This window comes from Oncorhynchus nerka, unplaced genomic scaffold (assembly GCF_034236695.1).
Source record: "Oncorhynchus nerka isolate Pitt River unplaced genomic scaffold, Oner_Uvic_2.0 unplaced_scaffold_898, whole genome shotgun sequence".
Classification (NCBI taxonomy): Eukaryota; Metazoa; Chordata; class Actinopteri; order Salmoniformes; family Salmonidae; genus Oncorhynchus; species Oncorhynchus nerka.
Window position 1 is genome coordinate 89547 of NW_027040397.1, and position 144179 is coordinate 233725.

A 144179-nucleotide genomic window follows, 5' to 3' on the forward strand; every position below is an offset into this window, starting at 1 on the left:
CATGGAACTCTATTCCACAGTACTACATAGAGCCATGACTACATGGAACTCTATTCCACAGTACTACATAGAGCCATGACTACATGGAACTCTATTCCACAGTACTACATAGAGCCATGACTACATGGAACTCTATTCCACAGTACTACATAGAGCCATGACTACATGTAACTCTATTCCACAGTACTACATAGAGCCATGACTACATGGAACTCTATTCCACAGTACTACATAGAGCCATGACTACATGGAACTCTATTCCACAGCACTACATAGAGCCATGACTACATGGAACTCTATTCCACAGTTACTACATAGAGCCATGACTACATGGAACTCTATTCCACAGTACTACATAGAGCCATGACTACATGGAACTCTATTCCACAGTACTACATAGAGCCATGACTACATGGAACTCTATTCCACAGTTACTACATAGAGCCATGACTACATGGAACTCTATTCCACAGTACTACATAGAGCCATGACTACATGGAACTCTATTCCACAGTACTACATAGAGCCACGACTACATGGAACTCTATTCCACAGTACTACATAGAGCCACGACTACATGGAACTCTATTCCACAGTACTACATAGAGCCATGACTACATGGAACTCTATTCCACAGTACTACATAGAGCCACGACTACATGGAACTCTATTCCACAGTACTACATAGAGCCACGACTACATGGAACTCTATTCCACAGTACTACATAGAGACATGACTACATGGAACTCTATTCCACAGTACTACATAGAGACATGACTACATGGAACTCTATTCCACAGTTACTACATAGAGCCATGACTACATGGAACTCTATTCCACAGTACTACATAGAGCCATGACTACATGGAACTCTATTCCACAGTACTACATAGAGCCATGACTACATGGAACTCTATTCCACAGTACTACATAGAGCCATGACTACATGGAACTCTATTCCACAGTTACTACATAGAGCCATGACTACATGTAACTCTATTCCACAGTTACTACATAGAGCCATGACTACATGGAACTCTATTCCACAGTACTACATAGAGCCATGACTACATGGAACTCTATTCCACAGTACTACATAGAGCCATGACTACATGGAACTCTATTCCACAGTTACTACATAGAGCCATGACTACATGGAACTCTATTCCACAGTACTACATAGAGCCATGACTACATGGAACTCTATTCCACAGTACTACATAGAGCCACGACTACATGGAACTCTATTCCACAGTACTACATAGAGCCATGACTACATGGAACTCTATTCCACAGTACTACATAGAGCCATGACTACATGGAACTCTATTCCACAGTACTACATAGAGCCATGACTACATGGAACTCTATTCCACAGTACTACATAGAGCCATGACTACATGGAACTCTATTCCACAGTACTACATAGAGCCATGACTACATGGAACTCTATTCCACAGCACTACATAGAGCCATGACTACATGGAACTCTATTCCACAGCACTACATAGAGCCATGACTACATGGAACTCTATTCCACAGTACTACATAGAGCCATGACTACATGGAACTCTATTCCACAGTACTACATAGAGACATGACTACATGGAACTCTATTCCACAGTACTACATAGAGCCATGACTACATGGAACTCTATTCCACAGCACTACATAGAGCCATGACTACATGGAACTCTATTCCACAGTACTACATAGAGCCATGACTACATGGAACTCTATTCCACAGCACTACATAGAGCCATGACTACATGGAACTCTATTCCACAGCACTACATAGAGCCATGACTACATGGAACTCTATTCCACAGCACTACATAGAGCCATGACTACATGGAACTCTATTCCACAGCACTACATAGAGCCATGACTACATGGAACTCTATTCCACAGTACTACATAGAGCCATGACTACATGGAACTCTATTCCACAGTACTACATAGAGCCATGACTACATGGAACTCTATTCCACAGTACTACATAGAGCCATGACTACATGGAACTCTATTCCACAGTACTACATAGAGCCATGACTACATGGAACTCTATTCCACAGTACTACATAGAGCCATGACTACATGGAACTCTATTCCACAGTACTACATAGAGCCATGACTACATGGAACTCTATTCCACATCAGGTAACTGATGCAGCAGTAGAATCAGATTTAAAAACAGATAAAAAAATACACCTTATGGAACAACGGGGACTGTGAAGAGACACAACAATTGGCACAAACACATGATAACATATGCACTATACACACACACATGGATTTTGTGTTGTAGATATGTGATGGTGGAGTAGGGGCCTGAGGGCATACACACTTAGTGTGTTGTGAAATCTGTTATGAATGTATTGTAGTGTTTTGAAAATTGTATCGCTGCCATCAGCTGCCTAGGAATACAAATACAATCTCTGGAAAGCACAGCTTGGAAAACAAATGGCTCCTTCTTAAAAGAGAAAACTATAATCTGTTTGGCGTACGTGTAACGGATGTGAAACGGCTAGCTTAGTTAGCGGTGGTGCTGATGTAACGGATGTAAAACGGCTAGCTTAGTTAGCGGTGGTGCTGATGTAACGGATGTGAAACGGCTAGCTTAGTTAGCGGTGGTGCTGATGTAACGGATGTGAAACGGCTAGCTTAGTTAGCGGTGGTGCTGATGTAACGGATGTGAAACGGCTAGCTTAGTTAGCGGTGGTGCTGATGTAACGGATGTGAAACGGCTAGTTTAGTTAGCGGTGGTGCTGATGTAACGGATGTGAAACGGCTAGCTTAGTTAGCGGTGGTGCTGATGTAACGGATGTGAAACGGCTAGTTTAGTTAGCGGTGGTGCTGATGTAACGGATGTGAAACGGCTAGCTTAGTTAGCGGTGGTGCTGATGTAACGGATGTGAAACGGCTAGCTTAGTTAGCGGTGGTGCTGATGTAACGGATGTGAAACGGCTAGCTTAGTTAGCGGTGGTGCTGATGTAACGGATGTGAAACAGCTAGCTTAGTTAGCGGTGGTGCGCGCTAAATAGCGTTTCAATCGGTGACGTCACTTGCTCTGAGACCTTGAAGTAGTGGTTCCCTTTGCTCTGCAAGAGCCGTGGCTTTTGTGGAGCGATGGGTAACGATGCTTCGTGGGTGACTGTTGTTGGTTCGCGCGAGGGGACGGTTTAAAGTTATACCGTTACATACTCTACCAAAATATTTTATAAACTTCCAAATAGGCCTATTGTTTTACAAAGTGAAACGAGAGAGAGAGATTTCTGGCACCAGTGCATTGGCCATCACCAGTGAGTGAGCTGTGCATCATTGGGTGAGTCAGTGAAACTGGAAAGCTTTATTATGACTATAATATCCTCCTCATATTGTAGCCTGCAATATGTGTCTTCACACACCTTGGCCTAGGCTACTGATGGATTCAAGACAAGGTGGTTATTATCGATCTCAGATTGACAGTGTCAAAGTAGCCCGTCATTTCAATCCTTTGTGTGGTAATATGTTGCTTTCTGGGAACTCGTCTTCTTCCGAGGTCGAATCATAACAGTCAGTGATCTTCAGGCCGGACCGTTCTAAACTCATTTTCCCAGTCGGAGCTCATTTTTGGAACACTGGTCACTTTGAGCACTGTGCCACACGTTGGCTCTCCATTGAACCCCCGGTTTCACGCATTCTGGACCAGTGGGAGGAGCTTAGGCTGCATTTCGCAGTCACCAAGTCCAGTGAACACTGCTACATGACTGAGGGTTTATACTCCAAGTCCAGTGAACACTGCTACATGACTGAGGGTTTATACTCCAAGTCCAGTGAACACTGCTACATGACTGAGGGTTTATACAAGTCCAAACACTGTCATGACTGAACACTGAACACTGCAACATGACTGAGGGTTTATACTCCAAGTCCAGTGAACACTGCTACATGACTGAGGGTTTATACTCCAAGTCCAGTGAACACTGCTACATGACTGAGGGTTTATACTCCAAGTCCAGTGAACACTGCTACATGACTGAGGGTTTATACTCCAAGTCCAGTGAACACTGCTACATGACTGAGGGTTTATACTCCAAGTCCAGTGAACACTGCTAGACTGAGGTTTATATCTCAAGTCCAGTGAACACTGCTACATGACTGAGGGTTTATACTCCAAGTCCAGTGAACACTGCTACATGGTTGAGGGTTTATACTCCAAGTCCAGTGAACACTGCTACATGACTGAGGGTTTATACTCCATGTACAGGGATCCTCAAAACATATTGGATCTGACTCTTTTGAAGTCAGTGCTGGGTGAGGTACAGTTGGCCATCAAGACTTTTGAGGGAGAGCAAGTAGATCCTCTTAAGCTACTTGACAGCTTGGTTAGCCTGATCAAGTCTGTGAGCAGCAGGGTGCTGAATCCACTGGCAAATGTTGATGTACTCAAAGGGCCAATAGATAGTTACATCAGTCCATCAGTCCACCTTGCGCCGGAGGATGAAAACAATGTCTGAAAATGGTGTGTTTGAGCCTTCACCATCTCCCTCACTAATGAGTTGAGAGTGAGACTGCCGGACGACATCGAAGCATTGCAGTACATGTCAGTTTTCAATGTGGAAACTATAAAAGCACAATAAGAGCCCTGGAGAAATAGGAAAAAAATAGTCAAGCTCCTTGGCTACTCCCCTGCAGAGATAGACAAGATGGTCCAGCAATGGTGTGCCATCCATCTTAGTAAATGTAATGAGACAAACACACTGGGCTTCTGGAGTGAGATTTGGAAGTTCAAGGATGCAACTGATATCAACACGTTGCCATGGCCACTGTGTCTGTGTTGGCGTTGCCATGGCTGCTGTGTCTGTGTTGGCCTTGCCATGGCTGCTGTGTCTGTGTTGGCGTTGCCATGGCTGCTGTGTCTGTGTTGGCCTTGCCATGGCTCCTGTGTCTGTGTTGGCGTTGCCATGGCTGCTGTGTCTGTGTTGGCCTTGCCATGGCCGCTGTGTCTGTGTTGGCCTTGCCATGGCCGCTGTGTCTGTGTTGGCGTTGCCATGGCCGCTGTGTCTGTGTTGTCCTTGCCATGGCTGCTGTGTCTGTGTTGTCCTTACTACACTCGAATGCTGAAGTCGAGAGAGTATTCAGCCAGATGAGTGTGGTAAAACGCAAACTTAGAAATGGGATGTCCTTGTGTAACGGATGTGAAACGGCTAGCTTAGTTAGCGGTGGTACGCGCTAAATAGCGTTTCAATCGGTGACGTCACTTGCCTTGAAGTAGTAGTTCCCCTTGCTCGCTTTTGTGGAGCGATGCTTCGTGGGGTGACTGTTGTTGATGTGTGCAGAGGGTCCCTGGTTCGCGCCCGGGTATGGGCGAGGGGACGGATTAAAGTTATACTGTTATACTTGAAGACCCTTAACTCCATCCTGTACATTCGATATGGACTGAAGCTGTCTGCTGAGGCTTGCTATGAGCACCATCTGCCTGATAATGTTTTGCAGCTTTTTGGCACATCAGCTGCTTACTCATTTACATTTATTATTTATTTTCTGTGAGCCAGCACAGCCTGTGTGTGTGTGTGGAGGGGGATCTGGGGGGGATAAACACAATTAACCTGAATTAGGGCCAGACTAGTTACCATAATTTTGACACATTGCCATTGACAGTTTTTCTATTGTCTCTTTTTGGTCCATTAGGTTGTTAATGTAGATTGTATACAAAAAAACATTATGGTTAAAAATGTTCATGTTTTACTGTGACTTGTTGTAGGCTCCTACATGAATCATAAGGTTAAAAACCAAACCAAATTAAGAAAAATAAAATAAAATAAATAAATAAGTAACTCTGTCTCTTTTGGGTCACTTTTTCCAGTCCCAAGCCCAGATAAAAGAGGATGGTTGGAATTGTGACATTAAAAAAACAAGAATCGACAGAAGAAAATTCATTTGTAGTTCTAAACATATTTAGGGTGTTTTTTTACTCACTTTTTGTCTCTCCCACGACGTTATTCCTCTCGTCCATTACAATTACATGCACATGGCCAATTATACAAATTATGTGATGAAGTCATTTAGTGACTTCTAGGACAGCCAATAACTACTTTCCTTACAGAGGAGATGGCAACACTGCTTCAGATACCAGTTGGGTAATGGAAGTGCATTTCTAGGTTTCTCCAGCAGATAGAGACACATCCTAATAAACTAAAAGGTTGGAAGTACGTGTGGCAGGGCTAGGCAAATTGAAAGTGAGCAATCATGAATCATCACAGACAGAAAGAAGCTCGCTTAAACGTTAGTCCTTATTCATTCGTCTATTAGCTGACAACCGTTCATGAAAAAGTTCTACACGATTCAGATATATCCATCATCATAACTCCTCTCTCAGCTGAATTAATCGATAAGCCAGCAAGATAACAATCAATAATTATAACGTTAGATACATTTCACTTTTGTTGAAAGATGGCTGATGCAGATTTCGGGTTTGCATCTGACAACGGAGTGCTGCCTGTCGAGGTGGACCCAGCTGCAGCTTTCTTAGCTCAGCAAGAAAGCGAAATAGCGGTGATAGAGAATAACGAGGCCGGAGTTGGGGCTTTGCAGGGATCCGCTGAGCAGCAGCCGGCGGCCGATTCACCTGTACAATATGGTAAATTGCTAACTATGCTAAGTTAGCATGTTAACTAAAACTAACTCCTAACTAGAAGTACATAAACGAAGACAATACAATAACTTTTATTAGTACCATAACTAGGTAGTTAATTCTTACCAGACAACTTGTTAAGTTAGTTTGTTTTGGCTAAGTTTTAGCCTGGCTTTTTTTAGTTAGCAAAGTGGCTAACGTTAGCTTGTTAGTTGATTGACAGCTTTCCATGTAAACAGTCATGTTAGTTGGAGCAGCAACACATCACACTCCCGAGTTGAATTATAAACTCAAGTTTGTCCGATATAATTGTGTAAATGTATTGAAGTTACCCTCAAGCTAAATTGAGGCTAGTTTAGGTTACTGCCCATGCAGGTGTTTCTGCATTCTTGTCCACTTATCTATCCACCCCTAGAAAGCAAATGATGACTAGCTAGGTTAGAATAGTGTAAAGCATGTCATTACATATCTTTGTTTCGTCTGCCAGATGCAGGGTTTGCAGAGGCATCAACAGCCACGGTAAACGGAGACATGTTTGAGCTGGTAAGAGAATAACACTTCTAATGAGAATTCACATTTATAAGAAAAAAACTGTTTTTGGACTTGTTTTATCATAGGTTAGTTTTGTACGTGAGGCACTACCTATAGCAGATGACAACACACCTGAAATAGGTACCTCTTTCTCAATGGTAAGTGATTTGTTAACAAGTAAATCTGCCCATATCCGATATTTCTATGTCCTGGGAATTGTTTCTTACAACATCGTGCTAATCACATTAGCCTACGTTAGCTCAACTGTCCCGAGGAACGGGACACCGGTCTTGTAACTTAAGAGGTTAAAATTCAAATTCCTCCACATTTCAATGACTCAAACCAACTATACATTGTAGAAATTAATATACAGATATGAAAAGCATTTCATGAGAAATAAAAAGGTATGCAATGTGAAAATATTGTCTGATTTACACATTTATGGATGGTCTCTAACTAGCCCCGGAGATAGGCTATCCAAAGTTAAACCTATTTTGCCACGATTTCACACCAGCTGGCTGAAGCTAATTGGTGAAATAATTTGGCTAACTCTTCTCACCCTGCGAACACACACACGAGACACCCAAAACCAACTCACTTTTGAATTGTCATGGCTCCTGGTATTTCATAATGAGCCAAATCTAAATGAGTCCAAATCAGGAAGTATAGCAGTATTTCTGCATTTGCTCCTCAGTGTCCAGCTGTTACTACTGAATCACCTGTTTTTTTTGGTATTTTTTTTAAATAATCATAATGCTTTTTATCCCTTTCGATCGCGCATTGTCTTTATCTCCATGTCAGCTCCGCACAGACCGGACAAGTTTAAGTGGGCGCACAATTCATTATGGTCATTGTAGTTCATTACCATGTTTTCTGCGCTAAACCATGTAGAATATCAGCCGGTTGGAAACTATAATTGGCAAAAGATCAGAATTGGGCTGCTTGTGTAAACGCAGCCTATGACTGGTGGTTCTTATGTCTCATGCCTGGTCCTGGTTCTCCCCCCCCCCCCCCCCCCCAGGAGTCCAACGGTCCATCGGACAGCTATGCGGCCATCGCCCAGGTGGACTCTCTGAGAGCAGAGCCTGAGAGCCTGCGTAAGTGGAGGGAGGAGCAGAAGGCACGGCTGGAGCAACTAGGTAAGTAAACAGCAGAGACTATAGTGTGGCCCAAATGGCACCTTAGTGCCTATATAGTGCACTACTTTTAACCAGGGTCCATAGGGCTCTGGTCAAAAGTAGTGCACTATGTAGGGAATAGGGTGACAGTTTGGACAGAGAGCTACTTCAGACTTACCTATAACTACGATACATGCAGTCTCTACCGCTACGATACATACAGTCTCTACCGATACATACAGTCTCTACCGATACATACAGTCTCTACCGCTACGATACATAGTCTCTACCGCTACGATACATGCAGTCTCTACCGCTACGATACATGCAGTCTCTACCGCTACGATACATGCAGTCTCTACCGCTACGATACATACAGTCTCTACCGCTACGATACATACAGTCTCTACCGCTACGATACATACAGTCTCTACCGCTACGATACATACAGTCTCTACCGCTACGATACATACAGTCTCTACCGCTACGATACATACAGTCTCTACCGCTACGATACATACAGTCTCTACCGCTACGATACATACAGTCTCTACCGCTACGATACATACAGTCTCTACCGCTACGATACATACAGTCTCTACCGCTACGATACATACAGTCTCTACCGCTACGATACATACAGTCTCTACCGCTACGATACATACAGTCTCTGCCGCTACGATACATAGTCTCTGCCGCTACGATACATGCAGTCTCTACCGCTACGATACATGCAGTCTCTACCGCTACGATACATGCAGTCTCTACCGCTACGATACATGCAGTCTCTACCGCTACGATACATGCAGTCTCTACCGCTACGATACATGCAGTCTCTACCGCTACGATACATACAGTCTCTACCGATACATGCAGTCTCTACCGCTACGATACATGCAGTCTCTACCGATACATGCAGTCTCTACCGCTACGATACATGCAGTCTCTACCGCTACGATACATGCAGTCTCTACCGCTACGATACATACAGTCTCTACCGCTACGATACATGCAGTCTCTACCGATACATGCAGTCTCTACCGCTACGATACATACAGTCTCTACCGCTACGATACATGCAGTCTCTACCGCTACGATACATACAGTCTCTACCGCTACGATACATACAGTCTCTACCGCTACGATACATACAGTCTCTACCGCTACGATACATGCAGTCTCTACCGCTACGATACATACAGTCTCTACCGATACATGCAGTCTCTACCGCTACGATACATGCAGTCTCTACCGCTACGATACATGCAGTCTCTACCGCTACGATACATGCAGTCTCTACCGCTACGATACATGCGGTCTCTACCGCTACGATACATGCAGTATTTTGTCCACTTATTGTCCACATTGACAAAGTGTGACACCTGGGGTGGCAGGGTAGCCTAGTGGTTAGAGCGTTGGACTAGTAACCAGAAGGTTGCAAGTTCATATCCCCGAGCTGACAAGGTACAAATCTGTCGTTCTGCCCCTGAACAGGCAGTTTAACCCACTGTTCTTAGGCCGTCATTGAAAATAAGAATTTGTTCTTAACTGACTTGCCTAGTTAAATAAAGGTAAAATAAAAAAATAAATGTCACCTTTTCCCTCTACCAGCTTAAAAGCTACATAAAAGACCCTGGGGGGGGGGGAAAGTGAAGTTGATTAGTCTGTCTATTTGTGTGTGTGAACCACCCTTCATTCGGGTTCCACTCAGTGTCTTGTCCTGTATGGGGTGCTGGAGTTGGGCTTGTTCTTGCTGTTTTGAATCTCCTGAGAAAAGAGCACCATCTTCTGTAGCTCATACAAATGCATTTCGGACTAAAACTTTTCACCCTGGGTAGTATTCATTTGTGCACACCGTAGCAAAACGTTTCATCCTGGGTAGTATTCATTCGTGCACACCGTAGCAAAACGTTTCATCCTGGGTAGTGTTCATTCGGGCACACCGTAGCAAAACGTTTCGCTATTATTATTGGACATATTCCAAGTAGTCCTCCCCATTTCCTTCTCTTTGCTTCCGCTCTGTTCCTACTGAATAGGACCCTGGTATTGTGCACGTTCTGTTGACTGTGTATTGACCATCCTCATCGTTCCCTGTGTGTATGTGAACCCTGAAGACTCTGCGTCCAAGGCAACGGAGGCTGAGTGGAAAGAGAAGGCCAAGAAAGAGCTGGAGGACTGGCACGTGCACCAGATTGAACAGATGGAGAAGAAAAAGTCCAACAACAGGTTAGTTCCTAGCTAGCTCTGTTTAGTTCCACCATGGTTCCCTCAAAACTACAGGGATGCAAACTAGTCACCTTTTTGGTGAAATTCCCTGTTTTCAATCTGAAGTAGGTGACCTACTTGATTCGTGTAGATACAATTAGAAAAGTTGGGGGGGGGGGGGGGGGTTTAGATCACTACTGGCAGTATGTGAATGAATGATGAGCAATACTGGCTGTATCCAAGGCTCAGCCAATCGTTTTACAGAACATAATGCAGCACGCGACTGAAGAGAGAAGAGACGACCAACCTACTATTTACAGCATCAGCCTGCGCTCTGAAAGACAGTTTGCCAGTTAACCTTACAGCGGTGCGTCCCCTGAACCATAACGAAGAGGTACTGTAGGTCAGAAGCCTGCGCTCTGAAAGACAGTTTGCCAGTTAACCTTACAGCGGTGCGTCCCCTGAACCATAACGAAGAGGTACTGTAGGTCAGAAGCCTGCGCTCTGAAAGACAGTTTGCCAGTTAACCTTACAGCGGCGCGTCCCCTGAACCATAACGAAGAGGTACTGTAGGTCAGAAGCCTGCGCTCTGAAAGACAGTTTGCCAGTTAACCTTACAGCAGCGCGTCCCCTGAACCATAACGAAGAGGTACTGTAGGTCAGAAGCCTGCGCTCTGAAAGACAGTTTGCCAGTTAACTTACAGCAGCGCGTCCCCTGAACCATAACGAAGAGGTACTGTAGGTCAGAAGCCTGCGCTCTAAGACAGTTTGCCAGTTAACCTTACAGCAGCGCGTCCCCTGAACCATAACGAAGAGGTACTGTAGGTCAGAAGCCTGCGCTCTGAAAGACAGTTTGCCAGTTAACTTACAGCAGCGCGTCCCCTGAACCATAACGAAGAGGTACTGTAGGTCAGAAGCCTGCGCTCTGAAAGACAGTTTGCCAGTTAACCTTACAGCAGCGCGTCCCCTGAACCATAACGAAGAGGTACTGTAGGTCAGAAGCCTGCGCTCTGAAAGACAGTTTGCCAGTTAACCTTACAGCAGCGCGTCCCCTGAACCATAACGAAGAGGTACTGTAGGTCAGAAGCCTGCGCTCTGAAAGACAGTTTGCCAGTTAACTTACAGCAGCGCGTCCCCTGAACCATAACGAAGAGGTACTGTAGGTCAGAAGCCTGCGCTCTGAAAGACAGTTTGCCAGTTAACTTACAGCAGCGCGTTCCCTGAACCATAACGAAGAGGTACTGTAGGTCAGAAGCCTGCGCTCTGAAAAACAGTTTGCCAGTTAACCTTACAGCAGCGCGTCCCCTGAACCATAACGAAGAGGTACTGTAGGTCAGAAGCCTGCGCTCTGAAAGACAGTTTGCCAGTTAACTTACAGCAGCGCGTTCCCTGAACCATAACGAAGAGGTACAGAAGCCTGACCACGGAGACGGGGGGGTGAGAAGGTGATGAAACAGTACTTCATGACCTGTAACCGAAAAAAACACCTGGCATTTGGAAAGTTTGAGGTGAGGGAGACAGTGTGGTGGAACAAGTATTGGTGGCATTGTGAAGTATCTTGCTAGCGGGATCGAATTCTCCGTTAACTAGCCAGAGAAATGTTGAGCAACATTAGCCAACTTATTAAATAATAGAGTTTATGGTGTGAAAAGGCTGTCGTGGTAACAAGCGTTCTGTTATAAAGGCTGTCGTGGTAACAAGCGTTCTATTATAAAGGCTGTCGTGGTAACAAGCGTTCTATTATAAAGGCTGTCGTGGTAACAAGCGTTCCATTATAAAGGCTGTCGTGGTAACAAGCGTTCCATTATAAAGGCTGTCGTGGTAACAAGCGTTCCATTATAAAGGCTGTCGTGGTAACAAGCGTTCCATTATAAAGGCTGTCGTGGTAACAAGCGTTCCATTATAAAGGCTGTCGTGGTAACAAGCGTTCCATTATAAAGGCTGTCGTGGTAACAAGCGTTCCATTATAAAGGCTGTCGTGGTAACAAGCGTTCCATTATAAAGGCTGTCGTGGTAACAAGCGTTCCGTTATAAAGGCTGTCGTGGTAACAAGCGTTCTATTATAAAGGCTGTCGTGGTAACAAGAGTTCTATTATAAAGGCTGTCGTGGTAACAAGAGTTCTATTATAAAGGCTGTCGTGGTAACAAGCGTTCTGTTATAAAGGCTGTCGTGGTAACAAGCGTTCTATTATAAAGGCTGTCGTGGTAACAAGCGTTCTGTTATAAAGGCTGTCGTGGTAACAAGCGTTCTGTTATAAAGGCTGTCGTGGTAACAAGCGTTCTGTTATAAAGGCTGTCGTGGTAACAAGCGTTCTGTTATAAAGGCTGTCGTGGTAACAAGCGTTCTGTTATAAAGGCTGTCGTGGTAACAAGCGTTCTGTTATAAAGGCTGTCGTGGTAACAAGCGTTCTGTTATAAAGGCTGTCGTGGTAACAAGCGTTCTGTTATAAAGGCTGTCGTGGTAACAAGCGTTCTGTTATAAAGGCTGTCGTGGTAACAAGCGTTCCGTTATAAAGGCTGTCGTGGTAACAAGCGTTCCGTTATAAAGGCTGTCGTGGTAACAAGCGTTCTGTTATAAAGGCTGTCGTGGTAACAAGCGTTCCGTTATAAAGGCTGTCGTGGTAACAAGCGTTCCGTTATAAAGGCTGTCGTGGTAACAAGCGTTCCATTATAAAGGCTGTCGTGGTAAATGTAATATTAGTGTATTGTTTTGTTCTTAAGACAACAAACATTGGATTACTTTCTTTACATTTTGTCAGGTTCACATGAACCAGTTTTTATTTTACACACAGACTGATCATATAGATGATATTCTTTGTTGTTTAGTTAGTTAAAACCTGTATTCCCTCCCCCTAGCAAGGATTTATTGTTTCAGTGTCGCCTTGTTGGGCCATCACCCGTTTGCATAGCAGGAAATACGAGTTCAGACAATATACAACATATATCAGACAAAATATGAAATGTAAATTGTATCTGTAGTAGTTAACTATGAGAATTAAGAGCGTTGATATGATCAGAATGTGTGTTTCTGTGGTTATTCCGTGAGATCAGATCGGAAAATAAAGATGCGTTATAGTCTATGGCTTAAAGACTTTTCGATAGACTGTCACGGAAAGTTGACTTTATTCATGGACTTAAAATATGTATTCTGATAATAACGTGGACAGGATTTCCTGGTAAATAGCTTAAACGGAGTGGAAACTGTGACAGCTGAGCTGACCTCTGCCCCCAGGGTTCCAATGTTTTGTTGGCCTGCTTTTTGGAACAGATAGATAATGCCTCATTTATTCAGGATTGGTAAGAAATTCAGAGATCAGTTTGTATGCTTGAAGGATCAGTCGTGCCAGACCTGTCGTAAAACGTCTGACCTGTCGTAAAAACGTCTGACCTGTCGTAAAAACGTCTGACCTGTCGTAAAACCGTCTGACCTGTCGTAAAACGTCTGACCTGTCGTAAAAACGTCTGACCTGTCGTAAAAACGTCTGACCTGTCGTAAAACGTCTGACCTGTCGTAAAAACGTCTGACCTGTCGTAAAACGTCTGACCTGTCGTAAAAACGTCTGACCTGTCGTAAAACGTCTGACCTGTCGTAAAAACGTCTGACCTGTCGTAAAACGTCTGACCTGTCGTAAAAACGTCTGACCTGTCGTAAAAACGTCTGACCTGTCGTAAAAACGTCTGACCTGTCGTAAAAACGTCTGACCTGTCGTAAAACGTCTGACCTGTCGTAAAAACGTCTGACCTGTCGTAAAAACGTCTGACCTGTCGTAAAAACGTCTGACCTGTCGTAAAAACGCCTGACCTGTCGTAAAAACGTCTGACCTGTCGTAAAAACGTCTGACCTGTCGTAAAACCTAAGGAAGTAACAAAATAACACGTAACTTCTCATTGCGTTTGACTATTAACTGATGTTTAACTATTAATGACCTATTTTAATGCCCTCTAATCCTACACTTCAATTACTATCAAAGTATTTGAGTTTGAGTTTATTTTTACAGGGACACATTAATCAACGTTTCAGTAAAAGTGCCGGTTTTAGCCAGCCGGCTAATTTTCAACCGCAGTCCCTGGGCAGGTTATTAAAAACAATTACAATGTAGACAATAGCAACATAGAACAAGCAAGACATAGCATACAGACAGAGCAACATAGAACAATATTTCTCTCCCGTTCGCTTTTCTTTCTCTTGTCGTAAAGATATTTTATTCTCTGGGGGACTCTGCTTTACTGGACTAAAACCAACCTTCTCTCATGCTTCCCAGCAGACGTTGTCAAAGTAGCAGCTTGTAACTATAGCTCCATTTCTTGCTGTAATGCCCCTGTGACTGTATCTTCTAAGATGAGAGAGAGAGGCTAGCACTGCACTGTGTCCAGGCCAACAGCCTAAAAACCAAACATTCTGCCTCCCAAATAGCACCTGGTTCTCTATATTGTGTACCACTCCAAGGCCTATAGGGCTCTATTCAAAAGTAGTGCACTAAATAGGGCACAGGGGGGGGGGGCGTTTGGGATATACCCTGAGGCTAGAAAAGTCCATTGACCTATAAATGTCAGGTTGCAGTATATCTGGCCATTGTCTCGTCTAAACTGCTGACTACTGTGGACTATGATGGTTGAGACAATGAATGCTTGTTACCACGACAGCCTTTATAATAGAACGCTTGTTACCACGACAGCCTTTATAATAGAACGCTTGTTACCACGACAGCCTTTATAATAGAACGCTTGTTACCACGACAGCCTTTATAATAGAACGCTTGTTACCACGACAGCCTTTATAATAGAACGCTTGTTACCACGACAGCCTTTATAATAGAACTCTTGTTACCACGACAGCCTTTATAATAGAACGCTTGTTACCACGACAGCCTTTATAATAGAACGCTTGTTACCACGACAGCCTTTATAATAGAGCGCTTGTTACCACGACAGCCTTTATAATAGAACGCTTGTTACCACGACAGCCTTTATAATAGAACGCTTGTTACCACGACAGCTTTTATAATAGAACGCTTGTTACCACGACAGCCTTTATAATAGAACGCTTGTTACCACGACAGCCTTTATCATAACAATGCAATTGGTTTGTCCTATATACTGACTGCACAAAACATTAGTAACACCTTCTTAATATTGTGTTGAACTGCCTCAATTCGTCGGGGTATTAACAGCCGGGGCATGAACCCTACAAGTTGTCAAGTGTTCCATAGGGATGCTGGCCCATGTTGACTCCAATGCTTCCTACAGTTGTGTCAAGTTGGCTGGTAGTGGATCTCTACTAGAGGTCGACCGATTATGATTTTTCAACGCCGATACCGATTATTGTAGGACCAAAAAGGCCGATACTGATTAATCGGCTGATTTTATTTAAAAAATATATATATTTACAAAAATATTTGTAATAATGACAATTACAACAATACTGAATGAACACTTATTTTAACTTAATATAATACATCAATAAAATCCATTTAGCCTCAAATAAATAATGCAAAAACAAAGTGTTGGAGAAGAAAGTAAAAGTGCAATATGTGCCATGTAAGAAAGCTAATGTTTCAGTTCCTTGCTCAGAACATGAGAACATATGAAAGCTGGTTGTTCCTTTTAACATGAGTCTTCAATATTCCCAGGTAAGAAGTTTTAGGTTGTAGTTATTATAGGAATTATAGGAGTATTTCCCTCTATACCATTTGTATTTCATTAACCTTTGACTATTGGATGTTCTTACAGGCACTTTAGTATTGCCAGTGTAACAGTATAGCTTACGTCCCTCTCCTCACTCCTACCTGGGCTCGAACCAGGAACACATCGACAACAGCCACCCTCGAAGCAGCGTTACCCATGCAGAGCAAGGGGAGCAAGGTAGCCTAGTGGTTAGAGCATTGGACTAGTAACCGAAAGGTTGCAAGTTCAAATCCCCGAGTTGACAAGGTACAAATCTGTCGTTCTGCCCCTGAACAGGCAGTTAACCCACTGTTCCTAGGCCGTCATTGAAAATAAGAATTTGTTCTTAACTGACTTGCCTAGTTAAATAAAGGTAAAAAAAAAAAAGTCTGAGCGAGTGACGTTTGAAACGCTATTAGCGCGCACCCCACTAACTAGCTAGCCATTTCACATCGGTTACACCAGCCTAATCTCAGGAGTTGATAGGCTTGAAGTCAAACAGCTGCTGGCAAAACGCACAAAAGTGCTGTTTGAATGAATGCTTACGAGCCTGCTGCTGCCTACCACCGCTCAGTCAGACTGCTCTATCAAATATCAAATCATAGACTTAATTATGTCTAAATAATTAGTTCGCAACGATCCAGGCGGCCCAAACTGTTGCATATACTCTGCGTGCAATGAACGCAAGAGAAGTGACGCAATTTCATCTGGTTAATATTGCCTGCTAACCTGGATTTCTTTTAGCTAAATATGCAGGTTTAAAAATATATACTTCTGTGTATTGATTTTAAGAAAGGCATTGATGTTTTTGGTTAGGTACAGTCGTGCAACGATTATGCTTTTTTCGCAAATGCGCTTTTGCTAAATCATCCCCCGTTTGGCGAAGTTGGCTGTTAGGAAGAAATAGTCTCCACACAGTTCGCAACGAGCCAGGCGGCCCAAACTGCTGCATACACCCTGACTCTGTTGCAAGAGAAGCGACACAATTTACCTAGTTAAAATAAATTAATGTTAGCAGGCAATATTAACTAAATATGCAGGTTTAAAAATATATACTTGTGTATTGATTTTAAGAAAGGCATTGATGTTTATAGTTAGGTAAAGGTTGGAGCAACGACAGTCCTTTTTTGTGAATGCGCACCGCATCAATTATATGCAACGCAGGACACGCTAGATAAACTAGTAATATCATCATCCATGTGTAGTTATAACTAGTGATTATGATTGATTATTTTTTATAAGATAAGTTTAATGGTAGCTAGCAACTTACCTTGGCTTCTTACTGCATTCGCGTAACAGGCAGACTCCTTGTGGAGTGCAATGAGAGGCAGGTGGTTAGAGCGTTGGACTAGTTAACTGTTAACTGTAAGTTTGCAAGATTGAATCCCCCCGAGCTAACAAGGTACATATCTGTCGATCTGCCCCTGAACAAGGCAGTTAACCCACTGTTAATGTGGGTTAATGTGTTCTAAACTGACTTGCCTAATTAAATAAAGGTGTAAAAAATATATATATATATATATATTTTTTTTTTAATCGGCCAAATCGGTGTCCAAAAATACAGATTTCCGATTATGAAATCGGCCCTAATTAATCAGCCATTCCGATGAATCGGTCGACCTCTAATCTCTACTTTGAATAGCTTGTTCCATCTCATCCCACAGATACTCGACTGGGGACTGGTTGACTGGGGACTGGTTGACTGGTTGACTGGGGACTGGTTGACTGGGGACTGGTTGACTGGGGACTGGTTGACTGGGGACTGGGCAGGCCACTGCAATGAGCTGGAGTCACTCGTGTTTGTGGAACCATTCCTGGACAATCCTTTTGGCATAGGATGTTCTCCAGCTGAAGAAATACACTGCTGACATGGAAGGATGAACCTGATTGGCAATGATGTTCAGATATCCTGTGGTATTTAAAAACGTTGCTCCACTTTTATAAAGGGAGCCCAATGTGTGTCATGAAAACACACCAGCACTCCGCCTGCCGGTAACGTTGACATGAGGCATGATGGATTCATGTACTCGTGGTTTCCTCCATACTCTAGTCTTCCAATCGGCGTGAAACAGCAGGAACCAGGATTCATCAGACCAGGCAATTTTCTTCCAATTTTCAAGTGTTTTCGTTCCCACTGCTGTGTCTTGTTTTGTTTTTTTGGTGGGGGGGTGTTCTGAAAGACGTGGGACTCTGTAAGGTCGTCGGCAGCCGAACCCCCGTTTAGTTTCAGAGTACAACGAGTTCTTACATTAGTTTTATGCATCTGTCAGGTTGACTGTCTGTAGTCTGTCTGTTGCTCTGCATAACTTGCGACAGGCCTCCCTTTGTCCTCTTTCATCAATGACCCATTTTCAACCACTGGCTGTTGGCTTGGATGTCGGACCATTGTTGATACACACAGGAAACTGGTTGAGCGTGTGGGGGGGACCCCAGCAGCGTTGTAGTTTTTGACTCAAAACGATGCGCCTGTCACCTGTTCAAAGGCACTTAAATATTTAGTCTTGCCCGTTCACCGTCTGAATGGTACACAATTCATGTCTCAAAGCCTTTTTTTAAAAATAATTCACTAACCCGTCTCCTCCCCTTTTCATCTACACTGATTGAAGTGGATTAAACAAGTGGCATCAATAAGTGATCATAGCTTTCACCTGAATTCACCTGGATTCACCTGGTCAGTCTACAATGTAGTGTTCACCCTCCTGAATCTTGTTAGTTCTTCTGTCACTATGGCTTCCTGTCCTACCAAACCTTAACTCTGCATGTTTGTATGACACTTGACTCATCTCTCTCTTCACTCCTTCTGTCTTTTTGCTCTGAACACCTAGGCTTGCTGATGAGACTTTCTACCATCAGCCCAACTCTCAAGTGATAAACTTCGTGTAGGTTTTGGAACTGTTCTGTTTTTGGTTTAGTATTGTCTTGTCTTTTTTAAATTGTAATTTGTTACCTGTAGTTAAAGGTGTTTGCATGTCCCAACTGTAAAACAAACACATTAGTTAGGCTCCATTTTGGGTCCTGGAGGGACTGTATTGGACTGTGTCCATAAATGACGACAACAGTGTTCATTGTCTTTCATCTTATCATTTCAGTTGTGAACATTTGCCAGAAATGCATGTAGCCTATTTTCAATACTGTGTGTAAGTTTTAGTCAAATGTGTACACCCACTGTGAGTCTGTGACGTGGAAGTGAGTCTGTGACGTGGAAGTGATTTGAGGGGCTGTGAGTCTGTGACGTGGAAGTGATTTGAGGGGCTGTGAGTCTGTGACGTGGAAGTGATTTGAGGGGCTGTGAGTCTGTGACGTGGAAGTGATTTGAGGGGCTGTGAGTCTGTGACGTGGAAGTGATTTGAGGGGCTGTGAGTCTGTGACGTGGAAGTGATTTGAGGGGCTGTGAGTCTGTGACGTGGAAGTGATTTGAGGGGCTGTGAGTCTGTGACTTGGAAGTGATTTGAGGGGCTGTGAGTCTGTGACGTGGAAGTGATTTGAGGGGCTGTGAGTCTGTGACGTGGAAGTGATTTGAGGGGCTGTGAGTCTGTGACGTGGGAAGTGATTTGAGGGGCTGTGAGTCTGTGACGTGGAAGTGATTGAGTGTTTTGGCAGCATGGCATGTCAGTGGTACTAATCTCTACGGGACGGTTTTCCTGACACTGATTAATCAAATGTTATTTCAAAGGAGATGCTTATTAGTCCAGAACCAGGCTTAATCTGTGTCTGGGGAAACCGTCCCCTTCAAACACCTTGTCCAACACCTCATCCATATCTCCCTTCCTCCCCTCCTCCCCTCCTCCAGGGCGTCTGAAGAGGCCTTCCTGTCTGAGGCTGACGGCGACAGCCCAGGGACGGAGTGGGAGAGAGTGGCCCGTCTCTGTGACTTCAACCCCAAGACCAACAGGACGGCCAAGGACGTGTCCCGGATGCGCTCGGTCCTCATAGCCCTCAAACAGACACCTCTGGTGCGCTAGTTCGGCCAATAGAACAGAAGGGTGGTGATATTTCCCTCTTTTTTTTTTTCTTTTTTTAAACGCCTACTCTTGAGTTATGAACCTTGGTTTGCATTAAGGCAGAATGTTCTAGGCTCTTTTCATATCTACTCTTGGGTTCAGGGTTCTTTATATGTTCAGACCCTCCTGTTTTCTGTCATGTCTGTAATATGTGGAGAGGAAAGGTATTGTCTCTCCCGCCATCTTTCCTTATTCTGATGTATCCAGTGGTACCTCACTACCTTAACATGGATCGACTGACTGCTCGCTGTCTTTTTTAACTTCCCATCAACAATGCTTCTATTTGACCTCTTAACTGACGTTAAGAAAATATGGTTACTGTAAATTCTTTATTAAACTTCTTCCCTCTCATAAAAGCGAGGGGAATTGGGTCAAACCTCTTGATCTTTTAAGCGTGATTCCTCTCCTCAATATTTAGGGTGTGAAGTGTTATTTTTAATCCAATAACAGATTAGGTTCATCTCCACTGTAATTTGTATTTGATTTAATGTGTCGGTTGTAATGTAGCCAGTCCTGTTCAGGTACTACATATAGGAATAGGTTCTAAACCACATATGACAGTTTTTTTTTATTTTAGTTTTTTTGAGTTAAGAATTGATTCATGGATCTATTAATTTACTGTAGTATAATATTCCTAATGGATTATTTACCAGTACCTAGTGATTTGTCCTGATATTTTAGATGCTATGAGCTTGTTGGCCTTGCTGGACTTTTTACTCCTGTCACTGTTTGTACCTAATTTTAATTGTTTCTTTCCCAAGCTTGACTATTTCATAGCCTGGTTTTCTGATCTGTTTTGTGTGCGGTCTTGCCAAAACGCGACAATGACCCTTTCTACATACGGTCTAGACGATGGCCATAGAAGTTGACAGCATTAAAACAGATCTGGGATCAGGCTAGCTAACGTAGTCTATTCCAACCAAAAAGTAGTGTCTTTTCCCATCTAAAGAATCCTATCATTCTGAGGTTGCACCACACGAATTCACATAATTAGGGGGCTTTGTTATGTCATGGTTTTGAGGCTGAGGCTGCGGCTCCTTGGGTAACTGTTAGTATAATTTAATTATGCCAATGTGCTTTCATCAATTGAAAGCCCTTAATCTATTTTATGAGAATTTGTAAGATTTCTTGTTTGTATAAAATAGACGCAGACCAGTCTTTAAATAATAGGTAATAGAATTTATTCTCGGAGCGCGCTACCACTTAAACACACGCAGCAGTTTATATGACAGATCATGACGTCATTTCACTGCTTTAACAGAATCCCCTCTCGACCGGGACAAAGTAAGGTGAAAATCTCATTCTAACTTACTAACACACTCCCAGATAACTTTTGACCCCTCAACATGATCGATTAACAGAACACCTAGGAATGCACTCACTGCCTTATCTAAAAACCCCAGAGCTAAGTTTCAGGTTGGGTCAACCATATGCTAACGACCTTATGTGTTTACTCAGTCCCCAACCCATTTGTTTCTGCCCAGTTGGAATGGTGTTCATTAACTTTTTATTACTCCTTGTCCGTGTCACACAATCCCTTCTTATGAACTCATATTGTCAATCACTTATAAAACAGAGTATAAGTTTACTTACAGTTCCATTTAAAATGATTTGTAAAGTCATATTAATCATAATTTCCTAACAGTAACCCCCCACCCTCCCTCCCCAGATAGATAGATTTGATATTATGTTATTAAATCAGCACCATTCACCAGAGTAGCCTGTTGAGACTGGCCGTAGAGAAGCCCCACACGTGCAGAATCTTCGAGGACGTTGAGCCCCCCCAGGGAAGAAAGGTCCAGTGATCCGCAGCCACTCTGTTCAGAGACCTAATCATGGCCATATTAAACGACATGGACACTAGTCTAATGTTGAGTCATATTTCCAACCCCCCTTTTTCATTTTCAGCTGCGTTTCCTGTGAATCTGTGATCAACTGTTATCTATTAGGATGGCCTCATCCAGCCTCGCACAGATGAGAATGTTACATGGGAACTGGAAAACTCATCATCAAACAAAGGGTTGTGTGTGTGTGAGGATTTAAATAAGACTGTACTAAAAACAGGGACTGTTTTGGGAAGAATGGAGACCATAGGCTTACTGGTAAAAATGCACTAGGTAAGCCCTGGGTTGTACCTCTACCTCCCTTACCAGAGCCCCACAGTGACCGATTATCTTCACCGGTCCCCTACAACACTCCTTAATCACTATATTGGTCCTAAGAGCCATCTTTCTCTCAAGTATTACAGCAGACAAACTATTAATTTTTACATTTTTATTGAAGGGACAGGACTCTGTTTTTTACTTGATATGGCTACTACATGGCTAGTGGAACTGACAATACATGGTGCTAAAAAATGTGGTTCTGAGTCTTGTTATAATTCTCTGTATTACAGAGGTGGATCTCTAACCGATAGCAAGTGGTAGTGGGTCGGCTATGTGTCTACATATGTGGATGGCTGCATTGCATTTGATATAGTTAACACAATTAGGTTTTAAACACAAGGCAGTCTGTGACCTGCTTGCTTTGCCATCTGCAGAACAGGGTGTACATTTCATTTGACTGGATCAGCCCAAAGCAGTTAAGGAAGTCCAGGAGAAGAGAGAGGGGGGAAAAAAACAGTTGATTGGCCCTTTTTACACATCTGTTATGTTAGTCTTTCTACCTATTCAAACATTTCATTCCCACCACACTTCTCTCCAAGGCTCAAGGGAGAGGATAGACTGGCGGGAGGTTCCAAAAGGCCTGGGTCGTATTCACTAGTCGCCGAACGCTAGAAAACAGTCTGAAACAAGGAGGGACTACCTGAACTTGTCTAATAAGAAACTCCTTGTTTTAGTTTTTTTCCCCGTTGTAAAAAAAAAAGACGTTTTTTGCAGTAATGAATACAACCCTGATGCTGCTCAGTCTTTCTTCAGTGCTGTGGTGAACACGCCGAAGATGATAGCGACTACAGTGAAGCCTTGTGCAAAGATACGTCCTCTCATCAGGAGCTGGGACTGCCGGGTCTTGCCTTGTTTGAAGGCTCGGAGACCGTACATCAACGCTCCAGCTGTACCGAGACAACCTGGAGAGGAGAAAACAATTAGGTTTTTCCATAAACGCTCTGAAAATAGCTGATGTGAAAGGAGGTGCGTTCAGTAACTTCCATTTTGTTTCAAAGTGGTCTCAATGCTTCTCTGGTTTGTTTTGGAAGACTGAAGGGGGGTGTCTGAAGGTGTACAATCCATTGTACTGTAAAAGAACAAGCACTTTGACTGGTGTAAATCTTCAAATATTTTAGGCCCGATTGTGTGTGCAATCCACCCTGTAACCACAGGGGAAAGAAGAGCGACAGAGAGCACGCCCAATGTGTTGTAGTGTTCGGTGTTATATTCACATAAATGTCCAATAACTAAACTATGTTATACTGACAGTTACTGACCTGTGTAGTCTAGCACCCAGTGTGTGACCCATTGATTACACTCGTTTACCATTATAATACACGTTTTGTTTTTTAATGAAAACTCCTTGACAAGGACATTATGGCCCCTGTAATGTTTCATAACGAGGCTCGGAACACTCGGATTTGTTCCAATTAAATCATCAATGTTGACGCCTGTTACTGTACCTTATGGGGTCCACAAGGACACTGTGCATGACACATCTTATTAAAACTGTAGCTGGCTGTAAAGTTACCAAATTAGCGGTTAAATTGATTGTAATGCTGTTCCCCTGCTAGCTAGCAAACGAGTTAACAATAGTTCGCTGACTAGCTACAACAGTGTTGTCTCTTTGGTAAGTTATTGACCAAATGACAAGTCTATTCAATGCCTGAATCATCTAATTTAGTAATAGTATGTATTGAAGCCGAATAGATACAGCTGTGGACATTGGACCATTTTCAATAGACTTACAGTACCGCTTATGTAACTGACCTATAGGGACGAACGGGTTCTCCTTCGACTTCCTCATAAACTTCTCCTGAAACGTCTCTTCTCTGGGTCGAGATAGAGGTGTAAATCCTTCTATAACGGGGGGCTTGGATATGTCCAGCATTGGTAAATGTGTGGTTCTCGCTGACTGTTCAGAGACAACCGGGGTAGTGGCAGAAGCCATGTTTGCAGAGTGTCTGTTCTCGAAGTTACGGATACCAGCTACACTGGGAGCGGATGAATGGTTCCGAACAAAGATGTTGAAAATGTGAGAGATGACCTCATTCGAGAGCGTCCGTAAATAATCACATGCTATCACGCAAAGGATTCCATCCGGGTCACCTTTGACCACATGTATCAACGCAAAGAAAAGTGTGTGATGTTTGAAAGTATCGTAAAATAGAAAAACATGATCTTATCAACCATAGGTTATGACAAGGCCTGCCGTGTCCATTTTTCAGATAACAGAATAATACATAAACTAAAGAAAACTTCACCACACTTAGTTACCAGAGTTGACCTTAGTTACCAGAGTTTACATTAGTAAGAGTTTATCTGTTGGATATATATATTTATATAAATATATATATATATACAGTACCAGTCAAAAGTTTATTTATTTTGACAATTTTCTACATTGTATAATAGTAGTGAAGACATCAAAACTATAAAATAACACATACGGAATCATGTAATAACCAAAAATGTGTTAAACAAATCCAAATATGTTTTATATTTGAGATTCAAAGTAACTACCCTTTGCCTTGATGACAGCTTTTCACACCTGGAATGCTTTTCCAACCGTCTTGAAGGAGTTCCCACATATGCTGAGCACTTGTTGGCTGCTTTTCCTTCACTCTGCGGTCCAACTCATCCCAAACCATCTCAATTGGGTCGGGAGATTGTGGAGGCTAGGTCATCTGATGAAGCACTCCATCACTCTCCCCCTTGGTCAAATAGCCCTTACACAGCCTGGAGGTGTGTTGGGTCATTGTCCTGTTAAAAAACAAATGATAGTCCCACTAAGCGCAAACCAGATGGGATGGCTTATCGCTGCAGAATGATATGGTAGCCATGTTGGTTAAGTGTGCCTTGGATTCTAAGTAATCATTGACAGTGTCACCAGCAAAGCACCTCCACTCCATCACACCACCTCCTCCATGCTTCACGGTGGGAACCACACATGTGGAGATCATCCATTCACCTAGTCTGTTTCTCACAAAGACACGGCGGTTGGAACCAAAAATCTCAAATTTGGACTCATCAGACCAAAGGACATATTTCCACTGGTCTAATGTTCATTGCTCGTGTTTCTTGGCCCAAGCAAGTCTCTTATTATTATTGGTGTCCTTTAGCTTGCTGATGAGAGTGGTTTGAGAGAGTTGGAGGTTGGCCCTTCTTTGGTAATAGGGGATGTACCTCCGTGGTTACTCCCAGATCCTGTTGTTGATCTAATGTTGGTGGAGAAAAGGAAAGTATACTCAGTTGAACTGTTGGTGATAATAGTTGCCCTCCAGTGGGTGGAGGACGTACAACCTGTTAGAATTATAGGATGCTCAGATTCTCTGTCTGTATTGAATAGTTTATCATCTGGTAAATCTGATAGGAGTGACCTATTAAATCAAATCAAATTGTATTAGTCACATGCACCGAATACAACAGGTGTAGTGTGTATCCAATAGGAGTGACCTACTATTGGAGGTATCAATGTTACTATGGATAATGGAGAGAATGGGTGTAGTAGTGAGATTCTGCTGGGTCCCAGCACATTCAGGTGTGAAATTGTAGACCAGTTAACCAAAATAGCTTCGAAGCAAGACATTGTTTCATTTCTATGGTTCCACGGGGTAGAGGTAAGGCCATATGTAAGATCAGAGCCATTTTGATAGATGAGTGGCAGAAGGGATGTGACTCTGAGCCCAAGGGCCGTCCTTTATATGCCCTCCAAAGAAAGGTCGCTGGACTAAAATGCAAAGGTCAGATTAGAAAGGACAAAGTGGTGTTTGCTCGATTGCGCTTAGGACATTGTACATTCAAATCAAATTGATTTATATAGCCCTTCGTACATCAGCTGATATCTCAAAGTGCTGTACAGAAACCCAGCCTAAAACCCCAAACAGCAAGCAATGCAGGTGTAGAAGCACGGTGGCTAGGAAAAACTCCCTAGAAAGGCCAAAACCTAGGAAGAAACCTAGAGAGGAACCAGGCTATGTGGGGTGGCCAGTCCTCTTCTGGCTGTGCCGGGTGGAGATTATAACAGAACATGGCCAAGATGAATTCGTCCTTACATCTGGTTGGCAATGGTTTATGTTTGGAGTGTAAAGGTCGATGAAACGGTGGAGCATGTGTTGTTATATTGTTGTAAGTATGTTGAAGAGAGGGACAGATTGAAGTGTAGGGTCATTGGGGTTGGATGTGGTTGGCGGGGTTTGGAAGGGATTTAGGGGATGGGGAAGGGTGTATTAGAAGTTAGTAGGGCTCTTTTTATTATTATTATTTTTTGTTCTCAGACCGTACTGAGTTAAAGTAGGAGGATTGAGAAATGTTGTAGACCGAGATTGACCACACACACACACTCCATCCAGCACAGTAGGTGGCGGCACGCAGCTGTAACGTTGGTTTGCGGACCGCGGTTATATCATAGAAGAAGAACGACTCGTTCGCAAAGTGCAAGGAACTATTGGTGAGGCAAGATGGCGGCGCCAGAGGAGCAGGAATTATCTCAGGCGCAGACCGAAAAACTCCTTCAATTTCAGGTACTCAACCTTTCTTCAGCTTACAGTCGTCTTTATAACTCCGTATTAATGTATGTTTAGATATAGGATGGAAATGGTTTAAAAATTAAATCACGTTTATGGTTGTGAAACTGCTTTTTTGACCCCCCCCCTAGCGCCACGGTTAACTAACTAACTTAACGTTAACGGTAACTGGCTAGTTATCTAACAACACACCAATTATTTCTCCTCTACAAAACTATTTTCTTGAATTGTCTGTCCGTTCCCGACAATTGCCCCCCTCCCCCCATAAAAGAAACATCAGACAACTTAAATCAGTGTATGGTGAATTAGAAACTACATTTTGAACTTTTAGTATTCTTACAAGGACTTGTCTTAGCTACTTACAACTAGCTAGCTAGGCTAACGGCAGTTAGTTAACTAGGTCAACAATGCTAACGTTACTTTAGTTATTAAACTGTTTTGCTGAAAGCTGGTTTTTGAGAGAGGGATCATCAGACAATTATTATGGCACATGACTGGTAAGGCCCCCTCTGCTGTTTCATCCAGACCCAAGATATGGAAATGTCCTGTAGGAATGATTGGAAATACATTTGTTGAACCTAACATCTTTTACATTCTCACCTATCAATTGGATTGGAGATTGATCCGGTATCGTGTACACCAGTGTTAGATCTGTGATTTCAGATTTGTGGATTTTGATTTCAGGACTTGACAGGTTTGGAGTCTACGGACCAATGTCGTCGTACATTAGAACAACACAATTGGAACATCGAGGTAAGAACTGTCAACCCCCAAAAATACAGGCATCTTTTTGTTTGTTGTTGATGTTGTCCTTGAAGACTCACAAAATACACAGGACATCAGGCACAATCATTTCTCAGTGGTTGCACTGTTATGAATGAATGACATACAGGGAGTGCAGTAATATATATATATGTATCATGTGACAAATGTTGCCTTAAATTCATCAAGATCTCTGCGCTTTTTAAAATGGTCCAGGTTGAGATCAAATGGATCATTTTGTGTGTGTGTTTGTTCCCAGGCTGCGGTGCAGGACAGACTGAATGAGCAGGAAGGAGTTCCTAGTGTGTTTAACCCTCCGCCCTCCAGACCCTTACAGGTCAACACAGCAGACCACAGAGTGTATAGTTATATTGTCTCCAGGCCACAACCCAGAGTACGTACACACACACACACTCTCTCTCTTTCGTGTGTTCTTCTTTAAGCTCATATGTCACTGGTAAATTGTTCTTGTATCTCAATTTAAAGGTAGACTCTGCAATATGATGTTTATTGCATGACTGAACAGTGGGTTAACTGCCTTGTTCAGGGGCAGAACCACAGATTCGTCGTACCTTGTCAGCTCGGCGATTCGAACTTGCAACCTTCCGGTTACTAGTCCAACACTCTAACCACTAGGCTACCCTGCCGCTTCTACACTCTAACCACTAGGCTACCCTGCCGCTTCTACACTCTAACCACTAGGCTACCCTGCCGCTTCTACACTCTAACCACTAGACTACCCTGCCGCTTCTACACTCTAACCACTAGGCTACCCTGCCGCTTCTACACTCTAACCACTAGGCTACCCTGCCACTTCTACACTCTAACCACTAGGCTACCCTGCCGCTTCTACACTCTAACCACTAGGCTACCCTGCCGCTTCTACACTCTAACCACTAGGCTACCCTGCCGCTTCTACACTCTAACCACTAGGCTACCCTGCCGCCTCTACACTCTAACCACTAGGCTACCCTGCCCCCTCTACACTCTAACCACTAGGCTACCCTGCCGCCTCTACACTCTAACCACTAGGCTACCCTGCCGCCTCTACACTCTAACCACTAGGCTACCTGCCACCTCTACACTCTAACCACTAGGCTACCTGCCACCTCTACACTCTAACCACTAGGCTACCCTGCCGCCTCTACACTCTAACCACTAGGCTACCCTGCCTCCTCTACACTCTAACCACTAGGCTACCCTGCCGCCTCTACACTCTAACCACTAGGCTACCCTGCCGCCTCTACACTCTAACCACTAGGCTACCCTGCCGCCTCTACACTCTAACCACTAGGCTACCCTGCCGCTTCTACACTCTAACCACTAGGCTACCCTGCCGCCTCTACACTCTAACCACTAGGCTACCCTGCCGCTTCTACACTCTAACCACTAGGCTACCCTGCCGCCTCTACACTCTAACCACTAGGCTACCCTGCCGCTTCTACACTCTAACCACTAGGCTACCCTGCCGCTTCTACACTCTAACCACTAGGCTACCCTGCCACCTCCACACTCTAACCACTAGGCTACCTGCCTCCTCTACACTCTAACCACTAGGCTACCCTGCCGCCTCTACACTCTAACCACTAGGCTACCCTGCCGCTTCTACACTCTAACCACTAGGCTACCCTGCCGCTTCTACACTCTAACCACTAGGCTACCCTGCCGCCTCTACACTCTAACCACTAGGCTACCCTGCCTCCTCTACACTCTAACCACTAGGCTACCCTGCCGCCTCTACACTCTAACCACTAGGCTACCCTGCCGCCCCTACACTCTAACCACTAGGCTACCCTGCCACCTCTACACTCTAACCACTAGGCTACCCTGCCCCCTCTACACTCTAACCACTAGGCTACCCTGCCACCTCTACACTCTAACCACTAGGCTACCCTGCCACCTCTACACTCTAACCACTAGGCTACCCCTCCACTCTAACCACTAGGCTACCCCTCCACTCTAACCACTAAGCTACCCCTCCACTCTAACCACTAGGCTACCTTCCTCCCCTCCACTCTAACCACTAGGCTACCCTGCCACCTCTACACTCTAACCACTAGGCCTTCCGGTTACTAGTCCAACACTCTAACCACTAGGCTACCCTGCCACCTCTACACTCTAACCACTAGGCTACCCTGCCACCTCTACACTCTAACCACTAGGCTACCCTGCCACCTCTACACTCTAACCACTAGGCTACCCTGCCACCTCTACACTCTAACCACTAGGCTACCCTGCCACCTCTACACTCTAACCACTAGGCTACCCTGCCACCTCTACACTCTAACCACTAGGCTACCCTGCCACCTCTACACTCTAACCACTAGGCTACCCCTCCACTCTAACCACTAGGCTACCCTGCCGCCCCTACACTCTAACCACTAGGCTACCCTGCCACCTCTACACTCTAACCACTAGGCTACCCTGCCACCTCTACACTCTAACCACTAGGCTACCCTGCCACCTCTACACTCTAACCACTAGGCTACCCTGCCACCTCTACACTCTAACCACTAGGCTACCCTGCCACCTCTACACTCTAACCACTAGGCTACCTGCCACCTCTACACTCTAACCACTAGGCTACCTGCCACCTCTACACTCTAACCACTAGGCTACCCTGCCGCCTCTACACTCTAACCACTAGGCTACCCTGCCTCCTCTACACTCTAACCACTAGGCTACCCTGCCGCCTCTACACTCTAACCACTAGGCTACCCTGCCGCCTCTACACTCTAACCACTAGGCTACCCTGCCGCCTCTACACTCTAACCACTAGGCTACCCTGCCGCTTCTACACTCTAACCACTAGGCTACCCTGCCGCCTCTACACTCTAACCACTAGGCTACCCTGCCGCTTCTACACTCTAACCACTAGGCTACCCTGCCGCCTCTACACTCTAACCACTAGGCTACCCTGCCGCTTCTACACTCTAACCACTAGGCTACCCTGCCGCTTCTACACTCTAACCACTAGGCTACCCTGCCACCTCCACACTCTAACCACTAGGCTACCTGCCTCCTCTACACTCTAACCACTAGGCTACCCTGCCGCCTCTACACTCTAACCACTAGGCTACCCTGCCGCTTCTACACTCTAACCACTAGGCTACCCTGCCGCTTCTACACTCTAACCACTAGGCTACCCTGCCGCCTCTACACTCTAACCACTAGGCTACCCTGCCTCCTCTACACTCTAACCACTAGGCTACCCTGCCGCCTCTACACTCTAACCACTAGGCTACCCTGCCGCCCTACACTCTAACCACTAGGCTACCCTGCCACCTCTACACTCTAACCACTAGGCTACCCTGCCCCCTCTACACTCTAACCACTAGGCTACCCTGCCACCTCTACACTCTAACCACTAGGCTACCCTGCCACCTCTACACTCTAACCACTAGGCTACCCCTCCACTCTAACCACTAGGCTACCCCTCCACTCTAACCACTAAGCTACCCCTCCACTCTAACCACTAGGCTACCTTCCTCCCCTCCACTCTAACCACTAGGCTACCCTGCCACCTCTACACTCTAACCACTAGGCCTTCCGGTTACTAGTCCAACACTCTAACCACTAGGCTACCCTGCCACCTCTACACTCTAACCACTAGGCTACCCTGCCACCTCTACACTCTAACCACTAGGCTACCCTGCCACCTCTACACTCTAACCACTAGGCTACCCTGCCACCTCTACACTCTAACCACTAGGCTACCCTGCCACCTCTACACTCTAACCACTAGGCTACCCTGCCACCTCTACACTCTAACCACTAGGCTACCCTGCCACCTCTACACTCTAACCACTAGGCTACCCCTCCACTCTAACCACTAGGCTACCCTGCCGCCCCTACACTCTAACCACTAGGCTACCCTGCCACCTCTACACTCTAACCACTAGGCTACCCTGCCACCTCTACACTCTAACCACTAGGCTACCCTGCCACCTCTACACTCTAACCACTAGGCTACCCTGCCACCTCTACACTCTAACCACTAGGCTACCCTGCCACCTCTACACTCTAACCACTAGGCTACCCTGCCACCTCTACACTCTAACCACTAGGCTACCCCTCCACTCTAACCACTAGGCTACCCCTCCACTCTAACCACTAGGCTACCCTGCCACCTCTACACTCTAACCACTAGGCTACCTCTACACTCTAACCACTAGGCTACCCTGCCGCCCCTACACTCTAACCACTAGGCTACCTGCCGCCTCTACACTCTAACCACTAGGCTACCTGCCGCCTCTACACTCTAACCACTAGGCTACCTGCCGCCTCTACACTCTAACCACTAGGCTACCTGCCGCCTCTACACTCTAACCACTAGGCTACCCTGCCGCCTCTACACTCTAACCACTAGGCTACCCTGCCGCCTCTACACTCTAACCACTAGGCTACCTGCCACCTCTACACTCTAACCACTAGGCTACCTGCCGCCTCTACACTCTAACCACTAGGCTACCTGCCGCCTCTACACTCTAACCACTAGGCTACCCTGCCGCCTCTACACTCTAACCACTAGGCTACCCTGCCGCCTCTACACTCTAACCACTAGGCTACCTGCCTCCTCTACACTCTAACCACTAGGCTACCCTGCCGCCTCTACACTCTAACCACTAGGCTACCTGCCTCCTCTACACTCTAACCACTAGGCTACCCTGCCGCCTCTACACTCTAACCACTAGGCTACCTGCCACCTCTACACTCTAACCACTAGGCTACCTGCCACCTCTACACTCTAACCACTAGGCTACCCTGCCGCCCCATTCACACATTCACATACATGGTGGCACAACCTTCTGCTTACAGAAATCAAGTCCGTAACTGAAATCATCCAGCTGTAGTTTTCTCATTGAATCTTCTCCACTGTTCTGATCGTCATGTCTCATCTGGTCTTTTTCTTATGTTTTTTCTCCAGGGATTAATAGGATGGAGTTACTACATGATAATGTTACCTTTCAGATTGACATATTACACACTTCTGGACATATTCAGGTAATACAAAAAGAAACTGTATTTGGCCATCATCAGTTCCCCTGACGTTTCTGTATAAAGGTGACTGATTGGTTCCTCCTCCTCCTTCCTTCCTTCCTAACCAGGTTTGCCCTGCGGTGGGTCAGGCCAGACCCTCGTGGACGAGTCACAGACCCTGTGGGTGACGTGGTCTCCTTCATCCATAGTTTTGAAGAGAAGTACGGTCGATCGCATCCAGTGTTTTACCAGGGGACATATAGCCAGGTGTGTTACTCAGGTTCCCCAGTATACGGGATAGGTGTGTTACTCAGGTTCCCCAGTATGCGGGATAGGTGTGTTACTCAGGTTCCCCAGTATACGGGATAGGGATACTAGTACCTTGACCATAACAAGTATATTGGAACGCAAAAAAAAAAAGTTGACACACGGCCAAGTTTCATTTGATTGAACAAACCCGACTAAATGGTTTTAAAGGAAGCGGATGTTCCAGAATCCAAAACAGGTTCAATCCATTTAGAACATACCTTTTGTTGATGTAGTGTATGTGGACACCTGCTTGTCCAACATCTCGTTCTGAAATCATGAACGTTAATATGGAGTTTGTCTCTCTCCCCCCCCCCCCCCTCCCCCTGCTGCTATAAACAGCCTCCACTCCTCTGGGAAGGCTTTCCACTAGATGTTGGAACATTGCTGCTATAAACAGCCTCCACTCCTCTGGGAAGGCTTTCCACTAGATGTTGGAACATTGCTGCTATAACAGCCTCCACTCTTCTGGGAAGGCTTTCCACTAGATGTTGGAACATTGCTGCTATAACAGCCTCCACTCTTCTGGGAAGGCTTTCCACTAGATGTTGGAACATTGCTGCTATAACAGCCTCCACTCTACTGGGAAGGCTTTCCACTAGATGTTGGAACATTGCTGCTATAACAGCCTCCACTCTTCTGGGAAGACTTTCCACTAGATGTTGGAACATTGCTGCAGGGACTTGCTTCCATTCAGCCACATTAGTGAGGTCGGGCACTGATTTTGGGCGATTAGTCCTGGCTTACAGTCAGCGTTCCAATTCATTCCAAAGGTGTTAGATCGGGTTGAGGTCAGGGCTCTGTGCAGGCCCGTCAAGTTCTTCCACACTGATCTCTATAAACCATTTCTCTGTGGAACTTGCTTTTTGCACAGGACATTGTCATGCTGAAACAGGAAAGGGCCTTCCCCAAACTGTTGCCACAAAGTTGGAAGCACAGAATCATCTAGAATGTCATTGTATGCTGTATGCGTTAAGATTCACTACACTGGAGCTAAGGGCCCGAACCATGAAAAACAGACCCAGACCATTATTCCTCCTCCACCAAACTTTACAGTTGGCGCTATGAATTGGGGCAGGTAGCGTTCTCCTGGCATCCGCCAAACTCGGATTCGTCCGTGAAGCGTGATTCATCACTCCAGAGAATGCGTTTTCACTGCTCCAGCGTCCAATGGCGGCGATCTTAACATCACTCCAGCCGACGCTTGGCATTGTGCATGATGGTGATTGTAGGCTTGTGTATGCAGCTGCTCAGCCACGGAAACCCGTTTCATGAAGCTCCCAACTAACAGTTATTGTGCTGACGTTGCTTCCAGAGGCAGTTTGGAACTCGGTAGTGAGTGTTGCTTCCAGAGGACAGTTTGGAACTCGGTAGTGAGTGTTGCTTCCAGAGGCAGTTTGGAACTCGGTAGTGAGTGTTGCTTCCAGAGGACAGTTTGGAACTCTGTAGTGAGTGTTGCTTCCAGAGGCAGTTTGGAACTCGGTAGTGAGTGTTGCTTCCAGAGGCAGTTTGGAACTCGGTAGTGAGTGTTGCTTCCAGAGGACAGTTTGGAACTCGGTAGTGAGTGTTGCTTCCAGAGGCAGTTTGGAACTCGGTAGTGAGTGTTGCTTCCAGAGGCAGTTTGGAACTCGGTAGTGAGTGTTGCTTCCAGAGGCAGTTTGGAACTCGGTAGTGAGTGTTGCTTCCAGAGGCAGTTTGGAACTCGGTAGTGAGTGTTGCTTCCAGAGGACAGTTTGGAACTCGGTAGTGAGTGTTGCTTCCAGAGGCAGTTTGGAACTCTGTAGTGAGTGTTGCTTCCAGAGGCAGTTTGGAACTCGGTAGTGAGTGTTGCTTCCAGAGGACAGTTTGGAACTCGGTAGTGAGTGTTGCTTCCAGAGGACAGTTTGGAACTCGGTAGTGAGTGTTGCTTCCAGAGGCAGTTTGGAACTCGGTAGTGAGTGTTGCTTCCAGAGGACAGTTTGGAACTCGGTAGTGAGTGTTGCTTCCAGAGGACAGTTTGGAACTCGGTAGTGAGTGTTGCTTCCAGAGGCAGTTTGGAACTCGGTAGTGAGTGTTGCTTCCAGAGGACAGTTTGGAACTCGGTAGTGAGTGTTGCTTCCAGAGGACAGATGATTGCTACGCACTTCAGCACTTGGCGTTCCCGTTCAGCTTCTGTGGCCTACCACTTCGCAGCTGAGCCGTTGTTGCTCCTAGATGTTTCCACTTCCACTTACAGTTGACCCAGGGCAGCTCTAGCAGGGCAGACATTTGATGAACTGACTTATTGGAAAGGTAGCATCCTATGACGGAATAAGTTGGGTGAATTTTGGCCCATTCTTCCTGGCAGAGCTGGTGTAACTGAGTCAGGTTTGTAGGCCTCTTTGCTCACACACTTTCAGTTCTGCCCACACATTTTCTATATGATTTAGTTCAGGGCTTTGTGATGGCCACTCCAGTACCTTGACTCTGTTGTTCTTAAGCCATTTTGTCACAACTTTGGAAGTATGCTTAGGGTCATTGTCCATTTGGAAGACCCATTTGTGACCAAGCTTTAACTTCCTAATTGATGTCTTGATGTTGCTTCAATATATCCACATAATTTTCCTACCTCATGGTGCCATCTATTTTGTGAAGTGCACCAGTCCCTCCTGCAGCAAAGCACCCCCACAACATGATGCTGCCACCCCCGTGCTTCACGATTGGGATGGTGTTCTTCGGCTTGCAAGCCTCCCCCTTTTTCCTCCAAACATAACGATGGTCATTATGGCCAAACAGTTCTATTTTTGTTTCATCAGTCCAAAGGACATTTCTCCAAAAAGTACAATCTTTGTGATCATGTGCAGTTGCAAACCGTAGTCTGGCATTTTTTATGGCGGTTTTAGATCAGTGACATCTTCCTTGCTGAGTGGCCTTGTCGATTTGGGACTCATTTTACTTTGGATATAGATACTTTTGTACCTGTTTCCTCCAGCATCTTCACAAGGTCTTTTGCTGTTCTGGGATTGATTTGCACTTTTCGCACCAAAGTCTGTTCAGGAGACAGAACGCGTCTCCTTCCTGAGCGGTATGACGGCAGCGTGGTCCCATGATGTTTATACATGCATACTATTGTTTGTACAGATGAACATGGTACCTTCAGGCATTTGGAAATTGCTCCCAAGGATGAACCAGACTTGTGGAGGTCTACAATTTTCTTCTGAGGTCTTGGCTGATTTCTTTTGATTTTCCCATGATGTCAAGCAAAGCGGCACTGAGTTTGAAGGTAGGCCTTGAAATACATCCACGGGTACACCTCCAATTGACTCAAATGATGTCAATTAGCCTATCAGAAGCTTCTAAAGCCATGACATCATTTTCTGGAATTTTCCAAACTGTTTAAAGCACAGTCAACTTAGTGTATGTAAACTTCTGACCCACTGGAATTGTGATACAGTGAATTATAAGTGAAATAATCTGTCTGTCAACAATTGTTGGTAAAATTACCTGTGTCATGCACAAAGTAGATGTCCTAACCGACTTGCCAAACTATAGTTTGTTAACAAGAAATGTGTGGAGTGGTTGAAAAAAACGAGTTTTAATGACTCCAACCTCAGTGTATGTAAACTTCCGACTTCAACTGCCTGTGTAACTGGGTTGATAGCTGGTCGTGTTTATATGTTATGTTTGTTTCCCCCCTGTAGGCATTGAACGATGCCAAACGTGAGCTTCGCTACTTATTAGTTTACCTCCATGGCGAGGAGAACCAGGATACAGACCAGTTCTGTCGGTAGGTCCCATAACACGACAGATGATCCGTTTTACATGAGGCCAACATCCACACAAACACAAACAAAAACCCCTTTTTCTGTCAATAATCAGTAGTTTGTTTTATCTTGTTATAATTCCGCTTCTGTTAGTTTGAATATTTATTCAGTTGATTGGATGGAGGTTTTCCTCGCTCGTTTCCATATTTGTGGCATGTTTGGTATTATTCATATGTCCTCCCCCTCTTCGTTATTAGTATAAATGATTTAATATTTTCCCGTGTTTTATATTAATGATGCTTCTGTTTCCATCTTCCTCCAGCTCCACGTTATGTACAGAAGAGGTCCTGACCTTCCTCAACACCAGGATGCTGTTCTGGGCCTGTTCCACCAGCAGGCCTGAAGGATACAGAGGTACACAACCGTCTTCTCTTGCATTGCGTCTTCACTACCTAGATCTCCTAGAGCTGGAGATACCATTCGACAAAGAGGAACTGGCCTCGTCCTTCACTTGTTGCTGTAAACGAGGCCGTGTTCTCAGTCAGTCTGATCTGGTTAAATAAGATAAAAGTCAATCATCCGTGCTGGGAATTTAGGATGATTTTCGTCAGTCCTCTAGTCCTCTTTTCGTCAGTCCTCTAGGATATGAGGAGGAATCTCTTTATTTCAGTGTTGTTTTTAATCTGTGTTTGGTGTGTGTCTGTTTCTCCCCCTGTGTGTCTGTACCTCAGTGTCCCAGGCGCTGCGTGAGAACACTTACCCGTTCCTGGCCATTATCATGCTGAAGGACCGTAAGATGACGGTGGTGGGACGTCTGGAGGGGCTCATCCAATCAGAGGACCTCCTCAACCAGCTCACCTTCATCATGGAGGCCAACCAGACCTACCTGATGTCTGAACGCCTGGAACGGTAAGGGACTGATTGCAGAGCTGTGGTTTCCAATAGCCCTTCAGACAAACTCAAAAAGTACGTAAATTGTTTTTTTGTGCGTATTTGAAACCCAGGTTTGATTGCTTATTTTACTTATATGAAAAATAATGTGGAGATGGTCTCTAGTCCTGGAGATGTGGTGTGGTGAGGTCTGTCTCTGGTCCTGGAGATGGGGTGTGGTGAGGTCTGTCTCTGGTCCTGGAGATGGGGTGTGGTGAGGTCTGTCTCTGGTCCTGGAGATGGGGTGTGGTGAGGTCTGTCTCTGGTCCTGGAGATGGGGTGTGGTGAGGTCTGTCTCTGGTCCTGGAGATGTGGTGTGGTGAGGTCTGTCTCTAGTCCTGGAGATGTGGTGTGGTGAGGTCTGTCTCTGGTCCTGGAGATGGGGTGTGGTGAGGTCTCCCATACGTCTGTCTCTGGTCCTGGAGATCTCCCATACGTCTGTCTCTGGTCCTGGAGGTCTCCCATACGTCTGTCTCTGGTCCTGGAGGTCTCCCATACGTCTGTCTCTGGTCCTGGAGATCTCCCATACGTCTGTCTCTGGTCCTGGAGGTCTCCCATACGTCTGTCTCTGGTCCTGGAGGTCTCCCGTACGTCTGTCTCTGGTCCTGGAGGTCTCCCGTACGTCTGTCTCTGGTCCTGGAGGTCTCCCGTACGTCTGTCTCTGGTCCTGGAGGTCTCCCGTACGTCTGTCTCTGGTCCTGGAGGTCTCCCGTACGTCTGTCTCTGGTCCTGGAGGTCTCCTATACGTCTCTCTGGTCCTGGAGGTCTCCCATACGTCTGTCTCTGGTCCTGGAGATGTGGTGTGGTGAGGTCTGTCTCTGGTCCTGGAGATGTGGTGTGGTGAGGTCTGTCTCTGGTCCCGGAGATGTGGTGTGGTGAGGTCTGTCTCTGGTCCCGGAGATGTGGTGTGGTGAGGTCTGTCTCTGGTCCTGGAGATGTGGTGTGGTGAGGTCCGTCTCTGGTCCCGGAGATGTGGTGTGGTGAGGTCTGTCTCTGGTCCCGGAGATGTGGTGAGGTGAGGTCTGTCTCTGGTCCCGGAGATGTGGTGTGGTGAGGTCTCTCTGGTCCTGGAGATGTGGTGTGGTCTGTCTCTGGTCCTGGAGCTGTGGTGTGGTGAGGTCTGTCTCTGGTCCCGGAGATGTGGTGAGGTCTGTCTCTGGTCCCGGAGCTGTGGTGTGGTGAGGTCTGTCTCTGGTCCCGGAGCTGTGGTGAGGTCTGTCTCTGGTCCCTGTGGTGTGGTGAGGTCTGTCTCTGGTCCCGGAGATGTGGTGTGGTGAGGTCTGTCTCTGGTCTCGGAGATGTGGTGTGGTGAGGTCTGTCTCTGGTCCCGGAGATGTGGTGTGGTGAGGTCTGTCTCTGGTCCCGGAGATGTGGTGTGGTGAGGTCTGTCTCTGGTCCCGGAGATGTGGTGTGGTGAGGTCTGTCTCTGGTCCCGGAGATGTGGTGTGGTGAGGTCTGTCTCTGGTCCCGGAGATGTGGTGTGGTGAGGTCTGTCTCTGGTCCCGGAGATGTGGTGAGGTGAGGTCTGTCTCTGGTCCCGGAGATGTGGTGTGGTGAGGTCTCTCTGGTCCTGGAGATGTGGTGTGGTCTGTCTCTGGTCCTGGAGCTGTGGTGTGGTGAGGTCTGTCTCTGGTCCCGGAGATGTGGTGAGGTCTGTCTCTGGTCCCGGAGCTGTGGTGTGGTGAGGTCTGTCTCTGGTCCCGGAGCTGTGGTGAGGTCTGTCTCTGGTCCCTGTGGTGTGGTGAGGTCTGTCTCTGGTCCCGGAGATGTGGTGTGGTGAGGTCTGTCTCTGGTCTCGGAGATGTGGTGTGGTGAGGTCTGTCTCTGGTCCCGGAGATGTGGTGTGGTGAGGTCTGTCTCTGGTCCCGGAGATGTGGTGTGGTGAGGTCTGTCTCTGGTCCCGGAGATGTGGTGTGGTGAGGTCTGTCTCTGGTCCCGGAGATGTGGTGTGGTGAGGTCTGTCTCTGGTCCCGGAGATGTGGTGAGGTGAGGTCTGTCTCTGGTCCCGGAGATGTGGTGTGGTGAGGTCTGTCTCTGGTCCTGGAGATGTGGTGTGGTGAGGTCTGTCTCTGGTCCTGGAGGTGGAGGTTAATTGAACGTGTCTGTGTCTGTTCCAGGGAGGAGAGGAACCAGACGCAGGTGTTGCGGGCGCAGCAGGACGAGGCCTACCTGGAGTCGCTGAGAGCCGACCAGGAGAAGGACCGGAGGAAGAAGGAGGAGCAGGAGAAGGTCCAGGCGGAGGAGGAGAAGGTCCGGCAGACCGTCCTGGCCGAGGAGAGGAGGAAGAGGGTGAGGACACCTTGATACTGTCTGTCTCCTCTTTCTCTGTCTTGTCAATCTTTTTGTCTCCTCACTCGAGCTCAGTCTGCTCGCGCTGACTGTTCTCTCTGACTTCTCTCTCTGCCTACATTTAAAACCGTTTCTTATCTTGGTCTTTGTTGTTGCCAGTTTGACTGTGGCTAACTAATTCTGTTATTTTTATCATTTTTTTTCTTAGACGCTGGACGAAGAGAAGGAGCGCAAGTCAGAATGTCTTCCCCCCGAGCCCCCAGCAGACGACCCCGACAGCGTCAAGATAGTTTTCAAACTGCCTAACGACACCAGAGTAGAGAGGCGGTTCCTCTTCCAGGAGTCTCTGACGGTAAGACACGGCTCTGCTCGGTAAGACACGGCTCTGCTCGGTAAGACACGGCTCTGCTCGGTAAGACACGGCTCTGCTCGGTAAGACACGGCTCTGCTCGGTAAGACACGGCTCTGCTCGGTAAGACACGGCTCTGCTCGGTAAGACACGGCTCTGCTCGGTAAGACACGGCTCTGCTCGGTAAGACACGGCTCTGCTCGGTAAGACACGGCTCTGCTCGGTAAGACACGGCTCTGCTCGGTAAGACACGGCTCTGCACGGTAAGACACGGCTCTGCTCGGTAAGACAGTCTGACCGTACGAACACAGCTCTGCTCGGTAAGACACGGCTCTGCTCGGTAAGACACAGTCTGACCGTACGAACACAGCTCTGCTCTTTTAAACTGTTGACTCACAGTTCTACACAGCAAACTCCTAGTCACTCTTCCATTTGTAGTGTCATTGTAACTGATTTAAACTCTCCTGGCAAATACCAATGGAACTTATGGTCTTGAGAACAACAACAAATAGCACCCATCTCTCCCTCTGTTTCTCCAGGTAATATACGACTTCCTGTTCTCGTTGAAGGAGACCCCGGAGAAATTCCAGATAGTTACCAACTTCCCCCGCCGGGTCCTGCCCTGCCTTCCCACGGAGGAGCAGCCCAACCCCCCCAGCCTCAAAGAGGCCGGCCTCAGCCGTTCCGAGGTCCTCTTTGTTCAGGACCTCACAGACGATTGACACCTAGCTAACCCCTTCTCCTCCAACGTGAGGAAATCAGCTGTTCCTTGTTTCTTCCCCTAAATTTTTTTTTTTTTTTTTTTTTAATGGCCGTTGTGCACTAGGGGTCACCGTCTGAAATAATGAAACAAACTCGAACCCAAAAAAGAATTTAAGCCGTCAGCCCTGATACTGTTGTTTTTAAAAGGAGAGACATGTGAACTCCCTGTACATACGTTAGCTATTTAAAGAACAAGGCTGAAAAAAAGCACCGCTTATTTCTTATTTTTTATTATTATTCAAAGTTGACTCTATAATGTAATTGTCTTGAGACGACCAAACAAGCGAGGGGGTTGAGTTTCCGTACCGCCTGCAGTTTAGAACGACAACCCAGTTCAACAAGAAGAGGGCCACAGCTTTCACACGTGGCTTTTACCTATCTCTAGTATAACAGTCTGCCTGTGGTGACTCATAGATATTTCTATATATATATATATATATATTACTATTTCTCCTGTAACATCGGAATGGGCTGGTCATGTTTAAGATGTCATTTTCCAACAACTATAAATTAAACATTTTTAAAATGTTGTGATGGTTTTGATGATATTCCTGGCCTGTCCGTGCTCTTTTCCCATCCCCAGCTCTCTTGGTCTGATAAATCTCAGACTTCCTCTCAGAATCTCTGCTGACCTTGAAGCATTAACATTTCTGTAGGTATGTGGGGGAACAAGTGTATTATGCCAACCTGAATAATTGTATTTATTTTACCTTTATTTAACTAGGCAAGTCAGTTAAGATCAAATTCTTATTTTCAATGACTGGTGGGTTAACTGCGTGTTCAGGGGCAGAACGACAGATTTGTACCTTGTCAGCTCAGGGGTTTGAACTTGGAACCTTCCGGTTACTAGTCCAACGCTCTAACCACTAGGATACCCTATAAATACACATGGCCAAAAGTATGTGGATATTCCTTCAAATTCAGCTATTTCAGCCACACCTGTTGCTGACTGACAGGTGTATAAAATCAAGGACACCGCCACGCAATCTCCATAGACAAACATTGGCCTTGCTGAAGAGCTCAGTGTCTTTCAACATGGCACCGTCATAGGATGCCACCTTTCCAACCGTCAGTTCGTCAAATTTCTGCCATGCTAGAGCTGCCCCGGTCAACTCTTGAGTGCTGTTATTTTGAAGTGGAAACGTCTAGGAGCAACAACAGCTTCGTGGCAAAGTGGCAGGCCACACAAGAGCACATAACAATCGTCTGTCCTCAGTTGCAACACTCACTACCGAGTTCCAAACGACCTCTGGAAGCAACGTCAGCACAAGAACTGTTTGTCGGGAGCTGCAGCTGCATGAGTTTTCATGGCCGAGCAGCAGCACACGAGCCTAAGATCACCATAAGCAATGCCAAACATCAGCTGGAGTGGTGTAAAGAGGAGGACTTTGGACTCGCCGCCATTGGACTCTGGAGCAGTGGAAACGTGTTCTCTGGAGTGATGAATAACGCTTCACCATCCTGCAGTCCAACGGACGAATCTGGGTTTGGCGGATGCCAGGAGAACTCTACCTGCCCCAATGCAAAGTGACAACTGTAAAGTTTGGTGGAGGAGGAACAATGGTCTGGGGCTGTTTTTCATGGTTCGGGCCCCTTTGTTCCAGCGAAGGGAAGTCTTAATGCTATAGAATACAATGACATTCTAGACAATTCTGTGCTTCCAACTTTGTGGCAACAGTTTGGGGCAGGTCCTTTCCTGTTTCAGCATGACAATGCCCCCGTGCACAAAGCGAGGTCCATTCAGAAATGGTTTGTCGAGATCAGTGTGTGGAATAACTTGACTGGCCTGAACAGAGCCCTGACCTGAACCCCATCGAACACCTTTATGATGATTTGGAACGCCGACAGAGCCAGGCCTAGTCGCCCAATATCAGTGCCCGACCTCACTAATGCTCTTGTGGCTGAATGGAAGCAAGTCCCCGCAGTAATGTTCCAACATCTAGTTGAAAGCCTTCCCAGAAGAGTGGAGGCTGTTATAGCAGCAATGTTCCAACATCTAGTGGAAAGCCTTCCCAGAAGAGTGGAGGCTGTTATAGCAGTAATGTTCCAACATCTAGTGGAAAGCCTTCCCAGAAGAGTAGAGGCTGTTATAGCAGTAATGTTCCAACATCTAGTGGAAAGCCTTCCCAGAAGAGTGGAGGCTGTTATAGCAGCAATGTTCCAACATCTAGTGGAAAGCCTTCCCAGAAGAGTGGAGGCTGTTATAGCAGTAATGTTCCAACATCTAGTGGAAAGCCTTCCCAGAAGAGTGGAGGCTGTTATAGCAGCAATGTTCCAACATCTAGTGGAAAGCCTTCCCAGAAGAGTGGAGGCTGTTATAGCAGTAATGTTCCAACATCTAGTTGAAAGCCTTCCCAGAAGAGTGGAGGCTGTTATAGCAGCAATGTTCCAACATCTAGTGGAAAGCCTTCCCAGAAGAGTGGAGGCTGTTATAGCAGTAATGTTCCAACATCTAGTTGAAAGCCTTCCCAGAAGAGTGGAGGCTGTTATAGCAGCAATGTTCCAACATCTAGTGGAAAGCCTTCCCAGAAGAGTGGAGGCTGTTATAGCAGTAATGTTCCAACATCTAGTGGAAAGCCTTCCCAGAAGAGTGGAGGCTGTTATAGCAGCAATGTTCCAACATCTAGTGGAAAGCCTTCCCAGAAGAGTGGAGGCTGTTATAGCAGCAAAGAGGGAGAGGGCGGGGAAACTAACTCCTTATTAATGCCAATGATTTAGGAATGAGATATTCGAAGAGCAGGTGTCTACATACTTTTGGCGATGTAGTGTATCTCTCAAAAAATACGAGAGATCGCATTCCTTTCCTCTGAACAGTACGGGAGCCTAGGGCTCTGGTCAAAAAGAGGACACTATATTAGGGAACAGGGTGCTATAAGGGACTCATTCACGACAACCCTAATAGTGATTACAGTGAAAACAGGCAAGGACACGGTTGTAATATTGGTATACATTTATTAGTGAACTACTCTCAAATCAGCCACAACTATAAAAAAAAAAAAAAAAGATCTCACGACTCGGGTAAAGCAGAACTAGCAACTTTTTCATTTAAAAAAAGTACAAATCTGAAAAATGTCAATCAGTATACAGGTGTGTGTGTGTGTGTATATATAGACTATAACTAGTTAAATGCTACAAACAATGATTCCAATGGAATGAAAAAATTATAGCATTCAGAACATTTTCCCTATATATTTATATATAAGCATTTTATTTATTTATTTTTTAAATCCAAACATGAGGTAACTGTAAAATGTGCAAGTACCAAAGCGAACATCTGTTTCAAATGCTCCTGGCCTGTTGGGTGGGAGCCCCCCTAGAAGCTGGAGGAATCAGTAAACTATTCCCACCACCAGCAACAACACATCATTGGAAAACAGTGAATCTACGACGCAAATAAAATAAATCAAATCAGCTGTTTTTATTATTGGAACAGCATTTTATTCAAAACATTTTTATATTTCCTTTTTTTTTCTTTGCACCACACAAACTGTGAGCTCATTCATTCATTGGATTACAGAAAGACTACAAGATTCTATTTAAAATGGTATGTTTTGAAGTTACATGAGGTTTTCTGGTATTTGGGACAGAAGGAAAAAAAATGAAAATCACAATATGGTCATTAAAACCTGCCCCCTCCACACACACACAAACCATGGTGCTAATGTTTCAATAAGTGAATAAAAGGTATCTAGCACAGGAGGTTGGTGGCACCTTAATTAGGGAGGACGGGCTAGTTGTAATGGCTGGAGATGATTCAAACAACGTAACCATGTGATCGATTCCCTTTCCAGACATAATTACGAGCTAGTTCTCTCCCTCGGCAGCCTCCCGCTGGTGTCTCGGATGTCAAATCTACATTGAGAGTTAGGTTATTAGTTTGACTAACAAGTCTTCTTTAAAATGTAACGTCACTATTTAAAGGATATTAGCAACATGCTTTAAGAATCCATCCGATCAGATCGTCATGTCAAAACAACATCATACCTAAAGCAGATCTATTGGTTGTTCACTATGGCTTTCAGTGAACTAGGTTCTAGACATGTTTTATTATCTGAGGCAATAACAACATAGCATACATATTATAATACATACATATAACTTTTAAAATCCTGGATTTCCCCCTCAGTTCCAAGTCCAGGCAACTTTTTTTATGTATTTTATAAAGCGCAATAAAATCTTGTAGTCATTCAGTTGGGTTACAAACGTGTGCAGTACAACGCATGGCAGTTATCAGCTGAGCAGTGACGGAACGCCATCTGAAGAACGAACCCGAAGCCGACTAGAGCTAGCTAAAAACCAGTTGGGACTTGGTAGGACATGCATGCTTATTGTGCACCGTTAAATAGTCCACCGTCCACCATGGCTAGATATCTTTCACTGGAAATACACAATTGGTTTTTATTTTTTAGTATTATTTTTTAAATCATGCAAACACCTTTGTAGTTTTAGGTAGAATAGTGTGCATCAATGGCACGTTATAAAAATGGGATCACAACCGCGATGTAAATATGCATGTCTGTACGTCGTGTGGTTGTTCAAGAACACAAAACTAAATTTGTAATTTATATGATGTAATATCCACTACCCTGGCAAAAAAACAACATTATTATTATCTTAATTGATTACATTAAAAATATGCGAGGCCTGAGGAAAACAACCAAGACAATTCATATCCACCACCAACCTTTTCATGGCATCTGTCAAATTAGAACAGACCGTTTTCCCTTATTCTTATATACTGAGAGGCCCTGAGTGATTGTTTTTTTTTTCAAACTCACAACATTTATATGCTAGTGGACAGATATGTACACAGATTAACTCTCAAAAGCTGTGGGTTTTTACTTTAAACTCGTCAAGATGGCTTTTCCTCTTCTTTAAAAAGGTGGTAGGGTAAACACACGTCACAAAGAGACTCACATTCGCTATAGAAAACATGGCAAGGTCCTTTTACACAAGACAAAACAAAATGTCCATCCGAAAAGGTACATCCGCCTCGCAGTGCTTATTGGGGTAGTTGGGAATAGAAAGGAGTCCCCCTACTCACACAACACTTACAAAAGACAACCCAGACTAACACCTCAACAACATTCTGTTTTGGAAGTCAAAAGATGAGAACAGAGACCCAATATAGTGCACTAGCCCCTATGGGCCCTGGTCAAAAGTAGTGCACTACTTAGGGTACCATTTGGGATGTTTTTAACAGTGTATCACTCTACCAAACACTACTCTTCCCTCTCTCCATCTTTGTCTCCAACCCCTTCCTGTCCTGATCATCACTGTAGAAAGTACAGTCAGCTCAGCCGGGACAAAGCCAGAGCGTCTGTCTCGTCAGGTCACTAGAGATGCTTTACAAACAGGGAGTTATTCTTTTGTCTTCAAAACAAGACGATTATCGAGAAGCTTTCACACTGAAGCTATGCAGCATACAAACATGAATCTTTTACAACACCATTTAGTTAGCACGGCCTAACAACAAGACCTGACCCAAGTTAAGTTGCCTTTAGATTAGAACACATACCATTTAACCACACACTTCCACGTTAGTGCTCTGACCTTGTCCTTTCACACGTTGTCTCTAAGATAGCTAAAAAAAAAAACAATAAATAATACTATTTAAAAATTATACTCTTAAAAACAAGTGGAAATGACAAAGGGATTTTTAAAAAATGTTTTTAAAGATTAATAAGTAAATAGAGTTTGTGCTTGTCAAGGTATTGAAGGCAGATCTGAAATCTTGAAAGAGTATATATATTTATATATATATTATATTGAATATTTGGCTCACAAACAAATAAATGCCTGGATCTTCCAAAAACAGGAAGGAAAAAATGTCCACATTAAAACCCATCACTCATACGGTTTAATGCATCAAGCTCCCCAGCAGCAGTCAGTCAGCGTGGGTGATACTGGGGGCAGTGAAGCCCCCTCTCCCGGGTGAGCCAGAATTCCTTGTTTATGTTTGCTTGTTGTTGTTGTTTTCCTTTTAAAATGGCGACGTTGGATTAATATATTGCTTAGTCTGAATCAACAGTCTATGCAACCCCCTCAGCGCTGCCTGAGATCCAGCCGGGCCACTCGCACAGGGCCCGGAGAGGAGGGTGGATGTGGGTCATTTGCAGAAAGGACAGACGACTTCACAGACAGGCAGTGTCCCCCTCCTCTCCTCTCTCTGGGGGGGGGGGGGCGATCTGAGGACCTTCACCAGAACAAAAAGGGAAACTCCACAGCATAATCTCCTCCTCCCTCCGTCCAGTCAGTTGTGTATCACAGTGGGGGGGGGGGAACAGGGCGTGAAGGAACAGATATATCCCCAATAAGTCAGGAGTCAGTGGTAGACCATCATTCTCAGTGCCAGATGAGGCTAATTTTAACCACAGCAAGTCACACTTTCACAATAGCATTAGCAGATTGAAAAAGAACACAAACAAAAGGGAACAAACTATTGAAATCATCAATACATTATTGCAAAACATATATTATTAACAGGTCACTTTAACCCATCAGTCACCTACACAAACATGCATCTATGACGGTCAATCAGCCAGGCTTCTCCTCCAAGCCAGTGGAATGGCCTAGTCTCCTACAGTACTATGACGGTCAGTCAGCCAGTGGAATGGTCTAGTCTCCTACAGTACTATGACGGTCAGTCAGCCAGTGGAATGGTCTAGTCTCCTACAGTACTATGACGGTCAGTCAGCCAGTGGAATGGTCTAGTCTCCTACAGTACTATGACGGTCAGTCAGCCAGTGGAATGGTCTAGTCTCCTACAGTACTATGACGGTCAGTCAGCCAGTGCCAGTGGAATGGCCTAGTCTCCTACAGTACTATGACGGTCAGTCAGCCAGTGGAATGGTCTAGTCTCCTACAGTACTATGACGGTCAGTCAGCCAGTGGAATGGTCTAGTCTCCTACAGTACTATGACGGTCAGTCAGCCAGTGGAATGGTCTAGTCTCCTATAGTACTATGACGGTCAGTCAGCCAGTGGAATGGTCTACATGGTCTACAGGTTTAACCGTGTTGAGGCATTCCCATTACTGGTCTGCTGATCGAACAATGTGTGGCTCCTCTCTCCGCTCCACCAGGCCCTCACCCCACACCTCTTGTCATCACCATCTCACATGCAGGCAGCTCCAACGCCCATCTGTCACAAAGAACTAACCAAAATCCACAAGGTAACGAAAAAGGAAAAACCTTGTAAACGTAAAAACCCTACGACGATAACAACATATGGTAGGTCGCATCTTTGGAATCTGCAACACTGGGGCAGGCAGAGGAGCAGATCGAGGTGGTGGATCAATGGCTATCCCAGGCAGAGGAGCAGATCGAGGTGGTGGATCAATGGCTGTCCCAGGCAGAGGAGCAGATCGAGGTGGTGGATCAATGGCTGTCCCAGGCAGAGGAGCAGATCGAGGTGGTGGATCAATGGCTGTCCCAGGCAGAGGAGCAGATCGAGGTGGTGGATCAATGGCTGTCCCAGGCAGGCAGACTGACTGGACAACTCTGTGGCTATGAGGCTATGGTAGGCAGGAGCTTTTCATCAGACACACAGCAGAGGAACGACCGGGGGGAAGGAGCTCCAAACATACAATCTTAGATTGCTTATTGTTGTTGAAGTGGGGCAGGAGTGGTTGTGGGGGGGGCGCAGGTTAGGTTAGGTTGTGGCAGGAGGCCGCAGGAAGCAGGCAGGAAGCAGGCAGGAGGCCACAGGAAGCAGGCAGGGTAGGTAGTGGTGGGGGCCGCAGGAAGCAGGCAGGGTAGGTAGTGGTGGGGGCCGCAGGAAGCAGGCAGGGTAGGTGGTGGTGGGGGCCGCAGGAAGCAGGCAGGAGACCACAGGAAGCAGGCAGGAGGCCACAGGAAGCAGGCAGGGTAGGTGGCAGGAGGCCGCAGGCAGGAGGCCACAGGAAGCAGGCAGGGTAGGTGGCAGGAGGCCGCAGGAAGCAGGCAGGAGGCCACAGGAAGCAGGCAGGGTAGGTGGCAGGAGGAAGCAGGCAGGGTAGGTGGCAGAAGGCCCCGGGCAGGTTTAGGCCGAGGCAGGCGCTAAGACAGACAGGCTCCGGTGGGTTTAGTTTTGTGCTGCTTTCCAATCAAAGATCTCAAAGCCTGGGTATCAGTCACTCCACCTCGCGGTGCACCTCTGACGCGTCCGCCCGGCAGATTGGACAAGTGCGATTAGTCTGGAAGGAAGATAAAGGGAACAAAAAGGAGGTGTTAGTACACTGCTTTTGACCGGAGCCCTATGCCCTACACACACACTATATATAGGGAATAGGGTGCCACCCTGGTCAAACGTAGTGTACCATATAGGGAATAGGGTGCCACCCTGGTCAACAGTAGTGTACCATATAGGGAATAGGGTGCCACCCTGGTCAAACGTAATGTACTATATAGGGAATAGGGTGCCACCCTGGTCAAACGTAGTGTACTATATAGGGAATAGGGTGCCACCTTGGTCAAACGTAGTGTACTATATAGGGAATAGGGTGCCACCCTGGTCAACAGTAGTGTACCATATAGGGAATAGGGTGCCACACTGGTCAAACGTAGTGTACTATATAGGGAATAGGGTGCCACCCTGGTCAACAGTAGTGTACCATATAGGGAATAGGGTGCCACCCTGGTCAAACGTAGTGTACTATATAGGGAATAGGGTGCCACACTGGTCAAACGTAGTGTACTATATAGGGAATAGGGTGCCACCCTGGTCAACAGTAGTGTACTATATAGGGAATAGGGTGCCACCCTGGTCAAACGTAATGTACTATATAGGGAATAGGGTGCCACCCTGGTCAAACGTAGTGTACTATATAGGGAATAGGGTGCCACCCTGGTCAAACGTAGTGTACTATATAGGGAATAGGGTGCCACCCTGGTCAAACGTAGTGTACTATATAGGGAATAGGGTGCCACCCTGGTCAAACGTAGTGTACTATATAGGGAATAGGGTGCCACCCTGGTCAAAAGTAGTGCACTATATAGGGAATAGGGTGCCATTTGAGACCGTAGAGTACTATATAGGGAATAGGGTGCCACCCTGGTCAAACGTAGTGTACTATATAGGGAATAGGGTGCCACCCTGGTCAAACGTAGTGTACTATATAGGGAATAGGGTGCCACCCTGGTCAAACGTAGTGTACTATATAGGGAATAGGGTGCCACCCTGGTCAAACGTAGTGTACCATATAGGGAATAGGGTGCCACCCTGGTCAAACGTAGTGTACTATATAGGGAATAGGGTGCCACCCTGGTCAACAGTAGTGTACCATATAGGGAATAGGGTGCCACCCTGGTCAAACGTAGTGTACTATATAGGGAATAGGGTGCCACCCTGGTCAAACGTAGTGTACTATATAGGGAATAGGGTGCCACCCTGGTCAAACGTAGTGTACTATATAGGGAATAGGGTGCCACCCTGGTCAAACGTAGTGTACTATATAGGGAATAGGGTGCCACCCTGGTCAAACGTAATGTACTATATAGGGAATAGGGTGCCACCCTGGTCAAACGTAGTGTACTATATAGGGAATAGGGTGCCACCTTGGTCAAACGTAGTGTACTATATAGGGAATAGGGTGCCACCCTGGTCAAACGTAGTGTACTATATAGGGAATAGGGTGCCACCCTGGTCAAACGTAGTGTACTATATAGGGAATAGGGTGCCACCCTGGTCAAAAGTAGTGCACTATATAGGGAATAGGGTGCCATTTGAGACCGTAGAGTACTATATAGGGAATAGGGTGCCACCCTGGTCAAACGTAGTGTACTATATAGGGAATACGGTGCCACCCTGGTCAAACGTAGTGTACTATATAGGGAATAGGGTGCCACCCTGGTCAAACGTAGTGTACTATATAGGGAATAGGGTGCCATTTGAGACCGTAGAGTTAACGATGGGATGGGCTTACCTTTAACCATTTGTCAACACACTTGGCGTGGAACTCGTGGTTGCAGGGTAATACCCTCAGCAGCTGCCGACACTCAAAGTCACTAAAGCACACCACACACCTGGAAGAGAGAATTATCACACAGAGCATCATCAGGTTCTGAAATACTGCATGTTTAAAAAGGACAAGACAGTTACGATGGATGGGGTGGATGGATGGGGTGGGTGGATGGATGGATGGATGGATGGGGTGGATGGATGGATGGATGGGGTGGATGGATGGGGTGGATGGATGGATGGATGGATGGGGCGGGTGGATGGATGGGGCGGGTGGATGGATGGGGCGGGTGGATGGATGGGGCGGGTGGATGGATGGATGGATGGGGCGGGTGGATGGATGGATGGGGTGGATGGGTGGATGGATGGGGTGGATGGATGGATGGATGGATGGATGGATGGGGTGGATGGATGGATGGATGGGGTGGGTGGATGGATGGATGGATGGATGGGGTGGGTGGATGGATGGGGTGGGTGGATGGATGGGGCGGGTGGATGGGGCGGGTGGATGGATGGATGGATGGGGCGGGTGGATGGATGGGGTGGGTGGATGGATGGGGCGGGTGGATGGATGGATGGGGTGGATGGATGGGATGGATGGGGTGGATGGGTGGATGGATGGGGTGGATGGATGGATGGATGGATGGGGTGGGTGGATGGATGGATGGATGGGTGGGTGGATGGATGGGGTGGGTGGGTGGATGGATGGATGGATGGATGGGGTGGGTGGATGGATGGGGTGGATGGATGGGGTGGGTGGATGGATGGATGGGGTGGGTGGATGGATGGATGGATGGGGTGGATGGATGGATGGGATGTGTGGATGGATTGGATGGATGGGGTGGCTGGATGGATGGGTGGATTGGATGGGTGGATGGATTGGATGTGTGGATGGATTGGATGGGTGGATGGATTGGATGTGTGGATGGATTGGATTGGATGGATTGGATGGGATGGATGGAATGGTGGATGGATTGGATGGAATGGTGGATGGATTGGATGGAATGGTGGATGGATTGGATGGAATGGTGGATGGGTGGATGAAATGGTGGATGGATGGATGGATTGGATGGAATGGTGGATGGATTGGATGGATTGGATGGAATGGTGGATGGGTGGATGGAATGGTGGATGGATGGAAGGTAGGGCCGGGCAATATTTTCGGTCATATTTTATGTTTTTGTGTATTTCATGACCCTAGCGTGGCAACATATATTATAGTGATAAAAAAAATGGGATTTGATAGTTTCATACTGTTCGATACAACTTGAGCATTTTCATAAATGTCTGCATTTCCTGCACTTTTATCATTTTCATTTTCACACTGTGCATGATGGCAAAACCTCTAGGCCTAGTTAACTGGTGGAATCATGGAAATATGCTGATTCTAATTATATAGTTGGAATATAGTGGGCAGCATCTTGAATGCGTTGTTGTTGTTTGACATGACAATGAATGATTAAGCCAGAGAGGAATTATTAACAGGGTGGGAACCAAAGTGTTGGTCTGTGTTTCCAGGGGACCCAAAATTAGATGTTACATGACATGTTTTCTTACTTCATGTAGCTAGCTAACATTCATGCTTCACCTACTCCTCTCTGATTCAGAAGATACCGTTGCACTAACATGCTTAACTAGGCCTACACCACCAGCACTACGCAGGCTGTACTGGCCAGCTATGTTTGCTCTGACTAGCCAGGACAAACTCACTGGTATCAGGCTGTACTGGCTAGCTACGTTTGCTCTGACTAGCCAGGACAAACTCACTGGTATCAGGCTGTACTGGCTAGCTACGTTTGCTCTGACTAGCCAGGACAAACTCACTGGTATCAGGCTGTACTGGCTAGCTACGTTTGCTCTGACTAGCCAGGACAAACTCACTGGTATCAGGCTGTACTGGCTAGCTACGTTTGCTCTGACTAGCCAGGACAAACTCACTGGTATCAGGCTGTACTGGCTAACTACGTTTCCTCTGACTAGCCAGGACAAACTCACTGGTATCAGGCTGTATTGGCCAGCTACGTTTACTGACTAGCCAGGACAAACTCACTGGTATCAGGCTGTACTGGCCAGCTACGTTTACTCTGACTAGCCAGGACAAACTCACTGGTATCATGCTGTACTGGCTAGCTACGTTTGTGCTGACTAGCCAGGACAAACTCACTGGTATCAGGCTGTATTGGCTAGCTACGTTTGCGCTGACTAGCCAGGACAAACTCACTGGTATCAGGCTGTATTGGCTAGCTACGTTTGCTCTGACTAGCCAGGACAAACTCACTGGTATCAGGCTGTATTGGCTAGCTACGTTTGCTCTGACTAGCCAGGACAAACTCATTTTCACTAATATCAAAATCAATAAATCATGCTAAAATAAGTCACGATATTTTGAAGGCCAATACATAAATGAGTCCCTATACACACACACACAAACTTAGCAAAAATAAATAAATGTCCTCTCACTGTCAACTGCATTTATTTTCAGCAAACTTAACACGTGTAAATATTTGTATGAACAGAACAAGATTCAACAACTGAGACATAAACTGAACAAGTTCCACAGACATGTGACTAACAGAAATGGAATAATGTGTCCCTGAACAAAGGGGGGGTCAACATCAAAAGTAACAGTCAGTATCTGGTGTGGCCACCAGCTGCATTAAGTACTGCAGTGCATCTCCTCCTCATGGACTGCACCAGATTTGCCAGTTCTTGCTGTGAGATGTTACCTCACTCTTCCACCAAGGCACCTGCAAGTCCCCTGACATTTCTGGGTGCAATGGTCCTAGCTCTCACCCTCCGATACAACAGGTCCCAGACGTGCTCAATGAGATTGAGATCTGGGCTCTTCGCTGGCCATGGCAGAACATTGACATTCTTGTCTTGCAGGAAATCACGCACGGAACGAGCAGTATGGCTGGTGTCATTGTCATGCTGGAGGGTCATGTCAGGATGAGCCTGCAGGAAGGGTACCACATTAGGGAGGAGGATGTCTTCCCTGTAATGACAACAAGCTCAGTCCGATGATGCTGTGACACACCGCCCCAGACCATGACGAACCCTCCACCTCCAAATCGATCCCGCTCCAGAGTACAGGCCTCGGTGTAACGCTCATTCTTTTGACAGTAAATGCGAATCCGACATCACCCTGGTGAGACACAACCGTGACTCTTCAGTGAAGACCACTTTTTGCCAGTCTTGTCTGGTCCAGCGACCGTGGGTTTGTGCCCATAGGCGACAATGTTGCAGGTGATGTCTGGTGAAGACCTGCCTTACAACAAGCCCTCAGTCCAGCCTATTGCGGAGAGTCTGAGCACTGATGGAGGGATTGTGCATTCCTGGTGTAACACAGGCAGTTGTTGTTGCCATCCTGTACCTGTCCCGCAGGTGTGATGTTCAGATGTACCAATCCTGGGCAGGTGTTGTTGCACATGGTCTGCCACTGGCAGGACGATCAGCTGTCCGTCCTGTAACGCTGTCTTAGGCTTCTCACAGTACAGATATTGCAATTTATTGTCCTGGCCCCATCTGCAGTCCTCATGCCTCCTTGCAGCATGCATAAGGCATGTTCACGCAGATGAGCAGGGACCCTGGGCATCTTTCTTTTGGTGTTTTTCAGAGTCAGTAGAAAAACCTCTTTAGTGTCCTAAGTTTTCATAACTGTGACCTTAATTGCCTACCGTCTGTAAGCTGTTAGTGTCTTAACGACCGTTCCACAGGTGCATGTTCATTAGTTGTTTGTGGTTCATTGAATAAGCATGGGAAACAGTGTTGAATTATTTTTGAAAGACAGGGTCCTGAAAAAAGGGACGTTTATTACTTGTATTTTGCTAAATAAGTACCTTAAAAAAATGGTCAAGCGTCAACATTTACCAAGTGGTCACTACAGACAGAAATTGAACATTTGTTCTACTGTAATCAATAGATCAGAGATGAATCATTCACCTCAGTAATTGTATGGAAATGCAGCTACATCCGTCATTTGCACTCTTCTAAAACACAAACCACAACGAACTTGGGTATAATACTATAGATGAGAATATGTACAGTCCAATATGCCTTCAGGAAGTATTCAGGCAAAGACTTTTTCCATATTTTGTTACATTAATTCAAAACGGAAATTCTAATTCTAAAATGGAAATTCTAATTCTAAAATGGATTAAATTGCCCCCCCCCATACAAATTTACACACAATAACATAAAGAAAACAAAAGCAGGTTAAGACATTTTAGCAAATTGTATAAAAAAAATAAAAACGAAATATCATATTTACATAAGTATTCAGACCCTTTACTCAGTACTTTGTTGAAGCACCTAGCAATAACAGCCTCCAGTCTTCTTGGGTATGACGCTACAAGCTTGGCACACCTGTATTTGGGGAGTTTGTCACATTCTTCTCTGTAGATCCTCTTATTAATTATTTTATTTCACTGTTATTTAACCAGGTATGCTAGTTGAGAACAAGTTGTCATTTACAACCTGGCCAAGATAAAGCAAAGCAGTGCAACAAACAACAGAGTTACACACAAACAAACATAGTCAATAACAATGGAAACATTATGTACAGTGTGTGCAAATGTAGAAGAGTAGGGAGGTCAGGCAATAAATGGACCATAGAGGCGAAATAATTACAATTTACACCTGTATTTGGAGAGTTTGTCCCATTCTTCTCTGCAGATCCTCTCAAGCCCTGTCAGGTTGGATGGGGAGTGTCGCTGCGCAGCTATTTTCAGGTCTCTCCAGAGACATTTTATCAGGTTGAAGTCCGGGCTCCGGCTGGGCCTCTCATGGACATTCAGAGACTTGTCCCAAAGCCACTCCTGCGTTGTCTTGGCTGAGGTCCTGAGTGCTCTGGAGCAGGTTTTCATAAAGGATCTCTTTGTACTTTGCTCCGCTCATCTTTCCCTCGATCCTGACTAGTCTCCCAGTCCCTGCCACTGAAAAACATCCCCACAGCATGATGCTGCCACCGCCATGCTTCACTGTAGAAATGTTGCCAGGTTTCCTCCAGACATGACTCTTGGCATTCAGGCCAAAGAGTTCAATCTTGGTGTCATCAGACCAGAGAATCGTGTTTCTCATGGTCTGAGAGTCCTTTAGGTGCCTTTTGGAAAACTCCAAGTGGGCTGTCATGTGCCTTTTACTGAGGAGTGGCTTCCGTCTGGCCACTCTACCATAAAGGCCTGATTAGTGGAGTGCTGCAGAGATAAATTTCCAGAAGGACAACTCCATCTCCACAGAGGAACTGGAGCTTTGTCAGAGCTTCACCATCTGGCAGTCCGACGGACGAATCTGGGTTTGGCGGTTGCCAGGAGAACGCTACCTGCCAACCTGCCATAGTGCCAACTGTAAAGTTTGGTGGAGGAGTTATTGGTCTAGGGCTGTTTTTCATGATTCACACCCCGATGTTCCAGTGACATTCTAGACGATTCTGTGCTTCCAACTTTGAGGCAACAGTTTCCTGTTTCAGTATGTCCCCGTGCACAAAGCGAGATCCATACAGAAATGGTTTGTCGAAATTGGTGTGGAAAAACTTGACTGGCCTGAACAGATTCCCGTCAAACACCTTTGGGATGAATTGGAACGCCGACTGTGATCCGACCTCACTAATGGCTGAATGGAAGCAAGTCCCCACAGCAATATTCCATCGTCTAGTGGAAAGCTTTCCCAGAAGAGTGGAGGCTGTTATAGCAGCAATGTTCCAACATCTAGTGGAAATCCTTCCCAGAAGAGTGGAGGCTGTTATAGCAGCAATGTTCCAACATCTAGCTGAAAGCCTTCCCAGAAGAGTGGAGGCTGTTATAGCAGCAATGTTCCAACATCTAGTGGAAAGCCTTCCCAGTAGAGTGGAGGCTGTTATAGCAGCAATGTTCCAACATCTAGTGCAAAGCCTTCCCAGAAGAGTGGAGGCTGTTATAGCAGCAATGTTCCAACATCTAGTGGAAAGCCTTCCCAGAAGAGTGGAGGCTGTTATAGCAGCAATGTTCCAACATCTAGTGGAAAGCCTTCCCAGAAGAGTGGAGGCTGTTATAGCAGCAAAGGGGGAGACTAACTCCATAGTAATGATTGTGGAATAAAGATGTTCAACGAGCGTCCGTATACTTTTGATCATGTAGTCTATGATGGTAAATGTACTTTTTTCCCCCTTTTCTTTCCTACTTTAACCATGGAGTGTTTGACACAATTAACTAAACTTTTTAAATCAAGAGTCCATTGAGTCTGTGCAGCAGGCTGACTGTTTGTCGTCCCTACAGACTCTCTACTGAATAAAATACAACATGAAAAACATCCCAGGTTGGTCCCAGGTTTCCTTGAGTTGAAATAAAAGATCCCAGAAATGTTCCACACGCACAAAACGCTAATTTCTCTGAAATTTTGTGCCTACATTTGCTTCCTTCCATTTTAGTGAGCATTTCTCCTTTGCCAAGATAATCCATCTACCTGACAGGTATGGCATATCAATAAGCTGTATTTTTATTTTTTTATTTTACCTTTATTTAACTAGGCAAGTCAGTTAAGAACAAATTCTTATTTTCAATGACGGCCTAGGAACAGTGGGTTAACTGCCTGTTCAGGGGCAGAACGACAGATTTGTACCTTGTCAGCTCGGGGGTTTGAACTTGCAACCTTCCGGTTACTAGTCCAACGCTCTAACCACTAGGCTACCCTGCCGTTTAAACAGCATGATCATTACACAGGTGCACCTTGTGCTGGGAACAATAAATGTTCATTTCTCTACCATAAGCCGCATCCAACATCGTTTAGAGAATTTGGCAGTATGTCCAACCGGCCTCACAACCGCAGACCACGTGTAACCATGCCAACTTCTTCACCTGCGGGATCGTCTGAGACCAGCCACCTGGACGGCTGATGAAATTGTGGGTTTCCACAACCGAAGAATTTCTGCAAAAACTGTATCAGGGAAGCTCATCTCCATGCTCGTCGTCTTCACCAGGGTCATGACCTGACTGCAGTTCGGCATCATAACAGACTTCAGTGGGCAAATGCTCACCTTCGATGGCCACTGGCACGCTGGAGAAGTGTGCTGTTCTCACAGATGAATCCCGGTTTCAACTGTCCTGGGCAGATGGCCGACAGCGTGCATGGCATCGTGTGGGTGAGCAGTTTGCTGATGTCAACGTTGTGAACAGAGTGCCCCGTGGTGGTGGTGGGGTTATGGTATGGACAGGCATAAGCTACGGACAACGAACACAACTGCATTTTATCAATGGCAATTTGAATGCACAGAGATACCGTGACGAGATGCTGAGGCCTATTTTAGTGCCATTTCTCCACCGCCATCAACTCATGTTTCAGCATGATAATGCAAGGCCCCATGTCGCATTGATCTGTACACAATTCCTGGAAGCTGAAAATGTCCCAGTTCTTCCATGGCCTGCACACTCTCCAGATATGTCACCCGTTGAGCATGTTTGGGATGCTCTGGATCAACGTGTACAACAGAGAATAGGGCACGAGTTGCCTTTCAGAGATTGTAACATTCTCTGTTTCACGGAAACATGGCTCACTCGGGATATGTTGTCAGAGTCGGTGCAGCCACCCGGTTTCTTCACGTATCGCGCTGACAGAAACAAACATCCCTCCGGTAAAAAGAAGGGTGGGGGTGTATGTATGTATGTAACATCTCTCTGATAAGGTGAAGGGCGGGGGTGTATGTAACATCTCTCTGATAAGGTGAAGGGCGGGAGTGTATGCCTTATGATTAACATCTCATGGTGTAATCACAACAACATACAGGAACTCAACTCCCTTTGTTCACCAGATCTAGAATTCCTTACAATCAAATGCCGGCGGGGGTGTATGTATGTATGTAACATCTCTCTGATAAGGTGAAGGGTGGGGGTGTATGTAACATCTCTCTGATAAGGTGAAGGGCGGGGGTGTATGTAACATCTCTCTGATAAGGTGAAGGGTGGGGGTGTATGTAACATCTCTCTGATAAGGTGAAGGGTGGGGGTGTATGTAACATCTCTCTGATAAGGTGAAGGGCGGGGGTGTATGTAACATCTCTCTGATAAGGTGAAGGGCGGGAGTGTATGTAACATCTCTCTGATAAGGTGAAGGGTGGGGGTGTATGTAACATCTCTCTGATAAGGTGAAGGGTGGGGGTATGTAACATCTCTCTGATAAGGTGAAGGGCGGGGGTGTATGTAACATCTCTCTGATAAGGTGAAGGGCGGGGGTGTATGTAACATCTCTCTGATAAGGTGAAGGGCGGGAGTGTATGTAACATCTCTCTGATAAGGTGAAGGGCGGGAGTGTATGTAACATCTCTCTGATAAGGTGAAGGGTGTGGGTGTATGTAACATCTCTCTGATAAGGTGAATGGCGGGAGTGTATGTAACATCTCTCTGATAAGGTGAAGGGTGTGGGTGTATGTAACATCTCTCTGATAAGGTGAAGGGTGGGGGTGTATGTATGTATTTATCATCTCTCTGATAAGGTGAAGGGCGGGGGTGTATGTAACATCTCTCTGATAAGGTGAAGGGTGGGGGTGTATGTATGTATGTAACATCTCTCTGATAAGGTGAAGGGCGGGAGTGTATGCCTTATGATTAACATCTCATGGTGTAATCACAACAACATACAGGAACTCAACTCCCTTTGTTCACCAGATCTAGAATTCCTTACAATCAAATGCCGACCGCATTATCTATCTACGATTATAGTCACAGCCATGTATACCCAGTTTATTAGCAAGGGCATCGGTGATGTTGTACCCACTGTGTCTATTAAAACCTTCCCCAACCAGAAACTGTGGATTGATGGCAACATTCGCGCAAAACTGAAAGGGCAAACCATCACTTTTAAATCAGGGCAAGGCGACTGGAAACATGACCGAATACAAATAGTGTAACTATTCAGGAATTCTTACTGGTTGGTAGGTGATCAAATACTTATGTCATGCAACAAAATCTAATACTCTATTACTTAAAAATCATACAATGTGATTTTTCTGGATTTTTGTTTTAGATTCCGTCTCTCACAGTTGAAGTGTACCTATGATAAAAAAAAAATTACAGACCTCTACATGCTTTGTAAGTAGGAAAACCTGCAAAATCGGCAGTGTATCAAATACTTGTTCTCCCCACTGTTCTCCCCACTGCCTCTTGCCTATGCCGTTCGGCCATCGCTCATTCATATATTTATATGAACATATTCTTATTCATCCTTTTACATTTGTTTGTATAAGGTAGTCTGTTTGAATTTGTAAGATTACTTGTTAGATATTACTGTACTGTCGGAACTAGAAGCACAAGCATCTCACTACACTCGCATTGACATCCGCTAACCTTGTATGTGATCAATAAAATTTGATTTAAGTATTAGCTAGGTTGACACTTGTTCGCCTGTTCAAATTGAAATTGAACTTCAGGTCATGAAAATAAAATAGCTAGCCAGCTACTTTACCCTGTTGCCCAAAGCTAACGTTATAAGCAGCCAGCTACTTTACCCTGTTGCCCAAAGCTAACGTTATAAGCAGCCAGCTACTTTACCCTGTTGACCAAAGCTAACGTTATAAGCAGCCAGCTACTTTACCCTGTTGCCCAAAGCTAACGTTATAAGCAGCCAGCTACTTTACCCTGTTGCCCAAAGCTAACGTTATAAGCAGCCAGCTACTTAACCCTGTTGCCGCCAGCTACTAAACCCTGTTGCCCAAAGCTAACGTTATAAGCAGCCAGCTACTTTACCCTGTTGCTCAAAGCTAACGTTATAAGCAGCCAGCTACTTCACCCTGTTGCCCAAAGCTAACGTTATAAGCAGCCAGCTAGCTTCATCTGGCCTTGCCTTCATTGACAGTGATGCAAATGAATACAAATAGTAAAATTATGCCATACTTTTATTTTGAAGGCTAACCTCAAAGTACACTATTTGTGGCTAGCTTCACATAGATGGGTCTGACCACCATTAATCAACTAAGAACTGTCTTATAAATTAAGGTTATTTTAGATGTTAGCTCGCTAACTATAGCTACTGAAACAAATTGTCGTTTTGCTATGTTTTTGGGGAAGAACTTTGTTTGCCTCCATGAGCTAGCAATCTTTTTTTTATGACCAGAACTGAAGGTGCGCGAGACAACTTTATCATAGCACACAGCATCATAGCACACAGCATCATAGCACCATAGCGCACAGCACCATAGCGCACAGCACCATAGCGCACAGCACCATAGCGCACAGCATCATAGCATCATAGCGCACAGCACCATAGCGCACAGCACCATAGCGCACAGCACCATAGCGCACAGCATCATAGCGCACAGCACCATAGCGCACAGCACCATAGCGCACAGCACCATAGCGCACAGCACCATAAGGCACAGCATCATAGGGCACAGCATCATAGCGCACAGCATCATAGGGCACAGCACCATAGCGCACAGCACCATAGCACACAGCACCATAGCGCACAGCACCATAGCACACAGCACCATAGCATCATAGCGCACAGCACCATAGCGTACGTATCGATGAATCGTTGTGACATGAAATACGAGTGGTAGTATAATCAATGTGTAATAACTATGTAAAAGAAAATGTATGAACGAGTTAAATTATTATGTGACGTGCAGTCATATTCAGGTCCTGATTGGTCAACACGCAAAGACCCGAACAGCAAAGACCAAAATTGTGTTCCATAGAAATCCTGGTTGAAACGACAATGAAACGACTGAACAAATGAACAACGAAACAGCACAGCAAGTACGTGAAAGAAATACGTTTTGATGATGTTTTACTGGTAATGGGGACATACGTAAATACCAACAAAATAACTTTTTTGGTCAGTGTGGTGTGTAATGCTGGGCCAATTGTGCGCCGCCCTATGGGACACCCAATCATGGCCGGATGTGATACAGCCTGGATTCGAACCAGGGACTGTAGTGACGACTCTTGCAGTGCCTTAGACAGCTGCGCCCATATGTGTGTGTGTGTGTTAACTATTTCAAAGGCCACTAAAATGTTTAATATCGGTATTGTTTTTTGTTGGCAAGGAAAATATCAGATATCGGTATTGGCCAAAACTGTCATATCGGTGCATCACTAGTTGTCACCAACATCTGACTATACAGACTGCAGAGTGAACGGCAAGAAAGTGTTCCTGACTCCATGGTTGAGCAACTGCTCTCTCCTTGAGTGACAGGGGGCGGGGCTTGGTGTGAGGGGGCGGGGCTTGGTGTGAGGAGAGAGGGGGCGGGGCTTGGTGTGATGGGGCGTGGCGTGGTGTGAGAGACTGCATGCAGCAGGAGGAGAGGGAGAAAGACTCAAGTAGCAAACGGAGTAAAAACAGACATTACACGTGCCGGCGTTGGGTATCACATTTAAACAAACCAAATATCGAAATACCGTTACAGAAATTAAATTAAAAACCCGGTCTGAGGCATCAATACCAGTATATAGTAAAATACTGTATACCGCCCAGCCCTACTTGGCCAGCCAGTCAAATGGACAGGTGGGTGGTACAACACAAGAAAAGGCCGTAGCAGAATATCTCACAGCGTTTGTTCAGATTGATGGTTGTCGAGGTTGAACCTGTAGGATGGAAGCTGCTCGATGTCTGCCTTGGTGATTCCTCGTGGTTTAGCCTCTCCCAGCCTTTCAGCCAGGTTCAGTAATGCCTGAGGGGTGTGAGAGATATATTTTTAAAGCCAGTTGTTGTGGTTTATTTACATTTTTATTGACCGGTAAATCCAGCATTATCCACTAGGTTTGCTGCAGGTAGAAAATTCAAGGAAATGGTATTTAATTGACTCTAATCAATCAATGGTTGTGAGTGTTAGGTGGGGGGTGGGGGGGGTCCACCTAAACTGCCCCCTATTTTACCCATGTTTAACTTCCGAGTCTGCTGGAGAGGATCAGCTGGATCAACATTCCCTGCCAAATTATAGGCTTTTTTCCATTAACATTCATGGAGATACACCTCCCCTGGCATAGGAGATACACCTCCCCTGGCATAGGAGATACACCTCCCCTGGCATAGGAGATACACCTCCCCTGGCATAGGAGATACACCTCCCCTGGCATAGGAGATACACCTCCCCTGGCATAGGAGATACACCTCCCCTGGCATAGGAGATACACCTCCCCTGGCATAGGAGATACACCTCCCCTGGCATAGGAGATACACCTCCCCTGGCATAGGAGATACACCTCCCCTGGCATAGGAGATACACCTCCCCTGGCATAGGAGATACACCTCCCCTGGCATAGGAGATACACCTCCCCTGGCATAGGAGATACACCTCCCCTGGCATAGGAGATACACCTCCCCTGGCATAGGAGATACACCTCCCCTGGCATAGGAGATACACCTCCCCTGGCATAGGAGATACACCTCCCCTGGCATAGGAGATACACCTCCCCTGGCATAGGCAACACCCCCCCCCCCCCCAAAAAAAAAAACACTTGCACACAAACTGAAAGTGATTGGACCGTGTTCTAGCTAAAGACAATTTCCTAGAATTTTCGACCTGCAGAAAACCTAGTGGATAATTCTGTAAATAGAGGTACAAAAAGTACATTTTAAAAAAATTATTCAAAACAACTGGCCCCAAATATAATACACGTGCAGACACACACACACACACAGAAAGAAACACACAGTGCATTTCTAAGTGTATTGATTGGTCCTCTCACCTCATAGTTCTCCATCTCCACGTCATCTACATCCAGGTCTAGACTGATGGCTGGTCCCACTGCTGTGGGAGGCACAGGAAGCATCGACCTGCACAGAGACCGAACAGTCACATAATCACCCAGATCAAATAAGAAAGTGGGGGGAAAAGGGGCAATGTGTTGGTGGTGGCAATAAATATTCACTTTTTATCCTTCCTGAGTGTATGTTCAGTTTATTTATCCGTTATTTTACCAGGTAAGTTGACTGAGAACACATTCTCATTTGCAGCAATGACCTGGGGAATAGTTACAGGGGAGAGGAGGGGGATGAATTAGCCAATTGTAAACTGGGGATTATTAGGTGACCATGATGGTTCGAGGGCCAGACTGTGAATTTAGCCAGGACACCGGGGTTAAACACCCCTACTCTTACGATAAGAGCCATGGGATCTTTAGTGACCTCAGAGAGTCAGGACACCCGTTTAACGTCCCATCCGAAAGACGGCACCCTACACAGGGCAGTGTGATGACACTGGGGCATTGGGATATTATATATACCTTATTATTATCTATCCTGAGGCCTAGTCACTTTACCCTGCCTTCATGTACATATCTACCTTACACAGGGCAGTGTGATGACACTGGGGCATTGGGATATTCTTTTAGACAAGAGGAAAGAGTGCCTACTCCTACTGGCCCTCCAACACCACTTCCAGCAGCATCTGGTCTCCCATCCAGGGACTGACCAGGACCGACCCTGCTTAGCTTCAGAAGCAAACCAGCAGTGGTATGCAGGGTGGTATGCTGCTGACCAGGACCAACCCTGCTTAGCTTCAGAAGCAAACCAGCAGTGGTATGCAGGGTGGTATGCTGCTGACCAGGACCGACCCTGCTTAGCTTCAGAAGCAAACCAGCAGTGGTATGCAGGGTGGTATGCTGCTGACCAGGACCAACCCTGCTTAGCTTCAGAAGCAAACCAGCAGTGGTATGCAGGGTGGTATGCTGCTGACCAGGACCAACCCTGCTTAGCTTCAGAAGCAAACCAGCAGTGGTATGCAGGGTGGTATGCAGGGTGGTATGCAGGGTGGTATGATGCAGGCGGTTACATTAGCACCTCACTTAAAAAAAAAAAATGGGTGTACAATTCTAGGTCCTGAATGACTTTGGGATGAAAAGCACTGAAGTACGTGTATCATTTAGTTCTGTATTAAATGTCATACTCACAGGAAGTAGGGCAGGAAGTAGGGTGGTGGCGGCGGTGGGGGGCAGGGGCTGCTGTAACCGGTACCTGTGACCACTGACACGTCGCGGCAGCATGTGAGGGTATGGCTGAAGAGGAGACAGAGACATGTAGCTGTTAACATGGTGGTGGTGAACTATCCTATGGAAGTGGCTGGTTATTTTTAAAAAAAGGTATGTTTCGCAAGCTCTGTAGTTCTAGCTAAGCTCTACAATCTGAAGCCTTACCACTGGGAAAGGTTAGCTATCTCCATGCCATGCTTTCTGTGTGAAGTGATGCTTAAGTCCTACCACTGGGATCGGTTAGGCTGAGCTATCTTAAATCCTACCACTGGGATCGGTTAGGCTGAGCTAGCTTAAGTCCTACCACTGGGATAGGTTAGGCCGAGCCATCTTAAATCCTACCACTGGGATAGGTTAGGCTGAGCTAGCTTAAGTCCTACCACTGGGATCGGTTAGGCTGAGCTAGCTTAAGTCCTACCACTGGGATAGGTTAGGCTGAGCTAGCTTAAATCCTACCACTGGGATAGGTTAGGCTGAGCCATCTTAAATCCTACCACTGGGATAGGTTAGGCTGAGCCATCTTAAATCCTACCACTGGGATAGGTTAGGCTGAGCCATCTTAAATCCTACCACTGGGATAGGTTAGGCCGAGCCATCTTAAATCCTACCACTGGGATAGGTTAGGCCGAGCCAGCTTAAATCCTACCACTGGGATAAATTAGGGATAGATAGCTCAATGTTTTGCTAACTGTGCAATGGTGAAGACATGAGGTCTTACCACAGTGAAGGGTTAACACATTTATAGATGCTAACTACGCTAGTTTTGAATGTTAAAAACATTGCATGCGGTTTTGGAAAGAAAGGAACGCATCTTTTATATCAGTGAAAAATAACAATACCTTCTTTTTTTTTTTAAAAGGTTAAATTACTACACAACTTTATAGGGTTAGGGTTCCCACACAGCCATATCACCAGGTTACAGCGCTTGTTTACGGAAGACAAGAGGCGGCCAACTGTGCTAATTTGCCATCGAGCGTGCTCCCAACACCTGTGCTAATTAGCCATCGAGCGTGCTCCCAACACCTGTGCTAATTAGCCATCGAGCGTGCTCCCATCATCTGTGCTAATTAGCCATCGAGCGTGCTCCCATCATCTGTGCTAATTAGCCATCGAGCGTGCTCCCATCATCTGTGCTAATTAACCATCTAGCGTGCTCCCAACACCTGTGCTAATTAGCCATCGAGCGTGCTCCCATCATCTGTGCTAATTAGCCATCGAGCGTGCTCCCATCATCTGTGCTAATTAGCCATCTAGCGTGCTCCCATCATCTGTGCTAATTAGCCATCTAGCATGCTCCCAACACCTGTGCTAATTAGCCATCTAGCATGCTCCCAACACCTGTGCTAATTAGCCATCTAGCATGCTCCCAACACCTGTGCTAATTAGCCATCTAGCATGCTCCCATCATCTGTGCTAATTAGCCATCTAGCGTGCTCCCAACACCTGTGTGTAAGCTAACTGGTGAGGAAGAGTAGGTTCTTCGACTGGAGGCACACGGATCTGGGCAAAACTGCTTTATTTGAACGATTATTTCTTGCTGATGAAAGATAAAGGGTATAAATCTACTGATGATAAGTGATCAGTGCTTTTTGAAGTTGGTTCGGTTTTGGATTTAGATTAAAATAAAAAAATATTAAATAATGGTATTACAACGACTGAGCTTTTTAATGAAAATTCCAAAAATAGTGAACATTCAATTGCAAAAACATAGGAAATATTCCATCGTCTCGGTCAGGTCCATATTGGGTAGACAACCAATAGAAACATAGGAAATATTCCATCGTCTCGGTCAGGTCCATATTGGGTAGACAACCAATAGAAACATAGGAAATATTCCATCGTCTCGGTCAGGTCCATATTGGGTAGACAACCAATAGAAACATAGGAAATATTCCATCGTCTCGGTCAGGTCCATATTGGGTAGACACCAATAGAAACATAGGAAATATTCCATCGTCTCGGTCAGGTCCATATTGGGTAGACACCAATAGAAACATAGAAAATATTCCATCGTCTCGGTCAGGTCCATATTGGGTAGACACCAATAGAAACATAGGAAATATTCCATCGTCTCGGTCAGGTCCATATTGGGTAGACACCAATAGAAACATAGAAAATATTCCATCGTCTCGGTCAGGTCCATATTGGGTAGACACCAATAGAAACATAGAAAATATTCCATCGTCTCGGTCAGGTCCATATTGGGTAGACACCAATAGAAACATAGAAAATATTCCATCGTCTCGGTCAGGTCCATATTGGGTAGACACCAATAGAAACATAGAAAATATTCCATCGTCTCGGTCAGGTCCATATTGGGTAGACACCAATAGAAACATAGGAAATATTCCATCGTCTCGGTCAGGTCCATATTGGGTAGACACCAATAGAAACATAGAAAATATTCCATCGTCTCGGTCAGGTCCATATTGGGTAGACACCAATAGAAACATAGGAAATATTCCATCGTCTCGGTCAGGTCCATATTGGGTAGACACCAATAGAAACATAGAAAATATTCCATCGTCTCGGTCAGGTCCATATTGGGTAGACACCAATAGAAACATAGAAAATATTCCATCGTCTCGGTCAGGTCCATATTGGGTAGACACCAATAGAAACATAGAAAATATTCCATCGTCTCGGTCAGGTCCATATTGGGTAGACACCAATAGAAACATAGAAAATATTCCATCGTCTCGGTCAGGTCCATATTGGGTAGACACCAATAGAAACATAGGAAATATTCCATCGTCTCGGTCAGGTCCATATTGGGTAGACACCAATAGAAACATAGGAAATTACTATGAAATAAAAACATATTTAAGTTGTGTTTATTACTTCCATTTTTAATTTGATGACTATAAGGAATAAAAAATAAAAAATAGTCAACATCTCATCTCTGCTCAGGCAAGTAGCCGTCAGCCAGACCATGGAACCTTACGTTCTCCCCATACTGCACTGACCATGGAACCTTACGTTCTCCCCATACTGCACTGACCATGGAACCTTACGTTCTCCCCATACTGCACTGACCATGGAACCTTACGTTCTCCCCATACTTCACTGACCATGGAACCTTACGTTCTCCCCATACTGCACTGACCATGGAACCTTACGTTCTCCCCATACTGCACTGACCATGGAACCTTCACGTTCTCCCATACTGCACTGACCATGGAACCTTACGTTCTCCCCATACTGCACTGACCATGGAACCTTACGTTCTCCCCATACTGCACTGACCATGGAACCTTACGTTCTCCCCATACTGCACTGACCATGGAACCTTACGTTCTCCCCATACTGCACTGACCATGGAACCTTACGTTCTCCCCATACTGCACTGCCTTAATTCATCCTATTCAGCTAGCCTGCCTAAGTATGCTGCACAAATGTCTGACCTAAAATCATTTTGACTAGTTCTTCAAAGTAGATAAGGTATACTTTCAAGAACTGTGTCTGTCCTTTTCGTCAATTGTGTTGAGTACATTCCTTTCTCATGTGGTCCGTGTGCATCGAACCTAAAGTTGTGTAAAAGTGTGTCCGTCCTAAATCTGAACACAATGAGAAGATGCTTATGTCTTATGCCCTAACAATGGGAGTTGTTGTTCCATAGGCGGGCTTATTTTTGGATCGATTTTGGGGAGAGTGAAACCTCTTGCTTCGCCTCTTCCTCTCTGATCCGTCTCCGAGTTGCTGATTATGGTCATTGTAGTTAATTATCACATTTCTGCGTTTAGGTTGAATATTTGTTTAATGAAAACTCCTTTCAGCCTAGCTTCCCACATAGTTCGACTTGATTTCTCTCTAGAGAAACGGAGTGTTTGGCTCATAAACAAAAACGAACCAAATGGAATTCGGGTCAATTAGTTGTTTAATAAACCCCGACTAAAAACAGAATGTCGTTAATCGCTCAGCACTAATATCTACCTTTAAGTTAACCCCGACTAAAAACAGAATGTCACTAATCGCTCAGCACTAATATCTACCTTTAAGTTCCTTCATACTGGACACAGAGACATGACAATGGTATCCACAAGTTCATCTGACTCTGGGGAAGTATATATATATATATATATATTAAATAAATAATAATAAATAAAATAAATAAAAGAATATATAATAATTAAAAAATATATATTATTATTATTTTTGTCTTATTTAACCTTTATTTAACTAGGCAAGTCAGTTTAAGAACAAATTCTTATTTACAATGACGGCCTCCCGGAGAACAGTGGGTTACCTGCCTTGTTCAGGGGGCAGAACGACAGATTTTCACCTTGTCGGTTCTATGAGTATTACCAGCCAAATATGGCCAATCCTTTACTCTACACAAACACCTGAGCAGGAGTGAATATGTCCACAGCACAGATGCAATGATGTGCTGCTAAACATTATTTTTATATATATTTTTTTACCTCGTCAGCTCTTTGTCAGCTCGGGAATTCGATCTAACAACCTTTCGGTTACTGTCCCAACGCTCTAACCACGAGGATATCTGTCGCCTCATAGATAAAAGGCCTCATTGCCAAAATCCCTAAATATCCCTTTAATAATGTAAAAATACATTCGTAACTCAAATACGGAGTTTCGATTAGCAACTATCGTAATTAAACTGCAGTCACGACCTGTATGTACTTTCAAAAAAGTCCAAGAAACTGAAAAAAATGCCTGTTTGTCAACTCCAATGTAGTGGGAAGCCAGGCCCAGCCAAACAGAATGAGTTTTTCCCCACAAAATGGCTTTATTAGACACAAATAACCCTGAGCACCCACTCCCCTGCACATTTTACAGTGGCCTTTTATTGTCCCCAGCACAAGGTGCACCTGTGTAATGATCATGCTGTTTTAATCAGCTTCTTGATATGCCACATCTGGTCAGGTGGATGGATTATCTCGGCATTGGAGAAATGCTCACCAAAAATGGGGATGTAAACAAATTTGTGCACAGAATTTGAGATACGCTTTTTTGTGCGTATGGAACATTTCTGAGGATCTTTGATTTCAGCTCATGAAACATGGGACCAACACTTTACATGTTGTGTTTTATATGTTTTGTTCAGTATAAATCACTCACGTCCCAAGGATCCCGGATAGCACTAACCTTACTGCTATGCACAGGTCGGAAGTCTACAACAGAACAATACATTGGAGGTGCTGAACGAAGAGGCATTTTTTTTTCAGTTGGGGCGGCAGGGTAGCCTAGTGGTTAGAGCGTTGGACTAGTAACCGGAAGGTTGCAAGATCGAATGCCCTCGCTGACAAGGTAAAAATATGTCGTTCTACCCCTAAACAAGGCAGTTAACCCACTGTTCCTAGGCCGTCATTGAAAATAATAATTTGTTCTTAACTGACTTACCTAGTTAAATAAAAGGTAAAATTTGATTTGGAAGTACATACCAGCCGTAACAGGAGTGTTGGATTCAGGGTTAAACTTCGAACATTGTTACACTCAGAAGTATAGTAGTAGTTAGTTTACATAAGGAGGTGCATAAGGAGGTGCATAAGGAGGTGCTAAGTGCAGGGGAAACAGTTGACGTGACACTACTGATAAGGGGAGAAACTGGTAAAAGGCTCGTATCACTCAGTTCCCTGCTTAGCAAGAATGATGTCATGTTTAGCGATAAGGACCCAAAGTGGGGTATGAACACCACCACAGGGGGAAGCCATGTTTTTGTTCTGAATTAATAATAATAATTAATCATCTGTAACAACCCTTTGGGAAGAGGTCAACTTGGTTAAGCTTCTCGAGTGTCCGCGAGTTATTTACTCTGATAGAACATAACATGAGAAATGGCGATAGTTGCCGGTGAGTTTCAATCAGATCCTGGTTCAGCTAGCTAGCTCTATATGAGGTAAAGTCTTACCACTGGGGAGGAGGGCATCTCCTGGTTCAGCTAGCTAGCTCTATATGAGGTAAAGTCTTACCACTGAGGAGGGCATCTCCTGGTTCAGCTAGCTAGCTCTATATGAGGTGAAGTCTTACCACTGGGGAGGAGGGAATCTCCTGGTTCAGCTAGCTAGCTCTATATGAGGTAAAGTCTTACCACTGGGGAGGAGGGCATCTCCTGGTTCAGCTAGCTAGCTCTATATGAGGTAAAGTCTTACCACTGGGGAGGGCATCTCCTGGTTCAGCTAGCTAGCTCTATATGAGGTAAAGTCTTACCACTGGGAAGGGCAGGTTGGAGGTAAAGTCTTACCACTGAGAAGGAGGGCATCTCCTGGTTCAGCTAGCTAGCTCTATATGAGGTAAAGTCTTACCACTGAGGAGGGCATCTCCTGGTTCAGCTAGCTAGCTCTATGAGGTAAAGTCTTACCACTGAGAAGGGCATCTCCTGGTGCAGAGGCTCCTGAGGGAGGTAAAGTCTTACCACTGGGAAGGGCATCTCCTGGTGCAGAGGCTCCTGAGGGAGGTAAAGTCTTACCACTGAGAAGGAGGGCATCTCCTGGTGCAGAGACTCCTCTATATGAGGTAAAGTCTTACCACTGAGAAGGAGGGCATCTCCTGGTGCAGAGGCTCCTGAGGGAGGTAAAGTCTTACCACTGAGAAGGAGGGCAGGTTGAGGTAAAGTCTTACCACTGAGAAGGAGGGCATCTCCTGGTGCAGAGGCTCCTGAGGGAGGTACTGGAGGGGGACAGAGGGAGGCAGCGCTGATGGGTGGTGGAGGCTCGAGGCAGGGTAAGAGAACGTTCCTAATGGATGCTGGTCCCCCCTGAGGTCCACTTCATTCTCTACCCTATGGAGAGGCTGAGGGGAGAGGGAATGAGTGTGAGGGAACTAAAACAGTCATGTTTCATACATTCTAACTCATTCCTTTTTAATTCATGAGGATCAATGTGCATTCAGAAAGTACCACTGAAAGCAATAGAAGTATTTGGTTCATACATTCTAAAATAATCCTAAGCATTACATGGGCTTCCTCCTACCCATCTTTCCGTTTTGGTCCTGCCGTACATACCTACACGTGTGCTACGGTCACAAGACGCAGGCCTCCTAATTGTCCCTAGAATTTCTAAGCAAACAGCTGGAGGCAGGGCTTTCTCCTATAGAGCTCCATTTTTATGGAACGGTCTGCCTACCCATGTGAGAGACGCAAACTCGGTCTCCACCTTTAAGTCTTTACTGAAGACTCATCTCTTCAGTGGGTCATATGATTGAGTGTAGTCTGACCCAGGAGTGGGAAGGTGAACGGAAAGGCTCTGGAGCAACGAACCGCCCTTGCTGTCTCTGCCTGGCCGGTTCCCCTCTCTCCACTGGGATTCTCTGCCTCTAACCCTATTACAGGGGCTGAGGCACTGGCTTACTGGTGCTCTTTCATGCCGTCCCTGGGAGGGTTGCGTCACCTGAGTGGGTTGAGTCACTGACATGATCTTCCTGTCCGGGTTGGCGCCCCTCCCTGGGTTGTGCCGTGGAGATCTTCGTGGGCTATACTCGGCCTTGTCTCAGGATGGTAAGTTGGTGGTTGAAGATATCCCTCTAGTGGTGTGGGGGCTGTGCTTTGGCAAAGTGGGTGGGGTTATATCCTGCCTGGTTGGCCCTGTCCGGGGGTATCGTCCCGACCCCTCCTGCCTCAGCCTCCAGTATTTATGCGTCGGGGGGCTAGGGTCAGTCTGTTATATCTGGAGTATTTCTCCTGTGTGAATTTAACTCTCACTCACTCACTCACTCACTCAGCCCTAGCACCATGCCTCATGACTACCTGGCTTCCTCGCTGTCCCCAATCAACTACTGTGTATGTGTACGTGAGGCGTACTTCTAAATGTTATTTGTAACGGACAGGGGTCCCGTCACAAAGCCTATTCCTTACATCAGGCAAAACGCTCTCGAACGTCTCCAACTTGATAGAAAGTATGTAGAAGTTGTAATAGACATACAGTGCCTTCAGGAAAGTATTCACACCCCTTGACTTTTACCAAATGTTGTGCTGTAGCCTCAATTTAACATTTATTAAAATGAGATGTGTCACTGGCCTACACGCAATATCCCACAATGTCAAAGTGGAATTATGTTTTTAGAAACTTTTTTAAAAATGAATTACAAATAAAAATGAAATGTCTTGAGTCAATAATTATTCAAACCCCCTTTGCTGTAGCAAGTCTTAATATGTTTAGGGGTAAAAATGTGCTTAACAAGTCACAAAATAAGTTGCATGGACTCACTGTGTGCAACAATCTCTGTACCCCCACACATACAATTATCTGTAAGGACCCTCAATCAAGTAGTGAATATCCCAACACAGATTCAACCACAAAGACCAGGGAGGTTTTCCAATGCCTTGCAAAGAGTGGCACTTATTGGTATATGCATAAAAAAAAAAAAATTAAAAGCAGACATTGAATATCCCTTTGAGCATGGTGAAGATATTACACATTGGATGGTGTATCAATACACCAAGTCACTACAAAGACACAGGCGTCCCCCTAACTCAGTTGCCGGAGAGGAAGGAAACCGCTCAGGAATTTCACCACGAGGCCAATGGTGACAAACAAACCTAAAAGGTCACCCCCCCAGTCAATCCTGATCTGTTTTTTTCACATCAACCCTCCATTAATGTCAACGCAAGTGTTAGTCTCATGTTACATGAGATTACATTTTTAAAATCCCAGAAATGCTCCATACGCACAAAGCTTAATACACTTTGTGCACAAATTTGTTTACATCCCTGTTAGTGAGCTTTTCTCCTTTGTCAAGATAATCCATCCACCTGACAGGTGTGGCCTATCAAGAAGCTGATTAAACAGCATGATCATTACACAGATGCACCTTGTGCTGGGGCCACTTAAATGTGCAGTTTTGTCACAACACAATGCCACAGATGTCTCAAGTTGAGGGAGCGTTGCAATTGGCATGTTGACTGAAGGAATGTCCACCAGAGCAGTTGCCAGAGAATTTAAAGTTAATTTCTCTACCATAAGCCGTCTCCAACATCGTTTTAGAGAAGTTGGCGGTACATCCAACTGGCCTCACAGCCGCAGACCTCGTGTAACCACGCTACACCAGGACCTCCACATCCGGCTTCTTCACCTGCGGGATCGTCTGAGACGAGCCACCCGGACAGCTGATGAAACTGTGGGTTTGCACAACTGAAGAATTTCTTCAGTAACTGTCAGAAACCGTGTCAGGGATGCTCATCTATGTGTTCGTCGTCCTCACCAGGGTCATGGCCTTACTGCAGTTCGACGTTGTAACCCACTTCGGTGGGGTAAAATGATCACCTTCGATTGCCACCGGCATGCTGGAGAAGTGAGCGCGCCTCAAGGATTAATCCCGGTTTCAACTGTACCAGGCAGATGGCCGACAGCGTGCATGGCATCGCGTGGGCGAGCAGTTTGCTGATGTCAATGTTGTGAACAGAGTGCCCCGTGGTGGTGGTGGGGTTATGGTATGGACAGGCATAAGCTACGGACAACAAACAACTGCATTTTATCGATGGCAATTTGAATGCACAGAGATCCCGTGACGAGATGCTGAGGCCCATTGTCGAGCCATTCATCCACCGCCATCACCTCATGTTTTAGCATTTATAATGCACGGCCCCATGTCACAATTCCTGGTAGCTGAAAATGTCCCAGTTCTTTCACGGCCTGAATACACACCAGACGTGTTACACATTGAGCATGTTCGGGATGCTCTGGATCGACGTGCACGACAGCGTGTTCCAGCTCCCGCCAATATCCAGTAACTTTGCACAGCAATTGAAGAGTGGGAACAACATTCCACAGGCCACAATCAACAGCCTAATCAACTCTATGCGAAGGAGTCGCTCTGCATGAGGCAAACGGTGGTCATAGGAGATACCGACTGGTTTCCTGATCCACCCCACTACTTTTCTTTTAAGGTATCTGTGACAACCAGATGCATATCTGCAGTGGTTGAGCTCCTACTATGGAAAAGCCAGAGAAAACGAGACACCTTGAAGAGACCGTGCCGCCTCCCTGCCCCCGGACTTTCCCTACTTGACCACCTCCCTCAGACGACCACTCAAGCCATGATCTTAACTTGGGGCGGCAGGGTAGCCTAGTGGTTAGAGCATTCGACTAGTAACCGGAAGGTTGCAAGTTCAAACCCCTGAGCTGACAAGGTACAAATCTGTCGTTCTGCAGTTAACCCACTGTAGGCCGTCATTGAAAATAAGAATTTGTTCTTAACTGACTTGCCTGGTTAAATAAAGCTTCAATAAAATTTTAAAATCATGTTGGTTTTTCTAAATGACATGTATTGTTTTGCGCTTTGAGATTTTTTTAATGTAATGAATAGCGCTATAAAAGTGTAATAATTGATTATTACTTTTGACCAGAACCCCATAGGGCCCTGGTCTGAAGTAGTGCACTATATAGGGAATAGGGCCCTGGTCTGAAGTAGTGCACTATATAGGGAATAGGGCCCTGGTCTAAAGTAGTGCACTATATAGGGAATAGGGCCCTGGTCTAAAGTAGTGCACTATATAGGGAATAGGGCCCTGGTCTAAAGTAGTGCACTATATAGGGAATAGGGCCCTGGTCTAAAGTAGTGCACTATATAGGGAATAGGGCCCTGGTCTAAAGTAGTGCACTATATAGGGAATAGGGCCCTGGTCTGAAGTAGTGCACTATATAGGGAATAGGGCCCTGGTCTAAAGTAGTGCACTATATAGGGAATAGGGCCCTGGTCTAAAGTAGTGCACTATATAGGGAATAGGACCCTGGTCTAAAGTAGTGCGCTATATAGGGAATAGGGCCCTGGTCTAAAGTAGTGCGCTATATAGGGAATAGGGCCCTGGTCTAAAGTAGTGCACTATATAGGGAATAGGGCCCTGGTCTAAAGTAGTGCACTATATAGGGAATAGGGCCCTGGTCTGAAGTAGTGCGCTATATAGGGAATAGGGCCCTGGTCTAAAGTAGTGCGCTATATAGGGAATAGGGCCCTGGTCTGAAGTAGTGCACTATATAGGGAATAGGGCCCTGGTCTTAAGTAGTGCGCTATATAGGGAATAGGGCCCTGGTCTAAAGTAGTGCGCTATATAGGGAATAGGGCCCTGGTCTAAAGTAGTGCGCTATATAGGGAACAGGGCCCTGGTCTAAAGTAGTGCGCTATATAGGGAATAGGGCCCTGGTCTAAAGTAGTGCACTATATAGGGAATAGGGCTCTGGTCTAAAGTAGTGCACTATATAGGGTGGAGGGAGCCATTTGGGACTTAGACGGAGGTACTCACCATGCGTGGGTGCTGCCTCTGGAGAGGGAGGAACTGGCTGAGAGGAGTAAGGTGAGGAGGCTGGTGGGGTGGCGGCCCCGGGGGGTTGGGGTGCAATATAAAATGTTCGCTGGAGATCAGGGGTGGGAAAGCTTGGTAAGACACTGGCAAATGCTGCATTGTACAGGCTTGGATGAGCTAGAAAAATAGAGAGAGAGAGAAAAAAACCAGACAGAACACACTGTTAAAAACAAAATGATTAGTAATAAACAGTGTTTCACCATACAGAACAAGACTGGCAGGGCCGTACCTCAAGAAACCAATTCTACATAAGTCAAAGCAATAAGAAAATATGGATTATAAGCAATCTATAAATGTTTTATTACATTTGTTTATTTTATTTAACCTTTAAAATAAAAATATAAAATAAAATATATATTATTATTATTTTTGTCTTATTTAACCTTTATTTAACGAGGCAAGTCAGTTTAAGAACAAATTCTTATTTACAATGACGGCCTCCCGGAGAACGGTGGGTTGCCTGCCTGTTCAGGGGGCAGAACGACAGATGTTGACCTTGTCGGTTCTATGAGTATTACCAGCCAAATATGGCCAATCCTTTACTCTACACAAACACCTGAGCAGGAGTGAATATGTCCACAGCACAGATGCAATGATGTGCTGCTAAACAGCATGAGAAAGAAGCAGTGTTGGTAGGGGTGCTACATCGACAGGGAGCACGACTGTAGTGGTATGGTGTGTTGGTAGGGGTGCTACATCGACAGGGAGCACGACTGTAGTGGTATGGTGTGTTGGTAGGGGTGCTACATCGACAGGGAGCACGACTGTAGTGGTATGGTGTGTTGGTAGGGGTGCTACATCGACAGGGAGCACGACTGTAGTGGTATGGTGTGTTGGTAGGGTGCTACATCGACAGGGAGCACGACTGTAGTGGTATGGTGTGTTGGTAGGGTGCTACATCGACAGGGAGCACGACTGTAGTGGTATGGTGTGTTGGTAGGGTGCTACATCGACAGGAGCACGACTGTAGTGGTATGGTGTGTTGGTAGGGGTGCTACATCGACAGGGAGCACGACTGTAGTGGTATGGTGTGTTGGTAGGGGTGCTACATCGACAGGGAGCACGACTGTAGTGGTATGGTGTGTTGGTAGGGGTGCTACATCGACAGGGAGCACGACTGTAGTGGTATGGTGTGTTGGTAGGGGTGCTACATCGACAGGGAGCACGACTGTAGTGGTATGGTGTGTCAACAGTGGGTATGGTGTGTAGGAAGAGGTGTATCAACAGTGGGTATGGTGTGTAGGAAGAGGTGTATCAACAGTGGGTATGGTGTGTAGGAAGAGGTGTATTAACAATGGGTATGGTGTGTAGGAAGAGGTGTGTTAACAGTAGGAAGTGGTGTATCAACAGTGGGTATGGTGTGTCAACAGTGGGTATGGTGTGTTAACAGTGGGTATGGTGTGTCAACAGTGGGTATGGTGTATCAACAGTAGGAAGAGGTGTGTTAACAGTAGGAAGTGGTGTATCAACAGTGGGTATGGTGTATCAACAGTGGGTATGGTGTATCAACAGTGGGTATGGTGTATCAACAGTGGGTATGGTGTATCAACAGTGGGTATGGTGTATCAACAGTGGGTATGGTGTATCAACAGTGGGTATGGTGTATCAACAGTGGGTATGGTGTATCAACAGTGGGTATGGTGTATCAACAGTGGGTATGGTGTATCAACAGTGGGTATGGTGTATTAACAGTGGGTATGGTGTATCAACAGTAGGAAGAGGTGTGATAACAGTAGGAAGTGGTGTATCAACCGTGGGTATGGTAGGAAGAGGTGTATTAACAGTGGGTATGGTGTGTAGGAAGAGGTGTATCAACAGTGGGTATGGTAGGAAGAGGTGTATTAACAATGGGTATGGTGTGTAGGAAGAGGTGAGTCAACAGTGGGTATGGTGTGTCAACAGTGGGTATGGTGTGTCAACAGTGGGTATGGTGTGTCAACAGTGGGTATGGTGTGTCAACAGTGGGTATGGTGTGTCAACAGTGGGTATGGTGTGTCAACAGTGGGTATGGTGTGTAGGAAGAGGTGTGTTAACAGTGGGTATGGTGTGTCAACAGTGGGTATGGTGTGTCAACAGTGGGTATGGTGTGTTAACAGTGGGTATGGTGTGTAGGAAGAGGTGTATCAACAGTGGGTATGGTGTGTAGGAAGAGGTGTATCAACAGTGGGTATGGTGTGTAGGAAGAGGTGTGTCAACAGTGGGTATGGTGTGTCAACAGTGGGTATGGTGTGTCAACAGTGGGTATGGTGTGTTAACAGTGGGTATGGTGTGTTAACAGTGGGTATGGTGTGTAGGAAGAGGTGTGTTAACAGTGGGTATGGTGTGTAGGAAGAGGTGTGTTAACAGTGAGTATGGTGTGTCAACAGTGGGTATGGTGTGTCAACAGTGGGTATGGTGTGTCAACAGTGGGTATGGTGTGTCAACAGTGGGTATGGTGTGTTAACAGTGGGTATGGTGTGTTAACAGTGGGTATGGTGTGTAGGAAGAGGTGTGTTAACAGTGGGTATGGTGTGTAGGAAGAGGTGTATCAACAGTGGGTATGGTGTATCAACAGTGGGTATGGTGTATCAACAGTAGGTATGGTGTGTCAACAGTAGGTATGGTGTGTCAACAGTGGGTATGGTGTGTCAACAGTGGGTATGGTGTATCAACAGTGGGTATGGTGTATCAACAGTGGGTATGGTGTATCAACAGTGGGTATGGTGTGTCAACAGTGGGTATGGTGTGTCAACAGTGGGTATGGTGTGTAGGAAGTGGTGTATCAACAGTGGGTATGGTGTGTAGGAAGAGGTGTATCAACAGTGGGTATGGTGTGTCAACAGTGGGTATGGTGTGTCAACAGTGGGTATGGTGTGTCAACAGTGGGTATGGTGTGTCAACAGTGGGTATGGTGTGTCAACAGTGGGTATGGTGTGTCAACAGTGGGTATGGTGTATCAACAGTGGGTATGGTGTATCAACAGTGGGTATGGTGTATCAACAGTGGGTATGGTGTATCAACAGTGGGTATGGTGTATCAACAGTGGGTATGGTGTATCAACAGTAGGTATGGTGTATCAACAGTGGGTATGGTGTATCAACAGTGGGTATGGTGTATCAACAGTGGGTATGGTGTATCAACAGTAGGAAGAGGTCTGTTAACAGTAGGAAGTGGTGTATCAACAGTGGGTATGGTAGGAAGAGGTGTATTAACAGTGGGTATGGTGTGTAGGAAGAGGTGTGTCAACAGTGGGTATGGTGTGTAGGAAGAGGTGTATCAACAGTGGATATGGTGTGTAGGAAGAGGTGTATCAACAGTATGTATGGTGGGTAGGAAGAGGTGTATCAACAGTGGGTATGGTGTATCAACAGTAGGAAGTGGTGTATCAACAGTGGGTATGGTGGGTAGGAAGAGGTGTATCAACAGTGGGTATGGTGTATCAACAGTGGGTATGGTGTATCAACAGTGGTATGGTGTATCAACAGTAGGAAGAGGTGTATCAACAGTGGGTATGGTGTATTAACAGTAGGAAGAGGTGTATCAACAGTGGGTATGGTGTATCAACAGTAGGAAGAGGTGTATTAACAGTGGGTATGGTAGGAAGAGGTGTATTAACAGTGGGTATGGTGTGTAGGAAGAGGTGTATCAACAGTGGGTATGGTGTATCAACAGTGGGTATGGTAGGAAGAGGTGTATTAACAGTGGGTATGGTGCGTAGGAAGAGGTGTATCAACAGTGGGTATGGTAGGAAGAGGTGTATTAACAGTGGGTATGGTGTGTTAACAGTAGGAAGAGGTGTATCAACAGTGGGAAGAGGTGTATCAACAGTAGGAAGAGGTGTATCAACAGTGGGTATGGTGTATCAACAGTGGGTATGGTGTGTTAACAGTAGGAAGAGAAGTATCAACAGTGGGTATGGTGTATCAACAGTGGGTATGGTGTATCAACAGTGGGTATGGTGTGTTAACAGTAGGAAGAGAAGTATCAACAGTGGGTATGGTGTATCAACAGTGGGTATGGTGTGTCAACAGTGGGTATGGTGTATCAACAGTGGGTATGGTGTATCAACAGTAGGAAGAGGTGTGTTAACAGTAGGAAGAGGTGTGTTAACAGTAGGAAGAGGTGTGTTAACAGTAGGAAGAGGTGTATCAACAGTGGGAAGAGGTGTATCAACAGTGGGTATGGTGCGTAGGAAGAGGTGTATCAACAGTGGGTATGGTGCGTTAACAGTAGGAAGAGGTGTGTTAACAGTAGGAAGAGGTGTGTTAACAGTAGGAAGAGGTGTATCAACAGTGGGAAGAGGTGTATCAACAGTGGGTATGGTGTATCAACAGTGGGTATGGTGTATCAACAGTGGGTATGGTGTGTAGGAAGAGGTGTATCAACAGTGGGTATGGTGCGTAGGAAGAGGTGTATCAACAGTGGGTATGGTGTATCAACAGTGGGTATGGTGTATCAACAGTGGGTATGGTGCGTTAACAGTAGGAAGAGGTGTGTTAACAGTAGGAAGAGGTGAGTTAACAGTAGGAAGAGGTGTATCAACAGTGGGTATGGTGTGTAGGAAGAGGTGTGTTAACAGTGGGAATGGTGTGTAGGAAGAGGTGTGTTAACAGTAGGAAGAGAAGTATCAACAGTGGGTATGGTGTATCAACAGTGGGTATGGTGTGTCAACAGTGGGTATGGTGTATCAACAGTGGGTATGGTGTATCAACAGTAGGAAGAGGTGTGTTAACAGTAGGAAGAGGTGTGTTAACAGTAGGAAGAGGTGTGTTAACAGTAGGAAGAGGTGTGTTAACAGTAGGAAGAGGTGTGTTAACAGTAGGAAGAGGTGTGTTAACAGTAGGAAGAGGTGTGTCAACAGTAGGAAGAGGTGTATCAACAGTGGGAAGAGGTGTATCAACAGTGGGTATGGTGCGTAGGAAGAGGTGTATCAACAGTGGGTATGGTGCGTTAACAGTAGGAAGAGGTGTGTTAACAGTAGGAAGAGGTGTGTTAACAGTAGGAAGAGGTGTGTTAACAGTAGGAAGAGGTGTATCAACAGTGGGAAGAGGTGTATCAACAGTGGGTATGGTGTATCAACAGTGGGTATGGTGTATCAACAGTGGGTATGGTGTGTAGGAAGAGGTGTATCAACAGTGGGTATGGTGCGTAGGAAGAGGTGTATCAACAGTGGGTATGGTGTATCAACAGTGGGTATGGTGCGTTAACAGTAGGAAGAGGTGTGTTAACAGTAGGAAGAGGTGTGTTAACAGTAGGAAGAGGTGTGTTAACAGTAGGAAGAGGTGTATCAACAGTGGGTATGGTGTGTAGGAAGAGGTGTGTTAACAGTGGGAATGGTGTGTAGGAAGAGGTGTGTTAACAGTAGGAAGAGGTGTGTTAACAGTAGGAAGAGGTGTGTTAACAGTAGGAAGAGGTGTGTTAACAGTAGGAAGAGGTGTGTTAACAGTAGGAAGAGGTGTGTCAACAGTGGGAAGAGGTGTATCAACAGTGGGTATGGTGCGTAGGAAGAGGTGTGTCAACAGTGGGTATGGTGCGTTAACAGTAGGAAGAGGTGTGTTAACAGTAGGAAGAGGTGTGTTAACAGTAGGAAGAGGTGTATCAACAGTGGGAAGAGGTGTATCAACAGTGGGTATGGTGTATCAACAGTGGGTATGGTGTATCAACAGTGGGTATGGTGTGTAGGAAGAGGTGTATCAACAGTGGGTATGGTGCGTAGGAAGAGGTGTATCAACAGTGGGTATGGTGTATCAACAGTGGGTATGGTGCGTTAACAGTAGGAAGAGGTGTGTTAACAGTAGGAAGAGGTGTGTTAACAGTAGGAAGAGGTGTGTTAACAGTAGGAAGAGGTGTGTTAACAGTAGGAAGAGGTGTGTTAACAGTAGGAAGAGGTGTGTTAACAGTAGGAAGAGGTGTGTTAACAGTAGGAAGAGGTGTGTTAACAGTAGGAAGAGGTGTGTTAACAGTGGGTATGGTGCGTAGGAAGAGGTGTATGAACAGTGGGTATGGTGCGTTAACTGTAGGAAGTGGTGTATCAACAGTGGGTATGGTGTATCAACAGTGGGTATGGTGTATCAACAGTGGGTATGGTGTATCAACAGTGGGTATGGTGTATCAACAGTAGGAAGTGGTGTATTAACAGTAGGAAGTGGTGTATTAACAGTGGGTATGGTGTGTTAACAGTAGGAAGTGGTGTATCAACAGTGGGAAGAGGTGTATCCACAGTGGGTATGGTGTGTTAACAGTAGGAAGAGGTATCAACAGTAGGAAGAGGTGTATCAACAGTAGGAAGAGGTGTATCAACAGTAGGAAGAGGTGTATCAACAGTGGGTATGGTGTGTCAACAGTGGGTATGGTGTGTCAACAGTGGGTATGGTGTATCAACAGTGGGTATGGTGTATCAACAGTGGGTATGGTGTATCAACAGTGGGCATGGTGTATCAACAGTGGGTATGGTGTGTCAACAGTGGGTATGGTGTATCAACAGTGGGTATGGTGTATCAACAGTGGGTATGGTGTGTCAACAGTAGGAAGAGGTGTGTTAACAGTGGGTATGGTGTATCAACAGTGGGTATGGTGTATCAACAGTCGGAAGAGGTGTGTTAACAGTGGGTATGGTGTATCAACAGTGGGAAGAGGTGTGTTAACAGTAGGAAGAGGTGTTAACAGTGGGTATGGTGTATCAACAGTGGGTATGGTGTGTTAACAGTAGGAAGAGGTGTATCAACAGTGGGTATGGTGTGTTAACAGTAGGAAGAGGTGTATCAACAGTGGGTATGGTGTGTTAACAGTAGGAAGAGGTGTATCAACAGTGGGTATGGTGTGTAGGAAGAGGTGTATCAACAGTGGGTATGGTGTATCAACAGTGGGTATGGTGTATCAACAGTGGGTATGGTGTATCAACAGTGGGTATGGTGTATCAACAGTGGGTATGGTGTATCAACAGTGGGTATGGTGTATCAACAGTGGGTATGGTGTGTCAACAGTGGGTATGGTGTGTCAACAGTGGGTATGGTGTGTCAACAGTGGGTATGGTGTGTCAACAGTGGGTATGGTGTGTCAACAGTGGGTATGGTGTATCAACAGTGGGTATGGTGTATCAACAGTGGGTATGGTGTATCAACAGTGGGTATGGTGTATCAACAGTGGGTATGGTGTGTCAACAGTGGGTATGGTGTGTCAACAGTGGGTATGGTGTGTCAACAGTGGGTATGGTGTGTCAACAGTGGGTATGGTGTATCAACAGTGGGTATGGTGTATCAACAGTGGGTATGGTGTATCAACAGTGGGTATGGTGTATCAACAGTGGGTATGGTGTATCAACAGTGGGTATGGTGTATCAACAGTGGGTATGGTGTGTTAACAGTGGGTATGGTGTATCAACAGTGGGTATGGTGTATCAACAGTGGGTATGGTGTGTAGGAAGAGGTGTATCAACAGTGGGTATGGTGTGTTAACAGGGTGTATCAACAGTGGGTATGGTGTATCAACAGTGGGTATGGTGTATCAACAGTGGGTATGGTGTATCAACAGTGGGTATGGTGTATCAACAGTGGGTATGGTGTGTTAACATGGTGTATTAACAGGGTGTATCAACAGGGTGTTGGTGGGTTGCTGACATGGACGTCACTGACATTCCAGCTCTTCCTTTTCAAACTCACAGGAGGAGGAAGGCAGCAGAGCAGAGAGAGCTGTCCGCTGAACATTACCGAGCATGCTGGGAGCTGCTGACTGTTGCACCCTGGGAGAGGTTGCCCGGTGTGGATGGGGAAACCGTGCGTCGTCACCGTGGTAACAGTGTAAGAGATCGGAACGGATTCCTGGTGCATCTTGGTACAAGAGAGAAAACAGTAATTCAGACCTTTTTTTTTTTAAGTCTAATTTTGAAGACTGTTCTGCGTATCACATCGGTTCTTTCTCCAAAAAGCTCACGGTACCATAGAACCTAATGGACGGCATAAATACCCCCACATCCGGCCCTGATCTTAACCCAGCGTGAATTTCAAATTAGCTAGACTACAACATACACTGTGATAGTAATGAAAAAGGGGCCTGAGGCCCATCCGGGACATCACCTTTTTAATCTTCAGTTCCCCACTACTACAGCGGTGTGTAGCTACGCACCTGGTCGTGTAGCTACGCACCTGGTCGTGTAGCTACGCACCTGGTCGTGTACCTACGCACCTGGTCGTGTACCTACGCACCTGGTCGTGTAGCTACGCACCTGGTCGTGTAGCTACGCACCTGGTCGTGTACCTACGCACCTGGTCGTGTACCTACGCACCTGGTCGTGTACCTACGCACCTGGTCGTGTACCTACGCACCTGGTCGTGTAGCTCCACCATGATGGGGGTCTGTTGATGCCGAGGTGGGTGTGCGGCAGGGTGGAGCATGCGGCTGTACTGTCTGGCCTCATCTAAAAGAACCTGCTGATGTTGCTGGGAGAAGAGAGGGTGGTGGAAGTTCTCATCCTGGAGCGAGGAGTCGTGCAGTACGACCGGTCGGTCTCGACTCCCCCACTGTCGTGTCACTGGCAGGCTGCAGGAACATCAAGGTAGCACATCCATGATACAACAGGCATACCATGCATTGTATGACATTCTGTTTAGGGTATACTTAGATTGCCTTTAAAAGTAATGTTGTTTTGTTTAGTTTTTTTTACATTTAAAAAAAAACGTTATGAACATTACAAGTTAGAGATGTTTAGTGGGGGGGAAAAGGTTCCCGAAAACAACAGCTAGAATCCAAAGGTCGCCTTTTCGTATTTTTTTGTTCCGGAACCACACGTAAGCATGAAACATCAAGAACACCGTGCATCTCTCTTATAGACAGAAATTAACTGCATCACCCTTTAATAGTATTGCATTGGTCTCATACACGTGGTTAGCAGATGTTACTGCGAGTGTAGTGAAATGTTTATGCTTCTAGATCCGACAGTAACAGGTGATATCTGACAATTAACACGATCCGGTTAGGATGTACAGTTGAAGTCGGAACTTTACATCCACCTGAGCCAAATATATTTAAAAATCAGTTTTTTTTTTCACAATTCATCCAAGAAACAATTTCCCGTCTTAGGTCAGTTAGGATCACCACTTTATTTTAAGAATGTGAAATGTCAGAATAATAGTAGAGAATAATTTATTTCAGCTTTTATTTCTTTCATCACATTCCCAGTGGGTCAGAAGTTTACATACACTCAATTAGTATTTGGTAGCTTTGCCTTTAAATTGTTTGACTCGGGTAAAACGTTTTGGGTAACCTTCCACAAGCTTCCCACAATAAGTTGGGTGAGTTTTGGCCCATTCCTCCTGACAGAGCTGGTGTAACTGAATCAGGTTTGTAGGCCTCCTTGCTCGCACACTCTTTTCAGTTCTGCCAACAAATTTTCTATAGGATTGAGGTCAGGGCTTTGTGACGGCCACTCCAATACCTCGACTTTGTTGTCCTTAAGTCATTTTGCCACAACTTTGGAAGTATGCTTGGGGTCATTGTCCATTTGGAAGACCCATTTGCGACCAAGCTTTAACTTCCTAATTGATGTGGTCCCATGGTGTTTATAGTTGCATACTATTGTTTGTACAGATGAACATGGTACTTTCAGGCGTTTGGAAATTTTTCCCAAGGACAAACCAGACTTGTAGAGGTCTAAAGGTCTTTGTTGATTTATTTTGATTTTCCCATGATGTCAAGCAAAGAGGCACTGAGTTTGAAGGTAGGATTTGAAATACATACACAGGTACACCTCCAATGGACTCAAATGATGTCAATTAGCCTATCAGAAGCTTCTAAAGCCATGATGGAATTTTCTGGAATTTTCCAAGCTGTTCACAGGCACAGTAACCTTAGTGTATGTAAACTTCTGACCCACTGGAATTGTGATACAGTGAATTATAAGTGAAATAATCTGTCTGTAAACAATTGTTGGAAAAATTACTTGTGTCATGCACAAAGTAGATGTCCTAACCGACTTGCCAAAACTCTAGTTTGTTAACAAAAAAATTGTGGGTGGTTGAAAAACGAGTTTTAATGACCCCAACCTAAGTGTCTGTAAACTTCTGACTTCAACTGTACTTAAGACTACTTAAGCTATTCTTCAGTTCATGTAAACTGGGAAAATAGTGTATCAAATACATTCAAATAAGTGCTGTTTGGGCATTTGGTTCTTGAATACAGCACAAATGATTCCAAAACCGTATGTAGTAGACCAGAACACACTATACAGGAAACCTCAGGATAGATGGCCCGTCATCGCACGATGACAGTTGATTAAACAAAAAAAGGTCTCCGCTTCCCAAAATGGCAACCTATTCCCTTTATAGTGCACTACTTTTGACCAGGGCTTATAAGGTAGTGTACTATATAGGGTGCCATTTGGAACATATCCAAGTACTGAAGGGAGTACTATTCACCTTCTCCTGAGGTGCACTGGGGTGTTGCAGGGCTCTCCTAGGAACCTCCTCTGGTTCAAGGGGGCTGTCGGTGGCCGCCTAGTCACTGCTATTTCCCATGGTCGCATTGGTGACGTCGTGGGGACCGACGAAAAGGAGAGCAGGGGTGCTGGAGGCACTTGTGGCGTCTAACCTCTGTCTTTACCCTGAAAATGAAACACCATTAAAACTAACTTAACCACACTTCACTAGCACCACACGGCACCATTCTCCCTATATAGTACACTACCCTACAGGCCCTAGCACCATTCTCCCTATATAGTACACTACCCTACAGGCCCTGGCACCATTCTCCCTATATAGTACACTACCCTACAGGCCCTAGCACCATTCTCCCATATAGTACACTACCCTACAGGCCCTGGCACCATTCTCCCTATATAGTACACTACCCTACAGGCCCTGGCACCATTCTCCCTATATAGTACACTACCCTACAGGCCCTGGCACCATTCTCCCTATATAGTACACTACCCTACAGGCCCTGGCACCATTCTCCCTATATAGTACACTACCCTACAGGCCCTAGCACCATTCTCCCTATATAGTACACTACCCTACAGGCCCTGGCACCATTCTCCCTATATAGTACACTACCCTACAGGCCCTGGCACCATTCTCCCTATATAGTACACTACCCTACAGGCCCTGGCACCATTCTCCCTATATAGTACACTACCCTACAGGCCCTGGCACCATTCTCCCTATATAGTACACTACCCTACATGCCCTGGCACCATTCTCCCTATATAGTACACTACCCTACAGGCCCTAGCACCATTCTCCCTATATAGTACACTACCCTACAGGCCCTGGTCAAAAGTTATTGTTGTCTGTCAACAATGACAAGCCAGACGGGTCTGACAATCTAGATGGAATATTACTGAGGATAATAGCAGACAATATTCCCACTCCTATTTGCCACATCTTACATTTAAGCCTACTAGAAAGTGTGTGCCCTCAGGCCTGGAGGGAAGCTAAAGTCATTCCGCTACCTAAGAATAGTAAAGCCCTCTTTACTGGCTCAAATAGCCGACCAATCAGCCTGTTACCAACCCTTAGTAAACCTCTGGGGAAAAATGTGTCTTTGACCAGATACAATGCTATTTTACAGTAAACAAATTGACAACAGAATTTCAGCACGCTTATAGGGAAGGACATGAAACAAGTCCAGTACTTACACAAATGACTGATGATTGGCTGAGAGAAATTGATGATAAAATGATTGTGGGGGCTGTTTTGTTAGACTTCAGTGCAGCTTTTGACATTATCGATCAGAGTCTGCTGCTGGAAAAACAGATGTGTTATGGCTTTATACCCCCTGCTATAATGTGGATAAAGAGTTACCTGTAACAGAGCTCAGAGGGTGTTCTTTAGCTGCATCATATCAAATATAATCCAGTTATAATCAGGAATTCCCCAGGGTAGCTGTTTAGGCCCCTTGCTTTTTATTTTATTTTACTAATGACATGCCACTGACTAAGTAAAGCCAATGTGTCTATGTATGCGGATGACTCAACACTATACACGTCAGCTACTACAGCGACTGAAATGACTGCAACACTCAACAAAGAGCTGCAGTTAGTTTCAGAGTGGGTGGCAAGGAATTAGTTAGCCCTAAATATTTCTAAAACTAAGAGCATTGTATTTGGAACAAAACACTCACAAACCCTAAACCTCAACTAAATCTTGTAATAAATAATATGGAAATTGAGCAAGTTGAAATGACTAAACTGCTTGGTGTAACCCTGGATTGTAAACGGTCATGGTCAAAACATTTTGATGCAGTAGTAGCTAAGATAGGGAGCAGTCTGTCTATAATAAAGCGATGCTCTGCCTTGTTAACAACACACTGTCAACAAGGCAGGTCCTACAGGCCCTAGTTTTGTTGCACCTTGACTACTGTTCAATCGTGTGGTCAGGTGCCACAAAAGAGGACTTAGGAAAATTGCAATTGGCTCAGAACAGGAAAGCACGGCTGGCCCCTGGATCTGCACAGAGAGCTAATATTACTAATATGCATGTCAATCTCTCCTGGCTGAAAGTGGAGGAGAGATTAATAAATACAAGTAGTGATGAAGTCAGAGGTATTGACATTAATGCACCGAGCTGTCTGTTTAAACTACTGGCACACAGCTCGGACACCCATGCATACCCCACAAGACATGCTACCAGAGGTCTGTTTAAATGACTAGCACACAGCTTAGACACCCATGCATACCCCACAAGACATGCCACCAGAGGTCTCTTCACAGTCCTTAAGCAGACTATGGGAGGCACACAGTACTACATAGAGCCATGACTACATGGAACTCTATTCCACATTACTACAGAGAGCCATGACTACATGGAACTCTATTCCACAGTACTACATAGAGCCATGACTACATGGAACTCTATTCCACAGTACTACATAGAGCCATGACTACATGGAACTCTATTCCACAGTACTACATAGAGCCATGACTACATGGAACTCTATTCCACAGTACTACATAGAGCCATGACTACATGGAACTCTATTCCACAGTACTACATAGAGCCATGACTACATGGAACTCTATTCCACAGTACTACATAGAGCCATGACTACATGGAACTCTATTCCACAGTACTACATAGAGCTATGACTACATGGAACTCTATTCCACAGTACTACATAGAGCCATGACTACATGGAACTCTATTCCACAGTACTACATAGAGCCACGACTAAATGGAACTCTATTCCACATCAAGTAACTGAAACAGCGGGGACTGTGAAGCAACACAAACATTGGCAGACATTGGCGTACACACACACTCATACAATAACATACGCACTATACACACACATGGATTTAGTACTGTAGATATGTGGTAGTGGTGGAGTAGGGGCCCGAGGGCACACAGTGTGTTGTGAAATCTGTGAATGTATTTAAAAAAGTTTTTAAAAATTGTATAAACTACCTTAATTTTTGCTGGACCCCAGGAGGAGTAGCTGCTGCTTTGTCAGGAACTAATGGGGATCCATAATAAATACAAATACAAAAACGAACCATTAGTCTGTGTGATTGATGGGGGCTGAGCTAGAGGTTTTGCTCTATGATGCTCACAAGGGATACAGGAGTCGTTAGAAGGTAAGGATTTTTTTCTGCATAGAAAATCATAGTTAATCCCAGGACGTACTTTAATGGCGATTCAAAACTGAGGTTGATTTGAAAATGTATTAACTATACGGTGCATTCGAAAACTATTCTTGACTTTTTACATTTTGTTACGTTACAACCTTATTCTAAAATTGATTGAATTTATTTATACACAAAATACACCATGATGACAAAGCAATTTTTTTGCAAATGTATATTAAAATATATATATATCACATTTACATAAGTATTCAGACCCTTTACTCAGTACTTTGTTGAAGCACCTAGCAATAACAGCCTCCAGTCTTCTTGGCTATGACACTACAAGCTTGGCACACCTGTATTTGGGGAGTTTCTCCCATTCTTCTCTGCAGGTGCAGTCAGGATGTATGGGGAGCGTCGCTGCACAGCTATTTTCAGGTCTCTCCAGAGATGTTCTTTGCTCTTTCCCATGAATAGTCTCCTCCAGTCCCTGCCACTGAAAAACATCCCCACAGCACGATGCTGCTACCACCATTCTACACTGTAGGGATGGTGCCATGTTTCCTCCTGACGTGACGCTTGGCATTCAGGCTAAAGAGTTCAATATTGGTTTCATCAGACCAGAGAATTTAGTTTCTCATGGTCAGAGTCCTTTAGGTGCCTTTTGGCAAACTCCAAGCGGGCTGCCTTTCACTGAGGAGTGGCTTCTGTCTGGCCACTCAACCATAAAAGGACTGATTGGTGGAGTGCTAAAGAGATGGGAGAACCTTCCAGAAGGACAACCATCTCCACAGAGGAACTCTGGAGCTCTGTCAGATTGACCATTGGGTTCTTAGTCACCTCCCTGACCAAGGCCCTTCTCCCCCGATTGCGCAGTTTGGCCGGATGACCAGCTCCCGGAAGAGTCTTGGTGGTTCCAAACTTCTTCCATTTAAGAATGATGGAGGCCACTGTGTTCTAAGGGACCTTCAATGCTTCAGAAATGTTTTAGTATCCTTCCCCAGATCTGTGCCTCGACACAATCCGGTCTCGGGAACGCTACGGACAATTCCTTCAACCTCACGGCTTGGTTTTTGCTCTGACATGCACTGTCGACATTGGGAACTAATAAAGACAGGTGTGTGTGCCTTTCCAAATCATGACCAATCAATTGAATTTAGCACAGGTGGACTCCAAGTTGTAGAAACATCAAGGATGATCAATGGAAACCAGATGCACCTGAGCTCAATTTAGAGTCTCATAGCGAAGGGTTTGAATACTTATTTACATAAGTAATCTGTTTCTTTTTTAATACAATTGCAAAACAAAAATCTAAAAAACCTGTTTTCGCTTTGTCATAATGAGTATTGTGTGACAAAAGAATTTTGATTTCATCCATTTTAGAATAGAGCTGTAATGTAACGAAATGTGGGAAAGGGGAAGGGGTCTGAATAAGGGAGAGCAGGTAGCCTAGTGGTTAGAGGCAGGTAGCCTAGTGGTTAGAGGCAGGTAGCCTAGTGGTTAGAGGCAGGTGTAGGGTCCGCAGGGTAGCCTAGTGGTTAGTGTAGGGGCGGCAGGTAGTTAGAGGCAGGTAGCCTAGTGGTTAGTGGTTAGAGGCAGGTAGCCTAGTGGTTAGAGGCAGGTAGCCTAGTGGTTAGAGGCAGGTAGCCTAGTGGTTAGAGTGTAGGGTCCGCAGGGTAGCCTAGTGGTTAGAGGCAGGTAGCCTAGTGGTTAGACTGTAGGGTCGGTCCACAGGGTAGCCTAGTGGTTAGAGGCAGGTAGCCTAGTGGTTAGAGGCAGGTAGCCTAGTGGTTAGAGGCAGGCAGGTAGCCTAGCGGTTAGAGGCAGGTAGCCTAGTGGTTAGAGGCAGGTAGCCTAGTGGTTAGAGCGTTGAATTAGTAACCGAAAGGTTGCTAGATCGAATCCCCGAGCTGACAAGGTAAAAATCTGTCGTTCTGTACCTGAACAACGCAGTTAACCCACTGTTCCTAGGCCGTCATTGTAAATAAGAATTTGTTCTTAACCGACTTGCCTAGTTAAATAAAAGGTCAAATAAAATAACAAGATATGGAAACGTATAGGAGCAACAACGGCTCTGTGGCAAAGTGGCAGGCCACACAAGCTAACAGAACAGTACCGCTGAGTGCTGAAGCACAAATAATCATCTGTCCTCAGTTGCAACACTCACTACCGAGCTCCAAAATGCCTCTGGAAGCAATGTCAGCACAATAACTGTTTGTCGGGAGCTTCCTTAAATGGGTTTCCATGGCTGAGCAGGTCGCACACAAGCCTATGATCACCATGCGCAATGCCAAGCATCGGCTGGAGTGGTGTAAAGCTCAGCCACCATTGGAACAGTGGAATCGTCTTCTCTTGAATCACACTTCACCATCTGGCAGTCCGACGGACGAATCTGGATTTGGCATAGTGCTAACTGTAAAGTTTGGTGGATGAATAACGGTCTGGAGCGTTTTTTCATGGTTGGAGCTAGGCCCCTTAGTTACAGTGAAAGGAAATCCTAACGCTATAGCATACAATGACATTCTAGATTATTCTGTGCTTCCAACTTTGTGGCAACAGTTTGGGGAAAGCCCTTTCCGGTTTCAGAATAACAATGGTGGAGGCATCAATTTTTTTTTTTACCTTTATTTAACTAGGCAAGTCAGTTAAGAACAAATTCTTATTTTCAATGACTGCCTAGGAACAGTGGGTTAACTGCCTGTTCAGGGACAGAACGACAGATTTGTACCTTGTCAGCTCGGGGATTTGAACTTGCAACCTTTCGGTTACTAGTCCAACACTCTAACCACTAGGCTACCCTGCCGCCCAAAGCGAAGTCTATACAGAAATGGTTTGTCAAAATCAGTGTGGAAGAACATGACTGGACTGCACAGATCCCTGACCTCAACTCCATTGAACACCTTTGAGATGAATTGGAATGCGGACTGCGAGCCAGGCCTAATCACCCAACACCAGTGGTCGACCTCACTAATGTTTGTGGCTGAATGGAAGCAAGTCCCCACAGCAATGTTCCAACACCTAGTGGAAAGCCTTCCCAGTAGAGTGGAGGCTGTTATAGCAGCAATGTTCCTACATCTAGTGGAAAGCCTTCCCAGTAGAGTGGAGGCTGTTATAGCAGCAATGTTCCTACATCTAGTGGAAAGTCTTCCCAGAAGAGTGGAGGCTGTTATAGCAGCATTGTTCCAACATCTAGTGGAAAGCCTTCCCAGAAGAGTGGAGGCTGTTATCGCAGCAATGTTCCTACATCTAGTGGAAAGCCTTCCCATGAGAGTGGAGGCTGTTATAGCAGCAATGTTCCAACATCTAGTGGAAAGCCTTCCCAGAAGAGTGGAGGCTGTTATCACAGCAATGTTCCTACATCTAGTGGAAAGCCTTCCCAGGAGAGTGGAGGCTGTTATAGCAGCAATGTTCCAACATCTAGTTGAAAGCCTTCCCAGAAGAGTGGAGGCTGTTATAGCAGCAATGTTCCAACATCTAGTGGAAAGCCTTCCCAGAAGAGTGGAGGCTGTTATAGCAGCAATGTTCCAACATCTAGTGGAAAGCCTTCCCAGAAGAGTGGAGGCTGTTATAGCAGCAATGTTCCAACATCTAGTGGAAAGCTTTCCCAGAAGAGTGGAGGCTGTTATAGCAGCAATGTTCCAACATCTAGTGGAAAGCCTTCCCAGAAGAGTAGAGGCTGTTATAGCAGCAATGTTCCAACATCTAGTGGAAAGCCTTCCCAGTAGAGTGGAGGCTGTTATAGCAGCAATGTCCCAACATCTAGTGGAAAGCCTTCCCAGAAGAGTGGAGGCTGTTATAGCAGCAATGTTCCAACATCTAGTGGAAAGCTTTCCCAGTAGAGTGGAGGCTGTTATAGCAGCAATGTTCCAACATCTAGTGGAAAGCCTTCCCAGTAGAGTGGAGGCTGTTATAGCAGCAATGTTCCAACATCTAGCGGAAAGCCTTCCCAGAAGAGTGGCGGCAACAAAGGGGGGGCCCCAAATCTATATTAATGCCTATGATTTTGGAATGAGATGTTCGACGAGTAAGTGTCCACATACTTTTGGTCATGTAGCGTATATATGACAAATACTTATTTCCCACCATAATTTGCAAATAAATTAATAAAAATCCTACAATGTGATTTTCTGGATTTTTTTTCTCATTTTGTCTGTCATAGTTGAAGTGTACCTATGATGAAAATTACAGGCCTCTCATCTTTTTAAGTGGGAGAACTTGCACAATTGGTGGCTGACTAAATACTTTTTTGCCCCACTGTATCAAATGATTTCTGGGTAACAATGAAGTACCTTACTGTAATATAAACAGTGGGTATAGAAAGCCACCATCCCCTTTCAAAAATGTTCACCTTTTGTTGCCTTACAGCCTAAAATGAAAACGCATCAAATCTGACTTTTCCCAGCTTTATTTACACACAGTAACCCACAATATCCAAGTGAAATAGTTTTTAAAAAAGTTTTTTTTACTTCAAACAGTAAAATACCCTATTTGGATAAGTGGACACCCCCCCCCCCCCCCCCCTGAGTTAATACTTGGTGGATCCACCATGAGTCTCTTTGAATACGTCTCTACTAACTTTGCACACCTAGACTGTGAAATATTTGCCCATTCTTCCATTGCAGAATTGTTCAAGCTCAGTCAAATTTGAATGGCGACCACTCATGGACTGCACTCGAGTCATTCCACAGATTCTCAAATGGGATATAGGTCAGGGCCTAAATCCCATTGATTTAGGCCCCCCGTTGACTAGGGCCACTCAAGGACTTTCGCCTTCTTGCACTTCAGACACTGTACGGTTGCTTTAGGTCATGTTGAAACGTGAACCATCTTCCACTTCCTGGCAGAGGGCTGCAGGTTCTCCTCAAGAATCCGCCCCCCCACTGTCCATTTTCCCTTCTATCCTGACAAGCGTTCCAGTCCCTGTTGAAGAGAAACACCCTCACAACAGGATGCTGCCCCCGCCGTGCTTTTACTGCCCTTCGCCGCAGGGGTGGGCGTTCTTTGGGTAGAAAGATGTATTGGGTTTTCACCAGACATATCGTTTTGCATTCAGGCCAAAAAGTTAAGCTTTGGTCTCGTCTGACCACAGCACCTTTTGTCACTTGGCCTCGGGAATCTACAATGTGTTGGTTGGCAAAGCTTCAAACGAGACTTGATATGACTTTTTTTGAGGAGTGTTTTTTTTCTTCCTGTTCTTGCCACCCTCCCATAGAGGCCAGATTTGTGGACAGCTTGTGATATTGCGGTCACATGCACACATTGACCAGTCTTTTGCCCTAAAGGCCTGAAACTCTTTCAGTCACCATTGGCTTCTTGGTAGCCTCTCTGATCAGTCTCCTCCTTACCTGGTCATCCAGTTGTGGAGGGATAGCCTGATCTATGCAGGGTCTGGGTGGTGCCATACGCCTTCCACTTATTAATAATAGTCATAACTGTGCGCCGAGGAACAAAGCCTTTAAAGTCTTTTAAATATCCATCCCCTGACTTGTGCCTCTTCCACAACTTTGTCTCGTAGATGTTTTGAAAGTACCTTTCCGCCCGTAGTGGCGAAGGGCGCCACCTCCTCTATGAACAGCAGCTTTTATTCTGAACTAATCAAAGTCACTACAATTGATCACAGACGGAAGCCAATTAGCTTGATTTGTGATCTGGAAGGTTGTTGGTTATAACTCAGCATGTTTGCACATTTTTGGGGGCGCTTTTAGTTTTCAGAGTAAAAATTAATTTAAAATTAATTTTAAAAAAAAAATCCCACTTGGGATATTGTGGGTCACTTTGTGTAAATAAAGCCGTAAAAAGTGAGATTGTATGCGTTTTCCTTTCAGGCTGTAAAGCAACAAAAAGTGAACATTTTGAAAAAGAGTGGTGACTTTCTATACCGACTGAATATCTTACTGCATTATATCAACTCGTTTCTGGGTAACAATTTAGTACCTTACTGTAATACATTTCCATTTTAAAAAAAATGGGCAAAAATAGTTTAAGTAAACAACTATTTCTCAACAATAATTTTGCTAGGACTGTCTGGGAGTGGTCTGAATGGGGAGGGGTAAAGCTGAACACTAGCTGTTATTGGCAGAGAGGCTTTGGAACTCTTTGTTATTGGTCTAATTTACCGCATGGTGATGTCACCATGGAAAGCAGAAACTCACGCGCATCCAAACCCGCAACTATCTGGATATATAACACTTGTCACACTTTTACAGTGTTAAAGTTTCATCATCTGTTGTACAATATGAGATAAAACACGGGGGAAAAAATGGATTTCGACTGCACTAGGCCTTTAACTTAAGATGTAATTAACTTTCTATCAGACTGATAATTCTGTACTAACTAAGTCGCTCTGGATAAAAGCATCTGCTAAATACAAAAACGTATAGCTATCTAGCGAGATGTGCAAGTTGCAATGCATGTATCGTCCAGTTAAATACGAGTTTGTTAACTGAATTGCCTAGTTAAGTAAAAGGTAAACATTTTTTTTTCAAAATGTTAATGACACAGCAGCCCATTCGGATATTTCTTCCACTGAATGGTCCTTTGACCAAGTCCGACTTTTTCACACCAGATCTTTTTAAGAGCTTATACGATTAGTCAAAAGACCAATTAGTAACAAAAAAGTAATTGGACTGTCGGTATAAAACGCAGCCAAAGAAATGTTGGACTATTTGACATCATCAGTTTGTAAATAGGGGGCGCTGTATCTAACTGAAACAAAAACAAGGAAAGCCATGTGCTCAGAGAGAAACAAAGCAACAACAAAGGACGAGATGTTAGCTTGCTAAATAAGTAGCAATAATAGATTTGTTTCACACTTCAATAAGACAGGCAGCAACGATAAAGCATCTAACGTTACACTTCTATTTTAGTTTCAAATTGCATTGCTGATATTCCATGATGCTAACGCATTTAGCCTCAAAAAGCACAAAGGCATTGCTTGCAATGGACACAGGAGCTAGCTAGCCGTTATAAGCCAAGGAGGTAGCCATCCACCGTCAACCACAGTTTTACAGTGCGCAACACATGCACAAAATAATCTCAAGCTTTTCAATTCATATTTCACAAATATCCTAGCTATCATCAATAGCTAAATGCATAAAAGGAACACATGATTAGCGAGCTAGGTAACTGTAGCCAGGTTAGCTAATCATGTTTTCCTTTTAGCTAACTGAGCATGCAGAACTAGCTAGACATCTTTAGCTTACTTGCTTTAGTCTCAAGTCGAAAGACGAGGAATGCACGACCTGAGGTTGTTAGCTATGGAGGTGGGGAGTGCAAATGCAGAGTCGTTTTCAAGTTTGACAGGTGCCCTTGGTGTCTGACGTTTCAGCTGCGACGACAAAAGGGCAGATAGATCTCTTTAGCTTAGCGAGCTGCCTCCTGGTTAACGTTGGCTGTGTTGTTATGCTAGTACATATAGGCTATTTGCATAGTCCATCCATCATTCTAAAGAAATAAAATATATCAAATAATGTTTCTATATATATATATAAAATAGCAAATGTTATATATATATATAATATAGAAACATGTTTTATTTATACATATAAACTAGAATAAAACTACTTAGTTTAGAATTATTAATTTCCGATAAATGTATTGGTAACATTCAATAAGAAAAGGTTGTAGTTAGTTGTTTTTGATGAAGCCACACCTCTCTCCTGCGCTAGTGTTAAAAACACCAAATCACAAACAACAGACGTGCCTGAAACCAATTATTATTTATATCTACATACATCCCGTGAGGATGTGAATCCGTGATCACAAATGCAATCAAATCAAGAAACCATACAGACCCGACACAGATACAGCTTTGATGCTGAACAGATGAAGCAACTCAACCAAGCACAGCTTGTAAGGACTAGAACCAGCGTTGTCAAACTCATTTTGCCCCTGTGGCGCATTTGGTCTTCTAAAGGTCTGGAGGACTACACTGAATGTCCTCTATCCATTGTTTTGGGAATTTACCATGCTCCCTGACTGTCTAGCTTCCATTTTGGTGATTATTGTTATTCATTTAACCAGGCAAGTCAGTGAAGACCAAATTCTTATTTACAATGACGGCCGAACCCTCCCCTAACCCGGACGACGCTGGGCCAATTGTGCACCGCCCTATGAGACTCCCGATCACGGCTGGTTGTGATAAAGCCCAGGATCGAACCCGGGTCTGTAGTGACGCCTCTAGCATAGCGCCACTCGGTCCGGACAAGAAACACTAAATGTAGGTTGATTCTCACTTCTCCACCGTTTCTATCTGGTTTTAGTGATTTGAAAGTATAGTGATTGGTCCCCCCCCCAAAAAAAACAGATCTAAAATATACTGAACAAATATATAAACGCAATAGGCAACAATTTCATTGATTTGACTGAGTTACAATTCATATGAGGAAATCAGTCAATTGAAATAAATTCACGAGACCCTAATCTTTGGATTTAACATGACTGGGAATACAAATATGCATATGTTGATCACAGGTACCTTTAAAAAAATGGGCCTCGGGATTGAGTCACGGTATTTTTGTGCACTCAAAATTGCCATCAATGAAATGCAAGTGTTCGTTGACCGTAGCTTATGCCTGCCTGCCAGCCCATTACATAACCCCACCGCCACCATGAGGCATTCTGTTCACAACATTGAAATCAGCAAACCACTCGCCCACATGATCTGCGGTTGTGAAGCAGGTTGGACGTACTGCCAAGTTCTCTAAAACGATGAAGGTGGCTAATGGTAGAGAAATTACAATTAAATTATCTGGCAACAGTTCTGGTGGACATTTCTGCAGTCAGCATGCCAATTTCACTCACACTCAAAACTTGAGACATCTGAAAAATCAGAAACATTCTGTTCAAAAATGATGCAGAAAAATGTATCCATGCTTTTGTTACTTCTAGGTTAGACTACTGCAATGCTCTACCTTCCGGCTACCTGGATAAAGCACTAAATAAACTTCAGTTAGTGCTAAATACGGCTGCTAGAATCCTGACTAGAACCAAAAAATGTGATCATATTACTCCAGTGCTAGCCTCCCTACACTGGCTTCCTGTCAAGGCAAGGGCTGATTTCAAGGTTTTACTGCTAACCGATAAAGCATTACATGGGCTTGCTCCTACCTATCTCTCTGATTTGGTCCTGCCGTACATACCTACACGTACGCTACGGTCACAAGACGCAAGCCTCCTAATTGTCCCTAGAATTTCTAAGCAAACAGCTGGAGGCAGGGCTTTCTCCTATAGAGCTCCATCTTTATGGAACGGTCTGCCTACCCATGTGAGAGACGCAAACTCAGTCTCCACCTTTAAGTATTTACTGAAGACTCATCTCTTCAGTGGGTCATATCATTGAGTGTAGTCTGGCCCAGGAGTGTGAAGGTGAACGGAAAGGCTCTGGAGCAACGAACCACCCTTGCTGTCTCTGCCTGGCCGGTTCCCCTCTTTCCACTGGGATTCTCTGCCTCTAACCCTATTACAGGGGCTGAGTCACTGGCTTACTGGTGCGCTTTCATACCGTCCCTAGGAGGGGTGCGTCACTTGAGTGGGTTGAGTCACTGATGTGATCTTCCTGTCTGGGTTGGCGCCCCCCTTTGGGTTGTGCCGTGGCGGAGATCTTTGTGGGCTATACTCGGCCTTGTCTCAGGATGGTAAGTTGGTGGTTGAAGATATCCCTCTAGTGGTGTGGGGGCTGTGCTTTGGCAAAGTGGATGGGGTTATATCCTTCCTGTTTGGCCCTGTCCGGGGGTATCATCAGATGGGGCCACAGTGTCTCCTGACCCCTCCTGTCTCAGCCTCCAGTATTTATGCTGCAGTAGTTTATGTGTCGGGGGCTAGGGTCAGTTTGTTATATCTGGAGTACTTCTCCTGTCTTATCCGGTGTCCTGTGTGAATTTAGGTATGCTCTCTCTAATTCTCTCTTTCTTTCTCTCTCTCTCAGAGGACCTGAGCCCTAGGACCATGCCTCAGGACTACCTGGCATGATGACTCCTTGCTGTCCCCAGTCCATCTGGCCATGCTGCTGCTCCAGTTTCAACTGTTCTGCTTGCGGCTATGGAATCCTGACCTGTTCACCAGACGTGCTACCTGTCCCAGACCTATTATTTGACCATGCTGGTCATTTATGAACATTTGAACATCTTGGCCATGTTCTGTTATAATCTCCACCCGGCACAGCCAGAAGAGGACTGGCCACCCCACATAGCCTGGTTCCTCTCTAGGTTTGTTCCTAGGTTTTGGCCTTTCTAGGGAGTTTTTCCTAGCCACCTTGCTTCAACACCTGTATTGCTTACTGTTTGGGGTTTTAGGCTGGGTTTCTGTACAGCACTTTGAGATATCAGCTGATGTACGAAGGGCTATATAAATTAATTTGATTTGATCTGTGGCATTGTGTTGTGTGACAAAGCTGCACATTTTAGTGGCGTTTTGTCCCAGCACAAGGTGCACCTGTGTAATGATCATACTGTTTAATCTGATTCTTGATATGCCACACCTGTCAAGTGTCCGTTTGGTGCCTAATGAATACCACTCAATAGTATTGAGGTAGCATGTAACCATAGCCGCAGGAAGTCTGAAAAACCTGAATATAAATACTTTATTTTTATTTTTAAGTAGTGCAGTGGGTATTTAGTAATCAGACCAATATAGCCTCCCCTCTGCCTTCCCATGTTAGTTAGTTAGTCATGTTAGCACAGCCTGCTAGGTTAGTCATGTTAGCACAGCCTGCTAGGGTTAGTCATGTTAGCACAGCCTGCTAGGGTTAGTCATGTTAGCACAGCCTGCTAGGGTTAGTCATGTTAGCACAGCCTGCTAGGTTAGTCATGTTAGCACAGCCTGCTAGGTTAGTCATGTTAGCACAGCCTGCTGGGTTAGTCATGTTAGCACAGCCTGCTAGGGTTAGTCATGTTAGCACAGCCTGCTAGGGTTAGTCATGTTAGCACAGCCTGCTAGGGTTAGTCATGTTAGCACAGCCTGCTAGGGTTAGTCATGTTAGCACAGCCTGCTAGGGTTAGTCATGTTAGCACAGCCTGCTAGGGTTAGTCATGTTAGCACAGCCTGCTAGGGTTAGTCATGTTAGCACAGCCTGCTAGGGTTAGTCATGTTAGCACAGCCTGCTAGGGTTAGTCATGTTAGCACAGCCTGCTAGGGTTAGTCATGTTAGCACAGCCTGCTAGGGTTAGTCATGTTAGCACAGCCTGCTAGGGTTAGTCATGTTAGCACAGCCTGCTAGGGTTAGTCATGTTAGCACAGCCTGCTAGGGTTAGTCATGTTAGCACAGCCTGCTAGGGTTAGTCATGTTAGCACAGCCTGCTAGGGTTAGTCATGTTAGCACAGCCTGCTAGGTTAGTCATGTTAGCACAGCCTGCTAGGGTTAGTCATGTTAGCACAGCCTGCTAGGGTTAGTCATGTTCGCACAGCCTGCCAGGGTTAGTCATGTTAGCACAGCCTGCTAGGTTAGTCATGTTAGCACAGCCTGCTAGGTTAGTCATGTTAGCACAGCCTGCTAGGGTTAGTCATGTTAGCACAGCCTGCTAGGGTTAGTCATGTTAGCACAGCCTGCTAGGGTTAGTCATGTTAGCACAGCCTGCTAGGGTTAGTCATGTTAGCACAGCCTGCTAGGGTTAGTCATGTTAGCACAGCCTGCTAGGGTTAGTCATGTTGGCACAGCCTGCTAGGGTTAGTCATGTTGGCACAGCCTGCTAGGGTTAGTCATGTTAGCACAGCCTGCTAGGGTTAGTCATGTTAGCACAGCCTGCTAGGGTTAGTCATGTTAGCACAGCCTGCTAGGGTTAGTCATGTTGGCACAGCCTGCTAGTAGGTTAGTCATGTTAGCACAGCCTGCTAGGTTAGTCATGTTGGCACAGCCTGCTAGGTTAGTCATGTTGGCACAGCCTGCTAGTTAACATCAGGCTATGATGCTGCACATAACTAATTAATCACAGATAGATCTAGACTTGAGAGAAGACTTGAAATAGACAAGATGGCGGCGTACACGTTGTTGGATTACTTCATGGAGCAACATTTTTTTTTTTTTTAACAGCATTTTTTTAAAATTCAAACGGACCCCCCTGTACCTGGATACAGACATGTTATGAGACTCCTGTTTCCACGAATCGAGGACGACAGTAGTGTCGCTGAAGCCAAGCTAAGGTTGGTCAAACATTTTACACCAAACAGTAAAATATATCACTAGCCACTTTAAACAATGCTACCTAATATAATGTTTACATACCCTACATTATTCATCTCATATGTATACGTATATACTGTACTCTATATCATCTACTGCATCTTTATGTAATACATGTATCACTAGTCACTTTAACTATGCCACTTTGTTTACATACTCATCTCATATGTATATACTGTACTCGATACCATCTACTGTATCTTGCCTATGCCGCTCTGTACCATCACTCATTCATATATCTTTATGTACATATTCCTTATCCCCTTACACTGTGTATAAGACAGTAGTTTTGGAATTGTTAGTTAGATTACTTGTTGGTTATTACTGCATTGTCGGAACTAGAAGCACAAGCATTTCGCTACACTCGCATTAACATCTGCTAACCATGTGTACGTGACAAATCAAATTTTATTTGATTTGAGTACCTATCCTGTTACTCCCAGTAATGGATACCAAAATAATATTTGGTTAAATCGTATGATCTGGTGTAACACTGTAGCTTAGACAGCTTAGAGCAATATCACTATAAGTCTATCACCTTTGCCCAGACAGAAGGCAAACAAAGATTAAAATATATATATTTTTTTTAAACTGTCAATTGCCGCCAACTGCTGGCGACTCTGCCTGTTGTATCATGTCCCACATTTTATAGTCTCACGTGTAAACTAGTCACAACAAGGCAGATGGAACCTAAACCATATGGGAGGGGGGAGGTACACATACATTCTGCATCATATGGGAGGGGGTACACATTCTGCATCATATGGGAGGGGGGGGGTACTGCATCATATGGGAGGGGGGTACACATACATTCTGCACCATATGGGAGGGGAGGGGGTACACATACATTCTGCACCATATGGGAGGGGTGGGGGTGTACACATACATTCTGCACCATATGGAAGGGGGGGTACACATACATTCTGCACCATATGGAAGGGGGGGGGGGTACACATACATTCTGCTTCAGACAACAATTCTACTGACAGATGACAACTTTCACTACATTTGTTAAAGGGGCAATCCAGGATTAATATTTTTTTTATTTTTTTGACTTTAAAATGTGTGATATGGATGTTCAGTGCTTGGCTCTATAGCTCTGTCTAGGAATATGAGAGTAGTTCAATTTATCCAGTCTCATCCCTCAACTGTATACCAGAACAAAAGACGTAAGGTTTGTTGTACGACTTTCAGATTGCCCCTCTGTCATTCTATGTACTTTCTACTAGTAACTCTCTCTATGGGATCTCAGCCAGTTACATCCTCTCCCTCTAAACCAGACAGCCTTAGGGAACCAGTCTGTCATTTCCATTCATGAACAGTAGAGAAACTGTCAGAAGGGGCCCTAAAAATGGTCAAAGACTCCAGCCACCCAAGTCATAGACTGTTCTCTCTGCTACCGCACGCCAAGCTGTACCGATGGACCAAGTCTGGAACCAACAGGAACCCCAAAACAGCTTCAGGCGCCAAGCCTTAAGATTTCTAAATAGTTAAAATAGTTAACCAATAGCTACCCGGACTATCTGCATTGATCCTTTCTACACTCTTTTGACTCATCACATTCCACAGCTGTTACGGTTTATTAATCTGTCCTTTTACCTAGTCACTTTATCTACCTCCAATGACCTCAGAACCCCTGCACGTCGACTCAGTGCTGGTACCCCGTTCATTTAGCCAATGTTACTGCTACTCGTTGTGTATTTATTCCTGGTGTTATTTCTCTTTTCCTCTCAGTTTGGGAAGGACCCATCAGGAAGCATTTCACTGTTAGTCAACACCTGTCGTTTATAAAAGCATGTGACAAATAACATTTGATTTTGATTTGTACTTGTCCCGTAACACTGACTACAAGAAGTCACATACAGTAACATTGATACACAATGTATTTTTTTCTTTCTCTACAACATATACTTGTGCATGCATGTGTAACGGATGTGAAATAGCTAGCTAGTTAGCGTTTCAATCGGTGACGTCACTTGCTCTGAGACCTTGAAGTAGTGGTTCCCCTTGCTCTGCAAGGGCCGCGGCTTTTGTGGAGCGATGGGTAACGATGCTTCGAGGGTGACTGGTTCGCGCCCTGGTATGGGCGAGGGGACGGTCTAAAGTTATACTGTTACACATGCAGCACAACTGAGACAGTATGCTGGTTTATGACTCATAACCAAAATGAGCCTAGGCCTAGTAAAAAGTATATCTTTTTATATACAGGAACGAATTTGCAAAAACATATAATATGTGCTAGGTGGCTAACGTTAGCTAGGTGGCTAACGTTTGCTAGGTGGCTAACGTTAGCTAGGTGGCTAACGTTTGCTAGGTGGCTAACGTTTGCTAGGTGGCTAACGTTTGCTAGGTGGCTAACGTTTGCTAGCACTAGGGGTTAGGGGTTAAGATTAGGGTTAGTAAAGGGGTAACTAAAAGGGTTAAGGTTAGGGGAACAGTTAACTAACATAAGTAGTTGCAAGAAAATAAAAAAAGTAGTAAGTAGTTGCTAATTAGCTAAAAATGATCAAATTGTCCATGATGAGATTCGAACATGCAACCTTCGGGTTGCTAGACGTTTGCGTTACACGCCCGCCCATTCAGCCTTCTTTTACTTTTGCCTTAAAAGTAACCTTATATCTTATGTAATCATACCAAAACTTAACATATCATACTAATTTGAGAGTCCCGGATTTAAATGAACTATGTTACGTCTATCATGAGACCAGTCTGAGACAACACTAAACCCTGTTTATCCTATCCAACAGATAGCATTGTATGTATGGTTACATGCACACAATGATATATTTGTAGAAAGTCAGATTGATATAATAATTCAATTAAAACGTTTACATGCTTTGCGATTTCCCTAATAATGATGTTTACATGGAGACATCTGAGATCCGGCTACCTGATGGCACGCTGATAAATGCAGAAAATCACCAATCAAAATAAACATTCTACCACAGTGACCATGTTATTTTGTGAACCATATTTGATTCTGAGTTCGGACATATTAAGTTGGTACGTGGAAAACTAGCTCTATACATTCAGTTTTTCCGAACTCATGACACTCGCACCATTTTAGATAAGCATGCTCCGTTCGAAAAATGCAGAACTAAGAACAGATATAGCCCTTGGTTCACTCCAGACCTGACTGCCCTCGACCAGCACAAAAACATCCTGTGGCGGACTGCAATAGTATAGAATAGTCCCCGCGATATGCAACTGTTCAGGGAAGTCAGGAACCAATACACGCAGTCAGTCAGGAAAGCAAAGGCCAGCTTCTTCAGGTAGGAATTTGCATCCTGTAGCTCGAACTCCAAAAGGTTCTGGGACACTGAAGTCCATGGAGAAAAAGAGCACCTCCTCCCAGCTGCCCACTGCACTGAGGCTAGGTAACACGGTCACCACCGATAAATCCATGATTATCAAAAACTTCAACAAGCATTTCTCAATGGCTGGCCATGCCTTCCTCCTGGCTACTCCAACCTCGGCCAACAGCTCCGCCCCCCCCCTTGCAGCTACTCGCCCAAGCCTCTCCAGGTTCTCCTTTACCCAAATCCAGATAGCAGATGTTCTGAAAGAGCTGCAAAACCTGGACCCGTACAAATCAGCTGGGCTTGAAAATCTGGACCCTCTATTTCTGAAACTATCCGCCGCCATTGTCGCAACCCCTATTACCAGCCTGTTCAACCTCTCTTTCATATCGTCTGAGATCACCAAGGATTGGAAAGCTGCCGCAGTCATCCCCCTCTTCAAAGGGGGAGACACCCTGGACCCAAACTGTTACAGACCTATATCCATCCTGCCCTGCCTATCTAAGGTCTTCGAAAGCCAAGTCAACAAACAGGTCACTGACCATCTCGAATCCCACCGTACCTTCTCCGCTGTGCAATCTGGTTTCCGAGCCGGTCACGGGTGCACCTCAGCCACGCTCAAGGTACTAAACGATATCATAACCGCCATCGATAAAAGACAGTACTGTGCAGCAGTCTTCATCGACCTTGCCAAGGCTTTCGACTCTGTCAATCACCATATTCTTATCGGCAGACTCAGTAGCCTCAGTTTTTCTGATGACTGCCTTGCCTGGTTCACCAACTACTTTGCAGACAGAGTTCAGTGTGTCAAATCGGAGGGCATGCTGTCCGGTCCTCTGGCAGTCTCTATGGGGGTGCCACAGGGTTCAATTCTCGGGCCGACTCTTTTCTCTGTATATATCAATGATGTTGCTCTTGCTGCGGGCAATTCCCTGATCCACCTCTACGCAGACGACACCATTCTGTATACTTCCGGCCCGTCCTTGGACACTGTGCTATCTAACCTCCAAACGAGCTTCAATGCCATACAACACTCCGTCCGTGGCCTCCAACTGCTCTTAAACGCTAGTAAAACCAAATGCATGCTTTTCAACCGTTCGCTGCCTGCACCCGCACGCCTGACTAGAATCACCACCCTGGATGGTTCCGACCTTGAATATGTGGACATCTATAAGTACCTAGGTGTCTGGCTAGACTGTAAACTCTCCTTCCAGACTCATATCAAACATCTCCAATCTAAAATCAAATCTAGAGTCGGCTTTCTATTCCGCAACAAAGCCTCCTTCACTCACGCCGCCAAACTTACCCTAGTAAAACTGACTAACCTACCGATCCTCGACTTCGGCGATGTCATCTACAAAATAGCTTCCAACACTCTACTCAGCAAACTGGATGCAGTTTATTACAGTTCCATACATTTTGTTACTAAAGCACCTTATAACACCCACCACTGCGACCTGTATGCTCTAGTCGGCTGGCCCTCGCTACATATTCGTCGCCAGACCCACTGGCTCCAGGTCATCTACAAGTCCATGCTAGGTAAAGCTCCGCCTTATCTCAGTTCACGATGGCAACACCCACCCGTAGCACGCGCTCCAGCAGGTGTATCTCACTGATCATCCCTAAAGCCAACACCTCATTTGGCTGCCTTTCGTTCCAGTTCTCTGCTGGATGTGACTGGAACGAATTGCAAAAATCGCTGAAGTTGGAGACTTTTATCTCCCTAACCAACTTCAAACATCTGCTATCTGAGCAGCTAACCGATCGCTGCAGCTGTACATAGTCCATCGGTAAATAGCCCACCCAATATACCTACCTCGTCCCCATACTGTTTATATTTATTTACTTTTCTGCTCTTTTGCACACCAATATCTCTACCTGTACATGACCATCTGATCATTTATCACTCCAGTGTTAATCTGCAAAATTGTAATTATTCGCCTACCTCCTCATGCCTTTTGCACACAGTGTATATAGACTCTTTTTTTCTTTTTTTTCTACTGTATTATTGACTTGTTAATTGTTTACTCCATGTGTAACTCTGTGTTGTCTGTTCACACTGCTATGCTTTATCTTGGCCAGGTCGCAGTTGTAAATGAGAACTTGTTCTCAACTAGCCTACCTGGTTAAATAAAGGTGAAATAAAAAAAGAAAGCCCCATAGTGGAGGTGTCATGATACCCATAAAACCTAGCGGTCAAACAGGGAAATAGTTCTAATCGTTTATCCACAATTCATTTTGCTTTCAAACTGCAAAAATGTTCTTTGCACCCCATGAACAAAAATGTGTCGAATTCCAAGAAATACCCTTTAAACCTGCTAAATTCCCTCCAACAAGATGGATGTGAACAGTTTGTGTCATGAACAGTGCTTGTGCCCATAGAAATAGACGTGGCGTGTGCGCAGCGGGGCGCGGGATGTTCCCCAGAGCTGGATGGGGGGGGGGGGGTCAAGTGAAAAAGTTTGGGAACACCTGCTCTTGAAATGCTTGCTCGGTTCTAGCACATGCGCAGATCAAACACACCGCTTGATCACAGTTAGGGTGTTTACGTGTCCTTATAATTCGAAAGATTTAGAAAATCTGGTGTTTTAATCGGGGGAATGCTAACTTCGGTTTTGCTCTTATGCGGATTAAGATAAACATAGTATGGTGTTTACATTACTATTATATAATCTCCCTACTGCTATAATCACTATCGATTTATTACTATGCATGTAAAGGTACTCACGATAGAAGTCCTTGCACAGGATCGTTATCTGTGGAATAAAATGAAGGGGGCCTGTAACGGGAAACAGACAGTGCGAATTGCCTCAGACCAAAGAAATAAATGGTGTCTTCAGAAGTCTACATCATGTATTATGTCTGAGCATCTTATCTGCACGTCAGCCCTGGCTGTCCGATTGCTTCACTGCAGAGAAAAACACTGCAATGTTGCAGACGGAAATATCACTATAAAAAGAGGAAGGAGACCAATGCATTCTTATTGGGATGTTCTAATCATCTTTCAATAGACATACCACCTGTTCGTAAAATGGGAGATAGGAAACGGTCTCTATCCTTGCGCTATAGACCCTGTGCAGAATGTAAACATGACTCTCTCTCTCTCCCCTAGCGAGATACAAAACAAGGAGGGGCTGAAGGCAGTCTAGGGGAAAAGACAAACAGCGAAGCCCAACGCAGCCCCTGGAAAAACTGCAAAGCCAGCTAGCACGCAAACAGAAACAGAACACCTATGCAAACTGTAGTGACAACTTGATAAATATAGTCCAACATCGTTACCTGATTTGTCAATTAGCAAGCATTTGATTTAATTATATTTCTCCTTGTAATTCTTCATATCTCGTTCATATTTTCGGTGCGGCATTATCGTCAGCTGTTCCAATGTGGAATATTCGGTGGATTTCACCACTCTTATAAAGAAAGGTACAAACATTATACCTTGTATTCCAAAACGCCTGAAACCAACATCCTACACGGGATTTCTGACTAGACGCCGCCAAATTGTAATCACAATATACTCCAGTTGATTGTACAATGGCCGGTAGAAAACCCCGACACTTGTTTTGGGTTTGGCAGTAAACGTTTTACCCCCATTTGGGCGCATTTGAGAGAGCGCACTCCATCCTGTCAGCTTTACCGTAATGACAGTATGAGTGTGACCGTTAAAAATATCCCCAATGTCATGTGTCGGTCAAGATCACTTGTCTATAAGTAGGTCATTGGCCTCTAAAATCGAAGGGATTTTTACTTTATATTCCCCTTTGTTTGGATCAATTCAACATCACTATCATGCACACAATGGTCATTAGTATCCTTCCAAGACTGTTGTAGAACACCCCTATAGTATTAAACTACACAACCCCCCCCCCCCCCCCCAAAGTACTACACCACACACATCCTTATAGTACTTCACTACACACATCCCTGTAGTACTACACTACACTACACACATCCCTGTAGTACTACACTACACTACACACATCCTTATAGTACTACACTACACACATCCCTGTAGTACTACACTACACTACACACAACCCTATAGTACTACACCACACACATCCTTATAGTACTACACTACACACATCCCTGTAGTACTACACTATACACATCCCTATAGTACTACACCACACACATCCTTATAGAACTACACTACACTACACACATCCCTATAATACTACACTACACTACACACATCCCTATAGTACTACACTACACTACACACACCCCTATAGTACTACACTACACACATCCCTATAGTACTACACTACACACATCCCTGTAGTACTACACTACACTACACACATCCCTATAGTACTACACTACACTACACACACCCCTATAGTACTACACTACACACATCCCTATAGTACTACACTACACACATCCCTGTAGTACTACACTACACTACACACATCCCTATAGTACTACACTACACTACACACATCCCTATAGTACTACACTACACACATCCCTATAGTACTACACTACACTACACACATCCCTGTAGTACTACACTACACTACACACAACCCTATAGTACTACACTATACACATCCTTACAGCACTACACTACACACATCCCAATAGTACTACACTACACTACACACATCCCTGTAGTACTACACTACACACATCCCTATAGTACTACACTACACACATCCTATAGAACTACACACATCCCTATAGTACTACACTACACTACATCCCTATATAGTACAGTACTACACACATCCCTATAGTACTACACATCACATCCTATAGTACTACACTACACACATCCCTATAATACTACACTACACACATCCCTATAGTACTACACTACACTACACACATCCCTATAGTATTACACTACACACATCCCTATAGTACTACACTACACTACACACATCCCTATAGTACTACACTACACTACACACATCCCTATAGTACTACACTACACTACACACATCCCTATAGTACTACACTACACACATCCCTATAGTACTACACTACACACATCCCTATAGTACTACACTACACTACACACATCCCTATAGTACTACACTACACACATCCCTATAGTACTACACTACACTACACACATCCCTATAGTACTACACTACACACATCCCTATAGTACTACACTACACTACACATCCCTATAGTACTATACTACACTACACACATCCCTATAGTACTACACTACACACATCCCTATAGTACTACACTACACACATCCCTATAGTACTACACTACACTACACACATCCCTATAGTACTACACTACACTACACACATCCCTATAGTACTACACTACACACATCCCTATAGTACTACACTACACACATCCCTATAGTACTACACACACACATCCCTATAGTACTACACACTACACATCCACTACATCCCTACTACACTACTACACACATCCCTACAGTACTACATCCACATCCCTATAGTACTACACTACACACATCCCTATAGTACTACACTACACACATCCCTATAGTACTACACTACACTACACACATCCCTATAGTACTACACTACACACACATCCCTATAGTACTACACTACACACATCCCTATAGTACTACACTACACACATCCCTATAGTACTACACTACACTACACACATCCCTATAGTACTACACTACACACATCCCTATAGTACTACACTACACTACACACATCCCTATAGTACTACACTACACACATCCCTATAGTACTACACTACACACATCCCTATAGTACTACACTACACACATCCCTATAGTACTACACTACACACATCCCTATAGTACTACACTACACACATCCCTATAATACTACACTACACACATCCCTATACTACACTACACTACACACATCCCTATAGTACTACACTACACTACATCCCTATAGTACTACACTACACTACACACATCCCTATAGTACTACACTACACTACACACATCCCTATAGTACTACACTACACACATCCCTATAGTACTACACTACACACATCCCTATAGTACTACACTACACTACACACATCCCTATAGTACTACACTACACTACACACATCCCTATAGTACTACACTACACACATCCCTATAGTACTACACTACACACATCCCTATAGTACTACACTACACACATCCCTATAGTACTACACTACACTACACACAACCCTATAGTACTACACTATACACATCCTTACAGCACTACACTACACACATCCCAATAGTACTACACTACACTACACACATCCCTGTAGTACTACACTACACTACACACAACCCTATAGTACTACACTATACACATCCTTACAGCACTACACTACACACATCCCTATAGTACTACACTACACTACACACATCCCTGTAGTACTACACTACACACATCCCTATAGTACTACACTACACACATCCCTATAGAACTACACACATCCCTATAGTACTACACTACACACATCCCTATAGTACTACACTACACACATCCCTATAGTACTACACTACACACATCCCTATAGAACTACACACATCCCTATAGTACTACACTACACACATCCCTATAGTACTACACTACACTACACACATCCCTATAGTACTACACTACACACATCCCTATAATACTACACTACACACATCCCTATAGTACTACACTACACTCCTACACACATCCCTATATAGTACTACACTACACACATCCCTATCCTATACACACTACACTACACACATCCCTATAGTACTACACTACACACATCCCTATAGTACTACACTACACTACACATCCCTATAGTACTACACTACACACATCCCTATAGTACTACTACACACACATCCCTATAGTACTACACTACACACACACATCCCTATAGTACTACACTACACACATCCCCTATAGTACTACTACACTACACACATCCCTATAGTACTACACTACACTACACATCCCTATAGTACTACACTACACACATCCCTATAGTACTACACTACACACACATCCCTATAGTACTACACTACACTACACATCCCTCCCTTATAGTACTACACTACACTACACATCCCTATAGTACTACACTACACTACACACATCCCTATAGTATACACTACACTACACACATCCCTATAGTACTACACTACACACATCCCTATAGTACTACACTACACACATCCCTATAGTACTACACTACACTACACACATCCCTATAGTACTACACTACACTACATCCCCCTATAGTACTACACTTACACACACACTCCCTATAGTACTACACTACACACATCCCTATAGTACTACACTACACTACACACATCCCTATAGTACTACACTACACACATCCCTATAGTACTACACTACACACATCCCTAGTAGTACACTACACTACACACATCCCTATAGTACTACACTACACACATCCCTATAGTACTACTACACTACACACATCCCTATAGTACTACACTACACACATCCCTATAGTACTACACTACACTACACACATCCCTATAGTACTACACTACACACACATCCCTATAGTACTACACTACACACATCCCCCTATAGTACTACACTACACACATCCCTATAGTACTACACTACACACATCCCTATAGTACTACTACACTGCACATCCCTATAGTACTACACTACACACATCCCTATAGTACTACACTACACTACACACATCCCTATAGTACTACACTACACTACACACATCCCTATAGTACTACACTACACACATCCCTATAGTACTACACCACTACACACATCCCTATAGTACTACACTACACACATCCCTATAGTACTACACTTACACTACACATCCCTATAGTACTACACTACACTACACACACTCCCTACACACATCCTACACACCTTACACTACACACATCCCTATAGTACTACACTACACTACACACATCCCTATAGTACTACACTACACTACACACATCCCTATAGTACTACACTACACACATCCCTATAGTACTACTACACTACACACATCCCTATAGTACTACACTACACTACACACATCCCTATAGTACTACACTACACACATCCCTATAGTACTACACTACACACATCCCCCTATAGTACTACACTCCCTACACTACACACATCCCTATAGTACTACACTACACACATCCCTATAGTACTACACTACACTACACACATCCCTATAGTACTACACTACACTACACACATCCCTATAGTACTACACTACACTACACACATCCCTATAGTACTACACTACACACATCCCTATAGTACTACACTACACACATCCCTATAGTACTACACTACACTACACACATCCCTATAGTACTACACTACACACATCCCTATAGTACTACACTACACACACATCCCTATAACTACTACACCCTACTACACATCCCTATAGTACTACACTACACACACATCCCCTGTAGTACTACACTCACCTATAGTACTACTACACTATACACATCCCTATAGTACTACACTACACACATCCCTATAGTACTACACTACACACTACACATCCCTATAGTACTACACTACACACACATCCCTATAGTACTACACTACACACATCCCTATATAGTACTACACTACACACACACATCCCTATAGTACTACACTACACTACATCCCTCTATAGTACTACATCCCCTATAGTACTACACTACACACATCCCTATAGTACTACACTACACATCCTTAATACTACTACACACATCCCTATAGTACTACACTACACACATCCCTATAGTACTACACTACACTACACACATCCCTATAGTACTACACTACACACACACATCCCTATAGTACTACACTACTACACACATCCCTATAGTACTACACTACACACACATCCCTATAGTACTACACTACACACATCCCTATAGTACTACACTACACTACACACATCCCTATAGTACTACACTACACACACATCCCTATAGTACACTACACCCTACACTACACATCCCTATAGTACTACACTACACACATCCCTATAGTACTACACTACACACATCCCTATAGTACTACACTACACTACACACATCCCTATAGTACTACACACTACACACATCCCTATAGTACTACACTACACACATCCCTATAGTACTACACTACACACATCCCTATAGTACTACACTACACTACACACATCCCTATAGTACTACACTACACTACACACATCCCTATAGTACTACACTACACACATCCCTATAGTACTACACTACACTACACACATCCCTATAGTACTACACTACACACATCCCTATAGTACTACACTACACACATCCCTATAGTACTACACTACACACATCCCTATAGTACTACACTACACACATCCCTATAGTACTACACTACACACATCCCTATAGTACTACACTACACACATCCCTATAGTACTACACTACACACACACCCCCCATAGTACTACACTACACACATCCCTATAGTACTACACTACACTACACACATCCCTATAGTACTACACTACACTACACACATCCCTATAGTACTAGTACTACACCCACTACACACACATCCCTATAGTACTACACTACACACATCCCTATAGTACTACACTACACACATCCCTATAGTACTACACTACACTACACACATCCCTATAGTACTACACTACACACATCCCTATAGTACTACACTACACACATCCCTATAGTACTACACTACACTACACACATCCCTATAGTACTACACTACACACACACATCCCTATAGTACTACACTACACACATCCCTATAGTACTACACTACACACATCCCTATAGTACTACACTACACACATCCCTATAGTACTACACTACACACATCCCTATAGTACTACACTACACACATCCCTATAGTACTACACTACACTACACACATCCCTATAGTACTACACTACACTACACATCCCTATAGTACTACACTACACACATCCCTATAGTACTACACTACACACATCCCTATAGTACTACACTACACACATCCCTATAGTACTACACTACACACACATCCCTATAGTACTACACTACACTACACACATCCCTATAGTACTACACTACACTACACACATCCCTATAGTACTACACACTACACACATCCTTATAGTACTACACTACACACATCCCTATAATACTACACTACACTACACACATCCCTATAGTACTACACTACACTACACTACACTACACTACACTACACTACACTACACATCCCTATAATACTACACTACACACATCCCTATAGTACTACACATCCTTACAGCACTACACACATCCCTATAGTACTACACTACACTACACACATCCCTATAGTACTACACTACACTACACACATCCCTATCCCTATAGAACTACACACATCCCTACACTACACTACACACATCCCTATAGTACTACACTACACTACACACATCCCTATAGTACTACACTACACTACACACATCCCTATAGTACTACACTACACACATCCCTATAGTACTATCCCTCCCTACTAGTACTACACTACACACATCCCTATAGTACTACACTACACACATCCCTATAGTACTACACTACACTACACACATCCCTATAGTACTACACTACACACATCCCTATAGTACTACACTACACACATCCCTATAGTACTACACTACACTACACACATCCCTATAGTACTACACTACACTACACACATCCCTATAGTACTACATCCCTATAGTACTACACTACACATCCCTATAGTACTACACTACACATCCACACATCCCTATAGTACTACACTACACACATCCCTATAGTACTACACTACACACATCCCTATAGTACACTACACTACACACACATCCCTATAGTACTACACTACACACATCCCTATAGTACTACACTACACTACACACATCCCTATAGTACTACACTACACTACACACATCCCTATAGTACTACACTACACACATCCCTATAGTACTACACTACACACATCCCTATAGTACTTACACTACACACATCCCTATAGTACTACACTACACTACACACATCCCTATAGTACTACACTACACACATCCCTATAGTACTACACTACACACATCCCTATAGTACTACACTACACTACACACAACCCTATAGTACTACACTACACACATCCCTATAGTACTACACTACACACATCCCTATAGTACTACACTACACACACCCCTATAGAACTACACTACACTACACACATCCCTATAGTACTACACTACACACATCCCTATAGTACTACACTACACTACACACATCCCTATAGTACTACACTACACACATCCCTATAGTACTACACTACACACATCCCTATAGTACTACACTACACTACACACATCCCTATAGTACTACACTACACACATCCCTATAGTACTACACTACACTACACACATCCCTATAGTACTACACTACACTACACACATCCCTATAGTACTACACTACACACATCCCTATAGTACTACACTACACACATCCCTATAGTACTACACTACACACATCCCTATAGTACTACACTACACACATCCCTATAGTACTACACTACACTACACACATCCCTATAGTACTACACTACACACATCCCTATAGTACACTACACTACACACATCCCTATAGTACTACACTACACTACACACATCCCTATAGTACTACACTACACACATCCCTATAGTACTACACTTACACACATCCCTATAGTACTACACTACACACATCCCTATAGTACTACTACTCCTACACACTACACACACATCCCTATACTACTACACTACACACATCCCTATAGTACTACACTACACTACACACCCTATAGTACTACACTACACACATCCCTATAGTACACTACACACATCCCTATAGTACTACACTACACTACACACATCCCTATAGTACTACACTACACACATCCCTATAGTACTACACACACCCCTATAGTACTACACTACACACATCCCTATAGTACTACTACACTACACACATCCCTATAGTACTACACTACACTACATCCATCCCTATAGTACTACACTACACACATCCCTATAGTACTACACTACACACATCCCTAGTAGTACACTACACACATCCCTATAGTACTACACTACACTACATCCCCTATAGTACTACACTACACTACACACATCCCTATAGTACTACACTACACACATCCCTATAGTACTACACTACACTCCCTACACACATCCCTATAGTACTACACTACACATCCCTATCCCTATAGTACTACACTACACACATCCCTATAGTACTACACTACACACACATCCCTATAGTACTACACTACACACATCCCTATAGTACTACACTACACACATCCCTATAGTACTACACTACACTACACACACCCTATAGTACTACACTACACACATCCCTATAGTAGTACTACACTACACACATCCCTATAGTACTACACTACACTACACACATCCCTATAGTACTACACTACACACATCCCTATAGTACACTGCTACACACATCCCTATAGTACTACACTACACTACACACATCCCTATAGTACTACACTACACACATCCCTATAGTACTACACTACACACATCCCTATAGTACTACACTACACACATCCCTATAGTACTACTACACTACACACATCCCTATAGTACTACACTACACACATCCCTATAGTACTACACTACACACATCCCTATAGTACTACACTACTACACACATCCCTATAGTACTACACTACACACATCCCTATAGTACTACACATCCCTATAGTACTACACTACACTACACACATCCCTATAGTACTACACTACACACATCCCTATAGTACTACACTACACACATCCCTATATAGTACTACACTACACACATCCCTATAGTACTACACTACACTACATCCCTATAGTACTACACTACACACATCCCTATAGTCCTACACTACACACACATCCCTATAGTACTACACTACACTACACACATCCCTATAGTACTACACTACACACATCCCTATAGTACTACACTACACACATCACACATCCCTATAGTACTACACTACACACATCCCTATAGTACTACACTACACTACACATCCCTATAGTACTACACTACACTACATCCCTATAGTACTACACTACACACATCCCTATAGTACTACACTACACACACACATCCCTATAGTACTACACTACACACATCCCTATAGTACTACACTACACACACATCCCTATAGTACTACACTACATCCTATAGTACTACACACACCCCTATAGTACTACACTACACACATCCCTATAGTACTACACTACACACATCCCTATAGTACACTACACTACACACATCCCCTATAGTACTACACTACACATCCCTATAGTACTACACTACACACATCCCTATAGTACTACACTACACACACCCCTATAGTACTACACCCTATAGTACTACATCCCTATAATACTACACTACACACATCCCTATAGTACTACACTACACTACACACATCCCTATAGTACTACACTACACTACATCCCTATAGTACTACACTACACTACACACATCCCTATAGTACTACACTACACTACACACATCCCTATAGTACTACACTACACACATCCCTATAGTACTACACTACACACATCCCTATAGTACTACACTACACTACACACATCCCTATAGTACTACACTACACACATCCCTATAGTACTACACTACACTACACACATCCCTATAGTACTACACTACACACATCCCTATAGTACTACACTACACACATCCCTATAGTACTACACTACACACATCCCTATAGTACTACACTACACACATCCCTATAGTACTACACTACACACACATCCTATAGTACTACACTACACACACATCCCTATAGTACTACACTACACTACACACATCCCTATAGTACTACACTACACACATCCCTATAGTACTACACTACACACATCCCTATAGTACTACACTACACACATCCCTATAATACTACACTACACACATCCCTATAGTACTACACTACACTACACACATCCCTATAGTACTACACTACACACATCCCTATAGTACTACACTACACTACACACATCCCTATAGTACTACACTACACACATCCCTATAGTACTACACTACACACATCCCTATAGTACTACACTACACTACACACATCCCTATAGTACTACACTACACACATCCCTATAGTACTACACTACACACATCCCTATAGTACTACACTACACTACACACATCCCTATAGTACTACACTACACACATCCCTATAGTACTACACTACACACATCCCTATAGTACTACACTACACACATCCCTATAGTACTACACTACACTACACACATCCCTATAGTACTACACTACACTACACACATCCCTATAGTACTACACTACACTACACACATCCCTATAGTACTACACTACACACATCCCTATAGTACTACACTACACACATCCCTATAGTACTACACTACACTACACACATCCCTATAGTACTACACTACACTACACACATCCCTATAGTACTACACTACACACATCCCTATAGTACTACACTACACACATCCCTATAGTACTACTACACATCCCTAGTACTACACACATCCCTATAGTACACACATCCCTATAGAACTACACTACACTACACACATCCCTATAGTACTACACTACACTACACACATCCCTATAGTACACTACACTACACATCCCTATAGTACTACACTACACACATCCCTATAGTACTACACTACACCCTATAGTACTACACTACACTACACATCCCTATAGTACTACACTACACTACACACATCCCTATAGTACTACACTACACACATCCCTATAGTACTACACTACACACATCCCTATAGTACTACACTACACTACACACATCCCTATAGTACTACACTACACACATCCCTATAGTACTACACTACACACATCCCTATAGTACTACACTACACACATCCCTATAGTACTACACTACACACATCCCTATAGTACTACACTACACACACACATCCCTATAGTACTACACTACACTACACACATCCCTATAGTACTACACTACACACATCCCTATAGTACTACACTACACACATCCCTATAATACTACACTACACACATCCTTATAGTACTACACTACACACATCCCTATAGTACTACACTACACTACACACATCCCTATAGTACTACACTACACTACACATCCCTATAGTACTACACTACACTACACACATCCCTATAGTACTACACTACACACATCCCTATAGTACTACACTACACACATCCCTATAGTACTACACTACACACACTACACTACACATCCCTATAGTACTACACTACACACATCCCTATAGTACTACACTACACTACACACATCCCTATAGTACTACACTACACACATCCCTATAGTACTACACTACTACACATCCCTATAGTACTACACTACACACATCCCTATAGTACTACACTACACACATCCCTATAGTACTACACTACACTACACCACCCCTATAGTACTACACTACACACATCCCTATAGTACTACACTACACTACACACATCCCTATAGTACTACACTACACTCCCTACTACACACACTACCACATCCCTATAGTACTACACTACACCCTATAGTACACTCCCTATAGTACTACACTACACACATCCCTATAGTACTACACTACACACATCCCTATAGTACTACACTACACACATCCCTATAGTACTACACTACACACATCCCTATAGTACTACACTACACTACACACATCCCTATAGTACTACACTACACACATCCCTATAGTACTACACTACACACATCCCTATAGTACTACACTACACTACACACATCCCTATAGTACTACACTACACACATCCCTATAGTACTACACTACACACATCCTATAGTACTACACCTTACACTACACACATCCCTATAGTACTACACTACACACATCCCTATAGTACTACACTACACTACACACATCCCTATAGTACTACACACATCCCTATAGTACTACACTACACACATCCCTATAGTACTACACTACACACATCCCTATAGTACTACACTACACTACACACATCCCTATAGTACTACACTACACACATCCCTATAGTACTACACTACACACATCCCTATAGTACTACACTACACACATCCCTATAGTACTACACTACACACATCCCTATAGTACTACACTACACACATCCCTATAGTACTACACTACACACATCCCTATAGTACTACACCACACACATCCCTAGAACTACACACATCCCTATAGTACTACACTACACTATAGAACACACCCCTATAGTACACTACACTACACACATCCCTATAGTACTACACTACACACATCCCTATAGTACTACACTACACACATCCCTATAGTACTACACTACACACATCCCTATAGTACTACACTACACACATCCCTATAGAACTACACTACACTACACACATCCCTATAGTACTACACTACACACATCCCTATAGTACTACACTACACACATCCCTATAGTACTACACTACACTACACACATCCCTATAGTACTACACTACACTACACATCCCTATAGTACTACACTACACACATCCCTATAGTACTACACTCCCTACACACATCCCTATAGTACTACACTACACACATCCCTATAGTACTACACACACTACACACATCCCTATAGTACTACACTACACTACATCCCTATAGTACTACACACTACACACATCCCTATAGTACTACACTACACACACCCTATAGTAACTACACTACACTACACACATCCCTATAGTACTACACTACACACACACATCCCTATAATACTACACTACACACATCCCTATAGTACTACACTACACACATCCCTATAGTACTACACATCCCTATAGAAACTACACTACACACATCCCTATAGTACTACACTACACACACATCCCTATAGTACTACACTACACACATCCCTATAGTACTACACTACACACATCCCTATAGTACTACACTACACACACCCCTATAGTACTACACTACACACATCCCTATAGTACTACACTACACACACCCCTATAGAACTACACTACACTACACACACCCCTATAGAACTACACTACACTACACACACCCCTATAGTACTACACTACACTACACACACCCCTATAGTACTACACTACACACATCCCTATAGTACTACACTACACACATCCCTATAGTACTACACTACACACATCCCTATAGAACTACACTACACTACACACACCCCTATAGTACTACACTACACTACACACATCCCTATAGTACTACACTACACTACACACATCCCTATAGTACTACACTACACTACACACATCCCTATAGTACTACACTACACACATCCCTATAGTACTACACTACACACATCCCTATAGTACTACACTACACTACACACATCCCTATAGTACTACACTACACACATCCCTATAGTACTACACTACACACACCCCTATAGAACTACACTACACTACACACACCCCTATAGAACTACACTACACTACACACATCCCTATAGTACTACACTACACTACACACACCCCTATAGTACTACACCACACACACCCCTATAGTACTACACTACACACATCCCTATAGTACTACACTACACACACCCCTATAGTACTACACTACACTACACACATCCCTATAGTACTACACTACACTACACACATCCCTATAGTACTACACTACACACATCCCTATAATACTACACTACACACATCCCTATAGTACTACACTACACACATCCCTATAGTACTACACTACACACATCCCTATAGTACTACACTACACTACACACATCCCTATAGTACTACACTACACACACCCCCCTATAATACTACACTACACACATCCCTATAGTACTACACTACACACACCCTATAGAACTACACTACACTACACACACCCCTATAGAACTACACTACACTACACACACCCCTATACATACTACACTACACACACCCCTATAATACTACACTACACACACCCCTATAGTACTACACTACACACATCCCTATAGTACTACACTACACACACCCCTATAGAACTACACTACACTACACACACCCCTATAGAACTACACTACACTACACACATCCCTATAGAACTACACTACACTACACACACCCCTATAGAACTACACTACACTACACACACCCCTATAGAACTACACTACACTACACACACCCCTGTAGTACTACACTACACTACACACATCCCTATAGTACTACACCACACACAACGGAGGTAGTTGGGATTAGGATCCGTCTTGTTTGAGATTTATCTTTGACTTCCCATAATGCTTTGGCTCATTGGGCATACACAGAGGGGCGGAGGGGGGGGGGGGGCACACAGGAGATTCATGGTTCATCCCTGGTTTGTAACACAGTGTGTGCTTTTGACCTCTACCTCCCTCTAGTGGACAAGTAGGGAATAACTTTCATCCGCTCATCTCTATGTGGGAGTGTGTGAGATGAGTTGAAATTTTTCTCATTATCCAGGAAGTCCCATTGAGGTCACAATACATGTTTTACAATAGGATTTGGTCAAGACTAGAGGGCCCATGATCATGAATAGGTATGCCTTTATAAAGCCTTATATTCCATAGTTATAACTGTAGGCTATAGAGCACATGAATAGGTAGGCGTTTATACAGCCTTATATTCCATAGTTATAACTGTAGGCTATAGAGCACATGAATAGGTAGGCGTTTATACAGCCTTATATTCCATAGTTATAACTGTAGGCTATAGATCACATGAATAGCTAGGCGTTTATAAAGCCTTATATTACATAGTTATTACTGTAGGCTCTATATAGAATGAATACATGAATAGGTAGGTCAACAATGTTTTTTTTTATAACCCCAAATGATTGGTTAAATTTTTAGATGTATTTGGTCTTTAGGTAAATACTAACACAGTGTACTGATCATATTGTAGCCGCGACAACAGATGTTATTCCATGGAAATGTTTGAAGTCAGCCCGATAGGATAACTGTCTAGTTCAGTCTACCTGTAACATCACAAAGCTGGACTCTTATTAAACAAACTGATTGGACCGTGGATCTTATCATGTACAGCAGCTAACTATAGAAGTGGCGTGGTCCCTGATCCATCTAATATTATACCTTGTGAGACACATTCCTTAGAGCTCATCACTGATGTCATATCATAATTTCTCTCTCTCTCTCTCTCTCTCTCTCTCTCTCTCTCTCTCTCTCTCTCTGTCTCTGTCTCTGTCTCTGAATCTCTGTCTCTCTCTCTGTCTCTCTCTCTCATGTTCTAACTCTCTCCTCTAGAGCTCTGAATCTGTCTCTGTCTCTGTCTCTTCTCTCCCTCTACCTCTCTCTCTCTCTCTCTCCTTATCTCTCCCTCTACCTCTCTCTCTCTCTCTCTCCTTATCTCTCTCTCTCTCTCTCTCTCTCTCTCTCTCTCTCTGTCTGTGTCTGGAATTGTGATCCAGTGAATTAAAAGTGAAATAATGTGTCTGTAAATAATTGTTGGAAAAATTACTTGTGTCACGCACAAAGTAGATGTCCTAACCGACTTGCCAAAACGATCGTTTTTTAACAAGAAATTTATGGAGTGGTTGAAAAACGAGTTTTAATGACCCCCAACCTAAGTGAATGTAAACTTCCGACTTCAACTGCACTTATTCAAGGGTTTTTTCTTTATTTGACTATTTTCTACATATTTTCTACATTGTAGAAAATTTGGGGCGGCCGGTAGCCTAGTGGTTAGAGTGTTGGACTCGTAACCGAAAGGTTGCAAGATTGAATCCCCCGAGCTGACAAGGTAAAAATCTGTCGTTCTGCCCCTGAACAAGGCAGTTCAAGGCAACCCACTGTTCCTAGGCCGTCATTGAAAATAAGAATTTGTTCTTAACTGACTTGCCTATTTGTTTGAAATTTGTTTGAAATCATGTAGTCACCAAAAAAGCGTTAAACAAATCAAAATATACAGTATGGGATATTTTAGAATCTTCAAAGTAGCCAACCTTTGCCTTGATGACAGTTTTTCACACTCGTGGCATTCTCTCAACCAGCTTCACCTGGAATGCTTTTCCAACAGTCTTGAAGGAGTTCCCACATATGCTGAGTACTTGTTGTCTGCTTTTCCTTTACTCTGCAGTCAAACTCATCCCAAACCATCTGAATTGGGTTGAGATCGGGTGATTGTAGAGGCCAGGTCATCTGATGCAGAACTCCATCACTCTCCTTCTTGGTCATATAGTCCTTACACAACCTGGGGGTGTGTTGGGTCATTGTCCTGTTGAAAAACAAATAATAGTCCCACTAAGCAAAAACCAGATGGGATCGCTGCTGGTAGCCATGCTGGTTAAGTATGCCTTACGGACATATTCAACCCATCCTTATCCCAGTCTGCTGTCCCAACATGCTTCAAGATGTCCACCATTGTTCCTATATCAAAGAAGGAAAAGATAACTGAACTAAATGACTATCTCCCCGTAGCACTCACTAGTCAAAGATCACATCACCTCCACCCTACCCGATACCCTAGACCCTCTCCAATTTGCATACCGCCCCAATAGGTCCTGACGACACAATCGCCATCACACTGCACATTGCCCTAACCCATCTGGACAAGAGGAATACCTACGTAAGAATGCTGTTCATTGACTACAGCTCAGCGTTCAACACCATAGTACCCTCCAAACTCATCATTAAGCTCGAGACCCTGGGTCTCGACCCCGCCCTGTGCAACTGGGTCCTGGACATTCTGACAGGCCGCCCCCAGGTGGTGAGGGTAGGTAACAACATCATCACCCCGCAGACTGGGGCCCCATAAGGGTGCATTCTGAGCCCTCTCCTGTACTCCCTGTTCACCCACGACTGCGTGGCCACGCACGCCTCCAACTCAATCATCAAGTTTGCGGACGACACAACAGTGGTAGGCTTGATTACCAACAACGACGAGACGGCCTACAGGGAGGAGGAGAGGACCCTCAGAGTGTGGTGTCAGGAAAATAACCTCTCACTCAACGTCAACAAAACAAAGGAGATGATCGTGGACTTCAGGAAACAGCAGAGGGAGCACCCCCCTATCCACATCCACGAGACAGGAGTGGAGAAGGTGGAACGTTTTAAGTTCCTCGGCGTACACATCACAGACAAACTGAAATGATCCACCCACACAGACAGCGGGGTGAAAAAGGCGCAACAGCGACTCTTCAACCTCAGGAGGCTGAAGACATTTGGCTCGTCATCTAAAACCCTCACAAACCTTTACACAATCGAGAGCATCCTGTCAGGCTGTATCACCGCCTGGTACGGTAAACTGCACCACCCTCAACTGCAGGGCTCCCCAGAGGGTAGTGCGATCTGCACAACGCATCACCGTGGGCAAACCACCTGCCCCCCAGGACAGCACCCGAAGTCACAGGAAGGCCAAAAAGATCATCAAGGACAACAACCACCCGAGCCACTGCCTGTTCACCCCGTTATCATCCAGAAGGCGAGGTCAGTACAGGTGCATCAAAGCAGGGACCGAGAGACTGTTAAACAGCCATCACTAACATAGAGGCTGCTGTCAACATACAGACTCAAATCTCTAGCCTCTTTAATAAATGGACTTAATAAAGGTTTCACTAGTCACTTTAAATAACACCACTTTAATAATGCTTACATATCCTACATTACTCATCTTATATGTATATACTGTACTCTATACCATCTACTGCATCTTGCCTATGCCGCACGGCCATCGCTCATCCATATATTGATATGTACATATTCTTATTCATCCCTTTACATTTGTGAATAAGGTAGTTGTTGTGAATTTGTTAGATATTATTGCATAGTTGCAACTAGAATCACAAGCATTTCGCTACACTCGCATTAACATCTGCTAACCATGTGTATGTGACCAATAATATTTGTTTGGATTTGATTTGAAATCACTGTCAGTGTCACCAGCAAAGCACCGTCACACCTCCTCCTCCATGCTTCACTGTGGGAATCACACATCATCATCCGCTCACCGTCTCTGCGTCTCACAAACACACGACGGTTCAAATCCAAAAATCTAACATTTGGACTCAGACCAAAGGACGGTTTTCCACTGGTCTAATGTCCGTTGCTCGTGTTTCTTGGCCCAAACAAGTCTCTTCTTATTATTGGTGTCCTTTAGTAGTGGTTTCTTTGCGGTAATTCGACCATGAAGTCCTGTCTCCTCTGAACAGTTGATGTTGTGTCTGTTACTTGAACTCCGTGAAGCAGTTATTTGGGCTGTAATTTCTGAGGCTGGTAACTCCAATGAACTTATCCTCTGCAGCAGTGGTAACTCTGGGTCTTCCTTTCCTATGGCGGTCCTCATGAGAGCCAGGTAACTCTGGGTCTTCCTGTCCTGTGGCGGTCCTCATGAGAGCCAGGTAACTCTGGGTCTTCCTTTCCTATGGCGGTCCTCATGAGAGCCAGGTAACTCTGGGTCTTCCTGTCCTGTGGCGGTCCTCATGAGAGCCAGGTAACTCTGGGTCTTCCTGTCCTATGGTGGTCCTCATGAGAGCCAGGTAACTCTGGGTCTTCCTGTCCTATGGCGGTCCTCATGAGAGCCAGGTAACTCTGGGTCTTCCTTTCCTATGGCGGTCCTCATGAGAGCCAGGTAACTCTGGGTCTTCCTTTCCTCTGGCGGTCCTCATGAGAGCCAGGTAACTCTGGGTCTTCCTGTCCTATGGCGGTCCTCATGAGAGCCAGGTAACTCTGGGTCTTCCTGTCCTATGGCGGTCCTCATGAGAGACAGATTCATCCTAACGCTTGGTTTTTGCGACTGCACTTGAAGAAACTTTCAAATTTCTTGAAATGTTCCGCATTGACTGACCTTCATGTCTTAAAGTAATGATGGACTGTCGTTTTTCTTTGATTCTTTGAGCTGTTCTTGCCATAATATGGACTTGGTCTTTTACCAAATAGGGCTATCTTCTGTATACCTAAACTACCTTGTCACGACACAACTGATTGGCTCAAATGCATTAAGAAGGAAAGAAATTCCACAAATGAACTTTTAACCTAATTTTTCTGGACCCCAGGAATAGTTAATGGGGATCCATAATAAATACAAATACAAATTCAAACAAGGAAAACCTGTTAATTGAAATGTATTCCAGGTGACCAACTCATGAAGCTGGTTGAGAGAATGCCAAGAGTGGGCAAAGGGTGTCATCAAGGCAAAGGGTGGCTACTTTGAAGAATCTCAACTATAAAATGTATTTTTTATTTGTTAAACACTTTTTTGGTTACTACATGATTCCATAGGTGTTACTTCATTGTTTTGATATCTTCACTATTATTCTACAATGTAGAAAATAGTACAAATAAAGAAAAACCCTTGAATGAGTAGGTGTGTCCAAACTTTTGACTGGTGCTGTATATTCACTATATTACAAATGTAGCATAAAAATGTAGTAGCATATTAAACTACAGACATTTATTTATGTTTATTAATTTATACGTTTAACCATTCATGTGGAATTCCCTATAGAAAGGGTAGGGTTGATGCAGGCAGTCTGGAAACCAGGTGGGTTAGGGCTGGTCCAGGCAGTCTGGAAACCAGGTAGATTAGGGCTGGTCCAGGCAGTCTGGAAAACAGGTAAATTAGGGCTGGTCCAGGCAGTCTGGAAACCAGGTAGATTAGGGCTGGTCCAGGCAGTCTGGAACCAGGTAGATTAGGGCTGGTCCAGGCAGTCTGGAAACCAGGTAGATTAGGGCTGGTCCAGGCAGTCTGGAAACCAGGTAAATTAGGGCTGGTCCAGGCAGTCTGGAAACCAGGTAGATTAGGGCTGGTCCAGGCAGTCTGGAACCAGGTAGATTAGGGCTGGTCCAGGCAGTCTGGAAACCAGGTAGATTAGGGCTGGTCCAGGCAGTCTGGAAACCAGGGAGGTTAGGGCTGGTCCAGGCAGTCTGGAAACCAGGGAGGTTAGGGCTGGTCCAGGCAGTCTGGAAACCAGGGAGGTTAGGGCTGGTCCAGGCAGTCTGGAAACCAGGTAGATTAGGGCTGGTCCAGGCAGTCTGGAAACCAGGGAGGTTAGGGCTGGTCCAGGCAGTCTGGAAACCAGGGAGGTTAGGGCTGGTCCAGGCAGTCTGGAAACCAGGGAGGTTAGGGCTGGTCCAGGCAGTCTGGAAACCAGGTAGATTAGGGCTGGTCCAGGCAGTCTGGAAACCAGGGAGGTTAGGGCTGGTCCAGGCAGTCTGGAAACCAGGTGTGTTATTGCTGATCCAGGCAGACTGGAAACCAGGTAGGTTGTGTTGTTGTTGATGTGTTGTGTGACAAAACTGCACATTTTAGAATGATCATGCTGTTTAATCATCTTCTTGATATGCCACACCTGTCAGGTGGATGGATTATCTTTGGCGAAGGAGAAAGGCTCACTAATAGGGATGTAAACAAATGTGTGCACAACATTTAGAGAAATAAGCTTTTTGTGCGTATGGAACATTTCTGGGATGTTTTATTTCAGCTCATGAAACATGGAACCAACACTTAACATGTTGCGTTTATATTTTTGTTCAGTATATTATCATTGTACACTGAGTGTACAAAACATAAATAAAATCTGCTCTTTCCATGATAGACTGACCAGGTGAATTCAGGGCAATGCTACGATTCCTTATTGATGTCCACTTCAATCAGTGTAGATGATAAATACGGGTTAAATAAGGGTTAAATATGGTTAAATAAGGTTAAATAAGGGTCAAATAAGGGTTAAATAAGGGTTAAATAAGGTTAAATAAGGTTAAATAAGGGTTAAATAAGGTTAAATAAGATTAAATAAGGGTTAAATAAGGGTTAAATAAGGGTTAAATAAGATTAAATAAGGTTAAATAAGGATTAAATAAGGTTAAATAAGGGTTAAATAAGGGTTAAATAAGATTAAATAAGGTTAAATAAGGGTTAAATAAGGGTTAAATAAGATTAAATAAGGGTTAAATAAGGTTAAATAAGGGTTAAATAAGGGTCAAAGAAGGTTAAATAAGGTTAAATATGGTTAAATAAGGTTAAATAAAGGTTAAATAAGGGTTAAATAAGGTACAAAAAAGGGCTAAAAAGGGTTAAATAAGGTTAAATCAGGTTAAATAAGGTAAAAAAGGGTTACATAAGGGTCAAATACGGTTAAATAAGGTTAAATAAGGGTTAAATATGGTTAAATAAGGGTTAAATAAGGTTAAATATGGTTAAATAAGGGTTAAATAAGGTTAAATAAGGGTTAAATAAGGTAAAAAAGGGTTACATAAGGGTCAAATACGGTTAAATCAGGTTAAATAAGGGTTAAATAAGGGTTAAATATGGTTAAATAAGGTTACATAAGGTTAAATAAGGGTTACATAAGGTTAAATAAGGTTAAATAAGGTTCAAATAAGGGTTAAATAAGGGTTATTAAGCCTTGAGACAATTGAGACATGGATTGTGTATGTGTGTCATTCAGAGGGCGAATTGGCAAAACAACAGATTTAAGTGCCGAACATCGGTTTGTTTCAAGAACTGCAACGCTGCTGGGTTTTTCACGCTCAACAGTTTTCTGTGTGTATCAAGAATGGTCCACCACCCAAAGGACGACCTGCAAACTTCACACAACTGTGGAAAGCACTGGAGTCAACATGGGCCAGCATCCCTGTGGAACACTTTTGACACATTGTAGAGTCGATGCCCCGAAGAATTTAAGCTGTTTTGAGGGCAAAAAGGGGTACAACTCAATATTAGCAAAGTGTCCCTTTTGTTTATTTAAGCAATAAGGCCCGAAGGGGTGTGGTATATGGCCAATATACCACGGCTAAGGGCTGTTCTTAAGCATGATGCAACGTGGAGTGCCTGGACACAGCTCTCAGCCGTGGTATATTGGCCATATACCACAAACCCCCGAGGTGCCTTATTGCTATTATAAACTGGGTACCACCGTAATTAGAGCAGTAAAAATCTGAGTTTTGTCATACCCGTGGTATATGGTCTGATATACCACGGCTGTCAGCCAATCAGCATTCAAGGCTGGAACCACCCAGTTTATAATAGGCTATAGCCGTGCTACTAAAATGTGAACAGAACGCAACTGTGGTCAGGAAAGTATAAATCCACACAACGGTATGATGCTTTCGAAGTGTTTAATGAGTAAAGGATAGCAGGAAACTAATACGGGTTAGTTAGTTAGTAGGGGTTAGTTAGTAGGGGTTAGAAAGTATGGATCACTTGGATGGGGAACTAGCATGGGTTAGTTAGTATGGGTCAGTTTGTATGGGTTAGTTAGTAGGGGTTAGTAGGGGTTAGTTAGTATGGTTAACTAGTATGGGTCAGTTAGTATGGGTTAGTCTGTATGTGTTCGTTAGTATGGGTAAGTGGTATGGATTAGTTAGTATGGGTTAGTTAGTATGTGTTAATTTGTATGGGTTTGTATGTGTAACTAGTATATGTTAGTTAAAATGGGTAACTAGTATTTGTAACTAGTATGGGTTAGTTTTTAAGGGGTTATCTGGTATGGGTAACTAGTATGGGTTAGTTAGTAGGGGTTATCTGGTATGGGTAACTAGTATGAGTTAGTTCATATGGGTAACTAGTATGAGTTAGTTCGTATGGGTAACTAGTATGAGTTAGTTCGTATGGGTAACTAGTATGGGTTAGTTAGTTAGTAGGGGTTATCTGGTATGGGTAACTAGTATGGGTTAGTTAGTAGGCGTTATCTGGTATGGGTAACTAGTATGGGTTAGTTAGTTAGTAGGCGTTATCGGGTATGGGTAACTAGTATGAGTTTGTTCGTATGGGTAACTAGTATGGGTTAGTTCGTATGGGTAACTAGTATGAGTTAGTTCGTATGGGTAACTAGTATGAGTTAGTTCATATGGGTAACTAGTATGAGTTAGTTAGTAGGTGTTATCTGGTATGGGTAACTAGTATGGGTTAGTTAGTAGGGGTTATCTGGTATGGGTAACTAGTATGGGTTAGTTAGTAGGGGTTATCTGGTATGGGTAACTAGTATGAGTTAGTTCATATGGGTAACTAGTATGAGTTAGTTCGTATGGGTAACTAGTATGAGTTAGTTCGTATGGGTAACTAGTATGGGTTAGTTAGTAGGGGTTATCTGGTATGGGTAACTAGTATGAGTTAGTTCGTATGGGTAACTAGTATGAGTTAGTTCGTATGGGTAACTAACTTATGGACGGTAAATATTTCCACAGCTACAGAACTGAAGCTGAAGGCAGTTAAAGGTGATGACCGTGTGGAGATCAGAAAGATCTGTCGTGTCTGGAACCAACATCCGTGATGGGGGGAGTCCCTCCACTCATATGGGGCATCTCATAGGGGGCATCTCATAGGGGGCATCTCATAGGGGCATCTCATAGGGGGCATCTCATAGGGGGCATCTCATAGGGGGCATCTCATAGGGGGCATCTCATAGGGGGCATCTCATAGGGGGCATCTCATAGGGGGCATCTCATAGGGGGCATCTCATAGGGGGCATCTATTCATCTCATAGGGGCATCTCATATGGGGCATCTCACTGGGGGCATCTCACAAATCTCAATATCTCAACATCTCAAAAGGGCATTCCATCTCATAGGGGGCATCTCATAGGGCCCCCTATTCCTTACGTAGTGCACTAGTTTTGAATCCAAATGTAATCTAACACATTTTAAAAAAGCAATCCATCTGCAAACATGTGTATTTACAAAGCGCCTTAAATCCAGGTATGTCCTCATTTTCCTGGGATAATGTCCTGGGATGTTAAAAACGTCTGTACTGGTAATGTTCTGGGATAATGTCCTGGGATAATGTCCTGGGATAATGTCCTGGGATAATGTCCTGGGATAATGTTCTGGGATAATGTCCTTCATTTTGTTTCATTATTGAGATATTTGTGGTGACGTTAATTAAGACGTCATCATTATGGCCTCCCTTGTATCATTTTAATTTCGTGAATTTATTTTGAAATTTAAGCCTCGATTCCTTGGACATGGTCATGTCTGACAAGGATACGACGGTAACGTGTTTAGTTCATTATAGTTATTATTCTTATCATCATTCTGGATGGTCACGCCTGCTGTCTCCCTGCGTGGATGATCCAGGAAGAGGAGGGGAGAGCGGATAACCCCTACGTCGAGCCTCTAGGTGAAGCCTTGGCCCAGCGTGGCAGGAAGAGAGACAACAACAGTATGTAACTGTCATTTTGTTTTGGGGGGGGGGGGGGGGGGGAGTATCACTGACCTGTGACAGGCCTTTTGGGGCAGTGTTTACTGACCTTTTTGGGGGCAGTACCACTAAGCAGTGACGGCCATCTTGGGATCTCAGACCGACTGCGGGGTCATAAAATGGACTTCCCTCCGCTCTTGGAAAAGGAATGGTCAAACTCTGTGATAGAAAGACAATCTGTCTTTTGAGATGAAATCAAGCTCAATCAAATATTTATTGTTGTTGTTGTTGTTGTTGTTGTGTTGATTCACTCATTTGCATGCTTTTTTTTTAATCGAGGGAATATGCAACCAATAATACGGTGATCTTAGATCAGTCGGTTAGCAAGAAGTTTTCTTTTGACAAGATTCCCAAATGTCTTCATTAATCCATTGTTTTGTTATTAGTTGAACAACATCACACCTAAAAAAAAAGGATATCGAAATCATTAACCTTTTTTGATGAAAAGCCAAAAAATAAACAATTTTCATTGTGAATCACTTTATTATTTTTCTAAATATGTAAAGATTTGATATTTAAAACATTTTGCTTTGTGATGGTATGTTTGTATATTCATTTCATTCCGTGTTTTTCCGTTATTATGAAACTAAGCACTAAGTATTTAAAATCCTGTGTTTGTTATCTAATCTAATGAACATAACAAAACAATCTAGAGGGTTAACTTAAACACATGGAAATGTACGTAGTATCACATCACAATAAACAAGATAACTATCACTGAAGCTGACAATGCATACATTTAGCCGTAGGAATTATTACTTTTAAAAATGACTCTGATTGAAATTTATTTTTGATTTTTTTTTTAAAGTAACATTTTCACGATAACACGAAGAGATAATGCAATTAACACAATAACTTTAAAATTAGCACTTTGTACCAAAGATACAATCACAACATGACAACCATCATTTAGGAAAAATAAAGAAAACAAATTAAAGACCACATTTAAAAAAAGAAAAAAGGCTGCCCATATTTATTTATTTTACACAAAAAAAAAAAAAAAAACGAAGAAGAAAGTTTTTAAAAGTTAGTGACATGTTGTAATGTTTCGTTCTTGAATGCAACATAGATTATAATCTGTTGCCACAAGCCTCCCTGGCATTCATGACTTAGTTCCTCTTGCAGGATCTCACAAACAGTGGAAAAAAAAAGGGGCGAGCGATGTATTGGATAACCAAAAAACACAACGCGTTACAAAGATGTTATTTGGCTTATAGTAACTGTTATATGGAGGGTTGAACTAAGAGATTACCAAAGTAATGTAGTCAATCAATCATGGGATTAGAGATACTTTAGTTAACCTACAGTCCTTATGTCACTGTGGTAATGTAGGTATCCTGTTGTCCACTGACTGAGAGAATTAGCCATGCAGTAGTCGTGTGGTAGTCAAGATAATGTAGGTAGTCAAGATAATGTAGTCAAGATAATGTAGGTAGTCAAGATAATGTAGGCAGACAAGATAATGTAGGTAGTCAAGATAATGTAGGTAGTCAAGATAATGTAGGTAGACAAGATAATGTAGGTAGACAAGATAATGTAGGTAGACAAGATAAGGTAGTTAGACGTCACTGGAAACACGTATCGTCCTCTATCTGTTTTACTACAAAGCATAGAAACCCACCATTTTCACATACTGTATGTTGATGTTGGGGTGGTGCTGGATATGAGGAATATGAATTTGAACAATTTTGAAGTTTCCCTTTAACGTCCTGAGTTTGGAAGGTTTGTTTTTAAATAACATTCTTAGAATGTTCTCTGAATGTTACTAATATTTTCTTGTGGTTTTTAATGTTCTCTGAACAATTTGAGAACATGATTTTAAATAAAACCACGAGGAAAACCTGTAGGAAACGTAATGCTGAACTACTGATATTCACACAGAAGAACGTTGTTCCTTTAACGTTCTCTGAACTATTGCCAATGTCAAACCAGTTTGAGGACGTTCCTAGAACATTACCAAAATTTAAATGAAATGTAACCATGTTTGAACTTTTAGAAAACGTTCTGTTAAACTAACGAAATACCAAAGAATATAACGTTTTTTTGGTCAAGTTCTTTAAATGTGCTGAGAATGTTCCAAAACCAACCAACTATTCTGCAACATTCCCAGAAAGTTGTGGGAATGTTGTATGCAAAATAACCATAGGACAACCACGTTCTCACCAAGCTCTAAGAAATATATGGTTCTAAGAACGTTATGTGTTTGTTACGTTATGTGGGTTAACTGTCTTGTGGGGGTTTAACTGCCTTGTCGGAAGTTTAACTGTCTTGTGGGGGGTTAACTGCCTTGTTTGGGGTTAACTGCCTTGTGGGAGGTTAACTGCCTTGTTGGGGTTTAACTGCCTTGTGGGGGGGGGGGTAACTGTCTTGTGGGGGATTAACTGTCTTGTGGGGGGGTAACTGCCTTGTGGGGGATTAACTGCCTTGTGGGGGATTAACTGCCTTGTGGGGGTTTAACTGCCTTGTGGGGGTTTAACTGCCTTGTGGGGGATAACTGCCCTGTGGGGGATTAACTGCCTTGTGCGGGGTTAACTGCCCTGTGGGGGATTAACTGCCATGTGGGGGTTAACTGCCTTGCTAAAGGGATAAATGACAGATATTTTCACCTTGTCAGCTAGGGGATACGAACTAGCAAGGAAGGAATGGGTGGTAGTGTAGTTAGCCTTCAGTCCCGTGGCAGAGGAAGGAGGGAATGGGTGGTAGTGTAGTTAGCCTTCAGTCCCGTGGCAGAGGAAGGAGGGAATGGATGGTAATGTAGTTAGCCTTCAGTCCAATGGCAGAGGAAGGAGGGAATGGGTGGTAGTGTAGTTAGCCTTCAGTCCCGTGGCAGAGGAAGGAAGGAATGGGTGGTAATGTAGTTAGCCTTCAGTCCCGTGGCAGAGGAAGGTGTAGTTAGCCTTCAGTCCAGTGGGCGAGGAAGGAGGGAATGGGTGGTAATGTAGTTAGCCTTCAGTCCAATGGCAGAGGAAGGAGGGAATGGGTGGTAATGTAGTTAGCCTTCAGTCCAGTGGGCGAGGAAGGAGGGAATGGATGATGGTCCTGCAGTGTCACTCAGTAGAATGAGCTCGGGAGCAACAGTTGGGCTGCTGCATGTTCTTCAACAGCAAACGGAAAGGGTTCCTCCGGCGCCTGCCTCTCTTCCCCTCCCGCTCCCCTCTCTTCCAGGCCAAGCCCTTACCCAACAACCCCTGGGTGGTCCCAGAGGCTGGTGGAGGGTTGGAAGGCAGAGGCATGGCGGCTGGGTTGAGGGGAGGAGGGGTACAGGGCAGGGTCATGGCGGCTGGGTTTAGGGGAGGAGGGGTGGAGGGCAGGGGCAAGGCGGCTGGGTTGAGGGGAGGAGGGGTACAGGGCAGGGTCATGGCGGCTGGGTTGAGGGGAGGAGGGGTACTGGGCAGGGTCATGGCGGCTGGGTTTAGGGGAGGAGGGGTACTGGGCAGGGGCATGGCGGCTGGGTTGAGGGGAGGAGGCAGGCCAGGGGAGGGATGCTTTCTGAGCTTCTCAACCTGCTTCTCCAGGTGTTTCTGTATGGCTGAGCCCAGGACGGCTACCTCTACCACCGCTCCATACACCTCCCACGTCATCCCCCTCTCGTCCCACCTCACCTCCTGCACCGGCTCGTCTGACCTCTCCTCTTGCTTTGTCTGCTCCTCACCCTCTTTCACTTTCACTTCAGATTTCTCTTCCCTTCTGTCCTCCTTTGTCTCTTTTGTACTCTCCCCCCTCTCTCGTTTCTCTTTCTTCTCCTCCCCCTCGCTCTCCTCTTTCTCCTCCTCCCCGTCTCTCTCGCTGAGCTCTGCGAAGGCTGTGGGGGTGGCGGGGGCCGTTTTTGGTGTCATGGGTGCCGTGGAGACAGAACGGAACTCCACCTGCTGGCCCACCTGCAGCTCAGCATCCTTAGTCTCCGCACCCGTCCTCCTAGAGGCTGCTGGGAAGGGGAAGGCGTCGGTGCCAGCCCCCTGGGGAGGGGTCATGGGACTGGTGGCTACAGACTGGTACTGAACCACCTCCAGACACCTAGAGGATGCTGGGAAGGGGAAGGCGTTGGTGCCGACCCCCTGGGTTGGGGTGATGGGGCGGGAGGCTACAGAGTGGTGCTGTTCTGTCTGGTTGGGTTGGGCAGTTCCACTCCTGTCCACTAGGCTGTGCTGTTCTGTCTGGGCAGTTCCACTCCTGTCCACTAGGCTGTGCTGTTCTGTCTGGATGGGTTGGGCAGTTCCACTCCTGTCCACTAGGCTGTGCTGTTCTGTCTGGCTGGGTTGGGCAGTTCCACTCCTGTCCACTAGGCTGTGCTTTTCTGTCTGGATGGGTTGGGCAGTTCCACTCCTGTCCACTAGGCTGTGTTGTTCTGTCTGGATGGGTTGGGCAGTTCCACTCCTGTCCACTAGGCCGTGCTGTTCTGTCTGGATGGGTTGCTCCTCACTAAAGCGGAGCTTCGATTCCTCTCCCATTTGTTCAGGGTGCTTGTTTTTAGTCAGAGATTGTGGTGATGTCATCTGCTTCGTTTCCGTTCGGATGTCTTCACCGGAAGGAGGGAGAGAATCTTCCTGTCTGTTTCCGTGTGAGTGGGGGTTCATGACCGTCTCTGCTCTTTCTGGTTGAGCTACGTCGTCACTTCTCCCATCGTCCAGGCTGTTTTGGGGCACCGGAGGAACGACCTTCACCCCCTCAATGTTGTCTACCTCCACAGACGCCTCAGGCTCAGTGGAGTGAATAAATGACATCATCTCCTCCATTCTCTCCTCCTCCTCTTCTTCCTCCTCCTCTTCTTCCTCCTCCTCTTGTTCCACAACTCCGATGCTGTCATGCTGGGTGACCAGAATGGTAATCTCTTGATCGACAGTGTCCCCAGTCGCCCCATGTCGCCCTCTCCTTTTAACCTCCACTGGTTCTGGATCACCAGCGTAGTTGTGACAGAGTCCATCAGTCTGAGGATCTGAATAAACCAAGATATCTGGAGGGATGTTGGACTGAGACTTTGTCTCTTCAGCCACCTCCTCTTTCGGAGCGCTACATTTCAGTACCGGAGCTAACATCAGACGAGGAGTAACTACAACAGGGTCCGATGTCGTTTCCCTCTCGTCCCTCCCCTCTTTCTCTCTCCTCTCCTCTGTCCTCTCCTCCCCTTCTCTCCTGCTGAGCTCTGGGAAGGCAGAGGGGATGGTGGGGCTGTTGTTGTTTTTTGGAGTCATGGGTGCAGTGGCGACAGAATGGAACTCCACCTGGTGCACCACCTGCAGCTCTGCGTCCTTAGTCTCCGCACCCGGCCTAGAGGCTGCTGGGAAGGGGAAGGCGTCGGCGCCAGCCCCCTGGGGCGGGGTCATGGGACTGGTGGCTACAGAGTGGTGTTGTACCACCTTTAGACTCCTAGAGGCTGCTAGGAAGGGGAAGGCATCGGCGCCAGCCCCCTGGGGTGGGGTCATGGGACTGGTGGCTACAGAGTGCTGCTGAACCACCTTTAGACTCCTAGAGGATGCTGGGAAGGGGAAGGCTTCGGCGCCAGCCCCCTGGGGTGGGGTCATGGGACTGGTGGCTACAGACTGCTGCTGAACCACCTTTAGACTCCTAGAGGATGCTGGGAAGGGGAAGGCTTCGGCGCCAGCCCCCTGGGGTGGGGTCATGGGACTGGTGGCTACAGACTGCTGCTGAACCACCTTTAGACTCCTAGAGGATGCTGGGAAGGGGAAGGCGTCGGCGCCAGCCCCCTGGGGTGGTGTCATGGGACTGGTGGCTACAGACTGGCACTGAACCACCTTTAGACTCCTAGAGGATGCTGGGAAGGGGAAGGCGTCGGCGCCAGCCCCCTGGGGTGGGGTCATGGGACTGGTGGCTACAGACTGCTGCTGAACCACCTTTAGACTCCTAGAGGATGCTGGGAAGGGGAAGGCGTCGGCGCCAGCCCCCTGGGGTGGGGTCATGGGACTGGTGGCTACAGACTGGTACTGAACCACCTCCAGACTAACCTGGGTCGGCATGTGCTGTCTCTCTGTCTCTCTCTCCTTCTCTGTCTCTCTCTCCTTTTCTGTCTCTCTCACCTTTTCTGTCTCTCTCTCCTTCTCGGTCTCTCTCTCCTTCTCTGTCTCTCTCTCCTTCTCTGTCTCTCTCTCCTTCTCTGTCTCTGTCTCTCTCTCCTTTTCTGTCTCTCTCTCCTTTTCTGTCTCTCTCTCCTTCTCGGTCTCTCTCTCCTTCTCGGTCTCTGTCTCTCTCTCCTTTCCTGTCTCTCTCTCCTTCTCTGTCTCTGTCTCTCTCTCCTTTCCTGTCTCTCTCTCCTTCTCTGTCTCTCTCTCCTTTCCTGTCTCTCTCTCCTTCTCTGTCTCTGTCTCTCTCTCCTTTCCTGTCTCTCTCTCCTTCTCTGTCTCTGTCTCTCTCTCCTTTCCTGTCTCTCTCTCCTTCTCTGTCTCTTCCTCGTTGTCTTTTTTTATCTCTTCATCTATCCCTTTCTCTTTACCTAACTCCTTCTCTTTCTCTCTCTCTCCATCTTTCTTTCTGACATCCTTTTTCCCTATCTTCTCCACTTTCTCTCTCTCCTCCTCCTCCTCCTCCTCCTCCTCTTCCTCCTCCTCCTCCTCCTCCAGGGAGAATTCTCTGTGTGAAGCCTCACACTGTGGGTGGTGGTTATTCAGATATTTTTGGGGTAAGTAGAAGTCCTCCTCTGTTGCATGGCCCTGTACTGAGGGGAGTATTTGAACAGTGGGTGTTCCAAACTCAGCACACCCTGTAATCTGAGTGCTTTCCAGCTGAACAGCAACATCACCTGAGTCCACTGCTCTAATAGCTGTGATAGGTATGATAGTTGTGTCTCTGTGCTCCAACGACTCCCCATCCAACCCCACACCAATCATAGTGTGCATGTGACGTTTTGGCTGACAGTCTTGATTGACAGACTGGTGACTGGTATCCATACGAGGCTCCTCAGGGGCAGTGGTGATGTCAGAGGTTCCTGTGCAAACAGCTGTGATGTCAGAGGTTCCTGTGTACACAGAGGTGATATCAGAGGATTATGTGCACACAGAGGTGATATAGGAAATATTTACAGGAGTACAGTGATGCTCTACGGATACCATTTCAGCTTTGATGCATGTGAATCAAGATACCATTTCAGCTTTGATGCATGTGAATCAAGATACCATTTCAGCTTTGATGCATGTGAATCAAGATACCATTTCAGCTTTAGGGCATGTGAAACAAGTTCCATTCCTGTCAGTCAACTTTGGTATAACGGCAGGGTAGCCTAGTGGTTAGAGCGTTGGACTAGTAACCGGAAGGTTGCGAGTTCAAACCCCCGAGCTGACAAGGTACAAATCTGTCGTTCTGCCCCTGAACAGGCAGTTAACCCACTGTTCCTAGGCCGTCATTGAAAATAAGAATGTGTTCTTAACTGACTTGCCTGGTTAAATAAAGGTAAAAAAAAATAATAAAAAAAAATATTAAAAAAACATACTACGCATTCTCGCGACCTCGGTTGAAGGATCTACAATCACTCCTGACAAGGCCAATGAAATCTGCACCTCATGATTCATTCCTTCAATTATTCCGCTCTTCACACTCGGCGTGAACAGGAACGATTTAATGCTGTCCTCTTTGTTACCCCACAAGGGGTATATCAATCTCCCCAGGGTGAGAGTGACATGTTGGTTCACTGTCCACAAGGGGGCGCCCCTCACCCATAGGTGTCTCATTACTGCGATTCATTGCTGATTCCTGCCTGTAGCTCACTAGTCCCTATGAGGCGTCTAGTGATACAGCTTCCGGGCTCCATCAGCGATTTGTATTTGGTAGCGGGAGTTGAGTGAACTAGCAGGGTTGGACACGGCCACCCTATTATCCCACACGCAGTCTCTGTGGTTCATATGAGCCCCCAAATGAGCCTTGTCTCCAGTTCAAAGCTTTTCATTCCTGGGAATTAAATTAAAGTACGAACGTTGCAACAGAAGGTGTCTGTCCCTTTCCCAGCTAGGTCTCCAGTACCTATGACTGGTCGGTAGGGTAACGTCTACTTTTAATGCGTGCGCGGTCCAGCACTGGCTGCCGGACCTCATCTTACCGCCTAAACCGAGTGAGGCTCCTTGTGACCCATAGTGAACCATAGTGACCCATAGTGACCCAGAGTGACCCATTGTGACCCAGAGTGACCCAGAGTGACCCATAGTGACCCAGAGTGACCCATAGTGACCCATAGTGACCCAGAGTGTCCCAGAGTGAACCATAGTGACTCAGAGTGACCCAGAGTGACCCATAGTGACCCATAGTGACCCAGAGTGACCCATAGTGACCCATAGTGACCCAGAGTGACCCATAGTGACCCATAGGGACCCATAAACACATTTTTTTCCAACAGTATTCACCTGTGTTAAAATGTTGTCTCTCATATGCGAGTTCCGTGAAAAGTGTTCTTTCTCCATGTTCAGACACACGGTGGTGGAAGTGGTGGAAATGGAAGAGGAACCAATCTCTCTCAGTCCACAAGGTGGCGTCCCTAACCTTCAGGGCGTCTCGCTGTCAGCTTCGACCACTGGCTCCCTTCTCCCAGTCAGCTTCGACCAATGGCTCCCTTCTCGCTGTCAGCTCCGACCAATGGCTCCCTTCTCACTGTCAGCTCCGACCAATGGCTCCCTTCTCACTGTCAGCTCCGACCAATGGCTACCTTCTCCCTGTCAGTTCTGACCAATGGCTCCCTTCTCGCTGTCAGCTCCGACCAATGGCTCCCTTCTCACTGTCAGCTCCGACCAATGGCTCCCTTCTCGCTGTCAGCTCCGACCAATGGCTCCCTTCTCACTGTCAGCTCCGACCAATGGCTCCCTTCTCACTGTCAGCTCCGACCAATGGCTCCCTTCTCACTGTCAGCTCCGACCAATGGCTACCTTCTCCCTGTCAGTTCTGACCAATGGCTCCCTTCTCGCTGTCAGCTCCGACCAATGGCTCCCTTCTCACTGTCAGCTCCGACCAATGGCTCCCTTCTCGCTGTCAGCTCCGACCAATGGCTCCTTCTCACTGTCAGCTCCGACCAATGGCTCCCTTCTCCCTGTCAGCTCCGACCAATGGCTCCCTTCTCACTGTCAGCTCCGACCAATGGCTCCCTTCTCGCTGTCAGCTCCGACCAATGGCTCCCTTCTCACTGTCAGCTCCGACCAATGGCTCCCTTCTCACTGTCAGCTCCGACCAATGGCTACCTTCTCCCTGTCAGTTCTGACCAATGGCTCCCTTCTCGCTGTCAGCTCCGACCAATGGCTCCCTTCTCACTGTCAGCTCCGACCAATGGCTCCCTTCTCGCTGTCAGCTCCGACCAATGGCTCCCTTCTCGCTGTCAGCTCCGACCAATGGCTCCCTTCTCACTGTCAGCTCCGACCAATGGCTCCCTTCTCACTGTCAGCTCCGACCAATGGCTACCTTCTCCCTGTCAGTTCTGACCAATGGCTCCCTTCTCGCTGTCAGCTCCGACCAATGGCTCCCTTCTCGCTGTCAGCTCCGACCAATGGCTCCCTTCTCACTGTCAGCTCCGACCAATGGCTCCCTTCTCCCTGTCAGCTCCGACCAATGGCTCCCTTCTCACTGTCAGCTCCGACCAATGGCTCCCTTCTCGCTGTCAGCTCCGACCAATGGCTCCCTTCTCACTGTCAGCTCCGACCAATGGCTCCCTTCTCACTGTCAGCTCCGACCAATGGCTCCCTTCTCACTGTCAGCTCCGACCAATGGCTCCCTTCTCCCTGTCAGCTCCGACCAATGGCTCCCTTCTCACTGTCAGCTCCGACCAATGGCTCCCTTCTCGCTGTCAGCTCCGACCAATGGCTCCCTTCTCACTGTCAGCTCCGACCAATGGCTCCCTTCTCACTGTCAGCTCCGACCAATGGCTACCTTCTCCCTGTCAGCTCTGACCAATGGCTCCCTTCTCGCTGTCAGCTCCGACCAATGGCTCCCTTCTCACTGTCAGCTCCGACCAATGGCTCCCTTCTCACTGTCAGCTCCGACCAATGGCTCCCTTCACTGTCAGCTCCGACCAATGGCTCCTTCTCGCTGTCAGCTCCGACCAATGGCTCCCTTCGCTGTCAGCTCCGACCAATGGCTCCCTTCTCGCTGTCAGCTCCGACCAATGGCTCCCTTCTCACTGTCAGCTCCGACCAATGGCTCCCTTCTCGCTGTCAGCTCCGACCAATGGCTCCCTTCTCACTGTCAGCTCCGACCAATGGCTCCCTTCTCACTGTCAGCTCCGACCAATGGCGCGCAGTGGGCAGTGTCACCCTGGATCATGCCAACCGTGACGTTAGGGTACAGGCTACAATTTGATGTGTGTGTTCCTCCCCATGCTTCTGCAGCGTCATCACGTCGACTGTTCCCGAGGTCTCACTGCCCATTTTGAGGGAGGACATAGATCCTTGCGTCTCCAGAAGCAGGCGATCCGAGCGGTTCCTATGTTGAAGATCTGGGACTGCTGGTACAGACGGTATTCCTGGTTACGAAAAAGGACTGTGTACTTGGCGTCCTTTTCTAGACCTACGTACCCCTCAACAATCACCTCAGAGTCTACAAACTCAGAATGCTCACAAAGCCGCCCGGCTGTTAAAGCAATTAGCTGGCGGCGGCGGAGCGAAAGGCGGGCAAGCAGACATCCATCCATACACTACTGTCCTGTATTCAGTCTCCAGGAAACCAGAACAATAACTGTCAGACTCCATATCAACGCATTACATTTCGGGATGCTCAAGCTAGACTCACTGCATTATCATGCTTTTCTATCACCATGGAGCGTGTCCGGGTTTCCTGGCTCCGCTTAGCCACATTTCACAGTGTGTTTTCAACCAGTGCCTACGCCTACTGGGGATGATGGACTCTGGGATGAAGGTGTTCCCCTAGGGGCTACTGTTGATACGGTCCTTTAAGCGTTGCACGCGTCTGGACACATCTCTCAGACTAAGCCGGTTGCTTACGATGGCTCTGTGAGGTCTATGGGC

The 144179-nt window shown here is 44.9% G+C and overlaps 4 protein-coding genes across 4 annotated transcripts; 2 read left to right on the forward strand and 2 right to left on the reverse strand.

Annotated features, from left to right (window-relative positions):
• Positions 1-6215: 6215 nt before the first annotated feature.
• LOC115122737 (clathrin light chain B-like) lies at positions 6216-20512 on the forward strand. Its single transcript, XM_065016704.1, has 5 exons — positions 6216-6623; positions 7105-7160; positions 8170-8287; positions 10381-10492; positions 19926-20512. Exons 1-5 carry the CDS (start codon positions 6437-6439, stop codon positions 20095-20097), a joined length of 645 nt encoding a protein of 214 aa, XP_064872776.1. The 5' UTR covers positions 6216-6436; the 3' UTR covers positions 20098-20512.
• Positions 20513-22395: 1883 nt separating this feature from the next.
• Positions 22396-24327, reverse strand: higd2a (HIG1 hypoxia inducible domain family, member 2A). The gene is made up of 2 exons (XM_029651983.2): positions 24054-24327; positions 22396-23203 (listed from the first exon to the last, which is right to left on the reverse strand). The coding sequence occupies exons 1-2, from the start codon at positions 24232-24234 to the stop codon at positions 23040-23042; spliced, it is 345 nt and encodes a 114-aa protein (XP_029507843.1). The 5' UTR covers positions 24235-24327; the 3' UTR covers positions 22396-23039.
• Positions 24328-26700: 2373 nt separating this feature from the next.
• Positions 26701-41439, forward strand: faf2 (Fas associated factor family member 2). The gene is made up of 11 exons (XM_065016705.1): positions 26701-26806; positions 27494-27562; positions 27831-27965; positions 32499-32575; positions 32680-32818; positions 36517-36602; positions 36902-36993; positions 37311-37488; positions 39627-39798; positions 40007-40150; positions 40687-41439. The coding sequence occupies exons 1-11, from the start codon at positions 26744-26746 to the stop codon at positions 40867-40869; spliced, it is 1338 nt and encodes a 445-aa protein (XP_064872777.1). The 5' UTR covers positions 26701-26743; the 3' UTR covers positions 40870-41439.
• Positions 41440-47709: 6270 nt separating this feature from the next.
• Positions 47710-97056, reverse strand: LOC115122736 (RING finger protein 44-like). The gene is given in 12 exon segments (XM_065016702.1): positions 47710-49084; positions 50813-50912; positions 62361-62482; positions 63501-63588; positions 64704-64744; positions 64746-64808; positions 71361-71531; positions 75976-76152; positions 83673-83840; positions 84336-84549; positions 86424-86608; positions 96775-97056. Coding segments are annotated over 11 exon segments (1314 nt in total). The 5' UTR covers positions 86531-86608; positions 96775-97056; the 3' UTR covers positions 47710-49021.
• Between the last annotated feature and the right edge of the window lie 47123 nt (positions 97057-144179).

Coding starts and splice junctions, on each gene's coding strand:
- LOC115122737 (XM_065016704.1), top strand. CDS start 6,437: ATGGCTGATGCAGATTTCGGGTTTGCATCTGACAACGGAGTGCTGCCT. Junction 8,288..10,380: donor GGCACGGCTGGAGCAACTAG/GTAAGTAAACAG, acceptor TGAACCCTGAAG/ACTCTGCGTCCAAGGCAACG. Junction 10,493..19,925: donor AAGAAAAAGTCCAACAACAG/GTTAGTTCCTAG, acceptor CCCCTCCTCCAG/GGCGTCTGAAGAGGCCTTCC.
- higd2a (XM_029651983.2), bottom strand. CDS start 24,234: ATGGCTTCTGCCACTACCCCGGTTGTCTCTGAACAGTCAGCGAGAACC. Junction 23,204..24,053: donor GAACCCGTTCGTCCCTATAG/GTCAGTTACATA, acceptor TCTCCTCTCCAG/GTTGTCTCGGTACAGCTGGA.
- faf2 (XM_065016705.1), top strand. CDS start 26,744: ATGGCGGCGCCAGAGGAGCAGGAATTATCTCAGGCGCAGACCGAAAAA. Junction 27,563..27,830: donor AACACAATTGGAACATCGAG/GTAAGAACTGTC, acceptor GTTTGTTCCCAG/GCTGCGGTGCAGGACAGACT. Junction 39,799..40,006: donor CCGAGGAGAGGAGGAAGAGG/GTGAGGACACCT, acceptor TTTTTTTCTTAG/ACGCTGGACGAAGAGAAGGA.